Source organism: Anopheles nili, chromosome X (assembly GCF_943737925.1).
Source record: "Anopheles nili chromosome X, idAnoNiliSN_F5_01, whole genome shotgun sequence".
NCBI classification, from domain to species: Eukaryota; Metazoa; Arthropoda; class Insecta; order Diptera; family Culicidae; genus Anopheles; species Anopheles nili.
The window spans coordinates 9,257,473-9,401,334 of NC_071293.1; the positions used below are offsets into that span (position 1 = coordinate 9,257,473).

Genomic DNA, 143,862 nt, shown 5'->3' on the forward strand with positions numbered 1-143,862 from the left:
ATCCTTTGCCGGATTTACACTTAGATCCTTACGCGATAATCCTTGCCTTTTTTTTATTCTTTTCTTTAGCTAAAACTTACGTCTGCTTCCCTTCCTAAAGCATCTGGACTAAACTAATGTACTATTATTTGACCATTTTTTTTGCACGCAAGTCGTTTAAATCCCCTCCCCCCCCTCCCCGCGGCCCCCTCTCACCATGTTGCATTCCTCTTCCTACAAACACACTCGCACGCACGCGTTTTCCCTTCCGTTCCGACCCATTCGTTCCATCTCGTTCAATTTCACGCCCATTTGTCCCTACCGACAACCGAAACTTAACTATTTACAATTGTACGCGCACGTGTGCGGTATGATTTGTCGCATTGGAAACTGAAACCAACTGAAACAAAGGAAAAAAAGGAAAGCACGTGTAGAACTGTTTAAAATAAAACGTCCATTCTTCTCATCTCCGAACGAGCATCTGTTTGTGCAATGGTTTCTTAGCGTATGCATTCGTTCTTGTGTTTGGTTTCACGAAATATGTCGTTTTTGGGGCATAATAATTAGGAGTGCTTGTTGTATGTATGTATAGTTGGGAAACATTTTAGAAAAGATTGTGCGGTTTTCATAGAAGACCGCAACTATGGACGCTGGGAAATTACGCTTCAAAGAGGAAATGTTTTGTGAGTGTGTATAGGTTTTTCCTCTCTCATCGTTTTTCCTTTCGGTTACCAAAACTGTTACAAATTCGAAAACATATTCACTCGGTTTGTTGCATATCGAGTGAACCTCTGGGAGTGTTTTCCCCGTGCTGGGTGTAGAAAAACCATAGTCACGTATCATCTTTGATCACTCGTTCTCTCTCTTCCTGATCTTGAGCCCTTCTCTCTCTCTATCTCCCGCTTCGGACCATTCTATATCCCTTTTCCCATGGTTTGCATGTTTGCCTCACTTGTTAAAATTAATAATTATCTTGCATGACTTACTAAGGGAGATCAAAACGAATTATTTTTGATTTGATGTACTTTACATAAAACAAAAAATAATTATGCAAAAAAAAAAACAAACAATGGCTGCAGCAAACGCATCTCTTGGTTACTCGGTGTTCGAAATTACGACGCACTAACGAAGAATATGATACATTTCCTCACCTACATACGGCTCACAACGCTTTGTGAGAGCGTGTATTGTGTTTCTTTTTTCTTCTTTATCTTTTCTTCCTTTCCGTCTCTTCGTTCCGCATAGCGAGAGCACAACCGCTACATCATGCTGGGTTTAAATATATCAATTTTAATTGTTGGGTTGGCTGATTAGTTATATATTCATGTTTGGGTGTGGGTATGTGTGTGGGTGTATAAATTTACACCACCCCGTTCGGCTTTTCCGGAGGGGTCTGCCTTTTCCGGTATTCCTAATCTATCGGCCATTTTTGTTTTAAAAATTTGCGGACTGTTCCGAGTCTGCTGGGGTGTGTATGTGTGCTTGCACAAATATTTAACAACATACAATCGGTAAAAAGAAAAAAAAATGAGTGCTGCTCTTATGCCTACGGTTAATGTTTACAATAAATTAAGATAAGTTTCACGAACGCGCGCGTCTCTCAGCTCTGATCGGTTCACCGAAACGCAGAATGTACTCTTCTACTGACGTTGCCATGTGGTGAAGAGGGAAAAAAGAACATACGAAATCCATAGAAATCAAACATGGACTACCAATTATTGACCCTCCAAGAAGCTCACTCCTCGAAGGTAGTGCTGGCATCGCATAGTCTTTCGGTTACCATCTTCTACGCTGCGCTTTGTCGTAATCCTGCCTTAATCCTGTGCCTTTCACTCTTTTACGTCTTTTACTCCAACAAAGCATCCTATCAGAGCTGTGGTTGTTGAAAATGTTTGTTTTTGTACATGAAATAAACAGACGGCGAAGAACCTGGCAGAGAAGTTCCTTCAGTCGTCCCGAATGCAGACCACGTGGTCTAACGTCGGAATTGCAGACATCTTGTTTTATATCCCGCACGGTTCTAACGTATGACGAGCCGCTTACATCTGCATCCTTTGTTTTCGCCCACTTCCCAGACGTTATCCCTACTCGCTTTTTTCTTAAAGCATACCTATGCTCATAGGAAGTCCTTTTCGCGACAGGACGAACCGAGATTAGAGCAAAAAGGGCGAAATTTCGCCATTAAACAAACGGGCAAGTCTACTATTGCTGTGCATCCAACGACTGGTCGGGAATCAACTCTATGTAGCCAGTGATTTGCATTCCTCCCCTCTTTTCTGCTCTTTTTCTCACATCCTACATTCTTACCTTAATAAATCGAACGCTGGTCAAAACTTAACGAAATTCTAATCTCAAACAGATCCAATCAAGTGACAAAGAAAAACTATGTACAATTTTTTCGTGTGCTACCAGCGAATGGTTGCCAAGCATCCTGCGAGATCGTTCCAGCATATATTACAGGAATAACTGCCCGTATTATAGTTGATGGTGTTGGTGGAACTCGCACTACACCAGCGTTCGAAAACCTCCACCTTTCCAGCCGTAGCGCGCCTGAGATCCCGCACACCAGCGCCACCTGAGCACTTCCAGCGTTTCACCAGCATTGTGGTAGAGTGCAAATGGCAACGAACCGAAAGCAAGGATCCCAAAGTCCTTTCCTTTGGCCGCTCACAAGACAGCGAACATTTGTACTGCGACGAAATTGAGTTAAAAAAATGTATAATTATAATTGAAAACTAGCTGAAACCTCGCATCTCCCAAAGGTGTCCAAAGGTGCCTTATCCAGGCCGGTGGGAAGCTGCTGGAGCAAGCGACCGCGTATGGCTCGCGCCCCATTCCTCACACATACACATACATCTGTCGCAGCACGCCATCGTTTCGCGGTTACAACTAATAATACTAACATCTAGCAGAAGGTGTAAGAAACTTCCGAAATACCGGAGTTCGCGTGTGTTTTGCGTGGTTGAAAAGAAGAACGAGTGGTAGAGCGGTTGTGCTTCGGAGCCTCGCAGCTCACCTCTTGCCTGTCTGTGTGCAGTGTAGTGTTGCCGCCTTCCACACCTCGGACACTCGAAATGAAACTCGGTACTACTAACGCGTGATCTAACCTCACTGTCCCTTTCCTGCGATGTCCTCAATCGTATTAGTTTATACTTTGTGGAACCTCTACGTAGGTTACTCTCGCTTATTACTGTTATAGGCACTGTTTTCCACTTAATTTTATATTGTTTTATGTCCGCACTTCCGTTCACACACGTCCGGCTAGCCTATCGTAGTTCTCTACTGCGTGTCCTCTAACGCATGTCTACAGATCCGCGGAGTAGAAGAGGCGAACGTGCACCTCCTTAATCTTGCAGTAGCTGGTGAAGAGGCCGATGCAGCAGGTGTGTGCCCCTTTTCGGATCGGCACTGAGAGCTGTGACGGTGCCGTAGTCCGGATCGGTCCCTAGGTACTCCTCCTTCACAGACTGCTGCCGCTGCTGGTGGATAGGTGGTCGCATTGCCGGTAACTCCGCGTCCTCCGAGGTAGAGGTGGACCCAGCACCAGGTTCTGGCAGGTCGAGCACCAACTCTCCGCGTGGTTGATGGGAAGATGTGGCCGCTGTTTGCGGTTGAACGGTTGAAGGATGCGGTAGTATATTCGTCAGCTCGCCGGCTCCATCGACGAGACAACTCGCGAGCCCGAGCGCTCCGGTGTGTGGTTGCAGATGCTGGGAAGGATCTTGATTGCTGAGCTCGCTCACCGTCATGGCGGCTGTAGTGCGTTCGTCTGTCTCGCGGTTTACGCTGGCACTGCTGTTGTTGTTGCCGTCACTGTGCGCGCTGTGGGTGTAGTTCGTGTTCGGATTACTTAGAACGATGCTGTTGCTGGTGGTGTCTAGTCTGTGGTGCACGCGGTGGTTGTTGATTTCTTGCTATTCCTTCACCAGACGGTAGATGTGGTGTTGCGCACCGTGTTCGGAGGTCGATACCTCAAACACGAACGCGACGCACAATAGCGTTTCGTCGGTGTCTTTGTTGGATATGACCTGTAATGGAATGGATACATCAAACCGGATGAGAGGTCGCTCTAGGTGTCGTCGCATGTCCGCTGCTCACTCACCTGCAGGATGGTGAAGTTCTCCAGTACGCTGTTCATCATGTACTTCTCCGGAAGGTGCTTCAGCTTGTTGATAAAGTTGATCATGTAGTCGCACATAGGCGATCGGCTGATCCGGTACACGTAGCGACCGTTTTCGATGCGGGAGTATTCCGTCTCGACCTTCTCCACCACCTGTTTCCCGAAGGAGCACACCTTGGTGGAGCAGGTGATCACCATGTTGTCGTTGCTCTCGTAGCTATAGTGAAAGAGACAAAACGATGTTTAGTTTAGCTTTGAGGTAAGGTCGGGGTAAGAACTCTAGCCAACAGTGCGGATACTTACTGACTGCTGACGCCGTAGAACGCGCCGGCGTCGTTGGCGATGTTCGTGTTAAGGTCCGCCCAGAACTTCACGAGGAAGAACGCATTGCTTGGGCCCTTCTCGTACAGTTCCTTGAGGCCACCGGATTTCTGCGGGAACTTGTCGTAGATTTCCTTCACCTCGACCGACTCCAACAGCGGGTTTGCCGGCGTATCCGCTATATGCACGAACAGATGCTTGTGGTACTGAAACGATAATTAGGAGCATCGTGAATGGGCTCGACATCGACTCTATCATCTCAGATACTTACAGTCTCTTCAGCGCGGAGCTCCAGGTAGGCGCTGTACTCGACCAGACGGAACTTGTGTGTCGCAATGGCGCGTCCCTCCCAAGCATGGGTAGGTTGCAAAGCACCCTCCGAGACGGCGGTGGCCGTCTTCATTGGATAACCAGGCTGGGCAAACGGTTTGACATCCTGGGAGGTGCTCGGCTGCAATCCTGGTTGCCAAAATTGCTGCATCAGTGGACAAGGAAGAGAAGAACACGGACATTAACACCTGGTGCTTCATCGCTAGCACAGTCGATGCTGTGGGCACGGTCGAGCAAGCGGTCGAGCAAGCTGATCATGCCGACGTGCGCAGTTGTAGCCTAATGGCGATGCAAACACGCACAGGGCCGAACAGCGTCTAAGCTGCGCTCTCAAGCTGAGGGAATTGGGCAACATTAATCATGATGACTGGAGGAAAAGCGGATGAGATACTGCAACACAGCGGAATGAATGAAAATCGGTCAAACGAAACGAACGTTGGTGGAGAGCAGTAGCACGAGAAGAACACATGTTTAGAAATGGGGAAAGAAACATGAAAGTGAGTCTACGTTTTCCACGGAAAATGTGTGCATTTTTCCTTTTTATTGTTGGCTTCTCTCCTTCGTAGTTTTGTCTCTTTCTCTGTTTTATCATTAGTAGAAAGTGCAATTTTCAACAATTAACCATCATGTAGAGAAATTCTATAGCTCATGTTACAGCGAATCGTAACCTCCTGAATAGAGAGTGTGGATCCATAATCCAGCATTAAGCATGAACATTCTGAGCGTTCAGAGCACGATCCCCAGCAGTAAGATGAAAAGGAATCTGTGTTTATGGTAAGATCAAAAGGATCCGACATTGACATCTGTACAAAGACTTCGTCTAAGATCTCAAGTTCAAAGTCTGCGCGTCTGAGCAGTCCAAAATAAAGACTCGCCCAGTTCTCGCCCACAAAGATCTCGGTTCGCAACCACACTAGCAACTCGCATTAGTAGCCTGAGGGGGGAGCGCGCAGAGATTAGTCAGCAGTGGATACTTCAGGTCCAAGCAACAGCAGCGGCAGAAGCAACAATTCCAGAAGCGTAGTAAACAGAGCGCAAATAAAAGAAACAAGCGATATACGCTTACACCAGCAGCACCGGCATGGTGAGGGTGGTGGTACGGAAGATGGTGGTGGTGGTGGTGGTGATGATAAGAGGGATTGACTAGGGGAAGGCGACCTTTCGCTGCGGCCATCGTCACGATCTGAGCACTGCTCATGCCGGTCATGTTCGTCGGGAAGACTTTCTCCTTCACACCCATCATCGGGTGATCCTAGGATGACGATTTGGAAACAAAAGTAAACACACGCACGCACACGGACACAGAGGAAGAGAGAGAGAGAAAGAGAGAAAGAGAGTGAGAGTGAAGATACGGAGCACACACACACCGACCAGCAGTGCATCCTTGGAGACGGTAGAAAGGCTGAATAAAGGACGCAAAACTGACAATGATGAAAATTGATCTCGCGACGTCTTCGCTGGGATTGGGAGTTTGCATTCCAACCACGTCAGTAGGGGATTGAAAAGGTGCGCGCGTGTGCTTGTGTGTGTGTGAGGGTGTGTGGGTGGGAGTTTGGGGGTTGTTACAAGGTCAGCTCGTCGTCCGCTGCTCCTCATTTGCCTGCTCCTTTACGCTTCTTCAGCATCGGTTTGTGACCCACGACGCACTTACCACTTTCATTTTGGCCTGGAACTCGCGCAGCTTCCGTCTGGCCAAGACTTGTATGTGCGAGCTGACCTGCTTTCGAGTTCTCGTCTTTCCGGTGCGGAGCTTGATGTAGCGGGCAATCAGTTCGTTGCGACCTGCGGAAGAAGATGAAACGGACACGGGAACGTTAGTACATCCGCAGTAGACGTAGACGGTTGTGTAACGCGATATGGTTTCTTTTGCATGTGTCAAACGACGATGACGCTTTGATTCTTGCCCAGAAGAGTATTGGTGACATGCCATTCTGATCGATATTACTCCATCCTGCACGGCTTTTTGATAGCACCGAGTGGATCCGAGCTATTTCTCGAGCAGGTGTCTATAGAGAAGTTCTTAAAAACTCCCACAATCCGAGAGCATCGCGTGTTAAGGCAATATGCAGCCCCAAAGCCCACCAACACACACAAAGCGAAAGTGAAGAACTTACGGAGGAACATATCGCGCGTGAAAAATTTTCGCGGAATGCGAATAAAATATCGCGAAATAAGGATCGCAAAATTGACTCGATACATCTGCCATCCGGACGAAGCGGCAGTACGGGAGGCAGTGGGCAGCATTATACGCTGTTATTGGACACCTGCCTTCTCCACGTCTTCCACCATATTTTCTCTCCCTCGGTTTCAAGCTGAGGCGTTTTGGAAATAACGTTTTCCAACGAACTCCAGCTTCTCGTCAGCGCTTCGCCAATGGCAATAAATGATGCCGGAGAAGCTGCGCAAGAAAGTGTACCTCCCCCTCCTGCACCAGCACCACCTCCCCCCTGCCCTAACTCCCTCCACCGTTGGTAGCGGCAACGAGACTACTAATTAATTTCTGCACCCATTCGGACGAAATTCCTTCCCTGCGACTTTTGTACTTTATCCTTATTGTTGTATTCTCGTTTTTGTACATTTTCCTCCGTGCTGTCGCCGTCCCGCTCTGGCACGCTTCGGCCTTGGCTTTGCCTTTGTTACGAGTTCTCGGTGGGCTGGGGGTTGCAAGTTTCCCCAAACCGCCCGCTATTCCGCGTGAGCCTCACAAAATCGCAAGCATCCCTTCGCGGGCTTCATCGCACGCGCTCGCGCACCGGAGTTTTATTGTTATTTTTATCATTAGTGTACACATCCCTGCTGTTCTCCCTACCCCTTCCTGTTTGCTCGCCACACGCCCGCCCTGGTTGGTGGTGTTCTAGAAAAAGCCGCCCCAACGAAGGGTTGTAATTTCATCCGCACCTCATCCGGGGTGCTGTCGTGTGGCGTCGTAGCCCCCCCGAAAGCGTCCCACTCAACGCGTGTGTGTTTGTGCCTGCTTGGCACATGTATGTGTGCCCGTTAGGTTGGAAAGTTATTTTCCTTTGACGGCCGTTTTTTTTTCCTTTCTTCCCGTCGTTAATTTCATTCCCTTGGCACCATTTGGCGTCATCCTGCGAAGGTGAGCGCATCTTGCGTCGCTCGCAATGCTCGTTAAGGGCCCGCTTGGGGAGGACTTTTTTGAGGGGTTGGTGTGGCTTTGGGGGTGAGTTTTTTTGTCCCCCTCCCCAGGAGCAGGGACAATCAGGAGGCGGTGCGCGCTCAAAGGCATTCGGGCGCACCATTTGTGCCACGGCGCGTGGGCGCAAATTACTCGCGTCCTCATCATTTCGTGTTTCGCGCCCTGCGAACAGGGCCGCAACGGTTGCCAAGGCGCCACCGAGCGTCTCCGTGTCGCTCCTTGGGGTGCGGCAGGACAGGAGCAATTTCCTGGCGACACTAAACAGGGCCCGACCTCGGGGAGAAGAGTAGTTGAAGCTTTCGGACCTTTTTTCAGGCAAGATTTATTACCAACTCCGTCGCACAACTCTGGCCCTTTACGGTGGCAACGGAGGCCAGTAGGTCTCGCACGGTGAGATAGGATGTGGCTGATCTCGGTCATAATTACAGTCAATGAGACGATGTAATGCGATGTACTTGAGGATTTATTATTTTCCTGAATTTGTCCTTTATAATTCCTTTGCTGAATATTTATTATTTACCCCGCTTTAAGATGCAACTGCTATTGATCGGATTTATTTCCATACCTTCTGGATACGATTTTAAGTGAAAATGGTTGTTGTTAAAACGTAAAAGCTGTCCTTTAGCTGTCCCACAGTGCCCGGCGGCCACACGAGGACACACACCCAGAACGGCCGAATATCCGCCTGCAAGCGCTTTGTGCACCGAGATGAAGGCCCAGACCAAGGCAGAGGGGTGAGTGGTTTTTCTTTTTCCCTCTTTTTCCATTTCCCAACCCGAGCCGGGTTTCGTGTTGCTTCCAGCTTCCGATGCGACCGCGAACCCGAGCGCTCAAGCCACCGACGCGCGGTATGTGTATTCTAATTTTAATTATTGTCCTTTTTCCTTCGCTTTTCCTTCGCGGCACGCTACCTTGCGTGCACCGGCAAGGGTGGGAGAGGGTGGAGGATTGTAAGGGGTGGTGGCCGTTGGAAAAGCAGCGAGGAAAGCGAGAAAAGATGCCGACCCGGAGCCGTGCAGCACATAAAAGGCGGAATGATTTACGGTTTCCCATTCCGTTTCGAAGCCGGAAAAAGGAACACCGTGGTCCTGGGGGCGGGCGTGGGGTACGTGCACGCAAGGAGCTGGATCACTGGGCGGGAGCAAGACGGACTGATAGGCTGGGAGAAGGGAGATAATGTGTTTGATACGCTTGTCAGGAGATATAAAATACGGCAGATGACAAACTGTGCCGGGTGAAGGCGGTACAGCAAGGATTCGGGTTCGGCGCCACATTCGGAAACGCGGCGTGTGTTTCCTCGCGTGAGACACCATTTTCACCGCCAGACTAGGGATAGGGAGCGATTTCACGGTGCTTTATTCCTTATTCGAGCGAAGGAGCGTTATTACGTCTTGCCAAGGGCAACAAGTGAGAAGTTCAGGCTATCTATTTCATCGTTTCCGATAATTTAACGATGCTGAAGTAAGTTAGCCAAGGTATTAAACACTCCCTATGCTTAAGCATACATGTGTTTGTAAATCAGCACACGTGACGAGACGGAGCAAACGCCTTTAGCATGAAAATGACATGCAATAAAGAAAGATGTCAACCAGTGTGCCTACCTTCCAGGCGCAGGGTTAGAATAAAAATCGAATCTGCTGAATACGAGCAGCTGGAATGAAACTAAACCTGCCTGGAAGCGTCCGTAAATAGTGGTATCGATCGCTCCAACTAACAACCTGTTGAACTGGCAGTTTAAAGGGAGCTAAAGGGCTGTTTTGATGCTACATTCCCCGACGGTGAGACTACCGACGTGAGACTCTCAAACTCATGGTGAATGATGAGCGTAAAAATATCATACCAGGCTCGTGACGAAGGTGAGTTTATCTACCGACAATAAATAACGGGGGAAAAAAATGATACACCCTTCTGCCTCCTGGCCGCATGATTTGCTCCTGATGAACCTTTCGTGATTTCACGGATCAAAGAAGCGTATCAGGTGCGATACCGTTTTGCCTCTTCCAGGTCGAACAACCGCGGGGGTTCATAACGCACCACCGAGACGCCACCTTTTAGAGGTGCCAAGGGCGCTTGTTCAGCTTGATCAGGTCCCCACGAAGAAGCACCAAATGCGCGTGATGGCACAAAAACAAGCGAACGGTTTATTTCACGTCACCTTCGCTCGATGGCTGTACCGATGTCGCCACCGTTTGTCTGGTGTTCGAGGACGCGCAACATTTCAATCGAAAGCCACCGCGAGATGGTGCGAGAGTTTATGCACCCACACGACCACTATATTACGCCTGAAACTCGTGTTTTGGGGGGAGGATTGCGACCCAATCGTACCACCGCACGGGAAAATCATCCCCGTCAGTGGCAGGCAGCCTCGAACACAGGCACCCAGGCAACAGGGTAGAGGATTTCCGGGCTTCACCATCCGCCGGCGATGCGAGAGGACACAAAATTGAGAACGTCAACGAACCGAACGGCTTTTGGAGGCAAAAACGGAAAGCACGTGCACGAGTGCGGACGATCATAGCGCTTGAACATGAAAGAGCGGCAAAAAAAATATGTATATTTATATATGGGTAGAAAAGGAGAGCAGAAGAGAGGGGAGGGGGAGAGGGAAACCGTCGCGTTTATAAATTTTATTATAAATAATACAGCGCGGAATTTTGTGCCATCGAAAATATGCCAAGCATTTTGTGTCGAGGAAGAACAATTTTGTGACTCGCGATGTGCTGCAGCCGTGCAGAAGAGTGGTTCCGCCCCACCCGTGGCCATTACTTCCCCCCCCTTACACCGCCACCACCACCACCACTCTCCTTCCTCTACAGCGCATACTTCCCGTGCCCTGTCGCCCATCGGGTAAGCCCCAACGATACGATATACATTTTTTTGTTTTACCTCCCTGCTCAGCCGCACGGTAAAACTCACCAAAAACCCGGAATCTTCCGTTTCACCATGTACCACCACCATCATCGCACCTCACCACCACACGCTTGTAGGTGTACAAATAGCGGCGCAACTATTTCCGTGCTGATGGAACAGCCCCGTGGGTCGCTCATTCCCGGTTTTGTCTCGTCCGTGCGCCTGAAAGGTAGGCAAACCGGTTTGCATTCCCGACTCATTGCGATCCGTGAGCGGGGATATCGCGTTTGACGCCACCGAAGGGCTGCTAAATTGGTAAACCACGCAGGCAACGTCATCTTCCACCGCTAGAGGCGTCAAAAACATCTAAAGAGCACACCAAACCCTGCACACTATCGGTTAATGAGGCCTCTTCTATCGACGAGTTGCGTGCGCTTCCGATCCCTTTTCGCCAAGCTACAAAAAAGGAACGCAGCTATTTCTAATCAATTGCCGGCAGAGAAGAGAAGAAAAATCCCTCCCAACCGTGCGGACATTTTGTCGTGTCAGGGAAATCCTCTTCCCTGGCGCTAGCGGCACGTTCATTAAACGCACAGGCCCTTTTTGGGTGGGTTCGCGACGTTCAAAAAAAAAAATTTTCCCATCAAACACTCACCAGCCAAACGGCCGCAGGCCATCGATGCATCGCCGTAATGCACTGCCTCGCATCGGCTTGAAGTGCAGCGCAAAATCGGAACGTTCCCGGCCGTAAATTAAGTGCACAATCACTGCCACGGTGCCGTGGAGAAAAAGGGCACACCAACAGACGATGCAGGACACCACATCCTGCTCGTATTAGCGCGCTCGCGGTACGACCGAAAGCCACGCCGAAGCGCAGGTTTTATCGGTGTTTCCTGCGTGCTTTTAGTTGTTTTTTGTTTTTCGCTGCTGTTGTTGCTTTCCTCAAATGCTCTCCTTGCTGGGCGCTGAACAGTCCTTTGCTGCGCTGAATAATGGAGCCGTGGAACGCCACTCGCAAGGCACAAATGCATCGCCGGTGCAGCATCGTTTTCGAAGAATGCAAAGCCGCTGCGGGCCCTCGCATCGTTCGGACGCGGTTTGTGCGCCGTGGAATGGCAACCATTATGATCAATTAATTTGCCGAACATCTCTCGTCCGGCTGGTCGCCTGTGTTGGGTAACGTTCGCGATAGGCGCGCGTTGCAATCGCTCTGCAGGAGCTTTCTGCGTTTTTTTTTTCATGTTGTTCGCGGACCAAACGCGAAAGGACCTCGTGTAGAAGCGCGTACAGGCGAGTTGTGAGCTCACACCATTTCGGGCGTCATTCTTCACGCAGTGCAGTAGGCTGCAATCAACTGCACTATGGTTCCCGCAAGGACCTTCGAAGCTACAAGGGGTTGGTATTTTTCAATACCATTTGGAATCATGAATCCGAATGTGCCGTGAAGTGATGAATTACACGATTTTTGTAATGTTCTCGAGGAAATGCGAGCTTAACGTGATATGTATGTGATTTTAAACCTAACCACATTTCAAACTATCGTTGTGTTTTGTATGTAAGTGTAAGGATACGGACAAAAAAAATATTTTTTTATAATTTTTTCTTAAATAAATGAACAAAACAGTTTAAGTGCAGACGAGAATCTTCGCTCACTTTGCATTGATGCATCTACCTATAGGCCTGCGAATGTTTCAAATCCAAAATTGCCATAGCTCCCTTCGTCCTTCGAGCGGGTTGCCTCCATTTTCCTCAGCCACTACCCCCCCCCTCCCCCACCCTCAACCGTCAAGTCGTCTTCCAACAGAAGTCCTTCCAACATTTCGAAAATCGGAATGCGAATGCTCGTCCTTTTCTTCACCAAAAGCAAACAAACCGCACACGTACACGCACACGACCTTTGCCGACGACGAGCTGCAAATACATGTGCCCTTTCACACACACACACACACACGCACACATAGCCAGCTCCAGCGAGCCGACGGTTCCGCTTGCCAGCGCACGCGATCATCCGTACGCTATTATTTATACGCCTCATCCAGCTGTACGAGCGTTGAGGGCGGAGAGACCGGAAGTGCACGGAGTGTCCTTTCCGCACGGATGGGGTGAGCTCTCATGGACACGCTTCTCTTCAACACATCGCGAGGGCAGGGCAAAAAAAAAAATAAAGCGGGCACCACGGAAAACGCTAGCCAAGGCTAAGACAAAGGCGTGGGCGCAGGCCGGGGAAAAGTCAAGGAAACCCCGGGGGAAGGTGGGTGGAAATAAATAAGCGTGCGGACAGGATCGAGGACCGGGTCGGGGGGACGCCTCGGGAAACTCGTGTCCGCATGGCGAGTCCTGCGAAAATGCCCTAAGCCAAGCGTGAGGACAGGAAAAGCGCTATCTCCGATTGACACCTTCTCGTTCTGCTTTTTCGCAAGCCAAGGGAACGGCGGCGGCGGCGTGTGTGTGTGTGTGTGAAAGAGGAGGGTTGACAGAGGGCAGGAAGGCATCTGCGCCGACGAAAAAGGGGTTGCACGGGCGGCCCTTTTCCCAAAGCCAAAGGGCGAGCGCGCGCGCGCGCGTGTGTGTGAGGTTCTGGAGCGATATAAACATATTGCTGCGCGATCGTCCCTCGGTGCGGCGAGATGGGTGGAAGGAGGGGGGGGGGGGGAGGAGGGGAGGTGGTGTGGCATGCATGACCGAAACCGAGACCCAACCCAGGAAAATGAGTCCCACCCGGAAAAGGGGCGCGCCCTGGAGTGAAGGGAAAACCGAACCGGGCAAGGAAAACTATGCCAAGAATGTGCAATTAGTGAACGGTTCCCGCCGGGCACACACACACACACACACGTACAGGCGGGACACACGCACCGCACTGCAGTGCATGCGGGAGGGGGGGGAAGGGGGGGGGATGTCGACGAAGACGACAACGATGGCGACCACGCGCTGGAGGAAGCTACAGCGGGCCCTTTTTCGGCGAGCTCTCCAGATGGTTCAGTTTATTTCCCACCCACTGGGCGCCCGGTTTTTCCATCCACCCCTAACCGGATGTGTGTCCTGCTCGGGAGCTCGTGAACCGTTGGCCCTTGGCCCTCGTACACACACTCACACACACTCGTCCTTTCGTTCGAGCGGGATGTGTTCTTTTTTCTCGCTTTTTTCCATTGTCCTTGAGTGACTGCTTCGAGCGGACTGAGGGTGGAAAATTCAACCGAAGCGAGTCGCTCTCTACCACCTCCTCTCTGCACCAACCCCAACCCTCCTTTCGAGACAACTTGTGGGAGAGATTTTCCCGCCGAAGATCGGACGCCGTTGGCGATTTACTGCCCCCGGGGATATCCATTTTTTTTTCTGGGTCGCTTGTCCTGATTTGATTCTTTTATTAATTTCTGCCATTTCCGAGTCAACGGGGGAGGGGGGGGGGGGGGGGGGAGTTGAAGCAGGATGCGCGAGTCCCTGCTTCTACGCGGTCACACAAGCCATCCAAAACCCAGCAGCAGCTTTTCCAGGACACACCCGGGGCTGGATTAATAGCGCAGGACCCGAGAAGCGCCCTCTGGTAGCGGTTGAGGTGAAGCTCGGTCGTCATCCAGGCAATGAATGAGTCGCACGGAAGGCATCCGACCACCTACCCACCCACGCACCCACCCACATGACGCAAGGACACGAAAATGGCGGAATCGGGCGTGAGGGTCGTGTGCAAATAAATCTTCCACCCTGAGTCGAGTCGAGCGCGACCGGAAACATGTGTATTGTTCATTAGGATTTATGTTCGTGCGGGATATCGTTTTCCCCGCCGCGGCCTTGTTTGCCAACCCGAAGAAAGGACCCTCAAGACGGGGGGGGTGAGCGCATCCTCCAGGCGCGGCTTACGATCGAGCGTTTGTGCGCCTGCAGCCTGGTCACGGCACCAGACTCGCCGCCATTAATTGTGCAAGTCATTTGACCTTTCGTTTCCCGGTGAGCCTTGCCGCTTCGCTGGAGGATGGCCATCTCCTGCGCTGGATTGGCTTTGGGGCGCGAACGCTTTCCACCGTAGGGATGGACGGAAATTGGGCTTTTGAATTATGATTGCGGATATATTATTTCCCCACCCCGCCGGTGCGCAGTTACAGCGGGGAGAGAGAGAGAGAGAGGAGGTGAAATGGGAGGGGTTATTCTCCCCCCCCCCCTCTCCTCCTCCACCTTTTGGCCACGCTCTCCGGGGAGCGAGGAAAAACAAAGAAAATTCCATCCACTCGGCAAATAGTCGAAAAGTTTCGCTGGCAAACATTTTTTCACCATCGAGTTTTTCCACCAACACGGGGAAGAAGCTGGATGCGAGCGGGAGCCACCCATCGTTCATTCGCTGCCGGCCAAAACCATCAGCCTGCGAAGCTGAAGCGACAAGATCAAAAGACCATCCTCGGCGCTTGACGTCGTCGACGTCCACGCGAAACTTTCCTCGTGCGATGTCTTCGGAAAACTTCTTCCACCTCGGTGGGGGAGGGATTTCGTGGGGTGGGGAGGGGGAAGAGGCGGTGCTCTCTCGAATGAATGTCCACCTAACCACCCGGCGCCGTCTTTTGTTACTATTGTTGTTGTGTGTTTGGCAAGATTTTCCAAACCTCCAAGCTCCAGGCCGCACGTTAGACGTCCACTTTCATTTGAATTTCGGACTTCAGCTCCGTGGCCTTCCATCTCGAGCAGCAGCAGCAGTTGCTACCCTCGTCAGCCGGAGTGGTGGATGCGTCCGTCTTGCCTCCACACCACTCATTGTGGGCTTGGCTTTGATCTTGGAACCACCGCCCAGTCCATCCTCTTTATCCCTTTCTACCAACCCAGTGACAAGCGAAGGCGGCAGAGCCGCTTTGGGCAGGATATGGATTGCTTCCAATCATCATCGTCGGGCTCGGGCTTTAAGCAGCATCATGGTCGAGGAAATTAATTTGAATCCCCATAAACTTCCGGCGGTGTTCGGGCGCAAGCGGGCGAATTCGGGGAAAGTTTCAAGCTCAATTGTGCTAGAATATATTTTATATATAATATATATACAGCACGATAAATTATATAAATCAAGCTTCTCATAGAGCGTGATATATATATACCATGCGCATTATGTATACACCGGGAAGAAGTAAATATATTCCCTCGCCAGAGCGAAGCTGACAGGACAATCGGCTGCTGCTGCCTGTGAAAGGAACGAGAAACCGAGCAGAAGCTCGAAAGGGAAGATGTGAGGGAGTCGAAACTTGAAAGAAATTTAATTTGCCGACAAATTGCGAACCATGGGGTTCCTTCTCCCGAGCCGTATTCTTGCACGTACCAACCATGGAGGAGTACCTTCTCGGTTCTCTGGCTTGCCGGCTAGCCCCAGCGCTGCTCAATCAGTAACGAACAGCTTGCGCCCGAGTGCACTAGCCCCATAATCATCACGAGATAATGCCACCGATAATGGTGATGCTGGCGATGAAAGCCATGACAGGCGTTACAGGTCCCGTGGAGGACGCGTTTGCTGATGCTTTTTCTGGGCAAGTGAGGGAAATGAACCGTCGAGAGAAGTTGATGTTGGAGTGAAGATTAGAAACCGAAGGTTAGCTAAGCACGGAAGTGGGTATTGTAAACAGCCGTAGCGTAAATGTTGACCCTGGATTGTCATCTATTTGGGAGCCATTTGTGCTGGCGTCGATGAATGCCGATCACACGTGTTAAAGTGGGAATTTTGACACAGAAAACCAATAGCAATAGATGGCTGGATGTCATGATATGCGTTTGGAGAGTTTACCTTCAACCAATCTCATCTCTAGTTATAATATTGTACGGTCTGAATGACTTATTCATTCTATTACACACTCAAACAACTACGCAATAGATCATCCTTTAATCCTTTTGTTAGTTATCTATAATAGGCGAGAGTCGGTGCGACTCAACTGCACAACTAGAATTAACTCCTGCTGATTCAGGTGACCATTTTGCCTATCATGATATGCTCAAGGCTCACTGACAGAGCTAACATAGGCCTTCTAGACCGGCAGAACATATGTACCGTGCAATAATTTTGGACAACTTCCAAACCCAACAGCTCGGCTCCTCCGAAGGTGCCAACGCGTCACCAACAACCACACGCACACTCGAGCAACTCCACGTCAACGTAGACCGGTGTTCGAAGCGGACTTCACCGTAAGTGGGGCACAACGCCGCACACACCACAGGGGCGTCGAGTTGCCGCCAGCCTACCGACCAGTTTGACCTGTTCCAGCTGTTAGCCGCAGGGGCAGGACAACAACGAGTGCACACTAGAACAGTGGACCCTTGCACATAACGGCGCTCGGTGGGTCATACGTCTGGTTCGGTGCTGTTTGCCTGACAGTATTCTGGTTTCGAGCCCGGCTTGAGGCGTTCGGAAATTATGCAACGACGACAGCAACTCGAACAGACCGTTTCGTTGTTGTCAACCGAGCGCGGGTCCAACCAGCTCCAATTGTGCTGATGTGCTGGGAGATCACGTTTAGGTTTGTGGGTCTCAAAAACGAAGCTAAAATTGGGAAACCCGCTACAGCTGGATGGAGCATTCGAAAAGGAGTTTACGTAATGATGAAAACTTCAAAGATCATTTATTGGAGACTTCCAAAAAACACAATGAATTCATTGACTTCACTCCATAGCACCCTTTTTGTGCTTGCGAGGAGCATTTTTGTCACTCGCATAGGAATAATATGTGCATTGTGCGTTGCCGTAACGACTGCACCTACCAAAAACCTCAGCCATTACTGCTGACAGCACCATCGCAAAACCGCAACGCAGACACATACGCGGTGGAAAAGCTCCTCACAATCAAACACCGCTTCACTTCACCCTAAGCCCGCTGGTTTGTTGCTTCCCGGGCACGTTTCTGCCGTACACCGATAGACTTGAACTTGAACCTTCTGCCGACGCGAACACGCGCGAACCGATATCGAGCAATGGTGGTAGAAGCACGCGCGTGCTTCAAACTTGGATCGCGATTTTTTTCTTTTCTTTTTCTGCTGCTCCCTTTCACAGCGAGTAAAACAAAACAAAAAGGAGCGAAGCAAGCGGGGCGACAACAAAATAACGCCGTTGGGAGCGCGAAAAGGAAATTGGACCAAGCGAAGCAGAAGTTGCTGGCGACCGTCGCTAGAGTGCGCTCTCTTGAAGACCTCTCACCCTTAAGAGTCTAGAGGTGGTGTTTGGTTTTTGCTTTTTTTTTCGCGTGATCGTGAAATTACGAGAGCGAAATCTGCAGATCAAGTCACCATCTCGTTGAGTTCCTCCCTCTCCAGGTGGACATCCCAGAGAAGAACTCCTGGACCTTTCACGCTACATCACCCACCGCCCTGTATAGGGCGGACGTACTTTGCTCCAATTAAAAGCCATGACAACCAGCGGAACCAGCACACCATGGGCTCGAGAGCACTCGAGTAACGTGAAACCGCCAGCCAGCAAACCCGTAGTAGCGCGTAGTACCGGACCAGCAGCGCGGTTCACTAACGGTGGTCGGTGCCACCGCACACCATCATCATCATCATCAGGCAAATTGCTGCCAGCGGAGAAAAAGGCCACACGGAGATGGGTGGCAATCGGCACGAGATAATGGGGACGAAGAAAAAGGTCCTTTTCAGCGGGATCATGTTTGCGCGCTCGTGAAGGAGACAGTCCAGGGCAGGGGATAATTAGCGAAACGGCTAGCGTGTGTATGTCGCCGGATCGACTTCTCTGTCGGTTTGCAAATTGTATCCGTTTTCAAGCTCGCGTAATCCGACCGCGGGCCGGGTGGAGAAGTGTGAAATAAAGATGTATCGCCCATGCTCGATGAGGGCTGGAAACTCAACCCCGTGCTACTTAATAGCCTAGCCAAGGTTTGCGCTTCTGTTCGGCTAGTCTGCTTAGAAAAATAACGCCTGAGGGTGTTCTGGCAGGCAGGTGAGCGTGGGGTGTAACACTTCAAAAGGGTACCTCTGCCATGGTGGGTCTGACAGCTGTGGAAACGTATTCTATCACTGCCATCGATAAGACAAGCCGACGCGGAAAGGGTTACCTGCTTGGTGACCGTGATCACCCATCAACACTGGGTGAATGGGACGCCTCGAGCGGTGCATGTAAACGGGGTTGGTGGTGCTCTTCCACGCGGACTTGCGCGACCAAACCGCGGTCAAACCACAATGGTTTTCAACGTCCGGTCGCACGATAAGATAAAAAGGGCAAGCAGTAACTGAGCGTGTTCCACCTGTGTTGGAAGGAAAAAAAACCACCCCTCGCGGGGGTGAGCGAGAATAGGGTGGTTTAGGGGTTGTAGGAGAGCCGCGAAGGCGACAATTGTTGCATCTGTTTTGCCCCACCGTCCAGTTTGTAGTTCATTTACAGGGCCGCGGTGATTTTAGACGACGTTTTGTCGATCGTGCGATGGAAGTGTAATGTCACCGAAGCGACAACATGGCGGACGTAGAACACAAACCACTCTGTAAGGGGTTTATAGCACATTCCATGATGTGAAGGGCAAATTGGGCATGTTTGATTATCGATTCTAAACTGAGGGATTGAAGAATCGATAGAATGGGCTTCGCTTTACCCTAGCACCAAGCTGAACTGACACTGATCTTGTACTGGAAAGAGAGCGATGCTTAGGTACTTACCATACATTTTGCCTTCCTCCGAGAGGATAATTTTTCGACGGCCGCACGGTGGATAGATGGCTAGGGCCTCCTGAAAGCTCTGCTCGATGTCCGGACTCCAGACACCCTCGGCATCCGCCGACGACAGATCCTGTTCGTCCTAACGCAACCGGGCCGTGGGAAGAGAAAACAAACAAGGAAGGTTTGGGGGTAGGTGTCGGAAGGAGAACAGGAAAGAAAGTGTGAGTGTGTATGCGGGTATTCTCAGCGGTCGAGGACCGTTTGGAATGTCGTAGACTCCACGCAACGACACGCACAAAAAACACCAAAGCAGCTGAAATAGAGTTTGCTTTCTTAAGGTTCAGTCTCCATAAAGACTCTCAGAAAACCTCGACCTCTTCAGCTACTTCTGGCCATCGTGCGTGCCCTGCGTGGGGCTCTAACTCGCCGTCGACGTGGATGTCATGTGTAACACTTACGTCCTGCAAGCGAAAAGAAAGAGAATGGTAATGAGCAAATGATTATGCGTACTCGAGACACCGTAAAAGTTATTCTTGGGGAGGAAAACAGCCAATCGTACTTACATCGCTCATGTCGCCGACGTCCAGATGCTTGCCGCCATCCACGCCGGATCCGTTGGTGTCGTCCGGGACCAACGAGCCGGCCGTTGGTCCTGGACCCATCTGTGTCCACCTTGCCGTAATGGTGCTGGCTCCCAATCCACTATCTGTTGCGGGCGAAAAGAGAAGAAAGCCACAGTTAATCTAAAGGTCGTTCACTTCCACCAGACTTGACGTCCAGAACCTGCCTCCAGCGGCCATTACTGAGCTCTGGACGTCATCCTGTAGGCGAAGCTGGCCTAAATTTGTACGTCTTTTAAAATGCATGCATAATTGAGAAATTCTTTTTCACATGTCCAAACGATAAAAACGTCCGTTCTCTGGGCGACCTCTTCCCTGAGGATGCCGCGAAAGGACACGCACAGAAAAAAAGGGCAAACATAAAACGCAACGTTAGCATCCTCAAATCGCCACACGAGACCGTGTAAAAACGAAAATGCAGCAGTTACGAACGAAAAAAAAAAAACGTGAGCGTGAATGGAAATGGGCGCTTATTAATTATGCGCCCCTTCCGGACCCTAGATAGGGTGTTGTGCCCGTAAACTGGTACTTGGGACAGCTTTGTTGCCTTACGGGGCCTTTTCCACACGCATTGTGGCTCTTTGCAGCATGCAGGAAGGTCATTTGCACCGTAAACCAGCCGAATCACGCGGCCCGTTGAAGAGTCCCAGTGCTACTGTCGCCGTTTTGGGCGTTTGGGCCCAGTTTCGCCCTTCTCGCATCTCTCGCTCGCTCACACGCACATTCTTCCACAAAAAGGGCACACAATAAAAGCAGCATTTCGAAAAGGGTCCGTCGTGCGTATCCTGCAGGCAGCCGCACACCGACAGGACCCTACGAAGGGGCAGCGAATAAAGAGCAAAACTTGCAACATTTCCCTTGCGCGTCCGGTGTTTGGGCCCGAGTTTTCCCAGTTCGTTTTCCAACCAACCAACCAGCTCTCGAGGGGGTGCATGATTAGATCCTTTTTGGCCGTGGAATGCACGCACACAGCCTCGGTGACATCCGGTCGGACAGCTGCAGGGTGCGGACGTGTTTCCCCTTTACCGGATTGACGAGACAAAAACCCCTCGCGTCGGTAGCGCACCCGCGGCTTACGCCACTCGGGAACCAACGGCTTCATCTGGGCCGCAGGAACCCTTTTTCGTGGGGTCTCGAATTTCGCCCGAAGGGCAAAGGCAATGGGTTCCTTTATCGAGCGAGATATGGGGGAGAAGAGAAAAAAAAACAGGGCGCTTTTTCCAGTAGAGCGTGCTCACGAACCAAAACGTCATGCAGCTAGCGTGCCGTTGCGTGAAGGTAGTTGCACCTTCCAATCGGTACAAAACAGATGGTAGCATCCAGCTACGATGGTTGACAGCGGAACGGTGTCAACAACGCGATGGGACATTATCTTACGGAACCGTTTTGATGTTTACACAATCTTCCACTATGGGTATGAGATGACGCACGGCGTCAGCGTGTACGTCCGTCAGTTCTTATCGCGGTTACTCATACTCGCGCTACGAAGCGTTTGCTACGTGTACCAGTTGCAGTACTTCTCGAGCGGGTGTGCTGCTAAATTGCTTGCTAGGTTATTTCCTCGAGAGAGTCACAAAAGTACGACCGATGACAGTTTTAACGACGCTCTAAAAATCACTTTAATGGCGATCGAACGGGCAAATGCGACAACAATGTGACACACTGTAAAAGCGAGTAAAACATCACCACACTCACACACACTCAGCCAAGCAAAAAGATGGCGTTTTGATTATAGATTGATTTTGAAGGTGTAGTTGGAGCTCATAGCTTGTCTCTCAATAACATTTTAATTGTCTTATTTTGCTGCAACTGCAGAAGCAAAACTCGATAGTTTCTGTAAAGCATGTGGCTTTGTGGCTCAAGCCAACAGCTTCCACAGTGTGTGCGAAAAGGGACGCAAATATTAACAGGCAATAACCAACAACGGCACATCGATTCAAAATAGGTTTGAGGGAGCAAAAAAAAAAAGCAAACTAAGAAGACAAAATGCCAGTATCCACTTTCACCCACCTTTTTGCTAATGGCAGCTAGTTTCCCAGCCGGTGGCGGTGCCAGGAGAGCGGGGATGGGAAAAACCGCGCGAGGGGAAGCAAAATGGTGGCCCAATCCCAGCGTGGCATCGAATGAAATTAAATCACCCAAGCCGCCCTTGCTCGCGTGGTGGACCGCAGCTGCAAGGGCTTCTCTAATGATTGTGGTTGAAATATTCGTTTGATCTCAATTAGAAGTGATTGATTAATTTTCCCTCCCCTCGGAGCCACCCACCCCCCACCACACCCTTCCCTTGCCAGCTATCTTATCGCAGCCGCCGCGCTCGAGCAACAAAGAACAATGATAACGAGCGGGCCTTTAGGGCGTGCGAAGGGCCAACCGAGTAGAAGAGACCGATTAATGTAGAGCACGCGTGAATCCGCGGCCGCGCATAACGCGCGTCTTTGTGCCTCGCAGAGCGTAAACATGCGTTTTCTGCGGGGGGGGGGGGGGGGCTTCGGAACACGCTGGGTGGCAAGGGCCGCACTGGAAACCCTACCAAACCAGCCACCGGCTCGCAAAAGCGCAGCTTGGAAGCCGCGAACACGCAATTTTGTGCTGCCGCGCGAGGCGCATTCCTACTGCGCGCAAATTCCTGCAACCGGCCGCGTGAACGCGCGTGTTTGAAAGCGATGCCTGGCGCACGCGGGTGATGGAAGGCGTCATGTTGGGCTTTGTGTGGACGTCGTCTTCACCCTCATCTCGCCCGGCGGCACGGATTGAGCCTTGTGTGAAAAGCGCTCGTCCACGAAGGCCACGGTTTGTGCGCGTTTGTTGGTGGAAAATTCGGCCCCATGGGAGAAAAAAAAACCTGTCAAACGCGAATAAGGCGCTTATTGAGCGCCATCATGGCCGCGAACCCATCGAAACCAGCGGCCGGCCGAAATCGAGTTGATGGTGGATGCATGCTTAACGCGTGAATACGCACATATAAACGTAATGACAGCTTTTCAGCGTGCTGCCGCAATGGCTGCAATCGTCGCACGTGAATTCAATCACACGCCAAATCACACACACACACACACACACACCACGGATTGTTGCAAGCCCTTCGAAAACCGACCCAAACCGGCCACGATAATTGACCGAAGCTGGAGCCCGTGGCTGGATTTATGTGTAGCAAACCGGTCATTTTGGAGCGTGGCTAATTCCATCTCAGCTCAGCCACGTGGTGTTTTCTTGCACTGGAAGGGGGTGCGGTGGGAGTCCGCGAAATCACCCTTTCACCCCTTTTTATGCACCCCCTCCCAAACGCCCATGGCTCGCCGGGTTTAAGCTCAGCCGACCAGCTGCGAACCAGCGAACCAGTAGGGCAGTGAAAATAAAACAAAAAGAGCCACGAGCAAAACTCGAAAAGGAACGTATCCTCTCGTCGTGGTAAAAGGGGGTAGGGGGGTGGGGTGGGAGGGGGAGGGGGGAGTTTCGGATGGCGAAGGGTCGTAAGCTGGGCAGTAAATTTTATGTGTCGACGTTAAGTTATTTTCATTTAATGTTTTTTTTTCTCCACCTCAAACCCGTTACCATTTCCCGCCCTACTAAAGCGCCCTTTACTCCCCACCTCCTCCCCCCACCCCCCCAAATCAAGTCCGTGCAGCGGACGCCATTAAAACCACTACCAGAAAGGGCCGAAGGGACAGCCGAGCGGGCTACAACAATGAAAAAGCGAGGGTGGTATGGAAGAAAAAAAAAAGTGCACGAATTCAGCAACCGAGAACGCACCAATACCAAACCGGCACATTTACACAATCCCACCGCACCGACGGCTTCTGGTGGCGCTTTTCCGTTTTTCCCCGTTTCCCAGGGATGTCTCAAACTCGGAACAAAAAGATTACACCTCGCACAGGCGCCACCCTGCGTAATGCGCCCCATCCTACCCTTAAAAAAGGAGTTTAATAGCACGATTCACACTAACACGAAGAAAAAAAAACACGTGAGTATGTTTGGGCGGGGGAGTTTTCGGCGGCGCGTCCAGGGAAGCCTCCCATTTAAGGACACAACGGACACAAACAATTTTCCCGACGGAAGGTCTCCGTTGGTTCGCGAGCACCGCACGCAAGCAAAGAGAGCAAGGACGAAAGAGGGCCACGGTTTAAGGACCACCTTCTTCCTTCCGATGGCCAACCGGAGCGCATATAAAACTGCAAATTCTTTCGCGAGCAGTCACCGGAATGTGGTGAAATAAAACTGAAATTAAATAAAAACAAACCCACCAGGCAATGGCACGCGAACGCGAGGCACTCCTGGAATAGCTAACTAAATCCTTTTTGCGCTATTTTCGTCCTCTCGCTTCGTTTTATCGTTCGGCGGGCAAGATGGCGGTCTGGTGAATAAACAACGAAGCAGTTCCACCGGCCATAAGGACACTTTAATGCGCGCCTAAATGGCTCGTAATGAGTGATAAGCTAAGTAACACCAATAAGCGAAGGAAGAAACGAGGGAAGTGGTTTAGATTCGAAGGCGTTGCTTATTTTCGCAACCCACCAGCACTCGTAGCAAATTGATCTTCCACCGAGGGGTGAGAGGACGGGTGGTAGAGGGTGCGGGTGCGGGTGCGAGTGCAGGGAAGGAAGCAGGGATGGAAGGGGTGTAGGGCGATCGATGAAATAAACATGAGTGAAGGGGTCGCGCGCCCCATTTGACCAGAGACCGTGGTTTCTGAGGCTGCTCTCAAACGGAATTGGCACAAAAAGAGGGAGATAGAACGAGATATAGACAAAGATAAAGATAGAGAGAAGGACAATAAGAGCGAAGGAATAAGAGAAGGAGACGCTAGATGATTAGAATTACATTTCGATAACGTATGGAAGGGATCAAGCGGCGGTAGAACACGATCGAGTAAGTGGTGTTTCTGTGGAGCGCGTGGCTTTTAGCGTTGTTCGTATGTGTCCATGAATGTTTGTATATGTTTTTACCCATTCTCCAAGTTCCTCCCCCTGGTAATTCACCCGCCAGCCGCCCTTTTAGATCCACCGAACGGCTAAGAGAAACTGTCACGCTCGGAACTCGATCGACCTCGAGAGCCCGTCCAACCGCGCACCACGATCAAGCTGGCTTCATAACTCAACCCCACCTCAACTTCTCGATCACGGCACCGTAACCCTCGTCGCCTTGCAACCGCAGCTGGCCTTCGTTCTCGTTCGTTTGCTGTCTGTGGCAACTTCAGGCGGGCTGCGCACACCACACAGCAGGTGAACGCGTGTGCGAATGTGGCTGGTTTGCGAATCGTCACACTTGCACGAGACCTCACTTAACTGCAGTCGCGAGCTTCAACCCCTCCAGCAGCCTGCGGGTGTGACTCAAGTGTCGCCAATGCGCAACAACATGCCGCAAAATTAGAGCGCACGTTTGCGTGGCCGCCATTTTCGTAGTCCGCGAGGGCTTCTTTGAACGCTCCATTCTAGCCGTTTATCAGCACTGGGCTCAGGGATGCAACTCTCCGGCGAAGACGAAAGCCGCAAGATCAGTCAGAGATCTGCGGGATGAGTCGAATGTATGCGGGCGAGTGTTCGATTTTCGATATTTGCAACATTAGCTGTTTTTTTCATCCCCAACGGAAGGGATTAACGAAGGCCTGCATGGATCGTTTCATCGAGGGTGTTTGTTAAAAAAAAGCACTCTTACAGGAAACGATAGAAAGGAATGACAAAATGATATGACCTCTAAGAAATAGGGATTAAAATTGGGGAAAATTTATGACTCAGTAAGGATTTGGTCGTATTTTATGAAGTGCATTATCCAATGTATTTGTAATTGTCTTTTATAGGGATATAATCCCATCTCAAGCTTTGTGGGAAGCTTTGTGAGAACTTTGATGTCTCAATGTAATCAATAAATAACTTGTAAATTGAAATGACCATTAACAATTTATTTAAAAAAAAATACAACCTAATATGGGTTGCTCTTCGTACTGACTTTAATAGATAAAATTTAATACATAAATAACCATCACATCAAACCATCGTATCGTAGCGTATCGTTCTGCTGAAGAAAAACACCCATCAACCAATTTACTGAATGATACATAAAAGGCAAACCAGCTCAATAATCCAAAAAAGGTAGCCGGCAGAGGAAGTTCTCTGACCCTTCCAAAAAGCGACCCTCGTGTCGCGTTCGGTTTCGGTAAAAGGGCTCAGGTAAAAGAGATGCGAGGCAAAGAAAAGCAAACACCAAGCAAAAAGGCCACCCCGTTCGTATCGAGATGCCGTCCTAAGGACCGGCGATGCATCCGGAAGAGCACGCGCGGCAGAAAGAAGGCCAGTGACATCTCCCTTGCCTTCTCGCAACTACGACACCCAAGCAGTTCGGCTGTCAACCATCCCACGTACGTAGCTCACCATCGCCAGTGTTCAAATTTCCCTCCAAGACGACGACAACGCCGTGAGGATGCAGTTTGCATACTAAACACGACCCCGATGCCCGCCTGGGGCCGGCTTCCTGTCGGTTACGTCCTGTGGCGACGTGAAACGACGATGGTACGGGGTCTCGTGGCGTCACAAAAAGAAAAGAGGAACAACAAAGAAAATAAGGGAACATGTCAAGCAACACCGTGTGGGTGGAGAGCGAGAGACCGCGAACAGGGCCGCCTCCGATCGTTCTCGCAGGGCAAATATTATTCCACCCAAATCATGACATTATGCCGTTTTGCGCGGCGCGTGGAAATCACGAGCACTTTCTTTTGTCGGCTCGTGTGTGCCAGGCGCTTGTGTACGGATCAAAGGACATCGATAATGGCGGCATTTTCCCATCCGATGGTGCGCCATCCCACGCGGCATCACGTCAGGTCGAACTTTGGTAGGCTTTTCGCACCACACACAGGCCGAGTTGACTTATTCCGCGCAACAAGTGGTTTTCCGTACGAGCGAGAGTTTGGTCTACGAAAGCGACCCCTGGCGGCGGCACAGTAAGGTAGGATTCTGGTGCCTTCTCCATGGGTGCATGGAGAAGATGACGTCCTACCTGAACGGTGTTGCTTGGCGCCAGAGTTTTATGACCGGTACTGTCGTCGGTGCGCCTAATGAGCGGTGCCACTGTTCCTAAGTACCCGCAGGGCAACATCGTCGCTTCAATAAAAGCTGAAGACGCGTTATTATGGATCGTAAAAAAGGGAACCGGTTCCTCTGGCGAGCACTCCTGATTACCTTCCCGGGTTTCCTTTTCGCAACGTCATGAGTCGCGCGTGGAAATTACGCCATTTATTGCAGCCCACCCGCCCAGACGTAATCCCGATGACCTCTGGAGGTATGGCGGGCTTTGGGAGGTCATTGTTGACACCTGTCAACCTGGCTGGCGCCATGGGAAGACAAACGGGATTCGAATCACGCGCATATCGGACACAAAGCCATAGTGGACCGTAGTGTCCGTCAAAAACGTCTGGTACCACCGTCATGGTTGACCGAGGACTAAGTAAAGCGTCCAGCGACCTGGGACCGAACAACGGAACTGTCGACCTTCATTTCGATACAGTTCGTTTATCGGCAGGAAGTTCTTTTTTCGTTGTTGAAGTTTGGACACATCTCGCTCGCTTAACATACGGTCAAAGGTGAAACGCGTGTCAGGTTATGTTGACAGTAGACACTCGATGGTTCTTCATCACAGCAGCGGAACCTTTCTCTACAGACACACACAACACTTTACAACTGAAAATTGAAACTATCCAGACATGCTTCTACAACATCTTCAAGCAGTCTTAATCAGTTGGTTTAAAGCACACGAATCAAACAGGGCTAAGTGTATGGTTTTTTTTCCAATAGGTAAAAAGCAAAATAATAGTAAAAAGCAATAATAGGCAAATAATAGGTATTATTTGCTTCAAAAAAGTTCTAAAATTCTTCTTTCTTCTGGCATAAAATCGAGTTCTTATTTTAACGATCTCCAAGTGCGACTTCAATGACGCCGAAGATCAAGTCAACTTTGTATCCCCCTCAGCCCAACAGCACTGCTCAGAAAGAGAGGCAAATGTCAAAAGTCTCGCCACACGAACGCACCCAAAACCCCGGGATTCGTGGAAGGATCAAAACGCGCCAATCGATGGCACCGTTTCACAACCGGAAGATCTCGATTAGCGATGGAACGGGGCAACGGCAGAGGCGATAGAAGACCGTCTGTCTTCGAGGCGCGCCCGACCCGGCGGCGTGAAGATGCGGTCCCGAAAATTAATAGCGAAATTTGAATTTCAAATGCACCCCCTCGAGCTCGGAAAGGGCGAGTGGAGAGAGAGAGAAAAAAATACGGCGGTCATTTAAGTGATGAGTGGCGTCAAAGCGGCACAAATTTAGCTTCGGGCTTTGTCCCGCTCGAGGAAGCGAAAGATCCTTTTCACGAGAAGAACGATGAGTAAAGAAGCTAGAAGGTAAAAAGGATGTCTCGGTTCCAGCCCGCGGTTGGATAGGAGAGACTGAAGTATGTCACCTAGGTAACGCACCTTGACTCAGGAACCCGTGGGAACGAGCGAAGGACCGACCTGACAGGCGCCGCAATGTTACCAGATCCCCAAGACACCACCAGACGAGGACGCTCGCACACTCTCAAATGCTCTTTGTCTCGTCTCAACCCAAGACACTTGTTGCTAGTCCCTTGTGCTTCTGGTGCGAGTTTCTTCGCATCGCTTTAGGCGCACTTTCATCCCTACCCATGTTCCTACACGCTTTTCTGTGGACCCATCGAGCCGGGAAGTGTTTTGGGGTCAAATCGTACCAAAAGGGGAATCGAACCCGTCTTCGCCAGCACGCACACTCCCGCAGAAGCTGAAGCTGGGAGCAGGAGTTGGAGCTGGGAGCATCTCCCTACACACCGCTGCCCGGGGTGGTAACAGGAGACGAAGAGAAAGCACGGAAAAGCGTCCTCTGGTGGCGTCGGTAAGAAGTTTTTCAGCCTCATTCGCGTTCCGCTCGCAGCAAACGTGTGACTCATAAATTGTACGCAGCATTGGAAGGAGAGCAAAAAAAAAAAAAGAATGCCCAGCATAACGAGTGCGGCGGCCCACGGTGGAAAATCGCTGCATAAAGCCAGCCAGTCGGCCTGGTCCAGCTGAATGTTTGTTTCTTTTTGCTGCTTTACTATTACTGTTTTCTTGCTGCCGTCGCTTTCTCGACATATGCTTACGGTTCGATACGGCGAGATTGTTGCGCAGCATGAATCATTCGCGCCTTTGGGACGCACGTGTGGCGGGTGCGAGTTATACGACCGAATGCGCTCTTGACCCTTGGATCACCGAATAGTGAGGGAGAAAGCCGGGAGGGTGGGGGAACGGGGAGGGTAGTCTAAAGGGCTAAGAAGGAGAGCGGAGGCAATGAATCACTCGGCGAGCAGACCGCACATTTAGCGACCGTGCAAGCGTGCGCCTGATGCGTGTGCCAGAAAATCGCCGCTTTTGAATCAATATTTTTATTACTTGCTGTTACTAGTCCGCATCTACGTGTGGGAGAGTGATGCATGATGGTTTCTGCACTCCAGCTTGTCGGTTTGCTCATGTGCTCACAGCGATTGATGAGGTACAGTTTGCAAAGTCGTTTGCTTTAAGCCTGTCCTCTATTTCACGGATGTACACCGCACGCTGCCTGACAGCTGTCAGAAGTACCCGTTACGATTTAGGTGATAGACATATATCAAAATTTAACAACCGAACTTTGATCTTCCGTCGAACTTCCATCAGAAACATCACTAGCGGCTGTTGTAAAAGGTAATAAATTTTCTTCGCGGATGCTCAAAGTATCGATGATGTATGCTGTATGATGATGTATGCGCATTTACGGCACGGTCGTTTAGAAGAAACGCTATTAAAAGATGATCTTCATCTCAAAAATATCAAGCCTAAACCAAACTTCTTTTATATTTCTAGTTTATGAAAGGCTATATTATCACTCTAGACATACGTGCTAAGAATAAAGTGTTCTGATTCTTCAACTATTTAGGGCACTCTAGTTTCGCTTATAAGAAGAAACCTTATTGAAAGATGATCTGCTACTCATCCGAAAAATATTATTCTCTTGGATCCATCGAAAACCAGCTTAAACATGTGCATCTTTAACCAGCTTCAGCCAGCCAAGGTGGTATTTCCGGAAGATCCCGCAATTAATCGGCCAATGCCATATTGCGTACTAATTATAAGCACGGTTAGCTAACTCTATAGCTCTTCAGATCCTCTCACCTCAATAGAAAAGGTATACAGAGCAAGTCTTCACCGTCGTCTCGTTTAATTGTCACTACGCAGATTGTTAGGGAAAGCAAATAATTCATCCAAAGTAGAAGAGACTAATAGCCCCGTAAAGCTGTAGTAGCTCTCAGAAGTTAGACAAAAATGTTTTCCCCTTCAGCATGACGCGGACTGGAACATACGCAACCTGTAACCCGCCACCAATCGGAAATAGTCGCAGTATCTGTTTTGAGGGTTACCTAGGAAAAGTTGTCGCTTGTACTGCAGCAGTTTACAGTCGTCCACCGCTGCGTGCTCAATCTTCATGCAAGTGGCGAACGACGCACCAGCTGGTGATAGGTGGTTTTTTCGCAGGCAACAGCGAGAAGCCAAAACAGGCCCGACCGCCTATCTTCCGCGCTGTTTCTCTCTTTCTTGCACACTCTATCGCTCTCTCTCTTTCTCTCTCTATCGCACCCCTTCTCAGTGCTTTCGCTTCTCACTTAATAGCACTTTATCTCTTGTCACTAGGCGCACCGCAGAACCAATCGAGAAGGGGGGATGTTTGGCGTTCTGTGTTGTGCTGGCACTCACACTAACGCGCTGCAGGTCGCCCCGTACCCGTACGGAGCCGCATGCTAGACCTGAAATTCGACACGCACGCACACGCCACGGAAAACCCACTCAGAAGCGCGCGGGCTCGCTGGTCAGCCGTGTTTTCCTTCTCTTTTTTTGTGGAGTTTTTCCACGCGCAACTACTGCTCCTGGTACCGCTTCGGGCTGGCGTCGCTTCACCACGCAACCGGTGACGGTGCGCTGGGGGGAAACTTTCTACGCAAATTGCTACAAAAACACGATTTTGGGGAATGAGGATCAAACGCAACGAGATGGATTAAAACATTAACCAGAACACAATACATATTCACATGCACTTAGCGAGGGGAGTAAAATTGAGCGAGCTGAAGCGAAAGAGACGAAATTAAGGGGTAGAGGGTTGATCGCAGGCTCCCGAAAACCCCACGGAGCCATCATGGCTTCCATTTTGGAGCTCTATGTTTAGTGCGTGGTGTACTTTCGATCGTTTACTATCGGCGCTTCGATTCTAGAGCGCTATCAATGCGAAGAACACGCAGACAACGTATGTTAATCGACCGAATTTGTGCTTGGCAACGAGGAAATCGCTCACAAAAGCGATCAAGATTAAACGTCAAGCAAACCAGAGCCTCGAGCATCGAACGTTGACTGTCAAACAAGAACTAATATCAGTAATCCACACGTCATGCACACAAACCAAACGAAAGGTACAAAACAAACGTACAGAATCAACCGATTACTAACGTAAAAGATATAAAAAAAAAAAGAAACCCTTCCAATCCCCATGAGAATGGGTTGAAAAGGCCATAGGGAGGGGACTAGTCGGAAAAACCATTTACCTCCAAAAATTAACATTTATTCTGCCACCAGAGGGCCGGAATGAGAGGGGTGTGGGTGGGACGCGAAGTGAAGTTCTGCTCGGAGTTGGGTCCTTCCCTTCTCTGACGTCTATCCTGCTGGTGACGTAAACGTGCGCAAACCGTCGTTCTTAGCGCGTTGGTTTGGTTTTTCCTTTCGTTTTACTCGTCGCTTTGGCTTTGGGGTTTCCCGACTTTTCCGACGCTCTTGATCCAAAGCTGTATCTCGCGCTACCGGTGTGTTTATGCCTCTGAGTGTGATTGTTTGATCATTATACTGCTTCCTTTTTACAACTTCGCAATTCTCTCCACTGCCAAAACGAGATGATAGTGTTTCACACCATCCGTGATGCGCAAACACCCACACGGGAACACAACCCACAAATGCACTGGTACGTCACAGGCTCACTGTTGTGCACACATATGAAAAACGGCCCGTACACACACCAACACACACTCTCGCTCGCTACAAGCTGATGTTCTCGATCGAGCGCCTGCTGTAGCTTATGTTCGTCACTAATTGTTTGGATCTTTGTTTACGCACCAACCTTGCTAGGAGCTGCTGATTGCTTCTCTGACAGCTGGAGCTATTGAAGGAGATAGCGCACGGGCACAAACAACCACACATACACACTCACTCGCCCTTGGAGCACCGCGGGTTGTCACGTTTTTCACGCTTTGCTGCTCTAGAGTCGGCGTAGGGGATGGGAAAGCGTTAGATAAAACTTAAAACAACATCCGAACGGCTTCGCACAACAAAACCAGCCACCAGAGGCAGCGATAGGCGTGCGATATACGTGCGAAACATTACGAACGATCCTCGGGCGTTATCGGAAACCCGTGTTGGTGAAGTGTGCTGGGATAAAGGATATTCAGAGTTTGTTCAGCCGTTTTCAGTTGAAAAAAAAAAGAAATCACGCATTGCATTCCGAGGATCGATCATGGCGGCTTCCCACAGCTAAAAGGCATCCCTTGAAACCGACGTGTGCCTATCATTCCGTTTCGGTGGAAACAAAATCCCAAAAAACATGACGCAGGACGGTCTCGGAAACCTGTCCCAAAACTGGTACGCCACAAGCGTCGAGCAAAAAGCAAACCCAACGCGCAAAGGATCCAACAATGGGCACCGTAGCAGCAGCTGTGAGCTGCGAGCCCAGTGAAAACAAAAACCCAACCCACACACGCGAAGCAGAACATGTCCGACGTACTAAAGCGATCATTTTAATCGTTGCCTCCCCTTCGCACCGGTCATGATTCAGCGCGAAAGGCACAGGCAGGTGGCCGAAACCACTGCATGTCTGTGTGTGCGTTTACTGAGCGACTCAGGCACGCGCTGAGTGCGATCGGAATGTGAGTGCGTCACTCATGGGCGCGAATTCGCATAGGTGAGGAATTTTTGTTAGACATTCTTTTTATCCCCGCTCGCGCCACACGCACCCCTTGCTGTGTGCGTCGTCCCACACGCACGAAGCACACCGTTGCGTGCAGTGTGTGTATTGGTGCGGAGGCTGATGACGCATGAGCCGTACGCGCACCAGACAGACGCGTGCGTTTACGTGCTACGCAAAGAGAAACCTATCGAACCGGATGACACATCATCTAAGGTCAAGCCGATTTATGGACAGCTCCTGCTGGTGAGCAATCGGAACGATAAACGATAAAGAGCACGCAACGGAGGAAGGAGGCATAACCGCACACACACACACACACACGCGCACACGCGCACGCACACAATCTCGAGCCATCTCGCACAGTCACGATTTGTAACGTACACGCGCGCGCACGGGGGAGGAAGAAAAAAAAACGAGAAAACAACATCGCTCCCATCCGTGGGGAGATTCACTGGGCAGCCATTTGATCTCGTCGATGTAGGGCCACCCTTTGCTGGTTGATGGAAGGCGTGATTGAGTGTCGATCGTTTGGTTGATTGTTGGGCCGAAGATCGGCGATGCTGGGTGCCATTCGCGCGGTCAGATTTCATAATAATACGAGCGAGAACACGCGCGCGCGTGTGTGTGCGAGAAAGAAAGAGAGAGGGAAGCTTCACCCCCTTTTCGTAAAGGGAAAGGGGGAGGAGAACGGGGGGGGGGTCCATGGATAGGGAGGAGGATCGTCGCGCTCACTTAACCGGTTTTAGGACACCCGGGATTGGTGTGTATGTCGAAGTGATCACCACGATTCATTAGCTCCGACTCAGCAGCATGAAAAAAAAGGAAATAAAAAAAAACCCCGCAGCTGGGGAGCGCTGAACAACGCATTCGCCACAACGGCCCGCTTACTTAAGTTGTTCTTTTGATTTATGCTTTCCTGCCACCCCTTTCGCTTGCTTCCCCCGCCATCACAGTTTCAACCCCCTACGCAGCCAGGAAGGCAAGATTGCAGCGCGAAATCTTTCAGCGCACAACGCAGCGAAAGAAAGCAGACATGCAGGAATGAACGGGATGGAGTTGAACTAGCGAGAGAGAGAGAGAGAGAGAGAGAGAGAGAGAGAGAGCGAGAGAATGAACAGCGAGTGCTCGTTCTGTCTGCGTCGGCGCTGAGTTGAAGGCGTCAGCAAAAGGCAACAGCGGCCTCGCAGAAGCCAACCGAGATTCGATCCTTTCACCGAAAGCAAACCGAATCGATTCTCGTTTGTGCTGGCGCATGCTAAAAAAAAAATAAAGTAGCGCAGATTGCACGCCTCTAGCGCCGCGTGTTAGTTTGTGTATGTGTGCTGCGTTGCACACACCATGGCAACGGTTTTCCTGCTCGTCGATGCCAATGTTCGACGCGCATTTACCGCACACAAGCGTGTTTCGATGTTTTTGCCGTTTGGCTTTTGGATTTGAGCTTCTCATGATGCTTGGGTTTTAACCTTTTTTTTAACACAATCGTCAAAAAAAAATAACAAGAGACCCCAAGCAACGGAACCCATTTATCTCGTCCTCATTTAAGGGGGGGGCGATTCGATCAAATCCCCCCTTGAGTCAGGTGAGTGCTATTTTTTGGTGGGCAGCTTCTTAGTGAGTGACTGGTCTGAGCCAGTACACAAGCAACATTCGAAACCTATCCGTCGAACAACACCTCTATCGAAGAGCCCCCTCCGATAGCACCCCACGTAACATCAAAACCCTAGTAAACCACACGCGTACAGTGACGCACACAATTCACCTCACGCAACGTCACGCGAGAGCGCTGTCTTGAGTTGGGGTTCGATTTGGACAGGCTGGAAATCGATGTAGTTTCTAAACAAGTTTTTTTTCCCTCTCTCTTTTATCTTGTTTTCATCCTCTGTTGCTAGCCCTAGTCTTTTGTACACCTCTCGCTTTCTCTCTCTCTCTGTGTTCTCTTTTTCGCGTTTGTTCGTTCTTCTTCTGCTACGAGACGGCTTTACGCACTTCGCTTAGCGGGATATTACCTTTTGTTTATCCTGACTCTCGTATTTTCCTGTTCGCATGTTCCCTCTCTTTTTTGCTCTCTCGCTCTCTCTTTCTCTTATTCTCTGGGCCGCTACCTTTCCGACTAATTCATTATCTTCCGTAGTAGGCCCATTTGGACGATCGAACGCGCGTTGCGACGCACTCCATTCTACGGCTTCCTTTCACTCTCTCTCTCTCTCTCTCTCTCTCTCTCTCTCTCTCTCTTTCCCTTTCTTTCTCGTTCTCTCGCTCTTCCGAAAGCAGCCCAGCCAGCCGCGTTCAGTTCCCGTGTAACAGCTCACCTTTTTTGCGTCCCCTGGGTTCTGCGTTGTTCGCTTTCGTAACGCACGGATTGAATCACCGCTCGCTGTCGATGTGTGCGAGTGTGTTCTCGATTATTAATTTTGTTTCTTCGCTCGTCCGTGCACCTAGAGCTTGTTCGTTACAAAAACGTCCCTACAGGCGTGCGTGCGCGCGCGCGAGTCCTGCGACGCAGCCGACTCGGCTTATTGTCGCTCTAACTGGGTTTTTTCCCTTTTTTTTTGTTTCATTCATACGCTGCTTTCGAATCCTTTTTACGTTCCCTACCTCGCGGCGCGTTTTGTGGCTTTTATTCTTGCCCTTCACGTAGGGCTACCGATGGCAGCACTCTGGCTCATGTTTAATCCCGCGGTGGCCCTGTCTTTCTTTGCCTTCTGGGGCTCTGGTTTCATTCGTTGTATTTTTTTTATACTTTTCATTTTTCTCGCTCTCCACGCTTTCAATCTTCGAGCGTGACGCTCAGGTGGTAAGAGATTGCGTTGCACATACAGTCGTCTAGCTGTGTGCGCGGTTCGATGGACCAAGACGAGGCGAGGAATCAGAGAATCAAGCAAGATTCACAACATCATCTTGACCGCTGTCTTGCGCGTGTGAGTAGCAGAAAATTCGGTGGGCTTTCCGTATCTGTTCTTTTTCGTAACCTTCTTTCGGCCGCCAGCCGAGCCAGCCGAGTAGGTTGTCCTAATTGATTTTAAAAGACCAAGCCCCGCCACGCTGACGGTGGTGAAATCCTCCCCATAGCGTCCTAGACAGGGCACACATACACGCGCGTGCACACACACACCGGTCAACCGAGGGCGGATGGTATAGGCACCACCGTAAAACGCAAACCCCTGGGTGGTTTTCCACGAAAAGGTATTCTCCTTTTTTCATACGTTTGCTTGATTCCTTTTGGTCCATACCTTTAGGCGCAGCACAAACACACGTGCGTGTGTGTTTGCGGCGGTCACACGTGTGTGTGTGTGTGTGTAAATGTTGGTAAACAGAGCTCAACAGCGCGGAGAAACGCAAGATCGAATTCCTCCCAAAACAAAAGAAAAAAAAGAAAAGCCACCCCGCAGCTAACCGACCACCACCCGAAAATAGGAGAGAAAGAACCTCACAGAACCCGCTGCGCGCGTGTGTGTGTGTGTAGACACACACACACAAACAAACAAAAAGCGCGCATCCGAGACTGAATCTCCCGGCCCTAATGGGCTTTCGGGGCGGCTAATACAATCCACCCTTAATGCAGTTGGACGGAAATTGATGTCCTTTCCCGTGCCGTGCCGCTGGTACACGAAAAACATACATACGTAACCGGACGCGCACACACCTAAGGCGATTTAATTTCCCCGAGAGCTGCAGCGGTGTACCTTTTTTTTTTTCCTCCTAACCATTTTCGTCTTCTTCAATTCGCTCTACCTCGCTTTCGATTCCTCGCTCGTTCGCTAGCTTCTTTTTATTCTCTCTTCATCTCGCGCTCGCACACACACACACTCTCTCTCTCTCTCTCTCTCTCTCTCCGTCTCTCGCGTCCCATCGGACACTATCGTCGTAAAATGGATTCGCCGTTTTAATTAGCACGGCTGTCGCGCGCGCCTGTTAGGCTGCGTTTTCCGTCTCAAGGGGGATCGGGGCCAGCAAATTGCCGTTTGGAAAAAAGTGAATGAAAGAAGATGAAAAAAAAAATAAACGCAGCTTATTCAATCAAACGCCTCCCCCGGCCCGGGGTCCGATTCGTCCCAGCACGCACGTACACTCGAGCAAACACACCACATACACGTACGCACACAGGCCAATCTGGTTGCCCCTCCGGCTGTAGCGGTGTGTCCTACGGAAGGGCTTTTTTAGAAGTACGCTTTCTCGAGGCGTGTGCGTGTTTGTTTGATTGTTTGTTCCGCCCGTTTGGCGTTGTTGATGTTTTGCTTCTGTTCGCTGGGCTCTCTGACCCCTCGGAGTAGGCTCGTGGTTGGACGTGGGGTGGGCCCTGGCGCAAGGGGGGCCTTTTTAATTGACCCCACCTCGCCCCCTTTTTCCGGAGACCACCACCCGCCACCCACTGCATGGGTTTGGTGTGGTTATGAAGCTCTCCAATGTTTGCCCGTTTGCTGGCGATGAATGGAGCAGTAGCAGAAGATGCGGCAGCAGCAGCAACAGCAATAAACGAAAACAAAACAAATCGAGCACACACGCATACACACGCGACACCTGGATTTTGGGGAAAACTGCACGGGAAAACGCGAGCGGAAAAACGAAACCGTACACGGGAGCTGGGGAGTACGAAAAATTGCCAAGAAAAAAAAAGGCCAACCGAGGCTTTCTGCCGTCCGTCGCACTCGAGTAAACACACACCGCAAGAAACCAAAAAAAAAAAAACAAGGAAAACGGCTCACAAATCCGTAAGGAACACAGCCACGAGGGATGGGTAAAGGTACGGCGGGTGCTGCTGGGTGGGTGGAAAATGTGGCGTTTCCGCCGGTAAAAGGGCTCACTCTGGACGCAAGACGCACCGACACGCTACAGGCAACCAGAAACTAAACTAAACGCAACAGCCCGCACTTGGTCGCGCCAGAGCGACGCGCACACGCGACCGGCACTCGCGAGTGGCGTGAGTGACCGTAGCGCGCGTAACTCAGCCCGGTTTACCGCCGGTATACCGTTAGCGGAGAGTGAGAGCGAGGCACATCAGGCAGGTGCGAGCGAGATGGCAGAGATAAGTGTGAGTGAGAAGCAGCCACTCTGAGAACGAGAGCAAGAGAGAGAGAGAGAGAGTATGCGCGAGATATGGCGGATGGAGGAAAATTCGCCACTCACCGCAACGGAACCGTCCAGAAGGCAGTGCGTGGTTTGCTGGTGTGTGTCGTGTGACGGGTGGTGGCGGGTTTTCCCGATGAGCCGACGCACCCCATCGCCATGATTTTCCGCCACTACAGTCAAACCCCCTCCCCACTCCATCCCCCCCACCTCTCTCCCCTCGAGCCCAACAACGTCATAGGCTTGGGGCAGGCTTTCGCTTTTTTTTTATTTGATCTGTGAGAACCCCTAGAACCTCAGTGAGAGAGTGAGACCGAGAGACCGCGAGAAAGAGAGAAAGAGAGTGAGCGTAACGCCTGCCGAGAGAGAAACAAATAGAAGATGAAAATGCGAGAGAGAAAGAGAGAGAAAAACAGCAGAATGGGGTGGGAAAAACTACAATCGAAAACGGTACAATTTAGCCGGCTATGCTTTGTGGAGTGAAGAGCTGAGTCCGAGTGTGGTGGGGGGTGGGAGGTGGGTGGTGGAAATCGGACGACTTAAAGCGCCCTCGTGCCTTCCCTCTTCCACCACCACCATCACCACCCGCAGCAAGATGGAGTCGCCTGCTGCCCAGTCACGCACACTGTGGCGTAGTGGGGGTTTGTGCGGCCGAGAGATGCGATCATTTTTCCAGTGGGGTGGGGTGGGGTGGGTTGGGAAAAGCAGGGTGGCAGGGTTGCACTCTCGCAACTACACTTGACTGATGATTGCACGCTGACCATTAAACAAAACGCCGCTAAACGGGTGTTATTATTTTATTATACAAAACACACACCCGCTTCGGGGCGTGTTGGTGAGCGAAGACGGGAGGGGGTGGGGGGTGGGGGACTGCTGCAGATTGTGTGGGGGGAGTGGTGATTGTGAAAGGGGGTGGTGGGTGGGGTAGAAGAAGGGGTGGTTGACCAACATTTATCTCTATCGCACGCCCCACGGTCGGCTCTCTTGCTCACTCTCACACTTCCCCTTCACCAGCCCCATCCCCCTCCACCCCCCCCCCCCTCCCACTCCCTCCTCCCACGTCACGCAAAGGGTGGGCGTGCGTGTTGCTACATTTGCGTTTTGCGTTCGTCACAGCTGAACCGCTGACCGAGTTAAAATTAGACAACGAATTTCCCTTCCGCCCAGCACACCCGAGTGAAGGGTGGAACCGTCGCCTCGACGCAGGTTCGACACTCTCTCGTCTTGCGGTGGGTTCGCGAAAAAGGGGGTGGCATCGAACAAAAAAAAATAAACGAAAAAGGCACGGACCTAAAACACGCTCGCACAATGTTTAGTCCTTCGCCGGCGAGAATGGATGGACTTGAATGTCGGCTACCGGCGGCGGGGAAAAGCGCTGCCAAGGGGGGGTGGCGGAATAGGGTGCCCTTTTCGAAGGGGTGGTGCGAAGGGGATCGCGCCGCGAATCGGTTAATTGGATAAATGCTCATTGCATTTGCCACCAGCGCCCTCGGACGCTCTTCGAGTGCAGGGGTACTCAATTGAAGAAGCCAAAGTTGGAGGGGGTCAAGTGCACTAAAACGACCTTAAGAAAGGTTAAGAAGGTTGATTCAGCACCACAAATTTGTCACATGTCATCTCGTCGTCTTCAGAATATATTTGAAAAAAATTGATGCCAGTGAAGTTGATTTAGAATACTATTTTAGGGTTATCAAGAAGCTAGTCTTGTTTTATCAAACATAGCGTAGGTGTTGGCAAGAAGACTTAGTTTTTCAAGAGAAGAAGTTATCAATAATGTAACTGTATTATAAAATAACACAGCTTCACAATGCGTTATAACTTCAAACAAAGTATTCATCAATTCCCATCAACAAATAATTACAATGAGTTTAAACTTCAAACATAAATTCATCGGTTTTTTTCATCAAAAATTTAAAATGACTCCATTTAGTAGACAAAGTAGCTTTCCATTGCAAATTAATGCCCTGAAAAGGCCTCTGACACTTATAAAGAGGAATAATGTAAGCTTTAAAATACGATAATTCATATCATAACGCATTGAAATCAATTTACAGGCTGTACCCGAAATGAGACGGGTCCTTTTAAACGTCTTACTTTGGCATAAAAAAAGCCCCCAAACGTCGTGTATTAGGCTTACGCACCGTTATCCTTTGCCGTGTGTCTCCCAGGATTGTCGAACGCTGGTCAAAGCCATTCACTCGCCAACCCCAATGACCCGATGCGTGCTCCCTTTCCTTATTGCGGCGATTTTTATTGATGTAAAACGCTCACTCGTTCATTCGACGCGTGTGCAACCGCGAGTGAAGCTTGCTGTCCGAACGAGCGAGCGAAAGCGAGAGAGAGAGAGAGAGCGCGCACGAAAGTGATGGCATGACAAAAAGGGGGGATGAAAGAGAAAAAGTGAGAGGGAGATGAGAGGAAGCTGGCAATAGATAGATAGAACGGGTGAAACGGAAAATGACGACGATGACAACAAAGCGATAGCCACCATTAACCCCTCGATCGACTCATGGTCGGTCTCTCTCACTCTCTTTCGTCCCCTTTCTCTGTCTCTCCGATCTCTCCCCCCCCCCTCCACGTTGCTGACCCACGTAGCGTTATCTACGAGGGGGTCTCGAACGCGAGCGCACCACCATTACCGTGCAGCTCCCGTCGTAACTAATACAATAATATATTTTGTTTTATTTCAATCTAAATGGGATTTATCTGTTCCGTCGCGTTCGATTGCGTTCGCCCTTCGCCATTCCCGTCGCTACGCTCCGCCCTTCCTGCACCTCATTGTTGGGGTTGTACCCTTCTCGCTGCCTCTCGCTCTCACCGATCGGCGTCTCTTTCGTGCGTTTCGCAGAGTGTGGGGCTCACTTTTCGAGATGTCCTGTCAAACATCTTGTGGGGAGTGTTTTACTTTTTTGCAGGCTACTTCCGTTTTCTCAAATTAATTTTGACTTTCCGCCTGTTCAAACACACACACACACACTCGAGTTGTCGCCATTTGCCCCCTTTACCCCGCCCTTCCATTTTGCAACCATTTTTAATGGCCGTCGCAAGAGACAAGGAGCAACATCTTCCCCACCGGGCCCATTCCCCCCCTATCGCTCTTTTCGTCCCCCAAAAAAAAAACCGGAGCGACTTCGCAATTTCGCGAACTTCGCCACGAGGCTCTGGAGCTCATCGGCACTCATTCACCACGCCGCCAGGGTTGTGATCTTCGCTCACATCTCAGCTGTTCCAACAGCCAGCCGGCTCTCAGATGCATCCCGTGTTGCAAGCGAATGGCAGGAGGTTCCGGGGGGGGGAGGGGTAGTATCGAGAGCGTAGAGTGTCAGGAATATCAGGAGTCACCGCCAAGGAGGGAGCCAAGGAAGAACAGAACACCATCGGTCATCGCGCATCCGTCCCGACACCAAACACTAATGAGCCTCTGAGGGGGTGACAAGGGGGGTCGAGGAGGAGAGGGAAAGGGAAGGGGGTTGAAGGGCAGGGGAGAGGGGGTTGATGTTGTGCGAATCGCAATCGTCATCATCGTGAGGCGTCGTCGGGTGAAGAATTATTCCTCCGACAGCATCCTCTGCAAGATGCTGCGACTTTTCGCTCGCATTCTGTCGTACCTTTTCTCACCCAACGCACACACACACACACATGACACTCCCCTGAACTTGCCGCTCTCTTTCTGGCTTGGTTAGATCCCCTTCCCCCCCGTACCACCCCCTCACCCTTCTACCCCTGCAAGGAGTCGAGGAAACGTGGTTCGCCACTCTCCTGCTCATTTCGCCATAACTTTTGCTCATTTCGCTTTTCGGGCGGGCGATAAATGCTGGCGAAGCGAGAGTGAGGCAAGCGAACCCGTAGGGGAAAGCGGCAGGGGGGAGGGGGGGGGGGTGGTGGATTTAGTTTTATGAATGTTTCGCCGAAATTAATTTTCATCCGAAGAGGGTCAGATTAAATTAGATTAAATTAAAGTGTCCAAAGTTAGCCGTGCGCGTGATCTCCTCGATGTGTTTGTGTGTTTGAGAGGAAGAGGAATGGAACGGGGGCAGGTAACTACCAGGGGCAATAGTCCAGCCACCTCTCGCTCTCTCTCTCTTTCTCCTGCCCTTTTGGCTGCAATCGAAACAGAGGAAACCAGTGAGAAAGCCGCGTGGAAAAGGAGATGAAAACATAAAAACAAGTTAGGGCTATTCGAACGGGAACGGAAAGGATGCTGCGGGGAGCGGAAGGAAGGGCAGGGCTTCAGGAGAGGAGGACAAATCGAACGAACGTTTGAGCCGATGCGCTAGAACCTCCAGGGTGTCTGCGTGCTGGGAGTACTGAGAATTGAGGTAAAAATAAACCCTTCACCGCAATGTAACAGCGCCGCGTGTCTATGAGCGATGAATAATCCCCACACTTACTGTGAATGGGCGAAAAGAACAAAAAATGCATAAAAAAATGGCTCTCGCCGTGCAGGACACATGTGGACATGATTTAATTTGATTGTCGCATTCATAGGTGTGGTAAGAAAAAAAGTCCAATAAGCAAATATACCCGAGAACGGGTTCATTTTTCGATTAAATGTTCACTCATGCCCATCGAAAAAAAAAGAATGAAAATAACAAAAAAAAACCCCCGAAACGGAAGCCCGATTACACGGTTTACATTTTACAAGCAGGGGGGGGGGGGGGGGGGGGGGGCGGCTGGGTATGTAATACAGCAACACGGAAAATCACATAAAATAAAGTGCCATGTCCGAACGGCCGTCTAAGAGCACGCGAGTGGTCTCGATCTCAGTTAAAACGCACCAGGGGATGCTGGCAGCGCGTCATAGCGCTTGCCGAGCCAACAAACACACGGGCGATCGGGCGCAAAACCAGTTTCAAAAATAGAAAAAAATATATTACCCTCCCCCCCCCTTCCCCCTCCCTCCCTGGCACCCTCTGGCGATCACCTCTTCGGTAGTAACCCGCTTACTGATCGCGAGCAAAGCGGTACGCACACGTGCGCACAGACCGATCCTCGAACCGGTATATAGGTGTGCGGTGGAGAGTCGATTAAAGGCAGCGCACAATGAAAGGACCCGGGGGGGGGGGGGGGGGCAAGTGGGGCTTGTGACCAAAGAAGAGAGGGAGGGGTTGTTCGACGAGAACGAGATGAGCTAACCCAAAACGAGCCCCGCGTGAAGCCGTACACATACACGCGCAACTCGAGATGCAAAGTGGGCAAGATGCTGCCGCTTGAATGGTACTCGGTAAGTTGAGAAGACCCATGGTTGTCAGGTCACTCATCGCTCCGATCGTGTTGCAAAGCGTGGAGTGATCATCATCTCCTTTGCCCTCTCTCTCTCTCTATCGCGCGCTCTCATCGTCGATCGATTGGTGACGCTTGCGCTTGTGCTCTCATTCTCCACGTTCACGCGCTGTCAAACCATTTCGCTGTATATCGAGCTACTGATGGTCGCAGCATCACTCAGAATAAGCAGAAGCGATCGGATGCGCCATTAATAGCCACACCTTGTCGTCAGAATGGTGTTTTATCAACGGATTGCACAGCTTTATGGGGCTTCTGACGGGTAATCGAATGTTTTGCTAAACACCATCACTTCGATAATCCACCGTGGGGCGCTCATAAATCTTCGTGGAGCAAGATGAGCCCTAAAAGCAAAACGGTGATCATAAAACCATCACAGAAATGCAGCATCCCTCGGTTGCCTAGTTGCCAATTATGTTCCTCTCATTCGGAACATACAGATGCCAGCTTTAAAGCAGGTCTTTAAGCCGACACCCACCTTTATGCATTTATGTCCCGAGGTGGTTTCAACCCCGCTGAAGGAAAATAAAGCCACTACGATTCCAACACGAGTGACTGGCCTCACGCCCAGCGGGTGGTCATGGTTACTTCTGGCTTCCGGTCGCACAGGGAAACGCGCCCGAAATGATAGCGGGTGGACTATCCGAGCGAGGACGCGGTCGTTTGCGATATGAAAACGCAATATAACCGTCCGGCAAGGATGAAACCGCGGTCTGTGAATAGTAGATTGCTGTCGAGCAAATTAAGAGCGGGTTGTGGCTCGGGTCCGACTGGGGCGAGTACAATTTTTATTGGCTGCCAAATGGGCATTTTTTTAGTAGCATAAAAATGGCATGAAAATGCCAAAGGACGACCAAATGTGGGAAAACTCGCTGCATCCGTAGACCGTCGAGTGAGGTAGCGGAATGTTGGGCGAAAAATAAAGCATTTGAAAAGGGATTCATGTTCTTGAGCTTCGCAACCAGAAGCTAGAGGCTGCCTAGGACGTCGATGAGAGCAAGCACTTCACTTCACGAGCACTCGGTGATTTGTTGTGACATTGTATTATATTAGAATTTTTGCAATTCAGTGGACTGGGATGTAAAACAAAAAATGGAAACAAAATCGTAACGAGTCTGTGGTTTTGTCCAACGACTCCTAAGCAGACATTGTAACTGTTGGTACAGAGGTGGCAAACACGTGCAGTTAACACGCGAGTAGAGTAAAGAAAAGCGTGGTAAATGGTGGCTGAAGAAGATAGGGAGAAGAAGAGGCAAACAAAGGGACGGCATATATCGAATATTTGCACGATTCCTGGACTCGATCACGTCCCGTGCATTACTGAGGTGTCAGATTAGATCGGTCAAACTGAGACGTAAAGTTCCTGGGACAAATAACGTCTCATTACAAATAACTCAACCTTATATCCCTGATCAATTACCGATTGAAACTAGAGCACACCACTGGTCAATGTACTGTCAAGTGACATCCTTCTATCAAACAGAAGCAGATGAAGTAATTAAACATGCAACCTGCTTGCATTGTTCATGCAAGTGAGGTGAGATACGGCCGCAACGTACGATGAGTCATAGATCCCAGTCAACATGCATGGCCACGTGGCGTGAGATAGCAGTAGTTGGATAGTGACAAAGACCGGGTTTTCTGAGGAGAAGGGCAAAAAATTCCACACGTGTACAACAAAGCGGGCTGATTTACGATAGAAGCGCATCTGCGTTAAATTCTAACAAACCCTCAGCCTCGAGGTGTACTCGATCGCATTTTACACTCAACAGAAACATGCGTTTTATCTAACTAGCAACATTACAATCGTAATCCTTGACAGTTATCTAGGTTCATCTGACATGGTCTCATCGGTGGATTCCTCACATGATTTGAACTCCGTTAAGACGTTGTATGAAGTATCTGGGAGTGAAGAATATGTTTGAGATTTTTAAGTCATCAAAAGAATCAAGGAAAGATCAAAAAGCCCTGAATTGCATTGAGTCATAGTTCTATATTCCACCATCAGTTTAACGATGGAACACAGCATCAGCAACATCTTGCCTTTCAACGACAACGGAGCAGTAGTTCTGGATCACGCTAAGTACGCTTTGATTTGATTACCAGTACCGGACTAACATGACAGAAAAAAGAAGAAAAATAATAGAAACAAGCTGTAATGAAGCGAACAATGAAGATGTGCACCAGTGAGCGAGCTGTGAAAAGGGGAGAAGCAGTTGAATGCTGCACCTTCGGTGGATGAGATTATTGACGAGAAAGCAGGCAATGGGAAGCCGTGGTTCCGTGTAGGTGTGGGTGCAAAGTTGTTGCGTGGGCTCGGACCTGCTAGGGGACTTGGGCAGCTTGGGGGTTGTCGCAGACAAATCGAGTTACACCGTAAGGAAAGCTCCTCCGTACGCCTGCACAGGAGGAGCAAGAAAAGTGCCTTACAAAAGAAAAAAAAACCCCACACCGTTTTCCCCGCGGTTGTTCGCTCGCCACGCCAAAGTGCATCGCACTCCTATTTCACTGCCTCTTTTCAGTCGATCAGTTTGATGTGGCAGAGGAAGATGGAAGAACCACTGCACCTTGGGGTAAAGGGCTTCGAAGGGCACGCTGACGTCGCGACATCGAAAGGCGAGCCCTCTTGCGGCGCTCGCGAGGTCCTTTCAACGCCTCTCTACAGAACGCTGAAGTTTGTGGTTACTCTACCGAGTTGGATAAGCTCCTTCAAGAGGTTTTTTAAAATAATATACCGTGCTGAGCTGATGGATGTGCTTCTCGTTACTGCACGTTGGAAAGAGGTGATAGGATCCGGCGAGAAGGGTCGCAGATTGCTGATAGAGATGGAAGAAGCGGGCAATTTTTTGTTTCCTTCCGAAATGTAATGCCAGACAATTCTCTAACCAACACCTGTTTGAACAGCCTTGAAAGCAGGTAAAATGCTGGGTTTTCAAAGGATTGTAAAAAATAAAGGTACAATTTCGACTGTGCGAAGCAAAAAATCCACCGTCTCTCGTCGTCTCGTAAAGAAAACCAAAAGAATTGTCTATACCAACGAGGTCTTACACTCTTGAAAGTTTGAGGTCGTTGACTCTCTTTCACGTTTGAAGGGTGCTCTACTGAACCTTCATAGTTACATTCGTCTTTCAACACCTTCCCTTTGCTTGTCCATTTATCGATACTGAGGACAACATTGTAGCAGTTTCACCGGCGAATTGTTCCCACATGTCGGTGCCTAATAGCAGAACATCCAGCATCTACAACGCTACCAGAAGCTCACTCTTTTCGTGAACAGGTGGCTGATCTTCCATTGCAAGGGCAACAGAGCGGATCGACGTTGGCGTGAATGATGACAGAAACTTAAGAATGGAAAGCTAGCTTTCCACTTACTAGCACCAGAGTATGTCTAGCTCGTCTAGCTGTTCAAGCCAACTGCAACATTTTCGGGATCCTTTCAATTCAAGTTCTTGCCGGATTATCTTTTGTTTTGCTTCCCTTGCTGTAACTGACTTTGATGTCGTCGCATCTGGAGCCAAGCCGTCGAGCAACTCGAGTAACAGTGCACTCAAACGCAAACTTGCATCTCGAGCGGGAAGAACCTGTTTTCCTGGCCAGCTCATGTGCTGCCATGATGTAACGTTTACAAACCTGAAACAATTGCGGTAAATGTTTGCTGGTGGGATTAAAAGGCCCTTGCCAGAGACCCTTGTATGTTGCAATGACGAGATGCAGAGAGCATCGAGGTGGTAGCTAAAAGGCGTGTTTAGGGTATTCTGTTTTCAAAACTAATGCTAATAGACCGAAGTTGTCAGGATATCTCATAGAGTAGAGCAAGGTGCATCATAATCAGAAGCCTAGAAAGCTTATACTACAAGCATTATATTTCAATAATTCAATCATCCAATTGGCTGAGAAAACCATAAAATTATCATGGATTTGATATGAATTCTTTCTTTTCAAATGCGTTTAACAATAATAATCATATAAAAATTATCGATGTGCAATTTCAAAAATATGACCTAAGAAATAAAACTGAAAACTTTCATACCAGTGCGTTGTAGTAAACCTGACACAAGTCCTTCATTGTACTCACCTGAAATGAGAAGTAGAAAAAAAACATAAAATGATAAATTTGAGCGAACTACTTGCGAAGTTAAATCTTACAAGCTAAGATAACGTTTTATGTACATCCAAGCATCGAAATTTGGCAGCTTACGGCTGCGCTTCAACAGGCTGATAGAATAAAGCAAATTAACAGCAATTAAAAATTAACCCTCCCTTAAAGCTGAGTCAGCAAACAGTTGTCTGAGACGCTGTGTTCTTTCAATTGCCAACATCTCGTCTAAGCGCCCTCTGCAAATGGTCTTCGAGGGCTCTTTGCCAAGTGCACGTTTGGAGCTGCCAGCCAACATTGGTGTAGAACCAAGAACCATCCTAAACTTCCACTCTGCTCCCGCGAATAGGGTCATGGAATCGCAGCAAAGCCATTTCTCGGTACAACTCTTTCACAGTGCGCTACAAAATGAGCGCAATCGATTTAAGACCGGTCGTAAAACGTGAACTAGTCAAAGAATCAATTATTTCTCCAGACAAAAGGGTCGTAAAAGTCGAACACACGAACGGCGCCGCATACAGTCAGCATCTTTCCGAGAAAAAAAATTGAAAAACCTCATCAGCCGGCACGCTAATCTCCACGACTAGTGCGAAGTGGGCACGTAAATCATCGCTCAATTGGAGCAGCTCGGCGCTGGGCGGAAAACATGGCAATAAATAAATAAATAACAAATGGAAAAAGGAAGAGAGAAAACTCCACCGTTCGTGGAGGCGTTCGAAACCCGCGTTGGGACGGGAATCGATCAAAACCGGAAGCCAATCCGCGACACGTCACAACGGTGACGGTGTCCATTCTCTCGAGCACAAAGTTTAGCGTCGCAAGGAAAGCGCTATAAAAAAATCCCCACCCCATTCGCACAGGGCGATGAAAGGGAAATAAATGCGAAGAAAATTAAGAAGCCAACCACAAAGCAACCCCGTTTTGGTTGGGGTTGGGTGCCACCTGCGTGTGTATGTGTGTGTGTTGTGGTACTTCTGGGAGCCTTTTTTTTTCGCGGACATTAGTTCCCGCCACGGGATGAATCACAAACCGGTTCTGGCGGTGCAATTCTGGCGCGATTCGGGGTCGACGAGAAAGCTCCCTTCGTTCGCTGTTGCGTCCTCTGCCAGCCTCTGCTTGCAGATTACCTGAAAGAGGGGGAATGAGTGGAGGCAGTGGAGAAGGGTTCTCCAGGAAGCTGCGATCGGGCTGTGCAGAAACCGAACCATAGCTGGTTGGGAGAAAACAAAACGACGACAGCACACCGAAACACCAACAAAAAAAAACCATGTCCATACAAACACACACACACACACACACACACACACACAGATACGTTTATAAGGCTGCTCTACTAGGCGCAACTTTCACGACCGATCGGAGAGCATGAATTGACGAGCCCTGGAGTGTTAGTAACGCTCATGGTTTTTTTTTCTTCTTTTTTAGTCATCTTCCTGCTACCCTTGTACCCGTGGCTGGGTTCTTCTTCCACTTTCTTCTTCTTCATTTGACGCAAATGGCCATAGGGGTGGGGTTGGGGTTTTTTTTGTCCATTTGCTTATCGGTTTGGTTTCTCTTTCCAATAATTCCCCACTGTGTCCTCATTTCTATCGGGTCACCTGTGGGATCCCTGTGGCTTGAGTCTCGCGGTGGCTTATTTTTGGGTATCCCCCCCCCCCCTCCCCCCCCCACCCATATCCCCTGAGCACCCCTTTTATGTTCCTCCACCTTAGGGGTTGCTGCGTGGTGGGCTTTGTTTGGTAAACGTCACAACACCTCGAACTGTCAAAGTCGGGAGGATGGCACAAACCTGCGCTTAAATTCATCTCGAAGCTCACTTCGATCGCAAGAAGTCAGTGGAGCTCTTGGCCGTGCGGGGTGGGCACGGTGGAGGGAGAGAGCTGTCTCCCCCCTCACCGTTCGAGATGGGGTTAGAAACGAAAAGTGGTATAAAAAAACTGGTTCAACCGCTCCACCGACAACACCCTGCGAGCCCACAAGATCGACACGGTTCTCACTCTCAGGAAAGTGGATCAGGACGCAATGGTGTGGAGCCTCATCGCAGAGCACCATCTGTGTGTGCATGATGGGAGAAACAAGTAGATGAACGAGTGCGGGACAGGGCGCAACAACGAGATTGGGGGGGGGGCTAAGTCTGCCCCTAAGCTAACTCTGTGTCCCGTTGGTAAACGCTCGTGTCGAAGAACAACCCTCGAGAACAATGGCAGTAGGATGCTGTAGAGCAGCCTTTCATCTCTCTCTCTCTCTCTCTCTCTCTCTCTCTCTCTCGCGATGCCCTCTGGATCCGGGGTGGGATCGATTGAAATATGTTTGTTTCTCGCGTTATCGCACAATCAGATATGATCGAGGGAAAAGCGAACGCACGCAAACCAACGCAGACTCCACGGTCGCGGGATGATCCGGGACGTGCGCCACATCGTTTGTCGATGACAGGCAATAGAGGGCGTCATTGTATGTGGGATGTGGGAATCGTTCCAGACCCGGTGAACTTCTATCGCAACCATCTATCCCGCTGTCAAAAGTCAAATTGATTATTGATGGATGCACAACGGAGCATAATGGAGCAGGAAACTATGGCTATCGGATGAATTGTATAGCTTACGGATGTTCGTCTAAATGTCAACACAGATTAGAGTTGTTGTTTTTTTCACCAAAAACACGAACATTTCAATCACAACGAAGCATTGTCAAACCTGTCACATTGCTGATGTGTAGATGATGTTCGATTTGTCACTTGTTATTATGCATTCTGAGATCATTTCGAATAGGGAGTAGTTTGTAGTGGTTAATGCCCTTGTCAAATCATCAGTACCTCACGAAGCATGGGAGAGCAACTCGCCGTTCCATTTCATTACTCATAAACGCACGTTTCATTGCATGCAACCAGCAGATGAAAACTATTTCCCACCCAGCGCTCAATCATGCCACTTGAACCGACAACCGGTCAAATCGATTATGTCCCGCACCATCGAGACGGGACTTTTATTTCCTGCCCCGTTATCGCACGCGAGCGTCACGTTGCGATGGGGCAGTAAAATTGAGAAGGGCCATAAAACTAGAATAAGACCTAATAGCATCATAAACCCACCGTCTAGTGGGCGAAGTTCGCAATCAGTTTTATGCCCTTCCGGAGCACCCGTTATTGAGGGGTTAAACTTAACTCCCAGTCATCACAGCTCGAACGTATGACCTCCTCTACGCGTGACATGTTGGTACCGCAATTTGCATATCGTACCGCTTCGTCGGACGGTTTGGCCCACGTGCGACTTGGGATCATCGGTTTGTACGAGCGTGCCTGCAATAAGTGTGTGCCTGGCGTCTTTTGCGGCCGTTATACTCTGGACCGTGGGCTGATGGGACGGAAGTTTTGCCACCCGACGGCAGGCCGTTTTTGATGACTAATTCGACCCGATGCCCTTCGGAACGGGTTCGATTTTATGAGTTTTCTTATATTGCTTCATCCCTGTCCAGTAGGGATGCGAGGCGGGAAAGCGCGGGAATTTAATTTATGTTTTATTTCAAACTCCAGATAACGCCGACGACAAGGCGGTGTTGGTGGCAAAAATTCGCCACCCATGCCCGGACCGAATTCAATCCGTCGTTCCCAGTCGAATGCTTGTCTGAGTTTGGGGATCGTAAATAATTGGTGAATGAAAAATAACGTGCAATAAAAGCGAACCCATCTGCATCTGCCGACGGAGGAGTGCACTTGGAGCCAGCGAGTTTTGTTTTGTTTCGTTTTTCATGTCAGTGCAGTGTCTGCCTTTCACTCACCTACCCGGATTATGATGGCTTCTTTGATGTAAGGATGCATGTGTCAATTATGGATAATTTTCACGGATCAACGCCCTTAACGCTCCGGCCATGGCGACAGAATGAACAACCGCAACGATCGAGGGTAGTAAAAATTGATTGCGTCTTGCAGGCTTTTAATGTCCTGCGTAATCCTCCTGAACGACCCGAGCACGCTGGTATAAGCTTTCCCTTTTTGCTTGCGCCTGGTATGAATTGCACTCTAACGTCGGTCTTTTTTCGATTGGATGCGCTGAGATGTCTTGTGGCTTTGTTCGCTCTTGGCGACCTAGCTGGAATCATGCGTTACGGTCAAATGGGGTGCAGTAAATAATTTACGCCAAACTCCTTATGCCGGCGCTTTATGACATGTGGATGATTGCATATAAATTAGCGAACGGCATCTCAAACGGACGATTAAATTTGCAAAACCTCTTTCAAACCGCACCGGTTTGGGAGGAAATATGTTGGATGATTATAAAGTTGAATATATGCAAGCGGCATAACATGATCGTTGGAGATATTTATTAATGATCAACTGCATCTTTAACTTGATTTTATATTTCCCATGGGAACGTTTGGAATGCTAAATCCGTGTTCTCGTTACGCACGTCTTTTTATGTGCATCCTGTTTTTCTGCTGGAGGCTTTTTCTTGTCTTTTTATAACAGTAAGATTTTAATAAATCATAGTATCAGGAATTTAATCCATCCAGTAATACTCCAGGTAATTTGAAAAAGTACTGATCGTAAAAAAGTAATGATTTAAATTTGTGTTGATCTTGCTGATCATTATAATAGCTTGATATATATAGTAATTAAATGTATATGAAAATAAATCGTTAATTCCTAGGTCTATAGATTTGAAGGAAGGCTGTGCTCGTTTTGCAGCATTTTTCTGCCATCGTTTGCGAGGCTTGCTGTCCGACACGATAATAACATGGCCATAATAATAAACTTGATTTGTGAAGTTGTTTTATTTCTATGCAAAGCATATCTTTGATGCTAAGAAGGTCAATAAACTCAATGTAAATTATAAGGAAAAGATGAAAAATAAAGAAACAGCATTAAAACTTCAAGCGATCAAACCTTTAAAGTCTCTGCATAGTACACATAGGGGTACTCATTTTTAGAGGGTTGTCTTAGAACCCGATACAGTATTGATAGTTTGACAGTTTTCAACTTCAATTTGAACTCAACCAAGATCAACCAGAACACTTCGACCAGCATCAAATGCGAATGTCTGAGCAGTCCTGATCTGGTATTCCAAACAATTGCATTCTCACCTATACACTAATACGTTCCACATCCGCTAACTTAGAAGATGTGTCTCAGTTCCAGAGTCGTCATCCAAAACCGATCGTTCGAAGAAAACAAGGAACCGTGCGTCATCGTGAAGAATTTATCTCATTTTGGTCGCATTGCACAAACCATGCGCATCGTTTTGGTGCTACTCCAGTGCATTGATTCATGGAGTTCCCAACCCAATGTCCTCCACATCCAGCTTCTTCTACCATCACCGATCATCTCCAGCTTCACCTTCACCGTCGAGACAGAGTAAAAATATTCTCGCCGATTCGGGACGCGCACGCACAAGACCCGGGTACCATATGGTGCAGCTGGGAAAAAGGGCTGCCCTGTACCGCCACCGTCCTGCAACCCCGGCAGGGTGCATCTCACGTGCTGGTGTGTGATGCAGTCGCAAGATAAGGGCAGGTCGGTCGATGGCTTTCGTCGCGTGCGCTTCCCGCGAGGCAAGGGCGCGATCGTTCTATGATTAGATGCACGTCGTCAGCCTGCCGTCTTGGTCGAATGAAATGATTGTTTTTCTTCTGCTTTTATGCCCTCGCTCATTCGCTTTCTTCTCTCTCGCACGCGCACATCAGCGATAGAGAGAGAGGAGATGATAAGGAGAGAGAGAGAGAGAGAGAGAGAGAGAGCAAGAAAAAGCGCATAAACGGCCCAAAAGTAGCTTTACGGATCTAATCTAAACGGGCAAAATCGGTGCGTTAAGCAGGAGCGACCCGCAGCAAAGGGACAACGGTGGAGGGCTCGTGGGTGCCTTCTAGGTAGCCGGGGAGGTGTACGGGGAAGGAGACGAGACGAGTTCAGGCGGGGAGTAAATAATAGAGAGTATGAGACAGTTATGTTGCAAGGAAAAAGCCATACCGGCATTCCTGAGGGCCGAGGAAATTGGGAAACGATCCGACCAAAAAACCGTCTAAAGTGTGCGGAGCGAGCGAGCAGGGGCGAGCGAGAGATGCAAGCGTGAAAGAGACGGTAAGAGAAGGAGAGGTGACTCAAACAAAATAAATAAAACAGATGGAATTCGGTGCTCGCTACGGTTCGGCGTTTTCCCGCGGCGGAACAAAACCTCGCCCTTTCGGGACACGGGCCCTTCAGGGTTGGTGCAATAGCGCCGCGGAGTGGCCTCGGGTGTGTGTGTGTGTGTGAGAGAGAGAGAGAGAGAGAAGGGCTGACATTGCGTATGGAAGAAGAAAACCAGGCACAAAAATAATAATAAAAGTAAAATAACGAACCGATCGGGCGGGACGCATTTTTGCCCGCGACCCCGCAGCGAAGGAGCGCTGGGCGGGAAGGAGCAAGGGGGATGGGGGTGGCGGTGGCAAACGCGAAGGACCGATATAGGGCCGCAATTCGCTGCGGAGGTAGATAAATATAGAGATAATAAATGAATTCCAAAAATATCAACCTCGAAAATATTTGTGCCTTCGCGCAGTACGGGGCTTTTCCCGGAACATTCCACGGGACGGGGGTGAAAAAATGGGGGGGGGTGGAAGGAGGTGGCGGAGGCGCTGCTCCCGGTGCCAGAGGAACCTGACGAAGAAAGCAAAAAAAAAACTCCAAAAAGAATAGCTCAAACGAGAGATAACAGAGAGAAAAAAAAACAAGCAACTAATAGGGAAAGGCACGATGGGTTGGGAAAAGCGCGATCTCTCGGTTCACGGGATGGGGCTGGGTGTGGGGAAGAAGACACAGGAGGACGGGTAGGTCTAGGTCCCATTCGAGCTGGGTTAATGATGTAGCTGGTATCCGATTTGTTCGCGATTTCATCCTGCGAAAATGGTCCACCAGCTCGAATGGCTTCGTAAGAGAAAGCACACAAGAGACAGAGATAGAGATAGAGAGAGAGAGAGAAGGATAGAGGAGAGGAAAAGGGACATGAGGGGTCCGCGGTAGCGTGAAAAGCCCCAAAAACCCCTTGAAAAAGTAAACAAACAAAAAAATGCCACACACAAAAATACACGCACAAAGTGACATAAAATGGATCACAAATAAAGAGCGGCTCGGTTGGAAAACTCCCGCCCAACGGTGGCAACGAGCCGGAAAAACCTCGGCACCGCGCGGGAAAACCGCTCGTGGAAAAAAGGGTCGTGACATCGCAACAGAGCAAGCTGCCGGGAGCCACCGCATTGCAGCGCGAAAGTGCACCCAAAAAGTGCATCATCCATTGCACGGTGCGGCTGGCAGCGCATTTTCCGCATCCCCGAGGTGGGCGCTTTTCCGGCACCACCCATCCCCCCTCCAGCCCATCTCGGATCCGGGAATGCAAACAAAATTGTTAATTAACATGTTGTGCGCGCACGATGCGGCGAGCCCGAGCGCAAAATATATTACATTTCATTCCGGTAGTGATATATTGGCGCTGCACTTGCACCGACGCGGTATCCTGGAACCGGGGTCCTGCGAGTCGATAAATCCTCGCCATTCGCCGCAGCCACCGTCCCACCGCCTCGACCTCCACGCGTCTTCCTTCATTTGGTCAAACTGTTGTTTGTTAGTTTATTTTTTTTTTTTCGTTTGTTTCACCACCGCCTTACTGCGTTCTTTTTCCCGCGCGTTTTCCCGCGCGTTTTCCCGACAAACTGCTGCCGGGTGGGCATTTTCGGGCGTATGCCAAAATGCGAACATTCCCAGCTACAGCCGGGTGCATCCCCACTCGACCGTCTTCTCCCCACCCCGGGGTTTCGGTGGCACTGGGCCGTGAAAAGCGCTCGTTTTCCATTTCCGCGCGAGCGGAACCCCAGCCGGCGAAGGTTTCGGTGCGTACGCGAAATGCGAAATCGTTTTATTATGCCAATATGCATTTATTTATGCGTGCCCATGGACCCCTTCCCTGCTTACATCGTGTGGTTTAGGTGGGAGCATGGTGATGGGGAAGGGGGAGATCCTGCGGGGGGAGGAAGCGCAGGATGAGCGAACGAAATCTGGTCCGGTACGGTAACGCATGATGACTTAATGAAGCTGGCACAAGAGATCATCATAATTCTCCTTTATTGAGGCATTTACGGTCCGGTTTCCCGTTGACAGCCGTTTGACAGATCGTGACGGTGAAAGGGTTGGTGGTGGAGGGAGGAGGGGGTTGACGAAAGATAGAGTTGTGGAGGGGGGAGGGTTGGTAAGAAGTGGAGAAAGCATTAAAACGATATAACAAAATAAATGCATTCTCTTATGTCGCTCAAAAAAAAAACGTGCGTGAATATTTTTTCAGGGTGCATTTTTAGGGCCCCAACTTTGGTTAATGAATTCGACATGTGTGTGTGTGTTGTGGGACGTTTTTGGGGTCTTTTTTTTCTGCTCATTTATGTCCATTTCGTTGGGACGTGGTTCACGGAAATTCGTGCGGGTTGTATTCCCACGCTCGATCGCGCCAGTCCCGTTTGTCATCCTCTGATTGACGGAGATGTCAGAACGAAAAGGGACGTGTTGGGTCTGATGGGTTTGAATCACTCGCAAGTGTAGAGAAGGAGGTCAGTTTGGGTGGTATTTTACATCACGGAATTTCACTTTGCATCGTCAATGTGGTAGATAGATTTTGAGAGTGCATGTAGCATGTTTTGCGAATTTGTTGGAGTTCCAACTCCATAAAGGTCTGCTAACCTTTGTCCAATATTTAACATCCTAACTTTTCTTCAGGTGACAGGTGTTGAATACAACTACCTAGAGTTGTATGAGCATGAACCTGGATTGGATCAGAAGTTGTTGATATGATACTTTGAGCAGTTGAACGTATATTTTGAGCAACTGCTGGTCTATGAGGTCTACGAACTCCAGATCTAGCAAACGATTTTTAGGTTATCCAAAACATCAGCTCACCAATGCGAATGTTTCCAGTAGTGTGTCCTTGTCGGAAGTTCGCCCACACACACGCGCACTGCAAGCGCTCTCCCGAGGGCTGTAAGTGGAAACCCGAAACCCGAACCACCTCACGCATCGTTGGTTGGGATTTTGATTTGACAGCACCAGCGCTCGGGTGAAGGGGTTTTGCACTTTGTTTGAGAAATTAATTATCGTTCGCATTCCCGGGTGCCGGAAGCCGCGCGCCAACCCCACCGGCGGGCACCCTTTGCGGACACCTTTCGAAAGGGCTTGTAAAAAGCGGGAAAATGCAGCAGGAAAAGCTGCGGGAAACGTGCGGGAAGCGCAAGCGTAATCAAATAATTTCGCAGCGTAGCATAAATTAAACGCCGTATCCGTTGGCTACGCGGCTGCAGTTGCGCCCGGTGCTGCAGCGGCGTTGGTCACGGGGTGCGAAGTAAATTATTTTATTATCCATCGCTACCGCGTCGAGGGGGTTGCCGTTTTATTAAATCCACTCGGTGGGTCCATTGGTGCTGGGAAAGCCGGGCGGGATGCGAGAAAAACTAGCGCAATAATGCCGCCTGACGGTGGGTTTCGAGTTTTTGGGAGGGTTTTGGAAAATGAGCGAAATGGGCTGCCGGCAACTGGCAAATAACGAACTGCCGATTTTCGACATTCACTGCACGTGCAGGTGAACGAGCGAGGGTTTACGACTGATGAGCGAGACGAGCTCATTGTGCTGTGGCTGTAGCAATAGCAACCGGATTAAGGGCTAGTTGTGTGGAATTTGTACAAAAAAATGCACGATTCTACTTCAGAACGTCCAATCGGATATAATTGTGGTTGTTCAATTCTTCGGAACTCTATCGGCACAGCAAAACCAACATGATGGGTCTAATTTGTGATAGGTTCGCTTTTTGGATGGGTGAAAAGTAACGTAGCTCAAACAGAATTCGCCACCCATTCTCGAAACGGGATGCTTCCCAGCGTGACCGCCAGAGGGACAACCGTAGCTGATAGATGATATAGGCATCGTTTCTGATGTGAATGTGCGTTGCATTTTCCGAAAGCTACCTCGGGAATGCGACTGCACGCATATTAATCTTGCTGATACGTCCGGACCCCCGAACACAACCACCCCATTTACCCGAAACCCGGAAGGAAGAAAAGCCGCCATTGTGGGTTACTTCTTCATAGCCGAAGAAATGGCCGTTTCTGCTCGAACGATCAATGGTCCGGTCGTCGATGGTGTTTGCAATAAGCGAATTGCTGCAGCCGGTCATCCAGGGTCAGAAAATAGCGTGTGCCACCGCCGTACCTTCCTCTGGGAGCAAGTCATTCCCCTCAGACGCCTGGGAGAACCTCCCACGTGGGGCCATCTGGCGAGATCTTCGAGGTCCCGGGTCCTGGGTGGGCTGCAACCGATGTTGAGCAGCACAACTAGCGTGGCGGGTTACGTCCACATACCTCTGGAATCTATGGCAAGCCCGCACCCCTTGGATCCCCACCTTGCTCAGGACGTCTAGTGATGGCGCCCGTATCAACCGTTTCTAGCGTCGCATTGCTGAACCGGTGCGGTTGGAGTGCACCAAAAAAGGGAGAGGGCACAGGGAATGGGCGGAAGAAAATTAATTTTCATTTGTCTTACATGTAAAAGCGCCCGCAATTTTCCGTCCCACCCTTGCACGCCTCCCCCCCCGGGGTCCTGTTGCACACGTCGTTGGTTCGCAATGTGTGGCTGGATTATGACGCCACCGTTTGCTCGAGTATCTGCCCGGACTTTGCCCGGACTTTGCCTTACGAGAATGGGCTGGAATTTCCGCCCGGTGTTGATTGCTTTGTCTCCCACCCATCTCGGGGTGGAAGAAAGGACCCGTCCATTCTCCCGAAGGATGCAGCAAAACACCCATCCCAACCAGCCGAAGGACGCGAACGCGTGCGCGCGCGCGCAAAGAAGCAAGGCTCGTAGGTCCGTTGGAAGGATGCAACCGCCAGGATACAGTCACCAGGATGCAGCTCAGAAATCACGGTCCAACCCCAAACTCCGGGACCTTCACCGGCACAACCGGCGCCGAGAACGGGCCATTGCAAATATTTTGCAAATAAATTTTGATTTATCTTTGCCGCTGCCGGCATTCCGTAGTGCCGGATGGGTCGTAAAACTGGAAGCAACTCCAAGAAGCGAGTTGCGGCCGTACTGACGCCGTAACCGGGCCTATGTACGTTCCATCCCGACTGGAATGTTCCGGCTTCTTTGAGCGCTGTGTCCGGTCGGCATGGGGTACTCTGGTGCGTCCTGGATGCGTCCGCTAGGTTGGCTAATTTCTTGCTGGATCTTGCACCTTTCCTCGGGTTTGCCGAGCGGGACCCCACGACGCATGAGAAAGGCGTAATTATTTTGCCAAACGGTCTGCTCGTCTGCGCCACGGATCGATCGCATTCCGTCCGGGTGCCGGTGCTCTTGATAGCCACCGAAAGGATTCGTCCGTACCAAAGACCGGCGGAGGTTCTCCGGTCAATGCGATCCCGAATGCCGGATTTCGTAAAGAAATTCCTTCACCACCCAACCCAAGGTACTCCTGCCGGTTCGTCAAAACGTATGGTTTCAATCTTAAGCAGTCGGATGCGATTCGTCCGCACATCCTGCAGGACGAACAATGAGATGCATTGGGAACTGTACCGGGTATGGAAGCAAAACCACCACTGCAACCCTCCAAAGCTGCATTAAACTGGCTCTAACACACATACACACATGCACCCTCTGCACATCCTCGAATCCCTTTTTCGGCTTTTCACCCCTGTGAGTCCTTGCACGGGCAAATAACCCTCCACCCGGGAACCACCCGTATCTAAGCGGTTGCGAGGTGGCATCGCTCTATTGTTTTCCGATTTTCATGCGCCGGAAAAATGTGCTCGATTTAATTAAACATTAGAATTATTACTTTCGCCACCGGCTGGGATGTGCCGGGCCGCGTCCCGGTTTTGGTTCACCCGAGCGCCAGATAACCGCGTACGAACACATGCGAAGGGTGCGCAACGAGGTGTCCTTAATGAAATTCAGGCGGTTTTGCCGTTTTTAATGATCCGGACGTTCGGATGCAGGGGTTCGCTTTCATCATCGATGGTGTGGTGTGCGAGCAGGAGGACATGATACGGAACGTTTTGGGAGCGAAAGCGTGATAAATATTTTTGGAAGTTGAGCTAGTGTTTAAGTTTTATACCACTAGCAATCCCGCGTTAAAGTTAATGAGAGGGAAAAATATAAATCATATAATCGTGATTCGAGCAGTTGAAGCTGGTTTGACATTAAGTCGAGCAGTTTAAACGGCAGCGATCGTCGGATACGATCAAGTGGCAAAATATATTCATTTATTTGTCCTCTGCTATTAATAACTCATCGCTTGTAATCCATGTAATTCATGTAATCTAGATATTATATGGCATTAAAATGCTATAATACATTGTATCTGTGTGGGTAATGCATATAATTTTAAAAACGTTTAATTTTTCTCATTAAGTATAAACTCATTTCATGAAATAAACGAGATGAAATCAGTCTGTTATGCCGACGGCTTATGAGAACCTGTGTTTGCATATAAGATTACATGTTTTATTAATAAATCATTATCAAAACTTCGATCCGTTTGGAGAACCTGCTTAACATTAATAACCCGTATAGCTATTAATTTGACAAGATAAATAAAAAAACACACACAAACAGACACTAGCCAACTCTGCTGCTCCCATTTGGCACCATTAATTCGTAGTAAAGCACACCTTGAGGTGATACAGTAAGTTCCTTAACCAGATCCAGTTTCGTTCGTTTTTTTGCAGTTAAAGATCTTCCCGAAAAACGCTATAGAGCAGAGCATAAAATTCCCGCACCGTGCGCCCTCCAAGCCTCCTTACATAATTGATAATTAAACGAGAACTTTTCCTCACACCCAACGCTCTAGGGAGTGTTTATTTTACACGCAAAAAAAAAGAAATAAAATAACCCGTTTTCCTTCGGCCATCCAGCTTCACGCCTGGAAAAGGAAAAGGTTGGTGGGGGGGGGGGGGGGTGCGAGGAAAGGGTGCTCTCGGGTATCTTGGCTTTTTGTTTCATTCTTTGCCTTTCTCACCCCCTTTTCCACCCTTCCACCCCTTTCCAAAAACCTTCCGCGAGCAAACATCTTTACCCGTATGGCGTAATATCGATGGTTCGCGGGGCCGCATGTGGCGGCAAGGAGTGCCCCTCCCCCGGGTGCGAATGGGTTAAACCCCCCCCCCCCCCAACCGTGGCAACACCGAGGGGGTGAGTTTATTTCGCTACTATTGCTGCTATTATCATCGCTATTATTCGCCTGCCTTTTGTGCCCGGCTCTGGAGGCTCTGGAGGTTTGTAGCGTGCGTTCGCGGCGTAGAAATTCCATATCCGGCCGGTGGAATGTTTCTTCCATGTTTGTGAGAATATTTTCCTCCTTCCACCCCGCACCACCCGCGCAGGACCCGCGCCGTCTCGCACCAGGCGCACCCCACCGCGGACGGTGCCTTTCGCTTTCGGTCTTTGCATTTGCTCTCTTTTCCGCGCAGCTTCGTTTCGCTCGCTCGCTGGAGGGCTGTTTTCCTCCAAACTCCTTGCGGGGGTTGCGAACTGCATCACCTGCAAGCGCAACTGCGGCTCGGGTGCTTTAATTCAACTTCGACGAACGGCTGGGAGGGTTTTTCCTGGCAAGCGTTGCCGCGAGTGCCCAAATTAAATGTCCCACAAGAATAAGGATCCTTTTTTTTCGCGTTGGGCGATGAGCATTTAGCTCACCACCCTTTCAAGGGTTATGGGGGGAATAAAACGGAGTGAATGAGAGAGACGAAAAAGAAAAACATAAAAACCAAAACCGGCCCTATTTTTCATCGGCGCCCCCATTTTCGTCCCACCACACACGCACCAAATCGGCTGACCCAGCTGTCAGGCGTTCGGGCTTTACCGAATTCTTAAGGAAAGCCCGGGACCCCCGCCCACCATCCGTCTTCCCTCCCGCATCCCACCCCAACAGGGGACCCCCTTTTGGGAGTGTTTTGCTCCTGCTACAGCAGCCTTTTTTTTTGCTTCTTCTCTCTCCTTCAACAACCCGCACGCTGGAGGCGCAACGGCGTGGTGTGTCTGACCGACATCAATTCAAACCGACGCACACACACACACACACGCATTCGACTGAGCATGGGGACAAGGGGTGGAGAAGCGCAAGGGAGAGAAATATTTAAATTTGCATAAATTTTTATGTTAATATATGTATGGCCGAAGTTGATTGGAAGCCGGTGGCCACGCGGGGGGTTAGCAGCTAGAATAAAAGACGGAGCAGGAGAAACACGAAAGAGAGAGAGAGAAAGAGAGGTCCGAACGCGGTGACAATGGTCGTCTTGCGTCCGTGCTAGGCGAAAAACCCTTGCCCTGCGTTCACATTGCAAGCATAAGAGAGCCAACATAAAGGGAGGTGTAGCATTGTACTTCTTGCTTTCGCCGGCTCCCATTCGAGCCCTCGTTTCTGGCCCTTTTTGTGGATAAAATGCGGGCCAATATGCGAACGCGAGTGGACGTACTGGTCGCCTGGATGATGGAGGGTTTGATAGATGGAGCTCGCTCCACTACCCCTTCGGGGGAAAATTCTTTCGAATGCTCATTGCTAGCGAAAGCGAGGAAAAAAAAAGCCCCTTTCGAGCTGAAGCCTTGTGTTTGGCCCTTGCTGGCGCCCGGATGGTCAGAGCCGGTGGTAGAGTGTTTTTTTGTTGTTGGCCCGGCCAGGCAGGCATTCCATTGGCTTATGAATAGTCGATTAGCTCCGGGCAACGGTCGGTTCGGGTGCCATGTGCGACTGGCTTCCGGTGCAAAGGCTGAAATTGATCCCTCGCGTATCACAAGTGAGCATTCGTCAAGGGTACACCACGGTAACAAGCCCACTAGTCAGTAGATGGGCAGATTTGCAAGGAATCATCTTCATTGGAAGCGACTACACGGTTAGAAAGCAAGGATCGAATGTTGTTGAATGTACGAAAATTATACTCAAATGATCGTCTTCTACGACAATTGTTAGAGCATATTGTTTCTGCGAAATGTGAAATCTTACACGGGCTTCAAATCCCATTGTGGTATAATCTACATGATTTTTTTTATGAAAAGTATTCAATTTAAAACAATATATTTGAATTACATATATTTCTAACCAAATTCATCATTCTTTAAATAAAAGATATGGACATTGACAAACGATAGGCTTGATCAGAAATGTTCCATTCAGTTCTGAAAACTCTTTCTATAATTTTAAACAATTTTCAATTCTTTATGTTTAAAATTAGACTTTTTTATATCTTTTTTTGTATTAGGTTCCTTAAAACTAGTTCCGTAAAACCGTTTCGATCTGTTTCTTATTAGATTAAACCTGTCCATATTTCATTTAAAGCAAAAATTTAGCTCATAACAACAAAACTAAGCCCTGTTAACTTAATAAAAGAAAATTGCTGTATTTTTCTAAACACCTTTACAATAAAAATATAAATAAATGTTTAGCAAATTCATTTATGCATCAATTAATGGTTAAGTATTTATCGCTTCGTATAGAATGTTAATTTCAATGGAGACTTAAGCGAAGGTAGATAAATTAACTGAAACAAGCCATTGTATGGTACATAAAAAGCTACACCTAACAAATCATGCCATCGAAGTCAACCAGCTTGGAATTATCCAACGTTTCCGCGCGAAGGTCACAGATTTAGCGTTATAATGCTCGTGCCTTTTCGTCTCCTCTCCACACAGAGAACACCTCCGTCTTCTCCTTCCCCAGAACACTCGCCATTGCAAAATCGATAAGGGGTGCGAAAATCCACCCCACGAATGGGGTGCGAAAGGGGTGCATCCCAGAATGGCCGGTCAGCGAATGTCCACCGTTTGCGCTATTAGCCGTAATTATTAACGCGATTAGGGACGTGGCATTGCGGCAAACATCGGCTCCCACGAGCCCAACCACCCATCCCGCATCCCTCCCGTGCCTTAAGGTGTCCTTTCCGGTTCGACAAACCCGCACCCCCATCATCCCCCCCCCACCGGTGCCCGGGTGCACATACCAGCGGGAAAAGGAAGGCGCGCAAGCGTGCGAGTGAAATCGTGCGAAATCGAGCGAAATCACCGCGTAATCGGGCTCGGGTCGTGGGTTTTCCGCTTCCGGAAAAGCACCATACGGGGGAGAGTGACCGCGAAGAGGAGCCAAACCCTCCCTTCCCCCCCTGCTGGCCACACTGGATTGGAGAAAATCAATAAAATTGATTGATCTGTTTGTTCGTAGCCTCGAAGCGGCATCGGCGAAGGACCAACCACGCCTGGTGGCGGGGGGGGGGGGGCGGGGGTTGCAACTGGAAGGAAGGGATAATGGAGTACCGAAGCGAACAGACCCGTGCCAGAAGTAGTGAAAGAGATAGGGGGTGTGCAAAAAGAGGGATGAGAATTCAATTGGACCGAGTCACCGAGTTAGATTTTATAGAGCGGCATTTGACCAGAACGGCATACTTGTTCGGTTGTGGAAGGTGGGGCAGAGAAGCCGACAGGGTGGGTGAGGCCGAAGAAAAGCGAACAATGATGATGCACGGACGATGGAAATTCATCTCGCCATCGATTGGGCCCCGGGAGGTTGGCAGCTATTTGTGGCCGCCCTCTCGAATGGGCCTTTGCTTCCTTTTTGCTTCACGAGAAAGGGACGGCGCAAGGATAAGAAAAGCCCCGTTTTATCGAGGAGGGCTATAAATGGAAAGGGGGGGGAGGAGGGGGAGGGGGGGGGGTGAGAGACAAGCGTAATGAATGGTTCGGCCGGGATGAAAGCAACCGACTGGTCGCCATTCATCACCCGTACATAATATTTTCCGGGAAAACTCTCCCCCACCCCGGGTGTGTTGCGGGTGCGTAGGAAAGGGATGATGACGCAAGAAGAAGGCAAGAGAGGGAGAAGATGCTCAGCAACCAGGCTGGCAAGTCAATTGCTCACCCAATGCTAAAGGATAACGCGCGGATGTGGTTGCATTTCCGGTTGCACCGATTGAACATCGAAGCACTTCCGGTTCCACCCGGAGATGGAAATCGAGTTGGGAAAAGCGAGCACGCGTACACACACGCTGGGGAAGGGGATGCAAAAAAGGCTAGAGGGGGCACACAAACAAACGGAAATGCTAGCGTCGAGCCAGTCGAGCAGGGTGAGAGGGTGGCAAAAGAAAAAGGAGCAATGAAAAAAAAAGAGGCATACACCCACCCAGCAACAAGTTGGCAATTTGTGCTTTTCATTCATTTTTCCTGCCCACCCGGGATCGCGCGGTTTTTCGACGAGCACACACACACACACACTCGCACACAGACATGCACGCACACGATGACGCATCAGGCGAACGCACGGCTCCGGGTGATGGTGTCCTTCTTTTCGGCAACTTGTTTGCACGTGCGCGTTCTGCAAACAAATACACTGCCATTCACCAGTGAAGGGGGTTGTGGGGGAGGAGGGTTGAGGGAAAGATGGTGGAGGGTGGAAGGATGCGTGGGAGTCGTGAGTGCTACCCATGGAAAGAGTAGAGTGGCGTGAGTGGCCGATTGAACGTCACGTGCGTTGAAAAACCCGTGACCTTCCACGAGCCCGAGGGTCCTGTAAGGATGTTGAGTTCCATCCTGCTGCAAGGATGTTGAGTTCCATACTGCTGCAAGGATAACAGTCAGTGGAGGGATAGAACAATGAGAAGGACACCCGCGGATAACGAGCTCGAAACGGCTGTGCGCCGATCGATCCCGGGAAGGTGATTTCTTAAACTTTCTTGCTCTTCCGAGCAGGAGCCTTGACGGCGCAAATCCTGCCGGGTAAATCCTGAAGGACCTACGGTTAATGGAGGCGATAGCGGGTAGAGAGCGAAGACACTGGGAGCTCAAGGAAGGGGCAACGGAATGTAGCCCCCGTAAAGGAGAGGCTGGCCGGAGAATGCCGCTTCCGAGCTGCGTGGCTTTATTCCGCGTGGGCTTTTTGCGCGGGAAATATTCACAAACCCCGAAGCGAACGGAGGGTGCGAGGTGGGAAGCGGGATGCGGGAGGAAAACTTGATAGAAGCAGTCGGGTTTCGCAGGCTGGCGAAGGCCGCCTCTAGCCGGCATTGTTAATTGTTTTCCTGCGTTTCACGAGCGGCATGAAATATTTTATCAGCTCAACCCTGCGCCGCAGGAGCAAGGCGGAGCACGTCTCGCTTTTCCCGCTTCTTACGTTCAGAGAGCTGCCCTCGACCGCGCCAGGGGAAGACGAGGGTGCGAGACAGAGAGGCAGCGAGGTTGGGAGCGAGAAACAGCGAGCGAGAACAAGCGAGAACCCAAGAGGAACGGAATGGAAGGAATGTCTGAATGGAGGCTCCAGTTTCGGACGGAAGCGCAATGGAGCGTGCAAATGAAGGTGGAATATTTCGGTTTCCTCAACCGGGTCCGGCTATTGTGCTGGCGGCGCAGAAAGGGGTTTCCAACCTGCTGGGAGCTCGTACGAACGCATGCACGATAGCGACACGGCAACAAAACAACCCACCGATGCACCGTCGATGTACCGTTCGGAAGACCTCGAAGAGCGGACGTTAGCAGAGGGACTACAGCAGCGGTTGATTCGTTTTGCGGCGATTCGCGAGGTACAAGAGGAGTGTTTGGGTGCGTATCCGACCATCTACTGCACCTGGATAGCGGATCTTCGTAGGATGGGGTTTTGCTGCTGATTCTGAGATTGCAACTCGTGAGCTGAGCAAGTTGATCCTCGAAGTTTCTGCAACAGAGGCCGCCGTGCTTTCCAAACAGCGCTCTAGTAGATCCCGCCATCGAAAGCCTTTGTGTGCGATTCCAGATCTAATCCGGTGAACGCAACCCCACCTATGGCCGCGAAGATCTCCCCGGGAACGCTATCTGGACCGTAGGATCTCCTCGCCGGCTCGACCGGAATCTCAACCAGATGCCCCAACCCAGATGTCTCGAACCGGAGCAATGAGCTCCAGTTTCGGGAGGCGAGAAACAAAGACCGAATCCGACCGTGGAACTCCAGGCTAGTATCTGGGGCGTATCGCTAGAGTCTTCCCCGACCACGGTTAAGACCGAACCGGGCCCTTTCTGCGGCCTCAAGAAAAGCCCGACCGGGAGCGAGGGAAGCGCGTGGTGGTCGGTGGTGGCGGTGGAGCGGAAAGCACCGCATTCTGAAGGTAAGAAAATATTTTCGGTATTTTAACAAAGAAATATCAAAAGCAAGAGCAGCCCGGTCTCGTCCGGCTTGGGTGACGTCGGACGGGACGAGATCCACCATGCCGTGGGTTGGCCGGGGGATGTCCGGGGGAAGAGGAAGGTTGGGGGTGGGGGGGGGTGTGGGGTTAGGAGAAGAATGGAATGCTCGGGGAGAGTTTGTTAGTACGCACGGTACCGCGGGAAACCGCGGGAGCGGAACGAGCCTCGAATTAAAATATACGTGCAATCTTATATCATTTATTTAATTTTATCCTCACATTTCGCGCCCCATCTCACTCGCACCAACCCTCTGCTGGATGTTCCCTCGCAACACTCCCCTCCACATGCAGGAGCAGACCTTCAGGGCCACCGCTCGCTCAGAACGTCATTCTTTAGGTTCGTTCGCCGAAGGAATGCCACGGGTTGTTACATTTTCTCTGCCAGGCATTCTCTGCCGAACGCAGGCCCACGCGGGAGATGGGCATTCACGGTGAAATCTCCACGTCCAGCATTCCTGCACCCGCCACCACGCGACCCTACCACGACCCCGCACAACACGGAGTTCATCGTCTTCTCTAGACCGTTGTGCGCACAAGATCAAAAGAGGTTCAAGTCCGGCGAACGGAGTACCACGGGAAGGATACCTGCAGGACGGCGAACATCGCGGCCAGCGAGCAGGTATGCGATCGACAGCAGGTATGCTCGAAGAAACCCACAACCCGAGATCCAGCAGATTCTGGAGACAGCACAAAAACACACACACACACACATACACAAATCGAACTCGTATGTCTGATCGTTGCCAGATCCGAGGATCTCGCAGGTATCTGCGGCATCTCCAAAGATGGCTCCAAAATTCGTACACCGAGATCACTGAGATCGGCATTCCCTCATGGCTCGGGGGGTTTTCCTTTCTACACCGTGATCGCACGCAGCTTCGGCGTAGTCTCGGTTGCTCCGCCTTCCAGCTGGTGGCTCCATCATTTCTTGCAATCTGAAGCCCATCCCATTTCCAGGGCTCCCCACGGGCCGCGAGTTGTCGTCCTTTCTCGCTCCGGCAGGGTCCAAGGACGTGCCGATCCACCTGTTCCGATGGAGCTGGTGAGTGCCGAGGTCGCTGACGATGGCACTCACGCCTGCTGATGTGCTGCGTGGGCTCGAAGACTGCGCAGGCGTAGCACAGCGTCGTAGAGTGATGTGTCAAAGCGAGAGAGCGCGAATCCTGACGTCCAGCGAGTGCAAGCGAGGTGTTTGGGATGCGAGCGAAGGACGCATCCTGTTTCAACTAGTCGCCATCGGGGAGTTCCACGCATGAGACTCCCCTCAGATGTCAAATCGCACTCAGCGAAAAGAGGCAGTCGAACCGGTCTAGGTATTCGAGTAAAAGATCGTCTCAGGGCCCATTCCACCATGCACAAGGATGATGCATTCCGATCAACTGCATCGGGTGGAAAAAGCTGCTTTCCCGCACATACACACTCGTTCCGCACTTGTGCACACACGCACACACGCTAGTGTTCTTGCTGCTCGAATGAAGATGGCGACCCGTCACTAGGGCGACGACGCCCGGTGGACTCGCGACCGCACATAATTAACATTGTTACCCGTTCGCTAGTACACCTCCCAGACGGGTTGTGGTGGAGACGCATCACCAATTAGCGCATTTTGTACAGCGTTACATTCGCCCGCCTCTAGCGTCTGGTGGCTGGGTGTTGGGTTTCCACGGTGGGCAGGCATTTTCCCGCGCACCACCGATCGCGACGATCGCGTGTAGTCTGCGTGAGGGAAATTCCTGACATTGGATTGATTTCCACCAAGCGCGCTGTGCAGTGAATTGTAATGAGCAAAGGCGCAGAAACGAGCAAGGGGTTGCTTGTTTTGTGCTTTTGCGCTCAAAAACACATTTATGCAGTTAAAATACTAGTGTGTAAAATGCACAATGTTAGTAAATAGCACCAGCTGTCAAACTCACTTGCTACTAATTGTCACAACAAAACGTAGCAGTCAACTATTTTTAGTAGTTTTGTGGAATAATCAGTTATAAAATTTGATTGATCAAACTAGAATTGAAAAAAATAGTTAAGCCTCCTGATGTATTGAAATTCAATTAGACAAATGTTTATTATTTTGCTTAAGTTCAAAATCTGGAAAAAACATAATTTCCTATCAGATTAAAAAAGTTGAAAGTTTGTTGATCCTTCAGCACGCCTGTTTTATGGTACTATTCCTTTTATTCAAGATGACTTTTCGTTACCTTGTCTGTTCCTCTTATTTATGACCAACATTAGCCTACATTTATTATAACTTGCAGATTTCCACTTCCATCATATCCACGTTCAGCTTCCAGCACATGTTTATAGGGCCTCCAGCCATGCCATTGGCCAACATCTGGCGAGAAAAGATGGTTGTGCAAACGGAACGACTCAAAAACACACTGCAACATATATGAGTACGTGCACATATGAGCCAATATGTGGCAGCTTCGCGTGATGCGACTTATCGGCCAAAATTCAAGCGCGTCCATAACGGAAACGACTCGCTTCGACGCCGGATTTTACGACAGCGCCATGGTGGGAGATAAATAATTTTTCAGTATGGCTCGAGTTTACGAGCTTGTCCAAGTATGGAGATAAAAACAATGATTAGCTGGCGCTGCCTAAGCGCGGCAGAGAAAAAACAATTAAAATCTTCGAACGGCTTGACAAACATGTGCGATCGCTTTCTATCCGTGGATGTTAACGTTCAGTGTTGATGGTTTGAATGTTGATTTGCAACATTCATAGTCACACAGAAATCAATCGTATGCTATGTTTGTGCACCAAAGAAATGTTTGTCACAGTGGAAAAATCCTTCGAATTGTGAAAATTATTGAGTTGCGTCGCTGGAACGTTCAATAATTCGATGCAAGTATGGAAACATGCAACTGCGAGTAGTTCAACTTGTTACAATGACGTAAGAAAATATGAAGGACGTGTTTTGAATTCAATACCTTTGCAAAAAAAATCATAAAATTTATTTATACTGTGAACACCGTGCAATTTTCCTCGATTCGATTTCAACGCCTGAATGTATGCAAAGGTTCAACTTCTGTGAAAAATGTCTATATTCATTTTTTCATTTTAATCTCGTCATTTTGCATTAAAAAAAAGAATAACATCTAATAATTACAAATTTTTTAACATTTTTTGAACAAAGATTCCATAGATCTACCATTGCTTTTTTATGTTTTTAAAATAAAACGTTCATTAAACGAAGAAAGGACATATGATATAAATTTAAAAAGCATATATCGCAACATTTCTACGCTGTTTAAGCTGTTTTATAATATTCATGATGGATTGATGTATGTGATGGATCAAGCGCGAGATAGCAAAAGTGTGTGAGAGAGCAAGAGAGTGGGCTTCAAACCAGATGAAATGGAAAATAGAGAAGGAAAAAGAGACTTCAAAATAAACCGACATAACTCGCACGGGATCGCAACGGTTGGCGGGCGGTGAGTTCGCACAACCCCTTTCGGCGACCAGCCCCCACCTTCTTCCTCCTTTTCTCCTCCCACCTCCCCCTCCTCACCCCACGCTGGCCGTCCTCAGTCACGAAACGCCGACAAAGCCGCCGGCGGAACGGAAACAGACCCAAGGCGAAGGTTCGTCACCGCCGCCTTTGCCGATTCGGATCGAAACTATGCAAGAAATGTTCCTTTGCCGAAGGAATCTTTGTGCCTCCCCGCATCCTTCGCCCCCTCCTCGCCCAACCCACCCATCTCTCTTGCCCCCCCCCCCGATCAGCCGATCTGGCCACGGAACGGGTTGCAGGTTCAGGATTTGTACGCTCGAACACGAACGAGACTCCACTCGCTTGCCCCAAAACGGCTTCCTTTGGAGGTGTTGTATCTCGCTTTCGCCTTTCCCCACAGCACCACCACCTTTCCCTTCGTGGTTTCCCTTTCCTGCGAAGGAAGGAGGTCCGACTCCTTTTCGAGAGCGCAACCTTCTGGTCGTGAAATTTCGCCCGAAAAGCGGCTCGGGGGGGTATGCACACCAAGCAATGCAAGCAATGCAACCCCGTACCTGGCCGGGCAGCTTACCCCCCACCTCCTCTTTACTACCCTGCTTTCCACTCGCCATTTCGTCCTGGAACGGTTCAATGTTGCGCTCGACAATGTCCAGCCGGCAAAGGAAGGTGAGGTTGGTGGGAAACGGAACCGAGGGTGGAGGTGAGGGAATGTTTGTCCTTTTGCCAAGAAGCCCCTTCCTGCCCTTTTCACCCTCTTCCCCTCCACCTGTGTAAGGCACGCACTGGCGGGCCAATTTCCAGATTCCGGCGCAACGAAACGAAGCAGGATTCCACCCTGGACCTGAGCGCATGAAAGGAAGGTGGAACGGGTTTTTGAGAGGAAGCGTGGGAGCAAGGAGGGGAGGTCGATGATAAAGGATGCCACTTCGGTAGGAATGATTAAATAAGGCTTCGGTGTGCATCTTTGCGCTTCCCATCCGACCACCTCTTGCAGCTCGCAGAAAGGACGTGAGGGTAGCAGTAAAAGGGAGGGCGCGAGAGGGAAGGGGAAGGTGGGTGAAGTAAGCAGCGGGAGGTGATTTAGCGTGGCCCTTGGGGTAGAACCTAGCCAAAGCGTCACCCGAAGGCCGCCAGGCGAAATGGCTCCAATTTAATTATTATGAAACGCTCCCATGAAGCGCACACATACATAAAGGGTGCGCAGGGTGAAGGGGAACGAGTGGGTGGGTTGCATGTGGAGTGGATGAAAAAAGAAAAATAAATAAATTGCCCCCCCCCCCCCCCCCAAAAGGGACGAAAGCGAGCGTCAGAGTGGATGCGTCGATTTCCCGCCACTGTAATGGAGGCACCCTTAAAGGTGGTGAGGGATGAAAGGAAGGCAGAGGAAGGAGGGGGGGGGGGGAGAGTGTAAATATGAGGAGCAACGGGACGTATGCGGTCTAGTTCCACCCTCTTACCCCTCCTCAAGCTGTCCCAACGAATAAGCCACCGAGTGAATGGGATGAATTATTCGTTAAATTAGAATATTTACGATGACCTCCCTCCCCGGATGGGGGGGGGGGGCGGCGCCCTTTGGGTGGATGAATGGTGCAACGCTCTCCTACATCCCCCTCTCCCTCCCTTCCCTCTCACTCTCCCACTCCTCCTGGCACCGCTCTACCGCGAGCCGAAGGAGAAATAATTAATTTGAATAAGTGATTTAATTTGCAGCAAATAATTAGGGTAATTTATACATCCTGCCGCCACCCACCCCACCGATAAGGGACCGAATTCCAGTGCGACGAAAAACGCTGGAAAAGGACGTCACCGGGCGGGGGTGGGTGAGATATCAGCCAACAAAAAAAGCATAATAGAAAGAACACCCCAACACCGGCCCGACAAATGGACGCTTATTTATAACGGCCCTGCTTTTCCGACCGACGTGGAAAAGGGCGAGGCGGGAGGGGGGATGAGGGGGGTGGGAGGGTGGAAAACGGAGGCACGCACGCAGCATCTAGCATTCGAGGAGTCGCTCCCTTCGACCAGATCGGTCGTAATTGATGAAGAAATCTTTCATCGTGCGGATCAAAGACAAAACGGTTGCGCTCCGCCAGCAACCCCCACCCGGGGTGGGAGGGGTGGGGGGTGGAGTGCGCGGGTCAGAGGTGGTTTTTGGTGTTTCCCTTCCACCTCACCCATCTCTGCTCTGCACCAGCCCGATTCCAAGTCACCTTGTTCGCAACCGTGTGAATCGCGACGATCTTCGCTGGAGAGGAAGCAAAAGTGTAGCAAAAAATGAGCACCAAAAAAACAGCAAAATAAGAGTAAGAGAGAGAGGAGTAAGTGAGAGGGATGCTTGTCCATTAACTCTTCGCTTTTAGGGGTGGATCGGTCCCCAGCGAGCCGGGGAACGGTGGTTTTCCGGACGCCCGAAGGACTCGCGTTCGTTTTTGTGTGTGTGTGTGTGTGCGACTGCCTTTTTTTATTCCACTTTTTTTTCGCTGCCAAGGAAGAGGGGTTGGGCAAGCAGTGAAGACGCCTAGTTCGAGGGAACCCCCGTGGGAGCCAGGGGTGCGGGGAAGCTCTGCTCGGAATGAAACGCTGCGGAATGTCAAGTATTTTTGTGCGCTGATCAAGCGAACTCGGTGGGTGACTGGAGAGGATGGGGAGGGTGGTATAGCGGAGGGGGAGGGGCGACACACGGGGTGAAAAACTTGTTACTGGAAAAGGAAAAATAATTTTGACTGTACCGCACTCTGTCGCGTCGGAGCGAGCGTTTTTATTTTATTTCGCGGCGTTCTTTTTTTTTCACTCTTTTTTCTCTCTCTCTTTCTCCCTTGCTCTCTCTCTCTCTCTCTCTCTATCTTGCTTGCTAGCTTCGACCAAGCGTTCGTCGCCGGAATCAGGATGCCTTTAACGTCTCGCTCGTTTCCCTCCCTCTCCAGACACCTTTCCACCCTGTCGCTTAGCCGCGAATGGTTGCGATGGTATTTAAAAATGAGCTACATTTTTATGCTTTTGCAACTGCAAAGGCACCCGTCGTGGAAAACGGCCGAGAAAACGGTGGGCTGGGGTGGATGGAAGGGCGTCGAGGCAACAGGCTTTGGCTGCGGCTCAGGAAAACACGCCAAAGCGCGCCATAGCGCGGCAAAATATGCCGGAACGCAATCGCGCGAGGTAGGTAGGTTTGGAAAACGTGGAGAAGAAGATAGAGGGAGGGAGGGGGGGGGGTGTAAAAAATATGGCTGTTTAAAAATGTTCTATATGTAGTAAGCGAGAGAGAGCGAGAGAGAGCGAGGGAAAAAAGAAAAAAAAAATACCCGCGGCAACAGTGACACAAAACCTGGTAACAAAACGAGTTAAAAAAGCAAGCAAAAAACGTTCAAAAAAAAGTACACAAGAAGTGTAACACCATGACACGGTGTGCGCGGGCTGCAGAAGGGTGTGGGAGCCCTGCCATAAAAGGGCAAGACGCAGGCATAGGCTTCGCACGTGAAAATCGCTACAAAAGGAGCAAGCAGCTTGATTCACAGTGCGGGGGGAAAGGTGAGGACACGGTTGTGGAGGAGAGGAATTTTACAAAATGTGCTTAAAACACACACACACCCACACACAAAAGCAACCCTTTCCAACCCCTAAACGAAGGGTGTGCAATTTGTTCGGGAGCCGGGGGTTGATTTTTTGCTCGTAGTAATATTCAATTTAAAAATCCATTTTTTTTCCCTCTCAAACATTACTATAAAATTTAATTCAGCTCATCGCGGTCTCGCACACCTTCTTACGTTAACCGAAAAGGATGCACCGTGTCCTTGCCGCGATCGTATCCCACGCTGGTGCAGCGCTGCACGCAAACGTCGAACCAGCGGTCACTCACGGGCACTCACAAGGGGCCACCAAAAGAGAGCCACGGGGCTACTTCAAATCGCTGGTCCCATCTCTGCGTACAGGACCCGGGATCTATAAGTAGCTGCTAGCTGATCGGTTTCCCATCTGCACGCCGCCGCCGGGAAAGCGGCCGAGCAGATGAAAATGAGCGAAGAAAAAAAAATGTGGCACAATAAGGCAAAGAAAAACCAAATAAGCAACAACCGGCCACGGTTGATTACCCTTGAATGATTTGTTTATGTCGTTTGCCAGGGTGGTGTGGTGGGTGTGGTGGGTGGGAAAAAGGTGCCAAATGAAACGATCCGCGGAAGGATCGGATTTGATGGACGCGTGGGGGGGAAAAGTGCTCGGAAAATCCGGCTCTCAATGAAGAGCGTGTTTTTTTTTCTCCTTTTGCGTAGCTTTATTTTTCCTCGCTTGCTGCTTGCTGGAATGCAAATTTTACAACCGATTCGATGGAACTGCTGCTTGTTGGTTGAGGTAATCGCTGAGGGTGGTTTTTCATCGTAAGTTTATCGAAAGTGGATTGAGATGGAAGAATGATGGTACTTTTATCAGGGTTTTTAGCTGGAATTGATCGGGCAGTGTAATAAATTTCACACTTCACTACGGTTCTGCGATCGGAATAAAAACATCAAAATGTATCTGTATCAATCACTACACTTACCAAAGGGTATTCCAAAGCTCCTCATAAATTGATAAATAGTATAGAAGCAGTAGTACAAAAGTTACTACAAGCACAATGCGCAGTGATTATTCTGCAGACATAGTAAAACACAGCTTTATTCATATTCACGTTCTAAAAACAATATCTAACCTCATGGTAATATTGAAAGTAGATAATTCACAAAAAACGCTTTCACGAGCTGTTTCTTCTCTGCAACAACAAATTTTTGATATATCGGTAAATGGAAAAAATCACCTTTTCGTTTTGGATTAAACTATGATCAGAATGTGAAATATTTCATTGAAATATTTCACGCATATTTCTTCACAATGGATCAAATCTATTTCAATCGATACCAATCATATTGGATCTCAAGCAGAACAACTTTAAAAAGAATTATGAACTGATAGAATACTGAAGCAGTTTGCAGTGATACGAAACAGCTAATAAATGTAAAGATCTTAACATAAATTATTTTCGTATTCACTGAATTTATTATGGGTTGAAAAGGGTGGTAATAGCTACAACAATAAAATAAAAGCGTAAAGCATGGCGTAAAGAAACAAACATGCCTGATGATGATCGAGGGAAAACCAAAGCAAAACATTGCACTTTTTCCTTTCGAGGCGATCCAATGAAACGCCAATCGATGGACAGTTTTCCTGCATTTTTATTTTCGCTACTTTACTCATCCGCCATTGCACGCTAGAGGAGAAGCGAAGAAAGGCAGCCCATTTGCTCAAGTGTGTTCTTGTCGGACTGTTTGTTTTGCTTTCCGTACGGGGTGTGCCTTTTCCCCTACCGACTCCCCTTACATCTTCTCTCTCTCTCTCTCACTCTATCGCTCTCTATCGCTACATATGTTAGCTATTAATTCTGACCGCTCTAATATTTGCAGCCCGCCTCGAGCTCGTGGTGCACGTATTGAAGGGGGAAGAACGAGTAAGGGGGGCATGCCACTGGCTAAGGGTGCACGGAAAGGGTCAGGGAGGGTAAAAAGGGCAGGGAAAAGGGAGCGCACGTGCATCCATCATCGATCGTTCTGAAGTGCGCTCCCGGTGCAAGTGCAGCGCTCATCGTCTTAACGCCGTGTGTTTGCGTGGCGAGAAGCCACCCCCTCACCCCTACCACCCCCACCCCCTGCCATGCTGTAATCCCCGAGGGTCGGTGGCGAGGGATTAAGCGCACCCTTACGGTCAGCTTCGAGTGACAATGTAACGGGGTGCTCGAACGGTTGCGCTCGGAAGCTCGATTTTTTTTGCCACTTATATTAATGTTTTTTTGCACCATTGCTTTATGGTTTTCAACCCCCATTCGGAGCCAAAAAAAAAGTGATTTCTAAGTTTTATTTTAAATGACCACCGGGACGCTCGGACGCGCGCCAGCTCGCGTACGCATTTATCATAATTTCCTTCCCGATCGCGGGTGCCACACGCAGGGGTTGCAAAACCCTCGAAGAAGCGAAGGGGAAGGGGAGCGTAAGAGAGCCGAAGGAAACCGGGAAAAGCCAAACACAAAAAAAAAGCCCCCACCGCTCGAATCCGAGCCCCCATGGTGTGCGAAGCCGCAATCGGTACATAAATAGCAACAGTTTAGCCAAATCCCTCTCGATTTGCTGGGCGAGTGCGTTTTTCTTTCATTTTCTTTTTGGTTGTTGTCGCTCCTTCGATGAACCGTCTTGGCTGTTTCGGTTCGAAACCCCTCAGGAAGGGCAATGGGCGATGGGTGTTTGAAAACCGAACACTGCACCCGCTCGAGCATGGGAAGGAAAGACAGGAAAAACTCAACACACAAACGCAAACGAGGCGCGGAAAAGCGTGTTTGTGAAGAGCTAGAACAACCCCATTAAGAGGGGTTGGGGATGCAGGCTGCGGAACGGTGGCGAGAGGGAGGGAGAGTTGGAAACACAGCCTCTCAACCTTCCTCTTCCGCTCGGAAATGAAACTCGGGACGCGGAAGGCCTCCATATGCGCATTTGGGGAAGAAAGCAAAAAAAAAAAAATAGGTGCGCAAACGGCCGGCTCTGGTGGGGTTTCTTTTTTTTCCGCAAAATCATCTGACTTTCCCACGCGCGGCCCGGAGGTGAGTCGTCGCGGAGGCAGAAGAAGGCGCCATGCGGGAGAGTGACCGCCGCGCGGAAAACGCGCATTTGCAGCGCAACGCGCAAGGGATCGACGATTTGCGTGCGAGCGCGCTAAAAATAGCGATTTTTCACTCCGTCCGCACGCGTTTCGCGAAAACCCGGCATGCTCGTGACTGTGTATGCGTGTGTGTGTGTGTGTGTGAGGGGGGGTGCGATGCGTGGCTGTGTGCATGCACTCTGCCGGTGCAGTTCCGCTGGGGTGGATTCGAAATCTCCGATCCACGCCTAACCGAGACCCGCTAGGACAATCCGCGTTGGCGTAGGTTTCGCTTTATCGCCGGCTTGGGAAAATTAAGGAAACCGTGCGGAAAATACGAGCGCGCTGGATGAGGGTGGATAATGCCGGAAAGGCTTGTTATGGGAGCATTTTCCGTTTGTTTATTCTCACGATCCTTTGCAGCGAACGCGCTGGAGGTTTGACAGCTGTCAAAAGTCTGGCCATTTTCCAGCACCCATTTGTTTTAAGTTCAGTCATTCGTACATTGTAAATTGCAATGGCGCATGTATCTTTTCGCTTTCATCAAGAACAGAATCACTTTGAAACATTTCTATCAGAAGCTCAGTGTTAATTACAAAATATTTCTGTATACTCAAGGTGTTCCCTGTTTTCATTAGAAATCAATGCATTTCCAACACCCTGAATGAGTCGATGTCAACTCAACCCCTTGGAAACAACGTGCTGGTTGGGTCGATGGAGGCGCCTCGCTCGTTTCCGGTGAAAAACCGTGGCTCTCGGAAGCGAAACGACGAATCAACTCGCCAATTTCCCGCGGACTCGTAGCTGATCTAATTTTTATTTTCCACCCATAACAAGGGTCAAAACATCATTCATCCAATCAGGGTGGTTTTTGGGGAGGGTGGCACTTCAGAGAAAGCAGTGACCGAAAGCAATTTCACCTCCAATGCTGCCCTCTGTCCAATCCTTACCCCCCTTCGCACCTCCCTCAGCTACTCTTCATCCCTCCAAAATGGCCCACCCACGCGACCATTCGGGAGGCAAAAACTAAACGCTACTTTTAGCTGCCTCCTCCTCCTCCCGGGGTGCTCCATCACTGAAGCGGGAAATGGTGAGGGGGGGGGGGGAGCAAGAGGAAGAAGGGAGAGTGATGCGATTTGCTTGAGCTGGGAAAAGCGGGAAAACACAGAAGATTCGGCCGCGGAAATAGTTCCATTCGAGTGTGTCCAATTGCGTTTTGTTGTTTTATTTTCACTTCTCTTTTTTTTTATATTCTCCCCCAGTTTCTTCTCCATCCCCCCCCCCTCTTGCTTCCTCAACACGCTAACGAGAGGAAAATTGTGCGCGCACGCCCCGTAACAAAGGGGGAACAAAACAAACAAACGAACGAGAACGTTTGAAAGTAATAAAACTCGCCCCATCGGCTGAACCGAACAAGCAATAATCTTGAGCCCTTCGGACCTCCCTGAGTGGGTGGAGATGGGGAGGAAGAGAATGGGATGAAAGTGCGGGGGTTCCCACGCCGCCCGTTCACTTTCCGGCGGCTCCAGCACCCTCCAATGCAATCGATGATCAATGATGCAAGAAAATGGCACCTATTACGTTTGCTTTTATTTATTTCCCTTTGCTTGCGCGCGCGTTCCGTTGCGCTTTCGCTGGTAGGTGCCCTTTCTCAGCAAGGGCGATGCAAAGGGCAGGAAGAAGCGAGCAACGAAAACCAAGCAGTGCCCCAAATGGTCGGTACCAATCGATTCGTGATAGGTACATGGCAATAAAGCGCGCAATATAGCCACCCCAACGGTTGTGAACAGATTCGTCCGAAAGCGAAGAATGATAGCGCAGCTCTGGAAGGGCAGGTGTTGGTAAAAATACACTCGACCCATGCCGGTTGCCAGTCGCGTCAGGTGAGAGAAAACACCCTTAATTGCATCGCGAACATCGACGGTAGGTCTGTTGTGCTATCGGATGCGCTTCACTGAGCGCTTCTTGGAAGTGGAACCTGCTGGAAGGGCTGAGAATGCAGACTAGATGTGACCTGGAACAGCTCTATATCGCCTTCGAGGCTGACCGAAGAGTGGAAGGTCGTGGCCAACGCGCGCAGGATGTCAATTGTTTTTTTATTATCATTTTATTACGAACGGCTCCATCGGGATGGGGCAGTTTTCTGTTCTTCCTCGTGCTGGTTCACAATCACAAGGCTTTCGGAACGTTCAATTAGGCAACCGATGTTCACATGAGGTTGATTCGGATGTGATTTGAAACGGGGCCCACTTGTGCTGAAGAGTGCAAGAGTATTGAAAACCCTTTTCGTTGACTTCAACAGCCTTTGTCTTCTGCGTCAATTGTTCGATAACTTGTAGGTTTTTGTGCTAAATAGCAGCCATGTTGTTCATTATGTCTTGTGAAGCTATTTTACAAGTGACCATTTGTCAAACGCATTCAATGGCGGTGTTGTTTAGGAAAACATGATCGCTGATCTTTGTTTTATATATATTTGTAATAATGGTTAGAGTATAATAATAGACTTTTAGGGCTTCTAATAGCATGCTCACTTTAGTGTACCGATTCAAAATATAAAGAAGTGTCAAAGTGTTGAAGAAATGGAGATGATACATATCAAATATTCAAATAGTTTAGTATTGGAATTATTTGAAGAAATGCCTAATCTATGATACCTGCTTTTAATGTCATAGATTTATGCCTTTGCTTTCTGCCTCGTTGAAGATATTTTAAAACGCGCTATTTAACCGTACTAAACCGAGTGTTAAAATAATAAGTAAACAGAACGATGTCTCAAGCCTCCGTCGCGAAAGTCACCCGAGTGTCAGTGCCACTTGGAAATTCCTTTGCATTGCGTAAACAACCCACCTTTTGTTCTCGTAAACCATAGCAATAGATAAATATAATAAAGGTATTGTCCTTTGTGCTCAGGCATTGCCTGCAAAATTCCATCAACCAACGCGCGTTCAAAGCAACCGCATCAGCTAGAAACAGCGATCGATGATTTGGTGCTCATCATTCTCAGAAGTCAGCATACCTGCTATTGCTCCACAACCGGATCTTTCCTCCAGCATCTCCCACCGAACACATCGACAGCTCTCTAACCTCCACGGTATGTCGCAACCGTCCCTCAATTACACGTTCTGCATAATCAGCTAGATGCTGTTTGCCTCCCGATGTGCTCCAGCAATGAGTCAAAGATCGAAAAATAAAGTAAATTGTCCACGAGGCAAAACTTGCAACTGTCAACAAACAGTCAGGAAGTGAGCAACATAGAACAAACTCCGTCACATCTCGTCACATAAGCATCGCTGACATCTGCCCGATCGCAAAGACGTGCTTGGATGGCGACAGAGCACGCCTGAGACCTGAGTGGTTTCCAGTTTCGTGTTGAAGTGTCAACACTTGCCGGCAAGATCGGGTGCCAAGAATGGCTAGCGTAACTAGAGCGTGCAATATTGCCATCCACATAAAGACACCTAGTCTAGTTCTGCCGTCAGCGAAAACTCCCGAAAGAACTGCTTATCAAGCAGCTGGTTTGCTTGCGAGATGTAGCCTTGGTTTTACCGAGCGTATGGCACGAGCCCTTGCACAATCACCGATGTTGCAGATCCGCATCCGGTAGAATAATAACCTGAGCGAGTGCTAAAATAAACGCTACTTTACGTCCTTGGACTACCACGCCTCGATGGTTGGAAGTTTATTCCGTGCCAAGCTATTTCTAGACATTATCGATTCAGAGAATGAACTAGCAGATGTTGCACTAAAAGTGCGCTATTGTACCTCAGCTTCCAGCTTCTTCTAGCCGTGGCGCGCTGGCGTTAGAAGTTGTGGACTAAATGCAACTACCGTATAGGTTATGTTTTGACAGCTGAGAGGGTGGCGCACGCTCGCGTGATTTTATTGCGCTGTCACGGTCGTGTTGGCGGGTAAATGAAAATATTGATTGGTGTGCGCCCTCACCTGCAGCTCGTGGAAAAGTCCCTTTCTTCGGAGGTGACTTCCACGGTGACTTATTTCACGACTTATTTGCCAACAGTCACACTTCAAAGGTTGCGTTCCTCGTGGGGGTTTGTTTTATGAATTTTACTGCGCACCTTTTTACAACCGGGCCACGGTTTCGGGGGTGTTTATAGTGAAACGAGCGTATTTTGTTTTCTCTTCCCTCCGGCTGCCCTTTCCCCCCTCCCCTCGCCCTCCTCACCCTATTTCTTCTTATTTGATTGCATTTGCGCAATTTAGGCACCTTTTAAAAAACTCCCAGTTAGTACGAGAAGAAAGTCATCTTAATTTTAGCATAATAAAATAATACCCACAGGTTGCTGGGTTTGTTCGATTTCAGTGGACCTTTTCCCTCGCACCACAAACCCTCTCCCCCCCATCCACTCGTTCCCTAAGGACCTTCCCACCCCATAAACACGCGCGATTACTCACGTTTAGCGTAGAACAGCTTCGAATAGTCGCAGTCCATCCTGAGACCGGCGATGCCACCGGCACTACCACCGCCACCGGCACTTCCGCTACCTCCTCCGCCGGTGCCTCCGGTGCCTGCTCCTGCCACCGCCGCCACCGAGGGTCCTACCCCACCACCAAGCGTGTCCGCACCGCCACCAAGCGGCCCAAAGTGCGGATGATGGTGGTGATGGTGATGATGCGGATGATGCGGATGATGCACCGGGTGGTGTGGGTGGTGGTGGTGCGGATGGTGCGGGTGATGCACCGGGTGCGGGTGATTGTTGCCGCTCACAACGGCCGCCGCCGCTGCCGCTGCCGCCGCCGCCGCCGCTGCCGCCGCAGCCGTCGTCGAGCTAGTGCCGCCGGCGAGGCTTCCGCCACCGCCCGGTCCGATACCAGCGCCGCCGCCGACACCGCCGCCGACGTCGCTCGGTGGGCCGCTCTGTGCCGCCGCTGCCGCTACCGCCGCTGCCGCGCTTGCCGCCGTCGGATACGCGAGCGGGTTCAAAAAGTTGAAGTTTCCTTTGTCAATCTTGGCGGCCGTTCCTGGCTTCCGGTACACCACTCGCTAAAGTGGTCTCGCGGAAACGCGTCGAAAGAAAAACAAAACGGCGCCGAAAGTTGGAGGAGTAGGGTGGGGAGGAGGGTAGGGGGGAGGGGGGGGTAGCTGATTGAGCGGGTGATTGAGTGGGCGGGTGGGGTGAGTGGAAAAGAGGGCCCAACCAAACGTGGGGATGCGGCTGGGGCTTTTAGGAAAATTGCGGAAAACAAATCAAAATTTCGACCCTTTCTGTTTTTTTTTTTGCGCTAGCCTGGGGCTGGGCGGTTGTGTGGGTGGCTTGAAAAGGGCGACCACCGGTAAAAAGTAACAGAAGAGCGGCGAAGGCGTGTGCGATCGCGGCTGGCTATTGATTGTTGCCGCTGGTTGTTGATGGCCGACTTGCCGATCGCTATCGCCGTTTTGTGTCACGATACCGCCAACGGAGACACACAAATCGTACCGAAACGAAGGGAACAACCTTCGAAACAGCGCGAAGAGGAAAAGAAAAACGACAAACCAAACCACCGAAACCACGCGGACGCAGCAACCCGATACGATCGCGCCGTGATACGCCACGGAATAAAAAGAAAAGGTTCCAGATAAGAGCACGCACCCGCTGGAGGTGTTGAAGCTGACCACCGACACTCGCCGGCACGGGATGCCGTTGATTATTTGCCTCGTTTGGTTTGGATTTGTTCAAATTTTACTTTCGAGAGCTTGCGGTCCTTTCGCGCACGATCGCAGCACGCTCACTGAACACCGCATCGCGTGATTCGAACCGACTAAGGCCGCGTAGGGTCCTGCGAGTGGCCTCCTGCATTCACTTGGCACGTTTACACTTACACCTTCAGCACCCGAAGCGGGGTTTTCCACGTGAAAATCCTACCGTACTCCACGCGAGGATCACTCGGCAGGCGTGTGAAACAAGTAAACCACCCTAACCCGCCTAAGCCACTAGAAACCAAAGCGCGGTTAGATGCGCGCGTGCGCTCGCCTCCGTGTATGCGTGTACGTGCGTTTTACGCGAAACCACTGAAGCACTCGACACGGAGCGCGGATGACGAATGACCAAAGGAGCAGTGGCGTTTTCCGTTTGCCGGCGTGCGAACGAATGAAGAGTGGCGCGAGCTCGGGCGCCCGCTTTGACAGTTACCCGCTTCGGTTCTTTTTTTTTTTTTAGGCAAATTGTGCTCCAAACGGGGCACGCACGCACTCACGTTTGGGGCGCGGTGAGTGCGCGAGAGTGAGCGAACCAGCGAATCGTGAGTCGGTGCGGGTGCTCGCGCGTGAGTGCCCCAATTTCGGACCTCGAACAGGGATGATGGTGAGCGAGCGAACGAGCGCACACCGGGCGGCTCCATCGCACAGTGGGTTGTTGGTTTGTTTGTTGTTTTATTTTGTTGTCGCTCTTGGCCGTGGAAGGAAGGGCCTTAAGGACCCACTGGTGGGTGCATTTACACAGGGAAAAACCGAGAGCAGAAAGTAAAAGTCGTGTACATTCTGCGCTGATTTAGCGCAGGCTGTTCGCGTGTTGGCAGCAATGGCCTCTTAGCTGCCAGCCTTAAGCTCGATTGGAAGTAGCTGTTGATGGTGGATGAGCGCCAAGTAAAGCAACCTTGAACAGGTTCACAGTACGCTTGAATGAGTGATATCGGAGAGCGCGTTTTGGAGCGCTTTCTATCATCCAGAACGTTCAATTATAAATCAAACACAGCTTACCTCTAACGATCTTGTTTCTATCTGCGGTTGAAACTTAAATAACTCATTGCCAATAGTTTCAAATAGTACAATGGATAGCGTAACTGTGAAAGACTTCAGAACAAGTGCGTCCAGGGGCACTGATTTCGGGTTAAAGTTCAATAAAGGTTAAAGTTCAAGGTTCTTACTCGCTGTGGAAAGTGTTGGATGTTTTGTAACCAAAAAAAAGGTTTACAGAGCCCCAATGAGATTGGTTGATAAAAAAATTGGGTTGGAATTGTAGGACTGAAACATTTGTTCTTGCATCGCGGCTGTCTGTACCGATTGGCCACATTTTAGACATGTTTATCACCAATTCTCTTGAACGAGAAGAAATTTTCGAAACGAAACGTTTGTTATTTTATCTGATCTTTATTCGTCCATCCGTGTACTCTCTCACTCACATGCCCCCTATATTTTCCCTTCTTTCCTTTGACGTTCGCTCGCTTATTCGTAAAAATTTGCCTCCACTGTAATGCGAGAGCCAAACTTCCGCTTCTAAACACTACTCGTCATAACCTCCAGTTGTTGCCGGTTTGTTTCATTCTTTCCCACCTATTCCATCTTCTCGGCTGTGACTTGGTACCTTTGGGAGCTATGGTGTTACGGTTGTTGTCCCTGCGACAACTACGATTTGCTGATGCTGCTGGTACTGCTATTTGTTTGCTTCGTTTCTTTAGCTTAGCTTATTTTATTTCCTCTGTTTTTTGTTTTTGAGAGCCTCATTGTTCTATTTTCTTTATTTGGTTTTATTTTGGTATGTTGCCTGCGACACGGTTTGCCAGTTTATTTATTTTCTCTATTCTCGTTTTCGCTATCGGCATTCTAGCAAGTAACATTACTCCCGCCAAACGGCTCCGGTTGAAAAACGCTTGCTTTATGCTATTATTAATGTTCTCGAAGAAAACTGCCGCCACGGTAGTGGGCAAAGTGCAGTGAAAGTTGGTTAGGAAAGAAAACTCGGTAGCACACCTCGCACACTTGCCGCCCTGCTCCGCCCTGTCCCCGTTTCGCACCGAGGGCGTTTATTTAGTTTTTAGATAAATTCTTTAAAGACCACTCTGCTCACCGTATCCCGATCAGCGCCTGCATCGCTGCAACTGGCACCGATTTTCACGGCCATCTCTTTCGTGTCGGTGTGTAAGTGTGAAGAAGGAGGTGAGGTGGGGGCTGAGGGCTTTATGCGCGAGTGTCAGTGTACTAGTTCGTGGGGAGTTGTGTGTGTGTATGTGTGTATGTGTGTGCGTGAGCAAGCGAGTTAATATGAAACGGTAACTACTCTATAGAGCCTGCGTGTGTATTTGACGTGTGAGGATTGATTCCGAAAAATAGTGCTACTGCTACTACTGATAACGTTTCGTATTCTTTGTATGTATGCGTGTTTGTGTGTGTTTTTTTTGTTATTTTGTTTGCCATTATGTTATTCTTTTCGCAATCTGGTTTACTTGTCTCTATAATCGCAATCGTTTCGATAATCCTGTTCGTCTTGCACATGTCCTGCACATTGAATGTTTGTGTGTGTTTATGTGTGTGAGTGTCGGTACATCTGCTTGCATGTTTCTTATTCATTAGTTCATATTTTCTTGGCTACTTTTCACCGCTCATTTTGCTAACCCCCGCGCACCGGTTGTGGTGTTTTGCGTTCGTTTTTCTTTTTTGTTTTTTTTTGTTTTGTTTTTTAATTTAGTTTTTGTTACTATTAGTTCATTTACTCGTTTACATTTTGTAATCTAGCGGATCGCACCCTCACCGCAAGTTCTTCCTTACAGTTGCTAACAGGTAACCGTTTTTTTGTGTTTTATATAACTTTCTCTTTTTTCTTTTCTCCTTTCCTTTTTCTCTCTATCTCTCGTTTCCCTCCTGCCTTGTTATTCGTTCGTATTCTTTGCCTGTTGTGTTTACTAATCCGCTTGATTTAGAGGTTTCATAGAGTTTAAAAAACAAAACTTAAAAATCTTTATCCTAATTCTCTCGTTGCATAGTTGTTCGCAGCGCCTTCGCCTGGGAAGCAGTGGAGTAGTGGCGGTCCGCTAGGTGGGCGCAGTAAAATACTATCAACACACACCCGCACGCACATACACAAACACACAGCACCCACACACCTCCGCCACTGCCCGGGCCAGGCGGGTTTCGTATCTTTGCGCCCGACAGACGACCGTTTGGAAGGTGGGATGGTATGAGGAAACGAACGGAAGGTGGGAGGTTGTACGCCACATGATGCGGGAACAGGACAGGGATAAGATGATGTCCCTGGTTTCACCTCTGACTGTTTTCCATTGTCCAATCTCAGAGTTAATTCCTGACACTTTCTTGATTTATCGTTTCGCGCAATTTATATGAAAAGGAGGTGTTGTTAACACTATCAGTAAACACCGAAACCCCCTCTATCTCCCTCTCTCTCTCTCTCTCCGCTCTTCCTATCAGGAATTAAGGCAGGATATCTAGGGATAGGGATACGGGAAGCATCTGTCATTTGTGCGTTGCATTACGTATAAGTTAGGTTAGGTTCCTTTCAGCCCACTCCCGGTGTACATGTACCGCGGCAGGCACACCCGTGGTCAGGGATACGGATAACACAAAGCACGCTCTAAACGTCCTGCTGCCGTTCCGCCATCTTATGCGTCGAATAATTTGATATGTGTGTGTTTACGCCTGGCGACTTCTCGCCTCGTACGTATAAATGGAAAGAGCTGATGTCTATGCGTGTGTGTCGATGTGAATGTGTGAGTGTGTGTCGTGCGGTGTCGTCTCCTCGAAGCGGTACCAAATCAGAACCTTACAACACAAGGTGCCCAAGGTTCCTAGCATAGGCGCCTGGCTAGGTGTATCTTCCGACGGGTTTTCCCTCTACCCTGTCAAGACACGATTAACTACGGTAACTATGAGTGCACACCCGTGTGGGTCGCTACTACGAACAAACAAACCAAAAATGCACTAGACTTGCCGAACCATGGTGGGATCGGAAAACGGAAACCGGAAACCGGGCTTTGCTCAACCGACACTCCTATTCGGGCAGCCAACGGGACACCGACGAGCCTCCTGTCGGAAGCGAAAGTGTTTTATTTTTCTACTCCTTCGCCAGCCTGTGTGGCTCTATGTCTTTTGTTTGTGGTGTGAGTGTTTGCGTGATTGATTTAGTTAGTATTCCTCTCTCCTCCGGGGTGGCAATTATGTCGAATGAATACCGCGATTTTCCGAGCTTGCGGGCTCGATTAGCGGTTGGTTTTCGAAGAAGTACCCAAACTAAACGGTACCCGCGTTTAGTTGACCACTTAAAAACAGTATTTAATTAGCCTAATAAATCTGCCTCTCGCTTAACGTATGGGTTCATTCGCTTGAGGGCGTTTCCTTTGATTTATAAATAAGTATGAATTACAGTTTTGTCTGTTTGGTTATACGTGTACAGGTATGTATATATATATATTTTGTTTATATATATACAGTAGTTTGCAGCAACATGTGGTTGTGTGAGAGTCGCTAAATAATTGTTTTATGCATTTATAATTCATCGATGTAATAATAAACAATACAACAGTATATTTTTATATACATATACGATTGCAGGGGTTCTTTTTGGTATGTATATATATATGTATACAAATATATAAATTTATATCATATTATTAGATCGATATCTACGTCTACTTCGCTCTACGGTACAGAGGAATTGCAATTGATTCGTTTTTATCAGCCCTTTACTGTGCCTAGAGTAAGAAGGAGCACAAGGATAGAGCACCGCAACGTTGACGAAATACAGTGCTCTCAAGGTTCATTTGTCAGTGTCACCATACTTCGCCATTATTTTGCTTCTCCTTCCCTCATAGACATTCCAGAGATGATAAGGAAACACTATCAAATTGCCAACAAAACCAACCCAAAAAATAAATAAATAAAAATGCCCAGAGTCCTGCGAACATGCCCGGCAGGTGAACCAAACTAGGAAGAAATCTCTAAGGTCGATGAGACGAACTCGCCCCAAATGATGGCACCGCTCAGTCGAGCTTCCATCCGAGTGAGGTGTGCTGCTTCTTGTACTGCTTCGCGTTTTTGGCAATCAAAAAGTGCTCGGTCGAGAAGTCCAACATCGTGGTACAATGAAAGCCCATGTTGGCGGACGCCACGATGTACTCGCACAGAGCGAACCAACTAAACGCTGTTGAGGATAATGAAACAGAATGTCAGTGAAGCCAGTGTGCTAGGGTGAGCTCGAGAAAGATCTTACCGAGGTCCTGGCAGAGGAAGCGATGCTTAAGGAAAAACAGTATTAACCCGATCGTGCTCGCGATCGAGAGCGCGAAGAAGGCCTGCTTGTAACGCAACGATGCCTCCTCATTCGGTGTTTGCGGCCCGTCAGGTTGCAAGATTTTCAGCAACTTCAGCGTCGCCAGCATGTACGACAGTGACGTCGTCATGAAGATGATGAACACCTTCTCGTGGAGTGCTGCAAAACGAGCGAAAACGTGCGATCGAAGTTCGTCCTCGACGTCCATCTGACGGTTGATGTCGGTGGTGCATACTTACGGTAGTTTTCCTTGTTGGAGATATAAGTAACACCGCACAGGGCACTGATCTCGATCAAGTTAAGCCAGTAGACAACATTGATCATCCGGCAAGCTTTCGTCAGGCGCTGAGGAACCAAGAGAAACACCTCGAGTGAATAGAGGAATCAGGATAGGGAATTGAAAAACCTATGCAACTTACGCCGGGATCGTTGAGGCTGTCCGCCATGGCGCGATACCAGTTCCGGTAGACGAAGGCAATAATGAAGCGCGGTCCGATGTGGAGTGCGATCGAGACGCGCCAGAGATATCGTTGCGGGCTGACGCCAGTAATGGCGCTGATCGAAGGTATAATGTTGTATACCTAGTTTAAAAAAACAGAGTACACACAAAGGGAAAAAGAAAAATAGATAGAGACAGAGAAAAAGAAAACGAAAAATAAGAAGAGATGAAGGTGACGTCCGAGAGCAAAACGTCACAATTAGCACATGTCCAGAAGTATCTCATTAGTGCGATTTTCTTCAAAGGAGAAGACGGTTCATTCCTGCAGAAATAACATTCGTTTGGGTAATATAAACAGAACATGATTCAGACAAATGTACATGATTCATATTTAAGATATAAGTAGTTTGAACGATGCCTTAAAAGGTAAGCGAAGAAATTTTGCGTTTTCCTTACAGCTTATAGCTAAAGTAGCTAAAGCTTTTTCAGCAAAAGCATTTCGATAATGTCAGTGACTTTGCAAGCCTCACAATGTTCCGATGCTAAAATGAACGTCCGCTCCGACACAACACGCACGGTACTGTACCGACATAAGGACATCTAGACCGATATTAAAGCAAACACTTATTAATACAAACAAAACTCCATACCCGACAGTGCGTCTCGTGGATTTCCTCTGGCTGGAAGACGTAAGCGGAGACGAAGCAAACGAACAAGGTACCAAGCGGTAGCACTAGTGTAAACACGCAGATATCACGGAAGCCAATGATGAGGTGTACCACAAGCTATTGACGCCACGTTGAAGCCGTAAGCAAAATGATGCGAGAGAGAGAGAGAGAGAGAGAGAAAGAGAGAGAGAGGGAGACAGAGAAAGAGATCTTATGTGAGCATATTTCGAGTCACAGCGAGTCCGTATATCGCAAGCAGTACTACGGGCGCGACAACAAGGTTGCAATTTGAAAGGCAGGGAAAAACACTACTGTACACGTTACAGGGGAAAACAACAGGGGTACTAATCGAGGTGGAAGGTGTATCCAGGCGCGATGGGAGACATTTGGCACTACCAGTCATTACCAGCATTACGTACTCTTCGCGAGTCCATCTGCAGGATTCTATAAATAAACTTTACCGGTGGTAAAGTCTATAAACTTGGAGTAGGGCACCCTCTACACGGATGGGAGTTTATAAACGGGATCTTTATGGACCTACAGACGCTTCGCAAAGAACCAAACGTGACTAGTGGAGCAACTCCACAGCCGAGGTGTGTTGCGAGGGTCTTACACAATAGAGCACGTGTACAGAAAGGAAGATCTTGGGGGAAACCTAGCAAGATCCAGGCTCGCGAGGAGTTACCTTGTCCGAGGAGGTCCTGCTCCTGGGTCTGTCACCTTCATCATCCGAACGTCCAGACCGGTCTTTACTCCGTTCCTCCGGGCGTGACTTCCGCTGGATGGCACCAGGTAGCGTGGAATGTGCATTATCCGTCATATCCCAGCCCTGTTGGTGCGGCTGGTGATGCTGATGTTGGCGGTGTTGATGCGAATCCTGACGCGGCAGCTCTGGCAGGTGTTGCTGCGGCGATTTGATGCCAGTGTTGTCCGCACTAGTTCTGGCGGGTGCCGTCTCGTCCGGCGGCACTCGCCCAGGCACCGCATCCATCGTCGTCCGGCTGGAGCTGGAGGCTCTCGTCGAACGGGCTCGTCCTCGTTGCGGCACTGTCGTCCTCGTGGACTGTCTAACGGGCAACCGGTGCTCGGCAGAAACTCTAACCTGCAATCGCCCGTAGGTGCATTAGTGGAGACTCACGACGTGCGCGAAAGGTCGAAAGATCTTGGGAATGGAAGAGAAGCATCCGGAGCATCGGTTTGGGATTATTTCGAGCGTGTCGCACGAAAACAAACCCATTTTCGCGTAACCAACATTGTACACTGACATTTCGTCATCTCGTGGAGGGCGAAGTTTTCCGCCAGCGAACGATTGCCAACGGAGCGCGCCCGCGAAACGCTGGCAGTCTATATTTGTCCACGGGTTTCGAAACAAACAAAAAAAAATAAACAAACACCAATGGAGCAGCTGCAAAATGGCCAGCCAGGGGGTAAGGTGCCACGGAGTGAGCATCTTGCGGATTGCTACCCTCCCCGAGGAGGGTGTCTACACACGCACACACCCGCACTAGGTACTGCAACCGTTCCATCGAAAGGCGCTTGTACACCCGGACGTACATCCGCTAGTGGAGCCGTGCAATAAAACAAAACTGCAGGTGTTCCGAGCTGTGACGATGACTTTCTTCCGGAACATCGGCGCTTGGTGTCTGCTCCAAAAACCGTGAACTCCTCCACCACACGGCGTGAATGACGCGTTGCGAGGGAGCTTCAAAATCAATGCTTCGTACGGTTCACCAACACAACCACACCAAGCACCCGCACACACCGGTGCACGTGCAGGGTTGTGCGCATGAATGTTGGCCGGCCGTAACCGCGAGCAGGCCTCAGAATTCTACTCCCATCCAGCTCGCGAACCTAGTGCGTGTTTATGGTCCACGGAGATCAACCACACCAGCTGACGTTGGCGCATCGGTCGCACGTTTGACCCCTTCGAGCAGGTCGAACCGAGTGACGTTCGGCTGTCAGTGGTTAGATAATGCACCACAACCACGGCGCTACTTACCGTCCTCGATGGGACAACTGCTGCTTCCGGTCAGGGTACGCTCACTGCCGGCCAGACCCTGGCCAGGTCGCGGTTGATGGGCAGACTAATGCGGGGAGGGGTTTGCTTGCTTGATGGACGGGCGGGGCTGCGAGCCGTTGACACGATGAAGGACCGCGGGAATAACCGCCGATGGACGGACGCTTCCGCTTCCGGGGACGTGGACGGTTCCTTCGCTCCGGCGTGGACTGTAGGGGAATCGAGACAATGCGAAGAAAAACGTACGTAGCCGTAAGTGCTGCTGGACCAAAGGGGTGTGGAGAGGGTGGTGGGGGGAAAAAGGGGGAGTCTCTTCAAGCCTCCGCCACCATTCCGTACGCACAAACAACGGACAACACCGCCATCGTCAACAAATCGTGTGCGAGTGTCGTGACCGCGCACACCCACACTCACACACTCACACACCCACACACACGGACGAGTGGCAGTGGTGCTGGCCGGGGCCAGGATTCTACAGCAAAACAAGCATCCGCTTCCTTTCGTGCTGCAAAGCGACGTTGCGGATGTGTTAGCGCGTGTGAGGATAGCCGTGTACGCGCGTGTGGGAGCGTGTGTACCGCTCGCTTTTGGGGAGGTTTTTTTTTGTGTTTTTTGCACGCCAATGTGCACTGGAAAATGCGAAAAAAAACGGCGTGTACCGTGCCAGGACTCGCGGGCAGGGTTCCAGGTCCCTTGCCGTTGGGACGTTTTTGGTTGCTTGTGCGTTCGCGAATGGCCACAGGAGCAGAAGGAAGCACCACTACACCAACCGAAGGGCACGCTGTATGGATTTGCACGATCCTAGCGCTCGCCTCACTGGGGACCAAAACGGGGCAGTATTTCAAGCAGCAATCTTTGCGGGAATTTTTCCTTTACGCTTTCACATGCCACTGCGCCACATCGCGGTCCTTTCCGGGGGGGGGGGCTCGTTTTTAGCAGAGTTCAAGTTCCTTCGCCACCGCACCGAAACTATGGCACACCGAATTACTAGCGAGGTTGGGTGCACGGGGTTTCACCACGGGATGAGATTTTTTCCCTGCCAAACTGCCGCCCTATAGGTTCGCTCCCGACTGCACGCGTCAGAAACGAAGGAAAATTCACTGCGCGCTGCGTCCGTGCGGGTTGGATTGGAAAACTGGCGTGAGTGCTACCCCTTGGGGTGGGAACTCTTCCAGAGCACTCGGGAAATGTGTGCCAGTATTTTTTTTTTTGGTTTGTTAGCCCAACTTCCAACTGCAGTACGGCGCGCTGAGTGGAGTTTACGCAAATTTAAACGTCAGGCAACTCGCGTACACTCAGAGTGCTTCGATCGATGACGTTCCAGCACAGTGCTGCCAGGGAGTGCAACGTGCGTTTGCCAGCATGCTCGGTCGAATACGCCAATGGAAAATCAGGATGTGTTGCTTTGATCAACAAGAGTTTGCTGGGTAATTTGCAAACATAGTGGGCCTATGTGGCTCTTGCCAATATTGTGTATTGTTGAACATTTTTGTGTTTATTATGTAATTTTCACTCAGCAAGATCTCTTCTTTTTGCTCTTCAGAAGCCTTCCGAGCTATTGCCGTATTTTAGCGTGTATAACGTGTTTCAAAATTTCCATAGTCGTATTAAGGGAGTCGTTATACATGGGTAGTAACATTTAAAATCTCGCGTAAAGTATTAACGGTCTTTTCAAAATTAGGGCGAAATGCGCTGCTTTTGTTGCCTCCAATGCTTATTTTTATTAATAGGAAGACGAAGCATAGAGAAAAATTGTCTTATAGAATTTTCGTCTATGTTCAACCACAAGGATGGATGGATACGACTGAGATGTGGTTTCAAAATGTTTCGAACAAGAGACCTGAAGTTCTTATGAAAAAACAGCAATGCTTGTGCTGCATGCATTTCGAGGTCATCCAGCACCAGAAGTAAACGAATTGCTGCACAAAACAAAACATTTGTGGAAGTCATTCCTGAGGGTCTAATCAGTCAGCTGCAACCACTGGACGTCAGCCTCAATAAACCGATAAAGGGTTTAATAATAGAAGAATGGAGTGAGTAGATACAAGGGGCTGATTCAATCCTGATCCCTTCAAGAAGAGTCAGAAAACCCACCATCCCAGAGATATGCTAATGGGTCCTTACTGTATGGAGAGGCGTCAGTGAAACGATTTTCGTCAAATCCTTTAAAATATGAGGAATTTATAACAATCTTGATAGCACTGAGAATGATGCATTTTTTCATGAACGATGATAAGAGGGACGACATTGACGATTGCAAAGTTGAAAATGAAGACATCAGTGAGAACGAATTGGAAGAGTATTATGAAATATAATGTGAAAAATGCATTGTGTTTATAAAATTGCTACAAATGCTTACAAATACGAAAAAAGCCTTTTTTTTATTTTGGATATTTAATACGGGCGGTTGTTATACACTCTAAAATACGTTACATGTGTTGTTAGATGAAAATATAATATGAAAAAAATGCAGCACCTGTTTTTTGATAGACTAAGATTCTTTTTTACCTTAAATGTAATTCAAACGATAGGTAAAAGTCTTTGGAAAAGCGACTAACATAATTTCCAACGGCTGCTGCGTTTTCCTTTGCACGAAAAATAAACAATAGCAGGTCTCATCGAACTGCTCGATTTTTCCGAGCTACTCGACTGTCACTCACAGTTCACTGGCTTACGTCAACGGCACTCCTCCATGCGAGTGTGCTGGGCTACGTTTGTGTGTATACATAACACACTCTGCGCAACCGGGAGTTCGAGCCCGGAAAACCATTCCCAGGCCGTGGTTACGAAATTAATAGTAGCTGATCCACAATGGCCACCCTCCTAGTGAACACACTCAAGCGGCTGTCCCTAACGGCCCGTTCCGACGCTGCAGGACTCATTGTCGCCAACCTGCACACGAGCGGTTCACTGGCCAAAAACTGGAACGGACACAACACCGGCCCGCAACGATGGTTGCAGTACAACAAGGTGATCTACCCACCACAAACCGCCGGTGAAGAACCACGTCCGGCGTTTATTTGCCACCAAAAAACGAACATCAAGTACAGCCCCAAAAAGATGTGGTACGTCGCATCCTTCGTACGCGGCATGTCGGTAGACGAGGCCGTAAAGCAGCTATCGTTCATCGACAAAAAAGGCGCCAGCTTCGTGAAGGAGGCCATTCTCGAGGCGGTCGATATGGCTGTCAAGCGCCACAACGTCGAGTTCCGGAGCAATCTATGGGTGGCGGAGTCGCTGTGTGGCAAAGGTCGCGTGTTTAAGGGCATACGACGGCACGCCCGCGGACGCGCCGGTGAAGTCGAGTACAAGCATTGCCACTACTTCGTGCGTCTAGAGGAGGGCAGTCCTCCGGCAAACTACTATCAACCAGCACCGAAAACTGGCGAGCAGCAGCTGGATGAGTGGCTGATGGCGATGCGCAAACGAAAGGTGACCAGCTCGCTGTGAAGGGTTGGAACTAACACGGCTGAATAAAGTTCTGCTACAGATTTATTTCATTAGTGTAGATAATTCACAATACGACTTACATAGTATGACTGTATAACTAAACTAAAATAAAATTCTAAAAAAAAATACCAACCAATGTTTAAGTTACGGACATTCGCTTGGCGGATGTTATACGATACAATAACCCGAAATTGGGGGTTTCTTATTCCTACTAACGCGGCTTTAATGTGTACAAACCGGTACACGTACCTCGTATAAGACTTTCTATCCTCTCCAAATATGAAATGCGATTAAAATAGTACAATTCACTTAATTAAATTCCCACCTAGAGTACCTCCAATGCATGCTATACAAAAATAATAACAATTTTCAAACGCTCAAACCATGGTGAAATCGGAACGCAACGCGTCGATTTGCATGCAGAGACCTTGCAAATGTGACGCAAGCAATTTAGGCACGGACAGCGCACTATCCACTTCCGAATCGGTGGTAACATCCAGATAGCTCTGCTTTTCCGGCGTCACCACACATTGCTTCTTCGATTCCTCGGTCGCATCCGTCCCACGCCATGCCAAAGCCGCAGCGACCATTTCCTGTTTGTCTGCGGGCGTGCGCTCGGAAGACGGCAACTTATCGAGCTGCTTCGTGCGCCGTGCCGCTTTCGACACCGACAGATGCAGCTTCCGGTGCTGCTCGAGCTTCTGCTTGGAGGCCAACACTCGTCCGCAGTCCGCCAACGGGCACTTGAACTCCTCTTGCTTGCGGCCCTCGTGCTTCGAGCGTACGTGCGCGATAAGATTTCGCTCGTGCTCGTAGAATCGCGGGCAACCCTCATACGGGCACTCGTACACGTCCCGTTGGTCAGCCGTAAGATGTACCTGGCCGTGCATCTTCAAGCTGCGCTTCGTGTGGAACTGCTTGCTACAGTGCTCGCAACGGAACTGATTCGGGTGTTCCAGCCGACGATGTGCCACCAACTCCGACCAGCGCTGAACCTCTTTCGCGCAGTCGGGACACTTGAGCGTGTTCTGCGTGCATCGGTGGCTACGCATCGAGCGAAGATTCACAAAACCCTGGTTGCAGTGCTCGCACCGGTGCGGATACTGGCCTGTGTGTTCAATCTTGTGCATCTTCAGCTGCAGTTTGCGCCAGAACCGCTCGCTGCATTGCTCGCACGCGTACGGCTTTCCGATAACGTGCTTGGTTTGGTAGTGGCGCTTCATGGCCTGCTTGCTGGTGAACTTCATCTTGCAGTTTGGCTGCTTGCAGATTACCGTCGGTTGCTTAGGATCCGTCTGCTGCAGGTGGTTCGCTCGGATGTGGCGCAATAGGTGGGAACGGTTGGAGTAGACTTTCTCGCAATTTGGCTCTAAGCAGATGTACGCGTGCTGAAAAAAAAAAGAACGATCAGCGTTGAATGACCAAATGAAGCAAATAGGCGAGAAATCGGTGGTCAAAGAGGCTCGACATTACCACGCCAGTGTGCGAAAAGCGATGCCGATCGTGTTCGTCTTGGCGCTTGAAGGTTTTCCCACAAAATTCACACTTGTAGCGGTGAGCCGGAGTGGTTCCAGTTTTACTAGAAGCTACGCTTGATGTTGGACTCAAAATGTCTGCTGCCTTCAGCGCTTGGGTTGATTCCTGGTCGGTTGATTGCTGCTCTTTCGCCATGGCGTTTGGAGCCATTTTCTCATTCCAAACGCGTTCGGTTAAAGATGGAAGCTGGATGCTCCACTTGATTTTTGGATACTATTGTTTAACTCGCGCTTTACTGTACCTCGTGATGTATCGGTTGTATTTTATCACAAGTATTGCAAAGAAACATAAACTATAATCTTTTTTATTTTAATATCGAAAGTACCTGCACTCAGATAAATATTTAATATTCAATTTGGCGCTAAAATCTCGGAAAAACATTTATAAATATACAAGAAACAAAATATGCCGGAACAAACTATGAGCCAAGACCAGGTGGTGGAATACAGAAACATTTTGACATTTAATGATTTGACATAAGCGGACAAAATAAATTCGGTGAGCCTTGGATTGTGTTGAATTATTCAGAAGTTGCTCGTATTGCAGCAATTTTTCAGTTTATTACAAAGTAATCAAATCAAAATAAATAACTGAATAGTTATTTGGTATCATATTCTGAAGGTAATCTTTAGGTAGATTAAGCGCCTTCCTTTTTAGCATACGCAACAGCCCTGACCAAGAATTGTTTCCAGTTCACATTGGGTTGGATAATCACATTGTGTTGTATGCTGGACATAAACGTTCAAAAATAAAATTTTATATATTTGAAAAAAAAAGACAAGGTAATTTTTGAAAGATTATTTCTACTAGTTAACCTGAGAATTGAACATGCAAATCAAAAACCTTCATGATTTTTTTGTTTTATCATAAATGAAAGAGATTACTAAATTAATTGTGATTGGTTTCAACACAGTATACGTGTATAATGAATAGTATGATTTTTTTCTTATTTTTGATATATTTCATCTAGATACAATGTTTAGCAAAGACCACTATGAATATCACAGTACTAAAAAGATTTTTTCAAAGCACAAACATTGAAACAGGGTTGAAACAGCGGCATAATTTTTGAATTTTTACCAAAAGTTGTTGTTTATGTTAATATGAAACATATATCCAAGTTCTTTCGTTATCTATTGCACTTCATTGATAATCAACAATTTTTTTCGATTTTAAACAATTGTTTTGTTTGGTATATTGAATTTAAAAAATTTATGCTACTATGTTATCGACAATTTTTTTTTCTGAAAACGTTGGATAACTAACGCACTGGTTAAAAAAAATCAAACACCTCATTGAAAAAGTCCGTCGCCAATTGGCAGAAATGCTGCATATTGCATACCGAACAGGTTTCTTTGGCTAATAATAAGTAAACAATTTACATATTAGTTCAGATACTAACATATTTGGCCTGTAGTAGTGAATATAGACATAATCTGGTAGTAGCACGAGAAAATACATAATAACAAAATTAAGATCGGGGGTAACCTATTTTATTGACACAGACAATGTATGTTAATAACCGTCGAATGGCTTTCACCACTCAACGTTTAGTTTTGCGCCAGAGAAACAAATACCCGAACACGTGAAAACAGAAGTACAACAACACCATAGCCCACAGGTTGAGCTGCAGGTGGCTCTCGTCAAAGCTGTAATGCTCGAGGACCTCATGGCCGGTTCGCAGGCATGGTAGTTTGTCATCCACAGTAGAGCAAGCTAGAAAAACGGAGAACAAATGCGATAAAAACCATGCACAAACCTACAACACCTGCTCTCGCTCGCTATTCCAACTTACTGAGATTGGTGACACCCTCCCACTGAGCGATGGACATTGCCTCGTTGGCGTACATCATCCAAGACAGGTACGGTAACCATCGTGTCGCAATAGGCATCGTGTTGAGATGGATAAAGACACCGGACGTGATCATGAGGATGTAGTCGAACGGCACCAGATAAGCCATAGCTAGCGGCAACGAGTTGAAGGCGGCCGAGAAGAAGCACCCACAGGCGGTAGACACGTTCATGACAAGAGTGGCCGCAATGGCAGTCACAACGAAGGCGTAGAGTGTTGGACGTAACGCCGCCAACCAGTACGCGATCACGACAAACACGAGCGGCTCAAGGATGAGACCTGGCAACATCGCGACCACATTTGCCACGTAGTACTGCGACGTACGGTAGAGACCGTTCTTCGTCTCGCGGATGAACAGCGGGAACGTCTCGGGGAAGACGGCCAGCACCGCGTACATCGGGGTGAAGGTGTTCTCCGAGATCAAGATGAACAAGATGCCCTGTGTCGCCTGAACGCCCAGTTGCGTGGGTTCGATGGCACCGGCAAAGCACAAACCCGCCATCAGGGCGATTGCCTGCAAGAAAAGAGATACCTCAGATCAGATCCATCGTGCGGTCGGTGGAGTGGAACCAACAGGCTCACTACACCTCACTCACCATCTTCTGCAGCAACCGCAGGTACTGTACTGTGGGATCTCGAACGACGGTTAACAACGCTCTGTACGTCAACCAGAGCGTGGTGTGCAGCCAGTTCGGTCGCCCAGACAGGTGTTGCTCCTCCGTTACCCGATAGTCACCACTCTCCGCCATGTGCACCTCGAGGTTGATCAACACATCTCGCTGACTGGCGGCTTCACTGACCGCAAACAGGTCACAGAGACGTTGGGCTGCCCGTTGGGACGCCTTCTCGAAGCCTGGTGCGGTTGCCAGGGCTCCAATGAGGTACTCTGCCGGGTTATAGCTAGGTGGGCAGGCATGTCCGTGTTGGGCGAAGAACGCGAGTGCGTCATGTGGACGACCAGCATACGCAATACGCCCATCTGCCAGCAACATCACCTGGTCGAACATGGAGAAAAGTTGCGAAGATGGCTGGTGGATAGTGCAGATGATGGCGGTACCACGTCGGGCGAGTTGTTGCAGCGTTGACACCAACGCTTGAGCACTGAACGAGTCCAGCCCGGTCGTAGGTTCGTCGCAGAACAGCAACGTAGGCTTAGTGAGCAGCTCCGTGGCGAAGGCGAGCCGCTTCTTCTCGCCACCGGACAACATCTTCCCATCACCAGCCTCACCAATGCGAGTCTGTGCGCATCTGGTCAACCCCGTGCGCTCTAGCAGGTCCCGAATCATCTGGTCGATGGCTCGATGGCAGACTCGCCGGTCTAGCCGCAACTTCGCCATGAAGTACATGTGCTCGCGTACGGTCAGTGACCCCACAAACAGGTCGTCCTGGTGCACGAATCCACTCAACCGGTACATGTACGGTCCTACCGGTTGTCCATTCACCAGAATGTCCCCCTGCACGACGGTGCCCGCTGTAGGTCGAAATGAAAGCGAAACGTCATGTAAGAAACTGCAGATCAGACCCCATCACTCGTGTCAGCTTAAGACTCCATCACGAAACGACCTGAGCTAAGACCATAACGCAAAACGCGACATGAGCGCGCATAAGACCAAACAAAAACCACGTCAGGTCCACCGAGTCAGGTCTAAGTTATCGATCGCGTCCAGGAACCTGACGCTTGGTTGGAGTAAACTCACTGTGGCACTTCTTCAAAAGCACTTACGCGGTGTTCGATAGGCCAGAGCCGACATGAGCGTACTCTTGCCAGCTCCACTTGAGCCCATCAGAGCGATGAGCGTCCCCGGGGTAACTGCACCGCTCACATTATTGATGATGCGCTTGATCGAAGACCGTTGACTTCCACCTCCAACACCGGTCTTGTCGTCGGAGGACCCAGCCGTGGCGTAGACGCATAGATCCCGCCACACCAGCGTCGCACCCTGCTCCGTTGGGGACCACTTGCTGTAGCTGCGCAGTGATGACTGATAACAGCGCCCAGCGCCCCCTGGCGGTGGTGACGACAAACAGCTGGAAGGTGGATCCAGCGGTATCAACTGCTGTTCGTTGATCGATGATGGTCTCTTGCGTCCATTCGCAACCATGTTGAGGAGTTTGATGGCGGATTGCTTGGTCATGGAACGAGCCTACACAAGTGAGTTGTCGCGATGACTCCCAAAACTGACTCCCGCAATACACTCTGGATGGGACTTCTGGGAGCAGCTCTTTTTGGAGCAGCTGGATTTTGGGGGAATCACACCAACTGGAACCACACCCGTACACACCCCGCCACACACCCACCCACAAACACACACACACTCGCAAGTAACACTACGTCGTCCTGTCCTGTGCTGGGTCGTGGCGGTGACACCGGTGCGTCCTGATGCACGATCCAATGCGAACTGGTCGGGGGTCCTCGAACTAGCCGGTTGCCGGCTCAAAGTGCCGGTTACCTGTACGGGGATAGGAGGGAACGGTGCGGAGAAACGAGCGGCATGTAACCGAGACCGTCCTACGCGCCGGTGGAAATCAATACCGCAAAGATGGACGTGGCAGTGCTGCGGTTTCCTTCACACGAAGCTGCCCCTTCGAGCCGCCGGCTCGAGCGGTGTAAGGATTCATTCACGAGGCCCTGGCCCGCAGGAGAGCGACTCGCGGAATCCGGCAACGTACCGTAACACTATACACACACCGACGACCTGCTGGTCGCTGGGTTTACCACGCTGTGCCATTAATAGGAGGCGTAGTAATTTTTCCCTTAAGTGAATCCCTACGACTGCAGCCCACCGAGGGCCCGCAGTGAGACGCGGTCGTTGTGTGAGGTGACGATTGGGTGTCTCTGTATTGGGTGTCTTTTGGAGCCCGCGGACGTCGGCATCGTTTGGCGTGGACCGAAAGACGGGGGCACTGCTGGAGCAATCAACGTACTATTTGAATCTGAGCCGGTGTCAAACATGTCATAATAGCCCTTCCCGGCTGTGGCGCGCTTTGCTTCAGCGATGAATTCCTTCCACAGCCAACGGCTTGAGGTATTAGAATGGAAAATTATTCATTTAGGGCGTGTTATTAAGCAAACTAGAAAAGTATCGTTATACCACCGACACAATGGGGACAACAGCCTGGGGAGAAATTGTTGATCAACGGATTACTGGAAATGTTGACGTTTGGAATATCTCGAAAGGACTTCATCCGTCAGGAAATGAAAAAAAATATTGAAAATGTTAGGAACACGCTGCGAAATGAAATCAAGAAGCATATCGTATGTCTACTACTCATGTCCCTCTTTACATCATTGCTTTTCTGCCAGGAAAAAGGAGCAAGCCCGCGCGTATTTGTTAATTACCAATGGGGTAGGTCCGTATACCAGCGTTTACATACGGCGGTGTCGAACAAAACGAAAGGCCAATGACACCAATAGGATCAAGGGAAATTAGAGTTTTCAAGGAACGCATTACTGGCCTGGATACTTGAAGAGGCGTAATGTTAGAAATAACTAGCTCTATTAATGCGATCAGTTCAATAACTGATTTGTTTAATAGTAGTTAGCATTAGTGGAAATTACATTATTTTAAAACTTATGATTATATTTTATTACACATTTATGGTAAAACGTCATTACCATTTTATTTAAGAGCATTAAATGAAGCAAGTGTAGTTTTATCAGTTATTCAGTCAGATATTAGTTATTGAATCAATTATATTTTGTACAATTAGCTTTGAAATAGGGCACTCAAACTTAATAACATGTTATAATTTTCTGTACAAAAATATGCGTTTACGAATTGCAATTTTTGCATGTATAATGCGTGATATGATCTGATTTTTCGAAGTACTTCAGTTTCTAAATGATTAGTTAAATTTATTAAAAATAGTATTTGATATTTAATAATGCACTAGGGACACAACATGAAATATTTTTGTAGCATTTCATCAGCATATCGACAACTCCAAGCATCATACGATGTTTCTGGAACAATTTTCGTTAGCACGGCAATAATCCAGCTCTCGGAAGAAATTGGTATATCTAGAAATTCGACGCGTAAGCAGCCTTACGCACAAACAATCGCATCTTTGATGCCTAAAACGAAAAAAAAACGTTGAAGCGAAGAACAAAGCATTGGAAGAACAAAGCGTGTTCTTTATTCGATTGAACCAAAGAGTAATATAAATCAAGTTAAATACTGTTAGAATCTTTAAAGGGGTTTTCGAACTTCGATATAGGCACAATTATACCATTGTAAAACATATGCCTCTCGTAAGTGTGCTTTAACGACTTTTCATTAAATCACCACGACAGCGACCATATGACAACGCAAGCGTAGAAGAAAGTGTAAGTTGAAAGAATGGAGCATAATGCGTTGGCTCTATTCTTTGCTTTCTTACGTTGGAGTGATTTCAAAACTTCAAATTTTTTGTCATGTGAGTCGAGGAGCCACATATATATAATTGTATCTTGATCCACCACATTCAACCGCCGCTCAAGTATATTTAATACATATTTAACATATATCAAAAAACAAAATATAACTCTTTTGCATAGCAGCTCAACCTCCTCTAGCGCCCTTTTTGAGTTCTTAAAGTATATTTGTTTAAATTTATTTCTAGGATTACTAGATGATTTGATATGCTTTTTTATAGTATTCATTCAACGAGTAGTAGTAAACATTTGTTAGGTTTTTTTACTGAATTAAAAATAAAAATAAAAATAAAAAGTTAAATAAGATCTGTTTTTGATGTTGAGGAACTACGTTAAATATATATCATACGCTTTTGAAAAAATCCCATTATTTGTTTCGATATTTAAATTTGAATGCTTGTACTCCTTTATCACGCAGGTGAATCACTCATTTCATGTTTTGTCTCAAGCATTGCTAAATGATTTTTCATAAAACACATCACTATCCCATAGATCACATAATTATCATAAAGCACATATTGTACATTTGTGGTATGTGAAATAACCGATACGCTCCGCGATTAATTTTCCTAATATTTATCCCGCAATAAGGATCCGGATCGGATCGGAACGAATGCTTCAATTCCAACGCGCCCACCACCAGCTCGATTAATCAAAAGCGTCCTTCCTGCGCTGCGAGAAAGCGACATCATGCGAAAACGAGACGAGCCGACAGCGTTCGCCTTAATTGTACGCTAAGCACCCCCTGCGAGAGAGCGAGAAAGCAGAACCACCAGAGCAGCGCCGACAGGACGCAGAGGCCATAAAATGGCTCTCGTACGGCTGCGTACGTGCGGTGGCGTCGCACGTAGAACGCCGCGGAGTCGATCGAACTACACCAGACACCGGAGCGGTTAGCGAAAGCGAGACAGAAGACACGCGAACGCTAGTGTACAGTTAGGGGACGTACGCGTTCCGTTACCACCGCGGTAGTGTAAACGAGACACCCCGGAGGGGGATGTGGGAACGGAGCGACGAGTGTAATAAAACAAAAAAAAAGTAGAGAACAGGACCATAAAGCGCAACTATGTAAGGATACGAGCAGGACAAAAAAACACGGGAAAAATACACCGCCCATCGGGTACGCAAGGAACGAGCTTTATTTTCCAGAACCGACGCGGAAAATACGCGACTCGTCGTGAGAAAATCGTGCCAGTGTCAGTGGGAGGCGAGCGGGAAGGAAGCTGTAAAGTGTGTGACCCCTCCTCTTCCCTTACCCTGCCATATAGTCCCCTTCCCTCGGGGGGACAGAGCGTGGCTCGTTGTTTTACTGCTGTAAAGCTGTAAATCATACACGGTGAGTGGACGGTGCCCCGGGGCGCTGATTTGTGCTCGTTTTTTTGCCGTGCGCCGGCTACGTCTTTAGCGCCGGGGTTGTAAAATTAAATACACCAACAACAGCAAACAGAAAAAAAGAGTGCGCCCCCGGCGCGCGTAGAAGAAGAGGAAAGCCGAGAACGGAAGAAAAAAAAACGCACGCATTGTTTTGCGACGGAAATCGCGGATTTGTCAGCTGCCGTGCTGTGTTGACGTGCGGTGAAAAGAGACGCCACCGCGAGCGAGAGCGCCAATCGTTGTAGTGCGTGCGCACCGGGGCATTCCTCGCTTTGCTGGTGTTGGAAGGGTTAATTAATGGTTCGAAAAACCCTTTCCATTCATCGCCGCACGGCGGTTACGGTGCGTGCGAAAGAGAGCGCACCACTCGCCAAGGCTCCGGTACTTACGAGCGAACCAATAGAGCTCATTGTAGCGCGCGTGTTGCGTGAAAGCGCGAGCGAGATCGCCCCCTGTTTGCGTCTAGCTTGCGCTCACACGCTCGTGATGGCGCTCGTGAGCTGATGAGCGTGAGAAGCACCCGACGCCACTCACTACGAGCGGTGACGTTTGCGAAACGGTGAGCAGTGCACGCTCCGAGCCAACTTCAATCCGGCCGCTCGCACGCTCACAGTGAGTCGCGTTACTTCACGGGAGTAGGGTGTATATTTCGTGGTCTCGCGGGCACAATCTGGTCCTCGCTGTCGTGTCCTCGTTGCAGAAGCGCAGATCGTGTTGGTACCGTGGACTACTGTGGTGTTTGTTTTTTTTTGTTTCTTCCGGTGCGTAAGGTGCGTGAGTCTTCCGTCGTTTTTTCTTGTGGGTGTTTGTTATTGTTTTCCCGCGCGAATCGCGCTGCTTTGACAGCTAGTACACCTGTGCAAGATCGACGACCGCGGGTGCATGTGTGATCTGTGCGTGTGCATCGGAACGTTGCGTGCGTTTGCGTGTGCCTGACGAGTGCTGGAAGTGATACACGTTCATCCGTCACTGTACACTAACGTGTGGCCTTCCAGGTGAGAGCGTCCATTATGCTCGGCGATTGCTAATGGAACATCCGCTGCCTATAAACGGGAGCTGCCTGCTGAGTAGGCCCAATGTCGATTGTGCTGACATTCGCATTCGCCGCTGTTTATTGCTGCTTTTATTTCGTTTACGTTAGGCGTTGATTGCCGCCTTTGATGAGCAGTTTCGGCGTTACTATCGATCGCCGGTGTCAGCAAGCGAATCAGGAGAGAGAGAGAGAGAGAGAACGTTGACAATCAAACAGTTACATTGAACCAGCGAGCCAGCGATGGCCGGTGACGCGTGTCGCCATGTCGTCACACACCTTTGCCGGTACCAGCTGTTCTCAAGATGTCCGCTTTCGAGATGTTGCCGAATCTTAATTTTAGGACAATTTCCAAAAGCCCTTAAACTTTGCGTTGCATGCATCCCGAGCGCAGGAGAACGGACTTGTGGGAAGGATACCTCCTTTAGGTCAACAATAAGACGCCTTAAAATAGCACAAATAGGCCGTGGGAACTGCTATAAGGCTTATCAACACTCCATCCGTCAACTGCGCGAAACGACTCGCTGATAATATGACGCCCTTGTTCTGGGTTGGCATTGGCTCTCGATTGGCATTGCAAAACTCCATACCCCAGTTGGCTTCCTTCAGGCTGGTTGATTAAATTGTGCTCGCGCTTCTATATCATCTTTTTGCTTAACAATGTGCTCTGTAAACGGCTGTCAAACGTTTTATGCAAACATATTCTCTTTTTTTAATACAATTTAAAATACTTTTCCATTTATTTAATTTTGGAATAAAGTTCCAACAGTTTCCATTTTTAAAAAGACGATTTTGTCAAAAGACACCTCAACGATTGCAAAATAAAAGTAATCAACCACGCCCGCATAACGTCATATTTCTTCGGCTTAACAATGTTACGTCTATTAAAGCCATAAATTCGACTAGCATGCAGTTAAATCAACTCATGCGTTTTAAACGCTCACAAAGGTGTTTTTTTCTGGCCCGTGTAGCGATGAGGTGCTATATTACAGATCTTATTGCACTACCTTAACGCTGAGATAGCAAGGAAAAGCTCACATACGAGTATTCCCGCGCCGTGGTAGCGCTATAGAAAGGTGTTATCAAACTACTGGAGATAGAGAGCGAGAGAGAAAGAGAGAGAGAGAGCTATCGATCACCTGGTGTCAGTAACCAACCGTACAGCGCGTTATCAACCTCGCGCGTATCGTTGAGCCAGAACCGAACTATCACAAACGCTTCCTCCAGGTCTCGTTAGCGGATGATGCGCACTCGTGCGATACGTAGCTGTCTCTCGCACACAACCACAACGCGTTCGCTCGTCGATCAGACGTCGATCGGACGCGATCTGAGCGCTTGAGGTTCGCTGGGTGTTTTTGTTTGTTTTTTTTCCCCCCATTTTTTTGTTCATCATTCCTCTCGCCGTGATGCGAGCGAAGGTGAGAACCGTGCGAAGAGAACCGTGCAACATAATTGTAGCTGCTTGTAAATGTAAAGCCCGCCAGATGGTGATGGTTTCGGTGGTCAGTGTAAATGGTTTTAGCAGCCCGAAATGATGCCGTTGGGAGATGAATAAATATATCCTCTCTGCAGAGCGAGTGTGCGTACATCTCATCCTTCTCTCTCTCTCTCTCGTTCTCATTCTCATCTTGCCTTCATCTCACGCACTTTCGTGGGTGTGTGTTTGCGAGTGCGCGTGTGTGTGGCACTGATGGACCTGTACCGTTGTGTGCGTTTGTGTGCAAGCGGCAGCATTTTTATGTCCGGTTTTTTTTTTCATTCCAATCGCCATCTCTCTCTCTCACACTCTCTCTTTCCCGCTTTCGCTCTCTGGTCTGCTTGGTTGCCGGAGTTTTTATTTCGTAAGTTTTCCTACCCCCCCCCCATCCTCTCTCACCATTTGTGCCCTCTACCTCTTCCTCGCCCTTCTTCCCCACAGTACGCACTTTCACCACGTGTCCGGGACGTCCCCTCGCAGGCCTCTCACCAGCCCCCGTACATCACCTGCCCACGTCATGTTCAACTTGCGCACTCGATCGTCTCGCGCATTTCGACTGTTGCGCGGGATTTTTCGCGGATATTTCTTCTCCTCCACCTTCCTTTTTCCCCCTTTTTTTTCCCTTTTCCCCCGCTAAGCCAAACCTTCCAACGTAGACACGCACACATACACAGGCCAACATCGTCCGCTGCTCTGCCAGTGAGCGGTGAAGCGATGAAATCGTGATGCTCCGTTCCCGCTTCACCTTTTCCACCCTGCTCACCCTTTACCCTACTACACATTCCCTCTCGCTTGCACGCACTGTCTGTCGCACGGTGCATGCGTCCAACGCACACACACCCCCCTCCCGTCCCCATCCCGTTCGCCCGTTCAGTGAGAAGGGGGTTTCTTCCTTCTTTTTCCCCTCCCCCCCCCCCCGTCATTACCATGATCGGGGCTCACGCTCTCTCTCTCTCTCTCTCTCTCTCTCTCTCTCTCTCTCTCTCTCTCCACGTTGGTCTTTCATCCGCACGGTTATATTCTTGCGTCTGGCTTTTCTTCGCTTCACATTCACCCAGTGTGGTGCTATTTTTCCCTTTGCGGCTTGCTCTTGCCCCGCCAAGCCCCCCCCTCTTCCCTCTATCTCTCCCTCCCACCCACCACCTTCTCCGGGGTTTTTCACCCCACCAGCGGCGCGTTTTCTGATCCGCGTGCACCCGTTTTATATTCCCCCCACTACCTTTCCACCAGCCCACCCCCCACCTCCCCATTCACCTTCCAGCCCTTTGCTGCCCTACCATTGGTGGGTCCCTTTCGAATTCTATGCTGCTTCTGGTGTTGCTGCCTGCGCTGCCTTGCCTTGTGGAGATAGATTCCAGCGCATTGTGTGCCGAAGCGAGCGGTCTGGGATGGCAGGGGGTGAGGGGGTGGGAGAAGGGAGGGGATGAAGGGCTGGGTCGTATAAGAAGGCATAATAAGGCAACCGTATGCAACGGCAGCGGCCCGAAACGGGGCCGCCGAACGATCGCGAGATCGCCGGTCCAATGAATGCGAACGATTTTCATTCCACCCCCCTCTTGGGTGGGGTGGGGGGTGGGGGGGTGTGCGCGAGCGGCAATTAAGGAAGAGCGGAGCAGCGCATAAAGGTTTTGATTGTAGGAAATGGATATTCCAAAGCGAACGGAAACGCCTTTTGGGGGTGGAAGGAGCGAAGGGGAAAAATAATTAAAAAAAAAAGCCACCCCTTCTCAAACCGGACGTGAGGGGGGGGATGGGGGAGGGTGGACGAGGGAAGGGTTCTGCCCTGAACGGCGTCCTTGACGGGTGGAGAACAAGAATCTGGCCCCTCAAGCCATTAACAAGGTGTCTTTTCCACTTCCACACGATCGATCGGTGAACGAAACACATGCGTTCGTTTAAAATGCCTAGTCGAGTCGTTGAAGAATGCATCTTCCTCCCCCCCCCCGTCCAGTTGCTTTGTCCTCAAACGGTGTCCACGATCTCGACATCTCCATTGCGAGGTTCAAACGGCGCAATTTCTCTATCAACTCTAGATAAACGCCCCGTTAAGCTCCTTTAATCCACCACACAAGCCAATAATACAGCCCCCGTGTGTGTGTGTGTGTGTGTGTGTGTGTGTGTGTGGTTTCACTTCCTGCTTCCTTCGGGGGATGTTGGCTGTTGGCATTCGAAGATGGATTGTAATATTTCCACCCACGCGTAGGGCAGTTTGTTTGACGACTCCGCTGCTTAGACGGAACTAGGCCTCCCAGCTCCGGCTTCTTATCTTTGCTCAAACGCAGCGATAGCGACGCCAATTTCCGTGTTTTTATGCGCTTCTTTTGCGAGGGTAAGAGATAGTACCCGAAGCGGTGGAGTTGTTTGGCATTCCGATGCAAGATATCGAACATTTTCCGGGATGCGTAATGAGAAACCGTTCGCACACGTGTGCCGTTTTTTTGCACAGCCTTATTGCAGTTTTAATGCTTTGTGCAGCTATTTTGAAGGCCAAAGGGTTTCTGGGACGGTTGATAAATTATAGCATTTTTTTCTATGATGCTTTAGTCAAGCTAGTTGTGACTATTCCATCTTAGGGTGCTTTATGTGGTTGTTGTTTGCTTTTACTATTTTTGGTTTATTTTAGTGCGATGCTAAAATATCCACATAGGGCTTAAAATTAGTGTAGACATTTACTTTCATGCAATTAAATAAATGCAACTCCCCACCCGGACATATAAGTCTTGGAAATTTGCGCAAAAAAAAAGAGATAAAAAGACATGAAGCGAAATGAGTGGAAAACATTTCCACCATTCCCTGAATACCCGACAGGATGTCATCTCCCATTTTCCAACCGCTTTTCCGGAGCAGAAAAAAAAATGCAAGTAATTCTTCTACTTCCACCTCGGAGAAGCGCTGCCATTCGGTGACACTTTCTGGCTCCAAATAAGGCTCGAAATGAAGGCCAAAACTGCCGCTGGGAAGGGTTTCTTTTCGAGGCAAAGTCTTTTCGTGTGGATTTCCTGGAATTTTGCAACACAAATGACGTCACTTATCATCGCTCCCGGGCGCCTGAACAATAGGGAGTTGGAAGGCACACAACGCGAAGAGGTCCTGATGCATTCAGTGCACACAAACCCACACATGCACGTACGCAAACATAGTCAAGGCGAAAGGCGCCATCGCTTGCAAGTGTTGGGCCAGCCGGCTGAAATAAAAAGGAAATAGAAGGAAAAACCGAGAGAGAGAGAGAGAAAACATGCTGCTGCATAATCGGCCGGTGTCCCTTTTTTGCTTCTTTTTTTTTGTCGTTCGTCCTTTTTTCTCCCTGCTATCCCGGATGCTGCACACACACGCACACTATCGCACCCCCGCCGGTTGCACGGAACGATCCTTTCGCCCAAAAAGGAATGGCCGCATATCCTGCCCGTTGGCCTTGCGCAGAAGCAGTTCGCCCAGCGAGAAAGGATACGCTTCTGGCCAATTTTGCTGGCAAGATGTGCATCTTGCGTTCGCCTTTTCGTCCGTAATTTGGCAGCAGCATGGCGTCCGCACACATACACAGAATTTGTCCTGATTTATCGTGGCTCCTGTAGCGGCGTCACGGGGATAGGGCGCATTATCCTGTGGACGTGAAAATGCCTCCAGCGCTGGTTGCAATGACGCTGCTGCACATATTCGGCCCTTTCGGGCTTGCCGGTGGACGGAATGGGATCGATTTTTTTGTTGTTCTTGCCGACAGGGAGTGCACATAGCAGGATTTTTGATGTACATTTTTTTTTGTTTAAATGGCGTAAGGATATGCTAGCGCATTCTGTGTTTGTAATGCAATACATGTATACCCGCTTTAGGCGTTGGATGCTCGTTAAGCCGAACAGAAATGTTATTCATAGGTTTATAAACCTTTACAGGGATGAATGAAAAAAAGGTTTAAACGTTTTAAAAGGTTTAAATGTATTGAAAGGTTTAAAAAGTGCTTAAAAAGTTCGTTTGTAAAACCTTCTTTAAATCTTTATGCAATATATTTTCTTTTTAAATTAGTCGCTGTTAAAAAAAAAAATCCTTCCTATTCAGTTTGAGTGTAAATTTTACATTAACAGGGGAACCGGAAAACGCAAAATATTATTTACAATTTGTGCATGTACATTCACGAATACGAAAAGATATGTTCGTGGCGTTTGTTAATTTAAACATTCGTTACAAAAAGAAACCTCCACATTTTGTGTAGTAATACCGTACTGGTTTTGCAAACTCACAAACGAAAAAATCCCCGTTTTCGTAGCCCAGAACCCGGCTTTTTGGCCGGCTTTTTTAAACGATAAAAATTGAAATGAAAATTAAAAAAAGAAAAAAACCGCCCGATAATATTTTCCTTCCAGTCGAAATCGAAGCCACCGCGTCTAGCGCCACGCGGGCCCCAGTGCATCGGTGTGCACCCTTCGCTTCAAATGCATCACCCTCCTTTCCCCCATACCCCCTCTCAACCCCCTTCACCCGTGCACGCGTCTTCTCGCGCTTGTTTCCCTCCCATCCTCGCCAAAGGACGAAACACGTGCCACAGAGTGAGACGGCCATTCGGGCGCGCGCGTGTGTGGGTGCGCGAGTTGTGTCTGTTTCCCTTCTTGCTTCCCTTCTTGCTTCCCATCCCTTCCAGGCCCTTTCGCCGCGGTCGCCTTCGTAGGGGTCGTTGCCGAGGGAGGTTTTTACTGTGTGTGCTCAAGGGTGGGAGGAAATGCGAGAGCAGCGGGGGAACCGTCGCCCCTTACCACCACCGCCCCTTTTGCACCCTTCCACACGTGGCCCTTTTCGAATGCGCGCGCATTCGTTTCCCAATCGCTCGATCTCGCTTGTTGATTTCAAGCCGGTGGCGTCTTCTTCCCGTCCGGAAGGCGGGTGTGAAGGTGCACCAGCGGTGGTAAGGAGACACAGAACACAGGGGAATGAGGAGGAACGGAGGGGCACAGTTTGTCATCTCACACACGGCACGAGGACACAAGAAAAAGGGGGCCCCAAATGCGAGTCTTATCGGTTTTGTGATATCACTTTTTTAGTTTGCCAACACCCGGCGTCTGTGTTTGTTCGTGTGTTTCTCTCTGTGTATGTGTGTGTGTGTGTGTGAGCACCGCGTAGGAATGCGTCGGTACCACCCCGGTACAGTACAGTGAAGTGGGTGTGTGGGTGTGTGTGTGTGTGATTTCGTATCGAGCGGAACGTGCGCGATTGTTGCGTGCCAATCGTCCTGACAGGTCCTTGCGGAAGGAGACGGGCTGTAAGCCAAGGGGAGGTCCTTCGACGACCGCCCCCCCCCCCCCGTTCTTGCCGCACCATCGTTTGTCAACAAATCGACACTCAAAAACCTCCAGCAACCATTTCGCCGGGGGCCGTCGCTTTTTTGGCGCCGGTTCACGAAACCGCACGCACACCACCAGCGAAAGGACCGGCGTAGCGGCTTGGCAATCAGCAATCAACTCCTTGCGGGATCCGCACGCCTACAATCAAAGCGTTGAAGCCGCCAGGAGGAAGTTCACCGAAGGACGAGCGCAAGGTACGTAAAGCTGGCGGTGTTTTCCTTTTCCCGATCCGGGGGTGTGGGGGGGGAATAGAGGGACCGGGAAGGGGGTTTGGGAGGGGTGTATGTTTTTGCATACGACGACCCTGCAATGCCGTTCGATTGGTAGCGCTTTTTTTTTTTTTTTATTTTATTGATGTTTTATTTTCTTTTCTGTTTGTGATTTTGAAATGCGATGTTTTTTGGATATTTCTCAAGGTTTTCTTTTTTGTTTCGCTCCCCCACATTATGTTTGCAGTTATTGCATTTTATTGGCCACGAGGAGTGCCGCAAACACGCATCCTTGAATCAAGCTAGCTATTATTTTGACATTTTCTTTGTTCAATTATGTAACAAATATTTGTTTTAATTTTTATCGATTGTTAAACTTCTCTTTGTTTGGGATACATTTTTGTTTGAACGATTATTGGCATATTTTCCATAATGCTAAGGTGGAATTCCAATAATTAATTATCCAGTCGGATTTATGTCTATCAATAAGGACGGATTTTTGTTCCAAGAATAATAAAAACTAAATATAATTAACTGAAAGTTCACATGATGATGACTTGTCATAGTCATTATTATATTCTCAAGAAACGATTGAGTAGAATAAAGTTATTTGATATTGTAGTTAAAATAGAAAAACGAATAAAGAAATTATACCGATGTTATGTACTTAAAATTACGAATAAAACAAGCTCTAAAAGAAACGCAAATAAACCCAAAAATCGTCTGAATATGAAAATCGTCAAACAAACGCCAGAAAAAAGAAAACGCATTTAAATATGATAGAATTATACACCAGGGTATATTCCTCTTTATACAATAGCTAAAGTAGAACAAGATGCACTATTTTCTAACCTATTTCTACGGTCAATTCCTCAACATTTAATTCGAAGAGCAAAACATAAGTTGGTCCTTATTTCTCAGGGAGCAAAAAAAAACGCAAAACATATGACGAACCAAAGCGATCTCTTTTTCCATCACCACTTCCAGGAGCGAAACCCTGCACAACTTCGCTTTCGTTCGACCCGTTGCCGGGTCTCTGGGGTCACTTTCACTCCTCTCTCGACCGTTAATGTCACCTCCGTGAGTGAGAGAGAGAGAGAGAGAGAGAGAGCGCGCAAAAAAAGGGCATATTGTTTCCCATTCATCCTCGCGCGCTGCCATTTTCACCGTACGTGGCCGAAATTGTGCGGATATGTATATTTTTTTTTTATTGCTCACTTTTTTCCGTTTGCTGCCGTAAACGAGGCGATCTCGCGTCCATTTTAACCCCCTTTACCAGGGCGAGGGGGTGGCTGGAAACATGCGTGAGCTCTCGTGACGAGGGTGCGCAGAAAAATGGCGGCAGAAGACGCCATCCGGCTTGTGTTCGATCACGAGAGAGCCTCTTTTCAACTGTCCCGTGGGGGCCCACACAAACGAGCTGTCTAGCTGGGGCTCTAGGGGGTTGGTGGCGAGGGGATTCAATTCCCTTCCTCCCACACCGACTTTTACACCCCTTTTGCTGCTGCAAACCCTCCCACTTTCACCGTTCGCAATCCATCCCGGGGGGCCGGGATTGTTCTCTGCTCTCTTTCTGCCGTGATTCGCTCGAGTTGGGGATTTTTTTTTCTCTCCATATTTTATTATGCACCCACCCACCCCACGGGAAAAGGGCTGCAGATTAACCCATGGTGGTGGGAGGGGGGAGGGGTGTAAGAGGTGTTGGAATTAATTCCGGCTTCTCTCTCTCTCCCTCTCTCTCTCTCGCGCGCGCTTTCTCGCTCGGTGCATTCGAGTTGGGTTCGTTTAATTTGAGTCCGTTCCTGAGATTGTGCAGTTTTATTTTTTGCCCACTCCCTTTGCCCCTTGGTTGCCACCCCCTACCCGGTGCAAAGGGGGCTCTCGTGGGCTTTCTCTTTCTACCCACTTGCCTCCCTGCCTCCCAGCCACCACCCTTGCAACCGACCCTTTTCCGAGCGAACTAGTGCGAATCTAATGCGCCCAGCGCGAGCAGGACGACGTCTGTTTTGGATGCTTTTTTCTCTCCTTCTCTTCTCTAAATTGTGTCACTTTGTTTTACCCGCTTCTCAACACACCTTCCCCTTCCCGCCTCCTCCCTCCACGCTCCGGTTTCCCCATTAGTATTAGACGGGCCGTCGGAAAGCTGGTTGGGGGCTTTTTTTTATGCTTTTATTATGCTCGCGCACCCGTCCGCCCTCATTCGCACCTTCCGCAGGGGGTTGCTGAACCCAAGGGGAAAGGGAAAAGGAGGGAAGTCGTAGAAAGAAGACAAAAAAAAAAGGGCAGCCCCCTTTCGGTCGTCGGCAAAATCGGGAACAGAAGCGTGACTACCTTTTGGGTGCCGGCTCCGAAAGGCTTCCCAAATTCTGAACCCCAAGCGAAAGGGAGGAGAGAGAGAGAGCGAGAGAGAGAGAAGATATGGGAGCCCGGGAGGGGGGGGGGGGGGGTTTAAAAACTAAACCGGGAGCCACAGAACTATGCAGCCGAGCATAGTGAAATGAACACACGGAAGAAGGGAGAAAAAAAAAAGAACTGGAAGCATATTACAACGAAATCGCAAAGAGAAAGGGCCCTACCGGTGGTGTGCTGACTTTCTCTATCAAAACTCCCGAGCCCCATTGTCCCACGGGTCGGCAAAAGGGTGGTGGAGAGGTGCTTCCCTTTTCCGGCCGCGGGGCTTTTTTTTTGTTGTTGCCGTTGTGTGGCTTCTCGAGCGCTCCTTCAACTGTGTCTCCTTTGCGCGGTTATGCTGTGCTTTTTTTCTTTTCCTTTTTGTTTCATTATGCTTCACCGCTGCTTCGGTTAACCCGTTTTTTGTTTTGGCGATGCAATTCGGACGGACAGAGATTCCCCGCGGGACGTGGCTAAAGCAGAGCGATGCGAAGAGAAGATGCGAAGGCAAGGGCTGAGAAGAGAACAGGATCTTTTGTGTTTCTTTTTTTCACTTTTTGGGATGGGGTATCCTTCTCAAAAAAAAAAAGACAGGGAACCCCATTTAACGCAACCGATGAAGGCAGCGAAACAACGCGTTAATGTGGTGTGAAAATAAAGTTCTTGTTTCGGTGGAGGCGAGTGGGCGAGAGTGTAGTAAAAAGTTTTATGACGCATAAAAATCGCTCACAAAATGAGATATTGGCCCTCAAGCGGAAGGTTGGCAGGCGCGATAGTGGGCCATTAATAGAGATATATTTTCAAAACGTTTCGTGGTACCTCGAATGTAACTGATTTTTTTTTTGTTCAAAAGGTTAAACTTGAAGAATTTCAGAGCGGCGCGTTGTAACGTTTTCCAAATTGTGAATTATTTATTGCTTGTCGTTCAAAATTTAATTTTGGTCTTTTTCTAATCCATCTTTTTGTTTCAAAGCTCACGGATCAGTTCGTTTTTTCCTAACGCTTATGATGTTTGCAAACTTCTAGCTATTTCTCAAAAGACTGTTCACAGAAATTACAGACACTCTGGTCTGTACCTTTTTTTTTCATTTTTTTATATTACTGGGACTCTAGACAACACAATTTTTTATTTAATCTAAATTGGCGATAATGGATACTGGAGAGAAATGAGTACAAATTGCACATAAAGTTTATAAACAAATAACTATATCTTGCTTGTTATGATTATTTAATAATTTGATTGAATGTGTTGTAGAACATATCAAATAGGCGACAGAGACATTACAATATGATAATATATTCTTGTTTAGCTTTAAATAAGCTTTGTTTATTTTCAATTTATTTTGTTTGTTAGTTAAGATTTTTTCAATTGAGCATTTATTGCATTTGATAAATTCTAGCTTAAATTGCTACATTGTGCATTCGATTAAAATAACTTTATAACTATCGTAAAAGAGTGCTGATGATGCAGTTGAGAAAGAGAACTGTTTTTCTAATAAAAAGTCGAACCTCATTAGTGTCAGTTACAGTAATTTAACACATGGTTTACATTTTCAATGACCCTTCCGTGCTTCTGAAATAATTTTTTGATGTGATTTTCGCATCTTTCGCCGCTCAAAACTTCTGCTTCGTAATGCAATTCCCTCCGTTTACTTGCAACCTGTTTTTTGCATTCACCGTCGAGGTTGTGTAGGACATTCGGTACGTTCGTTTAATGCAAACATCGACGACTCTCCCACCCAACGCTCGACTCCCAGTGACTTTGCAGGTCTTCGAGAATTCGTCAGACGGCTGACCTACAACTGTTCGCTGCGGAAGCAAAGAAACGAATAGAACGAAGACCTACTCAGAAGGTGGTTGATGAAATTCACCTTGGACGCGTCTCCACCGCCGACCTGATAACAACGATAAACGCTTGCGAATGGACAAAACGTCTCAGCACGGTCAAACGGCCCGATGGAGGCCACACGATTGGGTGAAAATATACATAAATGCCTTGTCCCTGGTCCGATCGGTGGGACGCATGACTGCCGGACTCATGGTTTGGCCTCTGGAATTAAGCTCAATTGGCAGAATGAATGATCGTGTTTCCAGCTGGCGTTTTATTTGCCATTCGTTCTCCTCATTTCCAGCTCATTTCTCGGGGGCCGTTTTTTTTCTCTCGTGTTTTGCTGTTTGCCGTTTATGATGTTGAAGATTTGCGATTCGAGAGGGGGAGTGAAGCATATAACATGCACATTTTCTCTCTCTCTTTCTCTCTTTCCTTTTATGTGCTTCAACTGGCACTATGGGAGTAGGTTACATATTACCGGAGAGATATTTGTAGCATAATAGGGATATAGTATAATTACATCTTAATGTCCACACGATTTATGTTGATTTTTTGGTTGGATGTTTTTGCTCAGTTTTCCTCGAATTATTGTAATTTTCTTCACATTTTTGCTGATTGGTATTTTTGTACACTATCCATGATGTTGTAACAATCTTATGATTCATTTAAAATAACAAAATTATTGCCCGAAAACGTGTGTCAAATCATTCTCGAAGTGTGATTGACGTAACAAGGCACGTCATTGAGCTAATATTGACCAAGATCGTTCAAAAAGTGAGTTCCTCTAGAAACTCGAAGGTTTCGCAACGTTCTATAAAGCGATTGACAACATCAAACTTTTTGATGCGCTTCAAAATATTGTTCGCGTTGTATTATAAATTGTATTTAGAGTTTAAAAATTTGTCAAAAACGTTGCATATGTTTTTGTATCAGTTTCAGCCAGTCAAATTGACACCTCGAGAAGCTTGCATACTTGTGCCGATTACAAAATGCCCAGGTGTTATTACCTAAACCTCAGTAGGCTCACTAGACAATGAATCTAGGACGAATGAACTTCCAAATCGCTCTTGTCGATTGTCATCTCTTTTGGGACTTTATGAGGTGCATGAGATGCTCTCGATATCTTTACCATAAAATATTTCCGTCCAATTTTCTATGAAAACTGTATCAATACGCTTTTTCCACATCAATAACTCCAACAACCGCATGTATCTTTAAATGATCATGAAACTACGCGTACCTTGGTGGATGTACTTAATTTTTTCACCATTGTATAAGGAATATAGCAATGTATTATAGTATCATCAACCGGTTTCGTTAGCTTTCGCGTGTGACCTAATTCCTCATACTCTTTCAGTAACCAACAATACTCCTTTTCCAAACCATTAGTTCCACTTAACTGTCTTTCCACGCCTAGTAACCGACGATCGATTATATTCTTAGACAATCCAAGCATCTTTTCTAAACTAGAATTTTGAATGTTGAGACTATTAACGATCTCATCAGATGTTTTTGAACCCGAACATCGATTTTTGATGTTGGAATCTGCCCCGTCTGCAACTACGAAAACTTGTGAAAACTTTTAGATGACGATCTCTTTTTAACTTTACGCTACGAGAGTTCAGTTGCTACTGTTTATTCGTTGTCGATAAAAATTAATTTTTAATTTAGTTCTTATTACTTAGAATGACAAATATAATTCATAATTACTGTTATGGGTATAATTATATCTTATTAATTAAAACACCGCTTTATTTGAAACGTACATTTTTGATTTCGCTAGTAGCTGCTATTTTGCATTCGAAGGTCCTTTCCATGCCATTTTCGAATCATCGTCAATGCTTAATTTTAAAACTAATAATTCTTTTGACACCAGCGAAATGTGCAAATGGTTGGAGACATTTTATGATGGTTGGCATTTGACTAGATCACTCGTCTACCCACAGTGTTTCGTAGTTCACCACGCATTTCGGAACGTTTCGGTTTTCCATCGACGCGGGAAAACGACCCCATTTGTTTTCCGTTCCGGTTGGACCAACTGCAACGAATCGGTTGAGCACGTGTCGAAAAGCACCAAAAGGGTGATTTGTGGGTTTTGACAAGGCGGCAAGAAATGTATGAAAGGGCACGATCGGAAAATATACCCACCACCCTTAACCATCATTCCCATTCACCTCATTCTCTTGTGAAAGGGATGTGCTGTGTGCGCACTTGATCTCGTGTAGTATAAACGCGCCCAGGTGTGGCATTTATGGTTAAGAATGCATAAGATATCGAATATTCTTCAGTATGAGTGACTCCTTCTTTTTAAACTCACCTGTTTTTTTTTTATATTTTAACTTTAACTTTCTGATTAACACCTTCTATTCTGCGATGAAGCTAGCGTTATGGATAGCCACTGACGAACCACCATTTTGTGATTCGATCCGTAAATGATCAGAAAGGTGGAACTTTTAGCTTTCTATGAAAACTGTTTTGAACATTAAATATTTATCCACATTTTTATTATGACGCTTCAATTTAACATCAATTCCATACAGACTTTTATACACTTAATTGAAATACAACAAGGCTTGCATAAGGCTCTCGTACATAAGAAACCCCTTATTAATGATACACAGATAGGGTTAGAAAAGTCTCTTATATATGATAGAATGCGCAGATTTTATGTCTAAGTGCAGTAAACGGAAATATGTGCATCCATAACAGAATTCACTCTTCCAGCATCTGTCATCAGTTTGACAGCTGTTTGTTTACGATAACGATAAGCTCCTTAAATGGTTATTTCGAATGCTCAAGATACATTCCACACACCAAAAGCCCACTGTGCGTCTCCTCCTCCACCACCAAACACCTTCCTCCCCCCTCCCACTCCTGCCCCTCCTCGCCCCTCATCCATCAGACACCTCTAGACGAGCTAAGGTCGCGTTTGCAGATTGTGTGCCGAGGTCTCGCCGCCACAAGCCCACCATTAATGGGGTCACTTCACCCTCGTTCGTCCATTCCACTCTCCCCCCCCCCACCCCCCCCCCTCCCCCCGAGCACACACCGTTCACTTCCGGCGGTACGTCTCCGTCTGGCTGAATCTGTCCACTCTCGCAGCCGGCAGAAGGCTTTATTTTGGTTTTTTTTTGCGTGCTGTCGCGCGTTTCGTTGCTGTGCAAATTTAATTTCATTTTTCAATCCCCGCTCGGGCCGCGATGACGGGTTGACAAATGCAGAAAAAATAAAAACCGGGTGCCACTGTCCACTGGGGCTGACGTGCAGCTTCCAGCGTTGAGAAACGAGCTTCTGATTTTCGGACAACGCACGAATGTCACCTGCCAGAGTTGGGCGAACTGCGTGGCCTCGAAAAGGGCATCCGGGCAGGCTGAAATCGTTCGGAGTGGCAGCGAATCATTTTTACCACCTTGTTTTTTTTTTGCTCGCCTGCAGTTGTGGGCCCGTTTTCCACACGTTCACTTTGGCGTTGGTTTTTAGGGTGTTGGGTGGAGAAAATGGGCTCCCAAGCGAAGCGACATGACGGTGGAAGGAAGAATAAAAACCAATCATCGGTTTTCCAGCGCTCTTTCAAAGCAATTCTGCTTTACAGTTATTGTCGAACATTTAGCAGTTTCGCATGAAATTGGTTTGGGTGGCTTAAAGTTCACTTTTTAAATTATATTCACCCATCGTTTGGGCGTACGAAAAGCCCCATCAAGAGGGCAAACTAATCATAAAGCACACCATGAGCTGCTGAAACACTGGGCAAAATTTATCGCCACACTCCGGCCCTCTATCGGACGCGGTTGGCGTCGGCCTTACGCCAATGTATGCATATTTATTTGCCATAAATTTGAGGCTCTTGTTAAGATCCGATTGGTCACCTTTGTGGCACCTTGAGGAACGGCACGGATCGGTGGTTGTACCTTGAAACGGGTTGGATGCGCTTCCCGTTTCACCGGTTGGCGAAGGGAACTACATCCGGCGACTGGAAACCTTCCTCCCGGGGGTGGCGGATTTACCCTTTTAAGGTTCGCTAGCGACAGTCAAATGTCACGGGATCGGAAGCCTCCTCGAGGGTCGTCGCGTGGTCTAAAAAAAACTCAGAAAAGTGGAAGAAATATGTTCAGTGGATTTCTGATTTTGTTCGGTGCGCTGTTCTATTCGACCAAGCGATCAGAATAAGTGTTTTAAATGTATTTTAAATACGAATTGATTTTTTTCTATTCACAAATTATCATCCTTGAAAAGAAAGCGTAAACAAATACCTATTTGACAAGGTGCGTTGGTATAAAATATTGTTTTTTTTTCTTAAATACTTTAAATCCCGAACCAGGCAATATAACCGTCTGTCGATTATTACGCAAAAGCACACTGCGCAACACGCCACGTGACCACGCGGGTGTCTGCGTCCACCCGGGAAGGAAGCAATATCGCCACCTTAATCGGCATTTAATTAAGACGATAAGAATAATTCAAGGATAAAGTGCCGCCGGAAAGCATCACGCAAGCCAGGAGTGTCTGTTCTCTTGCTCCGGTCGCGTGTTGCGTGCGTAAAACAGGACCTCGATTAGTGCACGTCGTTTTGCGTTGTATTTCGCATCTCGAGCTGCATTCGTCCCGTTTGATTGCATTCTGCTTTCCTGTTTCTTGCCATCAACGCGTTTACCTTCGGAAAGCACGCTACTCAACCCTATGAACGGGTTTGTTCCCGTAATCCCTTTCTTAAGGTGTTTTTGCTTCGCGGAAGGGCTCTCTAAGGTTGTCTGTTCGAGTGTTGTCGTCAGCGAAAGGGCGCGAAACGCCTCGGTACGTTTAGAGGAGATTGTTTGAATGAATGTTTCTTATCATTAAATTGCTCATTTAATGAGTATACTCGTACTAGCAACGTGTAGAAGCTTACCTTCTGCACTGTATTATAGATGTATTACCTGTAATGGAAAGAAAATAGAGTCAACTGAATAATTATAGCAAAATAATATCAATTAAAGTTTAATAATAAACCTAATGTATGGCTCTACAGATTTTTAAGTGTTATCCTTCGAGACAATTGCCTCTATGCATTTGCGTTTTACAGAGGCAATTATAACAATTTCTCAAAGTTATGAATCTTTGTCCATTTTCTGTAAATTTCCAGAACACACAAGATTAGTTTTTCAAGCCGTTTCACAATATGTGTTGTTATTAGTCCAATGTTTCATGTTGATCGATTAATCTGAAGATTAAATTCAAATTGAACTTTGGATGTTCATTCTTTCTTTATTACATACTTTATTACATACTTACAAAACTGAAACTATATCACTATTTCAAACCACATTGAAGATATATCACTCTTCCAAAACAGTGGAAATATTTACGATCTTCTCTATATTGTTGGAAAGATTTATGAAAGTAGTGGCTTTGTGTGTCAGTAAGATGGGTATAATTCTATAATCAGCATCATGAGAGGGAAGGCAAGGATCATCCGCTACATTTGGACTATTTACAGAATTCGAGCTGTTATTAGCAAATACATTTGCGAAGGTTACATAGATCTCGTAGTCATTCATTCGTTTATGTCTATGTTTTATAAAAGGTCCGTAAAGCAAATGGAATAAAACATTTTTAATGCTAACAAATTAGGTTTCTGTTGTATTATATTATTATTTTCTTCCTTTAATTAAATGTCCAAATTCGAATCACTTTATTGGAATGTGGGCTAATATGAAACCCCCCCTTTGCTCAGCTACGGGGTGCAATTTCGCAACCTCGCTCGTTGCTGACGTTTTGCATTCAAACTAACTCAAGGTCCTTTCCATGTCCTTTGGGATCCATCGTGATGGTGTAATTTTAAATTAACAACTCTTCTGACACCAGCGAAATGTGTAAATGGTTGGAGACTTTTTACGATTGTTGGCATTTGACTAGATCATTCGTCTACCCACAGTGTTTCGTAGTTCACCACGCGTTTCGGAACGATTCGGTTTTCCATCGACGCGGGAAAACGACCCCATTTGTTTTCCGTTCCGGTTGGACCAACTGCAACGAATCGGTTGAGCACGTGTCGAAAAGCACCTAAAGGGAGGTTGTGACAAGAAGGCGAGGGTTGTATGAAAGGGCACGATCGGAAAATATACCCTCCACCCGTAACCCTCTTCCCTCTATCCCCTCTTGTGGAGGAAATGCGCCGCGTGCGCACTTCAACTCGTGGAGTATAAACGGTCCCAAGCATTCATCGAGGATGTACTTTTATTGTTTTTTTTTAAAGTTTATTGAAATTTTCATTCTCACACTATTGCAACAACCCTCATCCCCAACGAAAGCTTCCCTTTCGTTTTCACGATTTTTCTCCATCGTTTAACAATTTTTCTTACCCAACTCCGTTCACTGGTGAAATGTGAATGTCGTTTCGGAATCAACCTCTCGTATGCATGTAGCTGTTTCTCAACCCCTTTCGTCCTTCGTGCCGATGCCCCTCCGCCCTCCCCCCCCCCCCTCTCTCACTCACCCTGCGGCGCTCCCCTGCTAGCAAGCTCCATTTTCCATAAAGGCTTCCGAATGCCTTTCTACTCGTCACCATCGAGACGGCGGAGAGCTATTTTTATTTTGGCACAGCTATTTCTGCTCTCCCTCGCGTGTGTGTTTCCTTTTCTATTTCGCATTTTCTGTGTTTGTGTGTTGTTGAAAGGAAAAAAAAAAATCACAGTACGGGTGTTTTCAACGTTTTCCATCTTTTTTTGGCCGCCCGTTCCTTTCGGACATTTGTGACCCCTCGCGAGTCACGATGACGAACCGTGTGGAAAAATTGAAACGTACCCGTGTCCGTGCGTGCGCGTGTGTGTGTGTGTATGTATGTCGGCGAGGAAAACACGAACGTGGGTGGTGGCTCCTGCCCGAGGCCGGTTGACATGTGCCGTGTGTTTTGCAATGTTTTAAAGTGTTTTGATTCACGCGAAGGTGCCCCAGGCTAAGGACACGCGCTTCCTCCTCTCTCTCTCTCTCTCTCTCTCTCTCTCTCTCTTTTTCTCTTGGTAGCTTTCTTGTTTCCCGCTTCCCACCCTGCTCCCGGGTGTTGCCAAAATGCACTGACCTTCCTCGGGTGAAAGAAAAAAAAAGGTTGGTACTTTCTGAGTAAAAACCGAGTGAAATTTTCCACCCTCCACCGAGGTTTTGTTTTATTTTATTTTGCGAGGTCGGAGAGAAGGAAAGAGCAAACAAAATAAACGCAAAAAAATCGTCACTTTCAACGGGTAAAATCCTTTACAGGAGGTCGGAACGGCACATGCACACGGTCACCAGTGACGTAATGTCGCATTTTCTTTTCATTTCCTTCCCCATTTGTTTTTCTCGCCCGCTCGTATTGGCCACCAGCCGATGACGCTTTTGGGGTGATGTGTTCTGGATTCTTTCGCTACCCCCCGCGGGGTGGGGGTCTTTTTTTTTATTCATTTTCGCGACCATCAAGAAGAGAAAAGTTGTTGTCGTTCGTGCGGGAAATATTTTGGCAGCAGTCGACGGTCCAACTGAGGCGCAACCCTGGCGACGGCTGTCTCACCGATGCGACAGGACCTCCTTCGCCTCCTCCCCCCCCTCCCTCAACCTTCCATCCCCTCCACTCAACAATGGCAGGTAGCGAAATGCTCCAACAGCGACCGCCTGAACGGTGGGTTTTTTTTTTTTATTTTCACGCCGCTTTCCTCTGCGAGCGAGAGTTTTTCGTTGTTTCGTTGTGTGGACCACGCGACCGAGGGTTCGGAAAAACTCAACCAAAATCAACCAGATTGGACAGGCGCGTATCGCGGGACAGCAGCACCGTTGGGTGAAGCCGAAAGGAAAAAAGGGCCCACCAAAGCATGACTAAGACGGCTGGTGCCGTTGGGCAGTTTTCGTTCTATTTTTTCACACCCAACGGGGGAAGAAGGACCCCTCTCCCACCCGCTTCACAATGCGTTCTTCTGGCGCGCGGTGTCACTCGGGCTCGATCCAATTTCCAATCACCCGATCGCATGATGGATTCGTTCGCCTTCTCCAACCGGCTCTGGTCATCGCCCTTCGTGCACCTTCCACCGGCTATTAATAAAGCGCGTGGAAGGGCGAACAACCCGGGGGCCACGGGTTTCACGGGTGTTATCTTTGCGTTCTTACCGACGCCGGGTTCCGCGTGTGGGCAAATATTGGCTCGCCTCGAGGGCAGTTCCTGTCGTTATGCCGCGTGTTTGAACAAGATAGGCGAACCTGCCCGCACCGGCAAAGGTTCACTGGACGGTGGACACGTGTGTGTGTGTGTTTCATCTCTCTTCCACCCCTCCCTTCATCCCACCTAACCAACTGAGGGGCCCTTTTTCCGCGGTGGGTCGCTTTCTCCCGCATTGGCGAACCGTTCCGTGTTACGGTGTGCCGTTTTTTGGTGGCTGTGGTTTTGACTGCGACAACGAAAACAACCAACGGCCGGGTAATTTGTGCCGGTGAAACAACCATTTGTGTAAACCATGGCAGCATTTTTGGCACTAAGCCCGATGGAAAACAAGTTTTGCGTTGCAATTATTCGCTTATTGGATTTTACGAGCTGTAAACGTGGGAGATGTAGCGAAATAAATTACGGGTAGGTTTGACAAAGCTTTCTATTGCTGCTAGTTGGTGCAGTCGCATTAGAAAAGCTACTCTACCATCCAATCTCTTGTAGTGCCACGCCATATCTTATCTTTGGATGCATCCATATTGCTCCTTTTATGAGTTTTAGAACAAATAGAAAATTGTGATAATAACTTAAGTTTATGTTTCGTCAGATTTTTATCTCTTCATGACAAAGAATAATCATTTTGACGTTAGCTACGTTTTGCAGGAGCAATCAAAACCACTGCTTTTGTAGTTGAATGCATTTGTGCAGTTATGTAATTTATTTTAAAGAAATTGGATTGCCTTTTGTCATAGCCCCTGGCAATTTAAAATAATAATTTCATGATAAAATCATAATTAAAATATTGTTGAAGATGATATTTTTCGTTGGGGGAAACTAATTTTCCGCTTCAGTTCGACTCAAAACATTTTTAGTATAGCTTGAAGTTTTAAAAGGAGTTTTTTTTATGCTCACAACATATCGAATGTATGATACAAACAAACATCATTCGTGTGAGAAATTCACCATAAACTTGATTGATGTTTGCAAGCAATGTATAATAATAATAAATAATCAAGACATGTTATATATCTTTTGAACATTTTGGCTTTCAAAATGATAGACGAATAATGAAAAACCTGCTAAATTGGCCTTAATTTGTGAATCTTATCTTTTGAAAGTATTTTCCCTAGTCTGAGCAAAATGAACAGTTTTTCCGAACGAATTTGTCTAATGATTCCTTATATTCAGGCTTCTAAGTTTACCTTGTTATCTATTACGAGAAATAGTTTCTTGGAAAATAAAAAGCAAACAGCGGCGAATGCGAGAGGATAGTTTCCAAAAATAACTATACTTTGAATTTCCTGCGTTCGTCCTGAAACATCGTTATATTTCAGCCCACAGGCTTCATCTGTGAATCTTCCGGACATTCAAGCGCTCGTAATCTCATTTCCCTCTCACGAGCCGCTGCGTTAGTTCCTTTAAATAAACGCCAAAGCGCCACCGGACGCCTTTTTGCCGGACGCATTAGAAAGCATCCTTGCCGTCGGGTGAATTGAATTTCCTGCTTGGGTCCTCTCTTTCTCTCTCTCTCTCTCTCTCTCTCTTTCTCTCACAAGCCCGCTCAAGGCTCACGAAACCCCCAGAAGGCAATGAAGCCAGACCAAAAAACCCAACCATCAAAGACGCTGGAAGTGAGTTGAAAATAGGAAGCAAAAAATATCTGCAAAACCCCGCTTGGCAGCGCCGAAGGTCGAACGATAGATGAAGCGGCAGCCTTCATCACACGAGGCGTGATTGAAAAAAAAAAAAAAACCTTTTCCACCTTAACACCCCTTGGATACCGGTTCGGGGACATTTTTTTGTGGCTTTAAGTGTGTTGGAACTGATCAACCTTCACGATGGAATCATGCAGCTTCCTTCGACTGTCCATCAATTCGGCCCGGTTCTGGCTGAGGATGAAACAATCACGTAACAATGAAACTCACAAAAAATGTATTCAAGATGCAACTGCCGAATGGGCGATCAAAATTTCCGAAACGACCGTAAAAGGGCTTTTTTTATTGCGAACCACCTTTAAGCTGAATTAAAACGCTCCGTCGCTGTATCGTATTTGTTTTTTGTCAATATTTATAATCGAAATAAATTTGTTATGCACCCACAAACACTGTGTTTGCATTAAACCCAAGTAAGTCGGGTACAAAAGCATGCATTGCTATTTTTTCATCCACCAACGAGCATGCGAAATCAAAACCGTTTTCATCGGTATTATTTGCTGCAATTATATTATCGCCAATATTTATTCGCGATATTAATAAATGACGCGTGCACACACGCTTGTGTCGTGCGTACGTTAAATTCAAATAAGAAAAGTGCACTGGCACAATCATTACGCGCGAGTTGGTGAGTGGTTTTTTCTTTACTTCTCTCGCTTCATTTCACATCACCAGCAAACGAAGATTAGCTCGGACAAATATGTAAGGCTCAATGAGCAAATATGTAAATATTTAACCTCTTCCTATCCCCCCCCCCCCCGCCTGCACTCGATATGCCGTGCAAATCGGTAGTTTCATAAATCACGACGCTGACAAATTAGCACTTTCGCTCACCCTTTTCCGCACACCCTCATGCCATTCGAACCTTTTCCCAAACCCAATCGCCCCGAGGTGTAAGCCGCGTAAATCATCATCCCAACGGATGGGTGGTATAAAAATGAAAGCGTGCCCTTTTTCTGTTTTTTTGTTGCTGTTTTCTCACGTGCCCTTGCGTGTGTGTGTGTGTGTGCTTTGGGGCGATGCAAACAACCATGTGAGTCATCTGCTCTGGTCGGTTGAGGCGACGTTTTTCTTTTTTTCGGTTAGACTCGGGTGCTGCAGGTGACCATTAGGTGGTGGGTCAGTTGCGTGAAATTGGCATTTAGTGGCCGTGTGTGCGTGTGTGTGTGTGTGGGATGGCTGGGGAATGTTGGCCATGAACGAGAGAGAGAGAGAGAGAGAGGTCTCGGAGGGACGTTAGCATAGGCCAGTGCCAGCATTCCGATGGTTTTTCCGATGGTAAAGCTTGATGTTTCGGAATGCCGGAATGAGACCGTACCGTGGGACGTAACATTGAATCCAACCCCCCCCCCCCCCGGGGGACCGGTGTAAGGTGAAACATGTCGCCTGGCATATGGCGGAACGTGCCGGATGATGCGGCGACTAATTTTGGATATTTCATTCCGATCTCCGCGAGAGCGGCAGCTCTCGGTGGTTGATGGGGGTTGTTTTGAAGTCTGCCCGCGAGCGACAGGATTTAGCAGCAACCGGCAAGGCCGGTGTGAGGTAAGGATGGAGGGGGGGGGGAGGAGTGGGGGCACAAGGTGAAAAAGAAAATAAAATGTGAGCTGCTCGCGAACGAAAGTCACACGCGTTGAGGATGCCGTTTGGGGTTGCATTTGATGCGCTTCTTGATATGGCAATAGACCGGCAATAGACACCTGTTATGCAGCTTCATGCATCTCCTGCACGAACGCGGGGTTATGCAATGCATTACTGCATAGAAACAAAAAAAAAAAGGGCACGGAAATTTGCAACATTAATCACCATTTACAACGACCCCCGTAAGCGTGCTTTATGCAGGTGCAAATGGCTCAATCAGGAAGCATTGTCCTCTCGGGTGTCGGTGTCTGATTGAAGGGGATATTTGTTGCGCTATAAAACGGGTGAAGGTGTTTTTTTTTTCCTGCTTAAACTGCAATATCTCTAACCCGCTTGATGATGGTTGCGTTTACAACACCGAGTTCAGGCGCACGCTTCCATTGGCCATGGCGAATGAAGCTGCGGTGTTGTCTAAAAATACTGTACATTCATGCGTTCGTTAGCTTCCACCTCCAAAAACAACACCACCTCTCTTTCTCTCGCTGTATCTCTCTCTCTCTCTCTGTTTTTCTCGTTCGCCGATCAACGAGCTGTGACAATTTGCTGTTCTATAAAAGACGACCAGCCGCTAGTTTGTTCGAGTTCGAGACCTCGTTGGGGGTCCGATGTTCGGCGTGATAGGAAAATCCAAAGACCCCATCCTCCCGTGAAAGTTCTTCTCTCTCTCTCTCTTCCTCCCCCCTCTCTGCTCATCCTGGGCAACGGACGGAGCAGCTCGGTTGCGCTTTTGCACCTTTGTTGGCTATTTTTACTCACGGCTTGCGGTGTCGTGTCCACCTTTTGGCGATTGGCAGAGGGTTTCTGGGCACACCCGCCCGCACACGTGTGTGTGTGTGTGTGGCTGACCGTCAGCTCATGGAATTTCCCCAACGCGCCTGTAAATAAACGTTCCGCGGACTTGCTTGTGAGGCGATTTTTTTTTCTCTCAATGCCTCCCCGGTCGACTAAAACCAGACCCCCCACGCACGCTAAACAGTGGCACCGAGCGACGAATTTTCACCTGCCATCCTGGGGGGAGGAAGAAGAAGGAAAAACTGCCCGCCCCACCCCCCCTCCGTGACACACGCGCGGGTGAAAAGTCATTCAAACACGCGCTCAAACCCATCGCCAAGAAGCGACCCCATCTCCTAGCCAGACGCCTACACCGAAAAGAAAAGGTGCTCTCATCCTGCCCTTCACCTCTCTCCACCCTGCCCTTTCACCTGGGTCCTGGGGGTGGGGAGGTTTTCCTTATCAAACCCGCACCGTCGCCATTACGTCGCTGCCGATTCAAACCGACTTTTGTCCACGCGAGCGGGGTTTTTCTTTCTTGCAGGGGTGTCGGGAGTGGGCGGGTGGCCTCGGGAGTGGGCGGGGTGCAAATTATAATGGCTACCAGATGATGAGCGGATGATGAATTCTCCCGCCACCGGCACCCAAAAGGAGGGTTTTGGTAGCTAGCGGTCTCGGTTCAGTTCGGCTATTAATATCCAGCTCCGTGTTTTCCCCTATTTTCACAATCCCTCCCACTACCCGGCTCCGTTGGCGGAGGGGGAGGGTGGGTGATGGAGGAGGCGTGTGCCCGCCCGGTGTAGTTTCAGCTGGCCCAGCATGGAAGAAAAACCCGCTTGTTTAGCTAGAAAAGGTGCCGCAAGAAGCTGCCTTTTCCCGTTCAAAGGTGCAGACTGAATGCGGTAAAGAATGTTTTTGAATTAATTCATGGTAACATACGAAGGTGATTGAAAGCGAGCTTACAAATATTGCTTGTTCAATCAAACGTTCGGTTTGGTATTCTAAGGTCATATAATAATGATTGCTAAATAACTGGTCAGTTACTTGAAAGGCCTTGTGGTAAAAATGTTCAAATCGTTTTGTTTTATTTATTGTGAGTAACTTAATTATTTAATTTGCTTTATGTTAGAAAAAGCATCGCACTATGGCTGTATTTTACTTTTCTATAAACAAGTGTTTAAATTTTTATTTATATTTGTTTCTTAAATTTATTTTTATATAAAGATGAAGTGGAAAAGAAATAGCGTCTGAGCTATTGCTAATTATTTCAATAAACACTGTCATTCAATTGCCAATTAATTTCGGCAAATTACAAACATCGTTTACTTGTTTGTTAAATTAAAATCACCCAAAACACAGGAAAAAGCAATCGGAATAAATTTAATCTAAGTAAACATAGTCTCTTATGTTAGGATAATCTACGCTTACAGTGCATGTCTTGAACTTTTCCTTTTTATATTTTTACAGTAAAATCTGCACGCACAATTGTTACTCACATCCATCTGAAAATATATATTTTGCTTAGCAACTTAGTTTGCTGTACTTTTTATTACCTAAATTAATGTTGTTCAACAAATCTATCTCAAGATGCAGACACCACGAGGCAGCTCAATTTGAAGTTCTGTTTATTGAATAAATTAGATTTGTGAAACAGAAAGACATCATTACACAGCTCAGTTTCTTGTACAGTTTATTAACCAGCTTCAGGTTTGTGTTTTTCCGTATAATTTACGAGTTACGTTCCTCTGGATTATAATTTCGAGTTTCGTTCGCATCAAAAAGCCAGACGAAAATCTGCACCAAACATTAACCATATTTCACTAGCCCACCTTCCCAAAACGCCCATCTGCTGCAAAGCTCGTTGCAAAAATGCACCAAGCATTGCTGGTGGCGTTCCGGGATAATTTGCAACGAATTTGGCGGATGAACAAATCCGAACAAACATGATTCACACTCTCTGACCGTGCGATGCCGCAAAAGCGCTGGTAAAATAGTTTGTCAAATGCTGTGTGGCCGCCCATCGCGGTCATTTTCGAGCTTCATGGGGGGGAGGGGGGGGGAGGTGGTTGGGGTGAGAGCATACCAGACTTTCCACCTTCCCCCCCTCCACAGTTGGCTCGCCAGAAGGTGCGGGAAAAACAAGAATGACGAACAAAATTGCCAATAGTATAATGAGACGTTGTTTGTTTGTTTAACGTTTTGTGGCGCGGTTTTGGACGCATCCCAAGGACGCATTAACCCATTGGGGAGGGAAAGGGGGGGGGGGGGGGAGGGATGAGGAGTGATCGTTCGGGTACTCTCTCTCTCTCTCGCATACCCACCCCATACGTGGTCTGTTGGTGGAAAAATTTCACACAAACTTCATGATTTTCGCAAAAAATCCAACGCCATTTGTAATGTTTCGTTGCAGCAGGATTTTTTCCGGTTTGTATGTGTGTGTTTGAGTGGGGGGGGCGGCTTTTTACAGGAAACAATCGAATGGTCTCCATTCCTTCCCGTGACAGTAGCGTTAATTTTTCAATGACACGAGAAGAAAACAAGCAACCTTTTTGAATTGCTCCGGAAGCTCATTTAACAAACAAAAAAAAAGGAGCAACCAAGCACAAAACACCAGCGCACACACGCTCATTCATACACGGCACATGTGCTCCACTTCCAGCAACCCTCCATCAACCCCACACCCTGCCTTCATCCAGAAGGAAGCGAAACTGAAGCGACATTTTACGACTCTCCGGTCGTAAAGTGCAACGCAGCAGTTAAATGGGGGCTATAGCGTTCCTCCTCGATGCAGTTGCAATCAGCAACCTTCTTCCCCACCATCTCCCCCTGAGGCGCATCTCGCTGATTGAGCTGAAAGATGATCTCATTAGCTGCTATTTGTTAGAAGGTGCCTCCTCCCTTTTTCACTCGCGACGCTCCGCCGCCTGGGGTTGCTTGCTTTGCTTTATGTTATTTTGAGCGTTTTACTATCATTTTTAGTGTGAAAAACCTTTCGCCCTTTCGCGCGCCCAGCCCTCTGGCGATTTTTTTTTGCGTTATTAATGGGCTGCACGCGCTACCGCAAATGCTGGACCAAGCGTTGCACGCGGTTTTTTATTGCCTGTCTCTTGGCCTAAGGGTCGGTTAATGTTGGTGCAGGTGCTGGAAAAGGGGGGTGTCTGTTGGCGGGGCAGAGGTAGCACATTAGCATAAATACGCAACCCGCATGACGGGTTGGGGATTTAGCGAGTTTTTGGTTTTATTTTTCAATTTTCTCGCACCAGCACCGGTTGCATCGCAAATATTGCGAAAGGGAAATAATCCCTTCGGCGCCGGTTAAACGGGGTGGAAAGCGTGATTATCCTAATAATAGTACTGCACAGGTTTATCCAGCAGGATTAGGTGACTGCAGGCCGATTCCGCGACGATAGAAGTTCATAAAAGCACTCCATCCCGAAGGTCCTTTCCCGCGGCCGGTTGCTTTGAGCCGCGCTTGTGGCAGCAACCAAACCCCATCCGCGCGTGGACTGACTCGCGTTGGGAAAATTTATCGCCCATAAACCCGGTGGAAGGCAAAATTATTAGCGAAACTCTCCACCATTAATTTGCCGGCAGATTGTTTAATAACTCGGCTCGAATTCGCGCCTGTAAAATCACTGCCCCGAAGGATCGTTAAGGTTGGGGCGGACCGTTTTGGCGCTTAGCCGCGGAGAAGTGCAATTATTATTTTACGATGACGATGGTGTGCGCGCGGAAAACCTACTCCCATGACCCTATTCGTGATCGGTCGGGCTGCGTTCGATTGGCGACCGGTTAATAGGGCGTGTTGTGGGTTTTGATTCGATCATCGGCAAGACGTGTTCATTTTCTGTGTAGCCTTGCGTTTTTTTCTTTTTCGTTTGCTTCTAAACTTAGGATTCCATGGACGATGTGTCATATCAACTTGTTTTATGAAAGCATTTAATGTCCCTGCCCTGTGAGCATATGTTCATCTGGGGTGTTGTTTTTTAATCAACTTAAAATCAAACGATTTTTTACTTTACTAAATTTGCATCAATTTTTTACGAGGTAAAAATTGAATTCCTTAGACAACTTTCGTTCAAATCTAACGAACTTCATGCATTGTTAGTGTACTTTTAAAGAGCTTTCGACATTTAATGCTTGTCAAAACATAGTTTTACTCATCACGGTGAAATTTTGACACGTGTTTAGTTCGTTTTCTAGCTTACTTTTTCCATATAATGTTTCTAAAAGCTATTCCATAGGCAATTAGAACGCTAACAACAGTACAATAATCTTCTCGGAAGATTTTTTCGCCAGCTGTTGAATGAATAATCTATTTAAAAATGTTAGAAAAAGCACCAAAACTCCTCCTTCAGACACATAAATCATGCAACGCTTGCAATCTCCGGTGTTTTTTTTTTGCTCATATCCTCCCAACCCATACGATCGGTGGCAACAAACTGGGTCAAACCTGAAAGCCAGTACCTGTCTGGGGCACATCCATCGTACAAAAAGTCCCCCGCCCCTATACGCCATACGCCACAAATGGCCTTGCAAAGGTGCGACACTTTCCACGAGCGCGACCAACGGAGAAAGTGACCGAGCGCAAAAAATAAAATAAAATGCGCACCTTCGCATTTTCTCGGGCTGCAGTGCCGGTTCCGGGAGGGCTAAGGGCACCTGCGCGTCGGCATTATCAGGCGAAACGTTTGCGACTCGAAAGTGACGTGCTGATGTCAACGAAGCACCTTTTCCCTGGCTCCAGTTGGCAATTGGTGGATCGTTGGCATTTTATTTTATTTATTCCGCTCATAAAGCGCCTTGTAAATGGTAATGTAAGAGTGCAATTATATTTATCTGCGACCTAACGTACGAGAATGTTATGTGCCCTACTACTTGTTAGCTATTGGCACAATTAGAGCTCCCTTTGAAAACATATAATTACGTTCCATATTCAGTACCTCTACTTGCTTGATACCAACATGAGTGTTACTCGTACCGTATGTGTCTTTCGAAGCTGAACTTATGCCTTAATTAGAGAGCTTATTCAGCTCAGATATGTTCAAATACTGCCGGTAAAGGACTTTCTACACTGCTCAAAACATTAAATATCGCACAATGGTGTTTCGGGTGGAGCTGAAGGTAGTTTTATTTTCGCTTAGGATTTTTTTTAAAATTTTTGAACCCAAATACATTTTATGCTGAGATCATTTAACATCGCTGTTGGAACGAATTTGTATAGTTCAAGACTCCACCGGCAGATGGCATGAGCGTTAGCATCTAAAACATTTATTAAGATGTGTTAATTTAACCCTCTAAATAATATTTAAAAACACGCAGCGTTTGCAGTGATAATTTGTCACATCAACGCCATCTCTTGGTGGGGCTGGGAACTGCTCAAAATGTACTCTTTTTTATTCACACTCAATGACACGCTTTAGCAACGTCATCCATATCAATCAGCAATGTAAAAAGGCTTTTTTTAAAGCTTCTTTAGTGCAAAAAATTATGTCACTAAATTGCTAATTATTATTTTTAATCTACACACCCTGCTTTTTTCGAGTGCACCGCTGCCTCGGCGGTGACGACTTCCGCAAACGTTGCGTCGCCACAACCAGTGGCATCCTATAATCAGGCGTCCTTTATTAGATCCCCTCCGTGTCCCCTCCCCTCCCTTCTTTCCCCTTCCCCTCCCCCCCCCCACCCTCACTTTACAACCCGTTCGCGCGGCTGGGCGAGATCGAGCACGCGATTGTAGGGTTGATAATCAACCGCTCGCCGTGTGCGGTGTCACAACGTGACAATTTCGCCGATGCAACGAGAAATCCGCGCCCGAGCGACCGCAATTTATTCCCCGCCATCTCTCTCTCTCCCTCCCAGCCTTTCCCCTGTTTAGCAGCGAACCGCATCCAAAACAAAAACCCGCACCGGCGCGACGGAATCGCCTCGGAATGTGCCGATTGGAGTTGGCGGTTGGCTGGAGCGGTGAAAAGCGAAAATAACTCGCTCGATTTGCGATTATATAAGAAACCGCGCGAGCGAACGGGGCGGGAGGGGTTCGCCTATTATGTGCGGAATGTTGCCAGGAGCTGCTTTTTTTTTTTTGCTCTCTTTCCTAGCTCCATCGGCTACCGATTTGCGGATGTTTTTGTTTCGTGTGTGTGTGTGTGTGTGTATGCCTTCAACAGCCTTTTTTTTTCCTTCTTGTATAAATTTTATTGCCCCAACGCAGAAGCCGTCGAGTGTTTGGAAAACATGGCCACCGGCAGCATCACCTTAGATAAGCAGCCGTGCAGGCGCGTGCATCCATTACGAATGTTATTGGGGTTCGCCTTATCGGTTGCCTGATAATGCTCGCACCCGGCAGCATAAGCGAGAGGTTGCGAGTGAGTGAGGGAGCGCACAGCATCGACAGTATGGTGATTTTTTACTTCCTCGGCTAGAAAATAGGCTGGAGCGTGAAGTCACCGTTTGCTTTGCTTGAGCCCCGTATAAGAAGACCCCCCGATTGTCGGACACATTTGGAAGGGTTTTCGAAGCGCGAACATCAGCACATCGCAGCGATCGCTCTCTCCTGTGTAATCGTCTATTTTTATCTCATACACGCGAAGACAAAAAGTCGGTTCGCCGCTTGCCGCCGCGTTGATGTCATTTGTCTATAAAATTTGAGCTCAGTATTGCGTCACGTCGGGGTGCAGGAGGTTATTATTAAGAATCGCGAATCGAGTCAGCTATATTTTTTTTTTGCTTTATTTTATTCACTGATGGTGCAAGTGCTTCGCTCAATCATAGATGCATATGGCACAGATTCAGCTATTTTGCATTCCGTGCAGTGGAATTGGTGCCAAAGTCTAGATGATTCTAAATGGGGAAAAGGATGGAATTAGTTCAATCTTGCCAATGGTGTGGAAACGTGTGCAATAATTGTTTTGCACCAACGAAAACACTTTGTCCATTAATTTGACAAAAGTATTAAAATTGACTATGAAATGATGATACATTTAGTTTGAAATAAGAGTTGAGTATCTCTTAGCTCAAGCTTTATAAAGTAACGTTTTATAGAGTGATTATGTCCTAAATTGTTTTTTTATTGCTTTATATATATATATATATATATATATATATATATATATATATATATATATATATATATATATAGAGAGAGAGAGAGAGAAAGACAGAGAGTGAGAGAGCGATTTATATAAATATATATATATATATATATATATATATATATATATATATATATATATATATATATATATATATATATATATATATATATATATATATATATATATTTATATATATATATATATATATATATATATATATATATATATATATATATATATATATATATATATATATATATATATATGTATACATATATATATATATATATATATATATATATATATATATATATATATATATATATATATGTATATATATATATATATATATATATATATATATATATATATATGTACATATATAAATATATATATATATATTTATATATATATATATATATATATATATATATATATATATATATATATATATATATATATATATATATATATATATATATATATATATATATATATATATATATATATATATATATATATATATATATATATATTGTGTTACAGTTCTTGTGTTGTACAGGTGTGTACATCATTGAAGGTATTTAGTTGCAGAAAGTAGACGTAGATAGAGAAGTAAAAAATGAATTGAAAGTCCTTACAAAATGAAAGGAAATCCTAAACATGTTGGCAAAATAAATTAAACTCTCTCATTCTTCAAATGACTTTATCTATGAACTAGCGGTTGTTTTCCAAAGACAAATGCGATTAATGCTCGTACTGAATTTAGAACACCGGTATGTTTGTATTTTTCAATGCAATCTGCATCGATACCGCACGGTTTTGAAACCAAAACCTAAGCAACAAAATTGGTAATCGAAAGAAATCCGTTTTTTTCTTCACGTGTCCAATTGTTATACCGTTGGCTTCATTTGCCACAGCTTCTTGCGCGATAGCAGCGTGCATTAGCGTTGATTAGCGTAAACTCCGGCCACTCGGCGGTGGCAGATTCGTCACTTTAGTACGAAATGATTTGAGCGTTTTTTCTCTCTCTCCCTCTTTCATTCTCTCTCAATGACCAATCCAATTGCATAACTCGTCACTCGCCACCGTTGCATCGGTCGGTGACGATGCACTTTCCTCGTCACTGCGATAAGGTTTTATCCTACCGAATGGTGCACAACGTGGAGCGAAGAAGAGAAAGAGAGATAGAGAGAGAGAGAGAGAGAGCATGAACCCGTGCAGCACCGTCAGGGCTCATAATTTGTGCAAATTGCTCGATAATTGCAGCAATAATTGCGCAGGGCTTGCGCGAACCATTCGCCGGTGTCGCGACGGCTGTAGGGTATTTCTTTTCTTTTTTTTTTCCTCCCTTAACCCCACTAATCTCATCCGGCTCGAACCGGTTTATACGCTGTGCGTGTAAGTGTATCTTTTTTTAATACTTCATTAACCAACGGAAAGGAAATGGAAATCCTTCAACCCCTCAGAAAAAGAAGCACCCCCGTGGGGCTAAATCCATCAACCCAAGGGGGTGGGTTTGGTTTTTTTCCTTCCTTTTTTTTTTTAAACCCCCTACCTCCGGGGGTTTGATCCAGTGTGTGGATTTGTAGCACATCCGTCCGCTTCCTGCGAGCCTCCGACGTGTGTCGAAGCCCTCGGTCGACCTTTTCCCGGGCTACTCAGTTTGCATCCAGCCACCATCCGGCTCAAGGCCTCGAAGGTTGACCTTCGCGGCCAGACGGCAAAAAGAAAAAGGCTGCACTGCGTACGGCGGCATCCTGGGTTTGTGGTGCGTGTGTCACGGCACAACTTCCGGTGTGCCTGGTGCCCATAAGGACTCTCTGTTTGAGGCTGTTCATTTTGACAACCAAAAAACGTTCGTCGCGTTGAGGAGCTATTTTGAGCATGCTCGAGGTTTAAATGCATCCTAAAATGGACCCAGTAATAATCTGATTGCATCCAAGCACACATACACACACGCCGGGCTTGAGGAGTCCGTCCCAGTTGTGCATTCTTAATTACCTGTGGTTTAATTTCTTCATTTTAACTCTCAGTTTCGTTGCGAGAAGAAAAAAAAACACGTCCGCTCGCTCCAAGGACATCATTCCCATTCCCTTACTTGCTTGCTCTGTCCTGCTCACGCACACACACACACACTTCTTCTGTACCCCATCCTTCACCGGCTTGCCTCACCTCCCATCCTCCTCCTTCTCCTCTTCTCCTCACCCACCGATTACCCTTCTCGTCCACACAGCCTTCAAACTCGTCGGCTTCATGCTGATGCATCGGGCCGTAAATTTCCGGCCAAATGCGCCGATGTTCGATTAATTGAATTGCTGCCGTGTCCGTTTCGAGGCCCTGCCAACTCTCACGCTCGTTTCGTGTGTTTTTTTTCTTCGTTCCATTTTAGGAAAGGGATCCATCCTCCCAACCATCGCCCCAAGTGTTCCGGTCGTGCGAGGCCGCGTGCCGTAAGCGAAAGTCACCCGCGTGAGAAGATCCATCCAACCGAGCAGGGAGTCCTGCTGGCATAACGAAACCGGTGCATAACGGGTCCAGCACCTGGTGGAGGTGAATTTGCATCACCCATCGACGGCAACCCGTGCCAGTCGTCGCTGATCCTGCATCGAGTACGGTGCCACTTTCGGTGAAGCCTCGCGTCGGTCCGGTTCTTTTTCTCGTTTTATTTCGATCGTTTGTGGTGCCCCCGCGCGCGCATGCGTGTGTGTGTGTGTGTACGGTTTCTGAGAGCCAAGAGAAGCGACCAGTCGACCGTCGGGATGCCGGTCTGTTCCGTCACAAGCCGCCGCAGCAGCCGCAGAAGCCGCAGCAGCAGCAACACCAGCAGCAGGAGTCAGTGAGCGATCACGATGGCCGATAATGGGTTGTCTGGGGCACCGGGAGGTCCGGGAGGACCGGGAGGGCCGGGTGGCCGTGGTCATGCCATTGCCGGGCCTCATCTGGCCCATGGACATGCGGTACATCCGAATCCGGCGGCTTCAACGCATCCGAGTGCGCCCAAACCGGCCCCAAACACGGTAAGTGTGAGCTTTTTTTATGGGATTTTTTTGTCTTATTTTGCTTTTCAATTTCCTGCCGTCAAGTGCAATCAGATCGATGGGTGTAGATTAGCGGGATTAGTTTCCGGATACTGCAACCGGGGTGTTGATATGCATTTATGCAACGAATTTGCTAATCGCGAAGTTGATAGTATAATCTAAAGCTACTCGGAGGGCACTTGAATTGAAGCGATCTTACTTTTATCTTTTTTTTACACTTTGCTTTAGAGTGCTTTAGTACTTAGTGGTTATAGAATTATAATTTCGTGAAGTGCACTGATTGTTTGAATATAAAGAATATCAAATGCACAATAATGACTACGTTAGCTTTTCTAAGCTAAATCAGGTAAGACAATGTAAACTGTAAATGAAATATCCAAAAAAAGGAAAAAAAAGCAAATGAGATTTTTACAGAATTATTCTAGATATTTTTTATTTTTTTTTTTAATTTGTTTCTGTATGTAATATCAAAAGAAAATATTCTTCTCATCATAAACATTTGATGCATATCCTCATTCACATTCATGAATTTTTAATTTTTGATAATCAAAACTAACAATAATCATAAGATACCTATTATCACGACTATCAATACTAAAGGAATACGAATTTATTTGCAACGTTTATCGCAATTGATATATCGAAGAGAAAAAAATATTTTTTTTCAAGTAATTTATCTTAGTTTCTATTACTTTACACTCATTTCCATTGATGTTAAATTTAGATATGTAAGACTTATGTTTTCTCTAAAGTCTTTGACCTTTTTTTGTTGAGATCACATAGCGATGACATTCCACGAACGTATTGGTTTCAGCATAAAATAAACATGCAAGCTCAAAAAAGCCATATGGGTTTATTGACTCTTATAAATTAATGAGTTTTGTCAGCGACGCTGTTCGTTTTGTTAATGAGTTTTAGTAATGAAGCGTGTACGATTTCAGTGATACGCATTCAGCTTAATTGACCGTCTCATTTTTCGCTTGAACACCATCGTTGTGATGAGAAATTATGCAAATACAGCAAAGATATGTCGGTAGACCATGCGCTCCGATCACGTACCGCAGTATTGCAATAATAAACCGTAAACTACGATAGTCTCGACGCGCGACAAGTCTGCAGAACGCCTGAAATAACGTAACGCATTGCGTCACCGGCTGTCGCCAGTACCGGACATCAACGAGACGGAAGCGGAAGGACTATTCCAAATGACTGCACGTGCCTGCATTCGTGGATGCGTTCATAAGTCGCACATCTAGCGCGTTCGACTTGCGTTTAGCTTGACACGTATTGAAATCATAAATCAGCGGCAGCAAAACAAACAGTTTCGCTGTGTTTTGTGGTCTGTTCGTTTGATGGAGCCGTTGTCAGCGAATTGTTTGTGTCATTTGAAGTCAATTTTGAAGCCTTACTCATTGCGCGATTAATGACAGCCGAGAGGAACGCGCCAAACAGTAGGCAATCGACGATGCATTCAGTAATTGGAAAAAGGAATTATTTCTTTTTCGCATGACGACATGCTTTGAAGGGCATTCGAACAGTCGTGTTTACGGTTCACGAGGCTTGGCTTTTTGCATTCGACATTCAGGATTGCTTGAAATGCGATAGGACAGCTTGAATTAAATTTTCCGTGGTGCAACATCCGGCAGATTGTAACTTAACAATAAAGATAAGAGCGGTTGCAAGTCCGCTCCTAATTGAAACGTGCCGCCAATATTTGCGTTCGTCGGACGATTGTTCACTTTATCTGTTATAGCTGCTCGTCGGTGAGGACAAAGATCGATCCTTATAATATAACGCCGACGGATGGTGTGTTGATTTTTCAAATTTTTTCAGAGTGGGTTTCAATTCAATCAACATTTGCTGGAAAATGAAGTCATTGCAAAAACATCATCCTGTTTTCAATTCATGTAATTTATTATTCAGCTTACTGTTTAAAGAGATTTCAGGGATAGTGATAGATGTGTAATGCATCGCTGACGCTTACTAACGTTCAAGTTGCTATATTACTGCTATGAAATAAAGATTAGCAACATTCAAATGACTTTTAAGAATAATTTAATTTTATTTCTGTACACAGTAGTTAGCTGACTTATCCAAAATTGTCTAATTATATTGCACTTCAAATAAAAATGTTAGATCAAATATACAAAAATATTACCAGTAACGACATTTTGGGTTCTATAGACTTTGGGAATAGAAATTTGGTCTTGTCTAAATAGTTAAAAAAATTCCATACATGCATAATTAGGTAGGCTCTGAGGCGATTTTTTTTTAAATACAGTTACCATACGAGCTATTCTGAATCCGATACTATCGTGTGTTTGAGTCGCAAGCTAACGCTACGGCTATCGATCCCTCCAATTTGGTATTTGGTTACCCCAAAAACTCAAATCTCCACATCGTATATGCTAAATCACGACGTGTAGACCTGAACGGCTGAGAAAACATTAGATCCCTTTTGAAGTCAAGAACCACCGGAGTTGTCCATTTAAAGAAGTGACTACGGCGTTGTTTTCAGAAAAAAACAGAACCAGTTTTCAGAAAAATGTTTGCGGAAACGGTGATTTATGCTTCAATCACCCAGAAAAACCAATACACTGAGGCATCAAAGAATATTCCAGACGCTGTTTTCGCCTCCCATGTTGATACGGCTGCAGCTCATTTTTTTCATTCATTCATTGTTCTCCATTGTAACATCCTGCATGTCACCTTTATCTTTGAAATGAGTCCTGAATTGTAAAATAATTATAATAGTTTTTTTCAGTAGTAATAAATAATAAATCACAACACGTCTAATGAAAACGTTTTAATTTCACCTCTATTTTTTCATTTGTAGATTAGGTCTAATATTGCACAAATTGTATCTAATATTCAATAGTGTTGAGAATTTTAATATAAAACTACCCTCTTAAAAATACTCTTAAAAAAATTTATTTTTTAAAAACTTTCAAGCAAATATTTTTCAGTGTTCATATTTGTTAAAAATAAAATATTATTTTGCTTACATTCCATCAATTTAAAAATTTGCAGTTTTACAATAATTGTGCAATTATATCAATGTTTCCGTCAATGTTTCTTAGCCATCTCGAAACCCACATGCGCCAATTGTACACCATCATATTTTTATTATTTTTTACCCAAAATCAACTTGCTTTCTTATGTTGATACATCACATCTTTGTGACCTAAACAACCCGTTCCTAATGTTCCGCTTTGGATGCACACAATTGCACCTGCATTAAAAATAGCGCTTTGCTCCGAGTTACAATTTCCGGATGTGCTCGGATATGGACGAGCACGGTGTCGTGTGTTTGAACGATGTTTAAAGGGTCCTGTGTACCGTTGCAATAAGCAAACATTTCCGAATTGCGCATCGGTTCACTCTGGACTCGCTGGTTCGCAATAATAACTCCATTAACGCTTGCTCTTCGACACATAGGATTGTTACAGCTGCGATCCGAAACAAATCCAGCGCTCCTCAATTATATTAAGCCTAGAACACAGCTCTGATTCACTGCAAGACGGATTTCGTTTGTTCTGCATGGGTTTTAAATTCCAACCACCACGGCGCAATTTTCGACGCCTGCAAACCTAAAGGATCGAAGTTCCACTATGTCGCAGACTGATCCCAGAACCAGGTTTTTTGAGTTTTTTGAGCCGCCGCTATACGCTCTCTTCTCGTCAGCCGTCAGCGTAAAAAAATGTCACATAAAAAATATAATTTACGGCTCAATAATCCACGGATGCAAGGTCGCACAAAACATCACGAATTTACCCGTGTCCAGTGCCAGCGTCTAAACGCGCAGCATCCTGCAACACTTTTGCTAACCTTTCGCAACGAATGCTGTAAGGCTTAAGGGCTGCGTTCCGATATACCCATACGCGACTGTTTGCTTAACAGCAATCAAACAAATGTTTCTTGTGCAATGCTGGGTATAAGTTTTATGCGTTTAAGTTAACAATCGTTTAATAAAAATATTTTCTTAGATTTTGGTTTTTATTTGTATAAAGCTTTCTCTTAAAATGGCATACCTTTACTCAAGGGATCATCATATACACGGAGAAAAACTAATCCTTCTAACAGATCAAAACAACTCCCAAGACCACCACATAGTTTATTCAGCTGCACGCACGACTTCAGACGAATGCAACAACACACAATTCCATCCCTCAATGAACGATCAATCGTACGTACGTATGATAACACATTTTCTAAGAAAATAGCAAACCATCAGGTTGCCCACCCCCAAGATACTAAGCGTTACTCACTCGCCTTGATCCCCAACAGTCAAACAGTCAAGCGCAAACCGTTTCGACGATCGGAGCATCGGTCATTACCCCCAAACAGGCCGCATTTGTTGAAACCGCGTTGTTTTTGCTCATGTTCGCAACATGCGACCTCGCCTTTGAAGTGTTGTTTCCTGTGCTGTTTTCCCCCTGACGAACGAAAACTCCATTGCATCAAAGAGAAAATCCCCTTGCGCGAGATAACACGCGGTGGAACATGCGAGATATTCAGGTGCCAGCGTCTAGACAGGGTTTTTTTGTTTTTCTAAGACGGAACCCACAAGAGGCATGCATGAGATGCATAAAAGGACATATGGTAGCAGATTATTAGATGGTGTTTGCTGGATAATCGGAGAATCTCTGAAGAAATGCCGCTATTTTCGTAACCTTTCTCTTGCGAACAATGCTCCCGAAATAACCCTGGAGAGACATATGGTAGCAGATTATTAGATGGTGTTTGCTGGATAATCGGAGAATCTCTGAAGAAATGCCGCTATTTTCGTAACCTTTCTCTTGCGAACAATGCTCCCGAAATAACCCTGGAGAGATGGCTCTCGGAAACAAAATAAACTTCTGCTTATTTTAGCCCATTCTAAGCTTCTGCGTTCGACGATAGCATAAACGAGAAACCATCGGGTTTGAATTTTTAGCGTAACCGAGTAGCGGTGATCGATACGATAGGCGTTTTATCGACAAAAACGTTATAATACTTATTAGGAAAATAAATTGTTTTTCTACATTGCTATCTAAATTCTCTTTATTTTCATGTGATTTGTTTTCTAGCGTATGAATTATTGTTTTTTTTTTAAACCAAAATAAGCGGTTTTGAAGTGGAAAATAATGATATTTGTGTATAAGATGCTCTTCTGATTTTTATGGCCAAATTTCTACAAAGGCACGGGAAAATACGTTACTTATACAACAATTTAGTGTGAAATGAAGCGATTGAGGGAACTTGATGGCGATGACTAATCCATGCAACGATATAGCGATAATTCAGTATGGACAGGATGGTGAATATTGGTGATTTGTGGTTGGAAGTTAAGAGTGTTTTGAGCTGCACTTTCCACGAGAGGAAATTGATGGCTACGCGATCGAGCTTCCCCAGTGCAACTCAATCAAACAGTAGTGTATCGATGCATCGATGCATCGGTACGCGACTCTTCATGCTTAAAAGATGACTTGAGACGCACGACTTAAGCCCTAGAGTGAATCAATGAAGACGTTTAGGAACACTTTTGCAGCATCCTTGACGAGTAAGAAGCCGACACTCGGCTCTAGCGAATCCATACACACTATTTTCTGTGACCTCGGCATGGATTATTGAGTCGTAAATCATGCACTTTTATGAACGAAATTTCACACATCTAGTGTCTTAATTCTGCGCTCGAATTACTAAGCTCCTAGTCCTATTAAATCGAGCAGATCG

The 143,862-nt window shown here is 47.9% G+C and overlaps 5 protein-coding genes across 5 annotated transcripts; 1 reads left to right on the forward strand and 4 right to left on the reverse strand.

The window, feature by feature from the left end:
• Window positions 1–3,893: 3,893 nt before the first annotated feature.
• LOC128728840 (transcriptional enhancer factor TEF-1) lies at window positions 3,894–81,183 on the reverse strand. The gene is made up of 10 exons (XM_053822489.1): window positions 81,147–81,183; window positions 19,933–20,075; window positions 19,828–19,830; window positions 19,370–19,508; window positions 6,402–6,532; window positions 5,817–6,002; window positions 4,692–4,895; window positions 4,403–4,626; window positions 4,082–4,316; window positions 3,894–4,007 (listed from the first exon to the last, which is right to left on the reverse strand). The coding sequence occupies exons 1-10, from the start codon at window positions 81,181–81,183 to the stop codon at window positions 3,894–3,896; spliced, it is 1,416 nt and encodes a 471-aa protein (XP_053678464.1).
• Window positions 81,184–87,437: 6,254 nt separating this feature from the next.
• LOC128729074 (post-GPI attachment to proteins factor 2-like) lies at window positions 87,438–89,825 on the reverse strand. Its single transcript, XM_053822725.1, has 6 exons — window positions 89,520–89,825; window positions 88,817–88,951; window positions 88,147–88,308; window positions 87,967–88,072; window positions 87,668–87,886; window positions 87,438–87,598 (listed from the first exon to the last, which is right to left on the reverse strand). Exons 1-6 carry the CDS (start codon window positions 89,823–89,825, stop codon window positions 87,438–87,440), a joined length of 1,089 nt encoding a protein of 362 aa, XP_053678700.1.
• A 3,798-nt stretch (window positions 89,826–93,623) lies between these two features.
• LOC128728687 (39S ribosomal protein L22, mitochondrial) lies at window positions 93,624–94,522 on the forward strand. The gene has a single exon (XM_053822321.1). It carries the CDS (start codon window positions 93,663–93,665, stop codon window positions 94,299–94,301), a length of 639 nt encoding a protein of 212 aa, XP_053678296.1. The 5' UTR covers window positions 93,624–93,662; the 3' UTR covers window positions 94,302–94,522.
• Window positions 94,523–94,606: 84 nt separating this feature from the next.
• Window positions 94,607–95,972, reverse strand: LOC128728912 (zinc finger protein 91). The gene is made up of 2 exons (XM_053822562.1): window positions 95,775–95,972; window positions 94,607–95,689 (listed from the first exon to the last, which is right to left on the reverse strand). Exons 1-2 carry the CDS (start codon window positions 95,970–95,972, stop codon window positions 94,679–94,681), a joined length of 1,209 nt encoding a protein of 402 aa, XP_053678537.1. The 3' UTR covers window positions 94,607–94,678.
• Window positions 95,973–97,380: 1,408 nt separating this feature from the next.
• On the reverse strand, window positions 97,381–99,821 carry LOC128728618 (protein scarlet). The gene is made up of 4 exons (XM_053822248.1): window positions 99,413–99,821; window positions 98,286–99,160; window positions 97,633–98,203; window positions 97,381–97,553 (listed from the first exon to the last, which is right to left on the reverse strand). The coding sequence occupies exons 1-4, from the start codon at window positions 99,789–99,791 to the stop codon at window positions 97,381–97,383; spliced, it is 1,998 nt and encodes a 665-aa protein (XP_053678223.1). The 5' UTR covers window positions 99,792–99,821.
• Between the last annotated feature and the right edge of the window lie 44,041 nt (window positions 99,822–143,862).

Coding starts and splice junctions, on each gene's coding strand:
- LOC128728840 (XM_053822489.1), bottom strand. CDS start 81,183: ATGGACTGCGACTATTCGAAGCTGTTCTACGCTAAAC. Junction 4,627..4,691: donor AGCTCCGCGCTGAAGAGACT/GTAAGTATCTGA, acceptor TTATCGTTTCAG/TACCACAAGCATCTGTTCGT. Junction 4,008..4,081: donor AGAACTTCACCATCCTGCAG/GTGAGTGAGCAG, acceptor ATTCCATTACAG/GTCATATCCAACAAAGACAC.
- LOC128729074 (XM_053822725.1), bottom strand. CDS start 89,825: ATGGATGCGGTGCCTGGGCGAGTGCCGCCGGACGAGACGGCACCCGCC. Junction 88,309..88,816: donor TCCACGAGACGCACTGTCGG/GTATGGAGTTTT, acceptor TTTTTAAACTAG/GTATACAACATTATACCTTC. Junction 88,073..88,146: donor ACAGCCTCAACGATCCCGGC/GTAAGTTGCATA, acceptor TTGGTTCCTCAG/CGCCTGACGAAAGCTTGCCG.
- LOC128728687 (XM_053822321.1), top strand. CDS start 93,663: ATGGCCACCCTCCTAGTGAACACACTCAAGCGGCTGTCCCTAACGGCC.
- LOC128728912 (XM_053822562.1), bottom strand. CDS start 95,972: ATGGCGAAAGAGCAGCAATCAACCGACCAGGAATCAACCCAAGCGCTG. Junction 95,690..95,774: donor GCTTTTCGCACACTGGCGTG/GTAATGTCGAGC, acceptor TTTTTTTTTCAG/CACGCGTACATCTGCTTAGA.
- LOC128728618 (XM_053822248.1), bottom strand. CDS start 99,791: ATGGTTGCGAATGGACGCAAGAGACCATCATCGATCAACGAACAGCAG. Junction 99,161..99,412: donor TCTGGCCTATCGAACACCGC/GTAAGTGCTTTT, acceptor TTCGACCTACAG/CGGGCACCGTCGTGCAGGGG. Junction 98,204..98,285: donor TGCGGTTGCTGCAGAAGATG/GTGAGTGAGGTG, acceptor CTTTTCTTGCAG/GCAATCGCCCTGATGGCGGG.